A 144,179-nucleotide genomic window follows, 5' to 3' on the forward strand; every position below is an offset into this window, starting at 1 on the left:
CTTGTGTGAGTTTGGATAAAAAAAGAGACTTGTCCAGTGTCTCTCTGAGTTCAGCACTGGGCCACGGCAGAGCTGTTTGTTTGGCTGCAGCTTCTTTCAGCAGCATCTCGTGTTGTCATCCTCGTGAGTGCAAGTCCAGTATAATAGTGCGCTCTAAGTGGTCGGGACTGTCAGAGAAACCACACTGATACGAAAGAGTGCAGTTTGTTGTTTTTCTGTGCTTCGCTAACCAGATCCTTGGCTGTGGTCTTTCTTCAATCATTTGAAAACCCATTTTTGAAACACGTTACACCTCTTTGCAGCTTTGTTTGCGTGTACAGTAATTGTTGAAGTGGGCGGGTGGCGCTCTCTCCAAACATCTTGTCCTCGCGTTCCTACAACATCTGCGGGCGGAGGCGGTCTGACCAACAGCTTGCAAACCCCTGTCCAGGAAGAGTCCACGTGAACAGAGCCCACTCCGTCTTGCACTGGTCTCACGGCGAGTCTTTGGTTTTGTCGCGATCCGTCAGAAAGCACAAAGCAGAAGTATCGGGGCTGCTTCCTCCTCCGTCCCCTCTCACCGCAGGAGCATTAACATCTGAGAGGGGTTACTCCAAAGACGGACGAGGAGCTAGCATGAGGACCTGGATGTCGCTGTGATAAATTGCTGTATATACGCAACAAACATGTGAGAGTGAGATAGACAGCGATACTCAATAGCTGTCATAAGTATTGCCATGACGATATTGCAATATTTTACTAACAATAATTTGGCGATATGTTGTACAGCCCTAGTTACTATGAGTTAAAGCAGTAGTAAGTAACTCTTCCCCCTAGAGGCCATAAGTGCAACTGCAGGTGTCGTAGCAAGTTACGATTTTTTAACTAATTAATTGTCTTGGAGAGTAAATCCTATGCCGACAGGAAAGGTGAAGGGGGAGAGGGTTACTGTGCATCCAATTATACAATGGAAATATATTTTTTCACTCAAACTTTGCTGTAAATACCGTTTAAAGTGACGTTAGCCCGCAGTTAGCTTTGCCCATTAGCATGTTAGCTTCTTCTTCGTGATTTCATTAGTGTGTATTGCTTTCTCCGGACCAGTGGCAGTCAAGTTGCAAACATGGTTTTCTGGTCAGAGACACCAGGGAGAGATGAAAGACCCTCCAATCATCCCATAAACACTTGTGTTACCCCCACAGGGACTACGGAAAGGATTTATTAAGGTAAACACGTTACTTAGTACTGCTTTAAAGTTCATTGCTACTGGGATCATTTCATAAGTTCCACAGACAGATATTGCTTGAAGAGTGAACTATATTAGCAACAAAAGTGCAATGAAGTATATCAGTTATATCAGATATCCGTCATCCTTGGTTTGTCCCGATCCGTCAGAAAGCACAAAGCAGAAGTGGCTGGGCTGCTTCCTACTCCAGCCTCTCTCACCGCGGGAGCATTAACATCTGAGAAGGCCACATTCACGGCGTTTCCACTCCAAAGACAGATGGGAGCTAGCATGAGTTACGAGCCAATCTCCCAGCCTAAGAAAAGCAGCATTTGCATCGACAAACTTTATTAGCATGTCGACAGGTTGCACCAGAATGGTGTTGTAAAGGGGCAAGTGTTTAAAGGAAAAATAAAAAGTGGGTTAAAATCAATAGCTATAACACACTCCCATGCATACACCAGTGTGCGCGGACACTGGAGCCAAGGCTTGGGAATGGGCTTGTTCAAGTTCTCAAGAATGATGAAATTAGCAAAGCAACAGCGATATATAAACGCAGATATTTTACGACCTTAATTACGCAGAGAAATGTGAAGCACAAACATGTTTTACGAGGTACGAGTGGGTAGAGAGCAACTTTAACCATTAACAGAATTACCATGGAAAAGGTGGAGTTGGACAAAAATCAGACAACTAGCTGTGTGGGCCAAGACTGAGTGGGTGGATGAAGTAAAGAAAAGTTTCAAATGTGGGTTGAAAAAGTGTGGGTTGAGAACATTAGCACATGCGCCGATGATTCTTTGTTCCACCTTTTGTTTGGACATTTTTGCAAAATGTCCAAACATCTCGAAAACAAGCGTACATTTCTAAATTATGTTTCAAACTTGGATTGCTCTGCTCACCAAGACACCTAGGCCTTTAGTTGTTCTTGTCTAACCCTGTGCTGTCATTTAGAGCAGTGGTTATCAAATTCTTTGTGGAACTTGATCCTCTTCAAAGGAACAGGCCACGGTTTTTCCATACTGTGATATGTTCTTACCTGAGCTTAGACGAGTTGATACGTACCTACCTGGTCTTTGTGCGTGCCCGTGGAAGAGCATGGTAGCTTCCAACTTCATCCCTGTTTGGAGCCATAGGAATACATTGGGAGAGGCCAAATGCTAACAACATTCATTTTGCGTAACTGAGGGCGCGCACAAAGACCAGACAGCTACGCATCAACTCGTCTAAGCTCAGGCAAGAACATATCTCAGTATGTAAAAAACGGTGGCCTGTTCCATTAAGAGGTGCTCAGGGTGATCTGCATTTTCAGACTTTATTCATTTTAATTGGAGAATTTCAGTGATGCTTTACTAGTGTGTTTTTTTCTCATGTGGTTTATGATTTAAACACGTTTTTTAGTCAAATATACGAGGTAGTCCTTGTAAGGGGAATATTTGATTAAGTGGCACTTGGTATGAAAAGCAAATTGTGATTAAAGTGTTCTTAAAATATATTTAAAAAAGAAAAGAAAAATACTGCTTTGAAGGTTGTAATACTTGGTTACAACTTACAACCCAAAGTCCAGATCTGTCACGTTCCACATTGATCATATAGGCTGCGCGTCACTTTTCCGTGTCTACCAATCTGTTAAAACGCTCGCTACAGCCCTGCGGCCCCACTAAACTTAGCCGACTTTTGACCCCGAGTGTGGCCCCCGCTGCCCCGAAGAGCGGCAACACTTCACTCAGAGGAAGAGCCGTATGTGATGGAACAACCCTCCAGAGATTCTTCAGACAGTACATGAAATCTACTTCAAACATGGCCTTGTAACGCGGGGCTTTAAAAACGTCAGGGAGCGGAGATTACAATCACAGCTACGACTTCTGAAGACTTCTGAACGAGACACTCACTTTTACAAAGCTCAGCAGTTTGGAACACTGACTGTAAATCAAATGTCAGAGACCACAAGTTAGTGAAGAACAAAAAAGGGATGATCAAGGCTATGCTATGTGTAGTCGATCTCTCAAAAGCGTTCAACATGCAATCATTTGGACTTGTTAGTTGGTTGAAAACTTTGCCTATGATGGAAAACTCCTGGATGACGGATTGCACTGACATGTACAATGTTAGGCCAAAATACTCATGCCTTTGCCTCCCACAGATTTACTTGGAACTCCCGGCACTTGGAACATGCCGGTACCATCAGGGAAGGAAAACATGACTTCTTCAATTGTCTTCAAATTACTTTTTTGCCGTTTTTATGAAAACGACTTCATCACAGGCGATCACTCCTTCACAGTCTCGCTTTTGTGGGTAGCGCTATGAATCGCCCACATGTCAGTGCGGCCTCTGTTTGGGACGTCCCGGTGCTAAGGCGGACCCTCCCTTCTTCCTTTGCTTCCGCCTCATCCATCTCGCTGACACCTCTGGAAACAGAAGCCTCCCCGAGCTGCAGCGGACGGCCCCGGCTCCCGGCAGGGGGCCCGGGGCCCGCCGTCACCCGAGAAGACACTCTCCCACTAGGGCGCATGTGTTCAAGAGCTGTCCGACGCTCAAGTCTGACCCCAAACGCAGCTCAAACGGACCGATCGGGGCATTAAGCATTTGTTCAGTGGAAACGGCGATACCCATCTAAAGCGTACGGGGTCTTTTCTCGCACCAATCCTCTGACAAGTCCTCCTCTGAGGATGGGAGCAAACATCTCAGCAACTGCTCAGGTGCCAGTCCCAAAGCACATGCCAATGAAGAACTGATGACAAGTGCGAACATATAGGAGCAGCGTGGTTGTTTCAAAGTAGAATTTCCTGAACGGGGATTCGTTTGTGGGTGTTGGAAGGAGTACATGAGAAGTTGGTAAGGATTTCAAGAAGCCTGGAGTTTGAAAGAAAGTTATGAAAGCCACGGACAGCACACATTAGCAAGACTTAACAAAATGCTATGTGAGTTGGGCAGCTCCAACAGTCGCCTCCATGACCTGGCAACAGAAAAGTGGAGGAAAATGGATGGATGGACACAGTCACAGTGATCTCAGAGATTTATTTCTCTTTCTTTCTTTCTTTCTTTCTTTCTTTCTTTCTTTCTTTCTTTCTTTCTTTCTTTCTTTCTTTCTTTCTTTCTTTCTTTCTTTCTTTCTTTCTTTCTTTCTTTCTTTCTTTCTTTCAAACCTAAGAAACTACTGTATTTCTAGGGAAATTCAACCTCAAATCTCAAACTGCACTGGGCTAAATTATGTCTAAACTGGGTATAAACCAGCAGGGGTCCTGATTCTTAGGTTGACAATCACTGATCCAGATTATGCCTGAATAAATTGTGCCAGTTCTCAATTTCGAGCATGAGGGAAGGTTGTTGAACTAATCACTGGTGTGACAAGCTCGAGAACCACTGATGATTGTTGGTTTAGATAAGAGAACATTGAAATGTCTTATCATCACAAATTGATCTAACCAAGAATGCAAAGTCACAGGTTCTCTTGTATGCGCGTCTGACATTATTGACTATCTCTAATTAGCAAACACAGGACTGTTAGGATCTTAAAATTGTCAAGAAGACTTTTTGTCTCAACCTTATCTCTCTTATAAAAGGAGTGTGTTTATTCATGCCCATCTAAAGGTGTATGAGGTCTTTTCTCACACCAATACTCAAATACACAAATCCTCCTCTGATGCCCCAGATGTCATAGGTCACAGGCCAATGAGGAACTGATTACTAAAAGTAGTAAACAAAACAAAAGGGATAGAACTGTTGCTGTAGGAGGGAATACAAGGGAAGTAGGGAAAAGTTTGAAAGTAAGCTACTGATAGCACACATTAGCAGAAATGTGACTTCCTGCCTTAACATTAAAGATATGTTTTATGCCTGGCTATGTGCATTAATTCAGAAGTCCCTTATGAGAGACCAACAGGCCCAGTTAGAACCACCACCTGCAGGAGGAGCCATAAGGAGTTGGTGCAGTGTGATTTGGGCAGCTCCAACAGCTGCCCCCACGACCCGGCAATGGACAAGTGGAAGAAAATGGATGGATGGATGTGCATTCATAAAAAGAAAAAGAAAAAAGTAATTGCACTCACAGGCGCAGACGTCACACTTTTTTTTTCTTTGATTATTCCACCGATCGGTTATGGGATGACCCGCTCTAATCTGTCGCCACTTTTAGATGTGTAAAAGGTGGCATAAACTATATATAGTGCACATGCTCCTGAGACGTGACTAAAATTCCTTCACGATGTGTGGGTGTTGTGAGAGTTAGAAACTGTTCTGGAGAAAAGCAAGTAGTTTAAAATTGGATAACATTACAGTTAAAAAAAGAAATCCAGGCCAAAATAAAGTAAGGTGTACCACAAGGTTCAACACTAGGTCCTCATTTGTTTATGTGTCAGTTATTTTGTGAAGACATTCTTCTGTTTTTTGTTTTGTTTTTTTAATCGAAAGAGTTCCACAGATTTGGAGATCACTGCGAGACTGAGAGGACAAGAGCAATATGATGTTCAATGTTGTGAACTCTCCATGACCTTTCTGGTTCAAGTGTTGCCTCTGTCTCTATGTTGACACAGAGTATGAAGGATGCTCATTTCTCTATGGCTTCCTTCATAAAGTCCAAAGACAGGAAGGTTTGATTTAGTGCATCACATGAAATAAAAAGCCAAAGTGGGGTCAAACACTGTTTGCATGACGGGGTGTTTGTTTGAAGCTCTGTGCTGCGCCTGAAGGGGTGGAGTTAGTGCAAAAGACAATACCACAGCCCTGCCCAGGGACAATCACAGGAAAGAAAGTGAAAATCAGCCAACATTCGGAGACCACACATGCGATCTATGTTTACTAACTGTGTCATGCGAGTGAATAGTGCAGTATTTTTCTTGGGTAAAAAGTATGATTGCACCAAAAGCATTTATTTATCCACAGTTGTCAGTTTATACATTAGTTTTTGTAATCAAACTCCACCCGTGCATCTTTTGTTCACAATTAGTTGACCTTTTTCGCCATGTCCTCAGCTTGACATACATGGAGTGGTGCTTTGTTTCATTTGCGAATGTTTCAGTAAAAGGCCTGTAAAATATAGCTCCCAAAAGAACATACAGCACCTCATGGGTAGAGTAATGTGATACATACAGACTGTCCGGGATTTCAGGCAGTTTCAAAGTTGCATGAGTTCTGCAAAACGAAAAAGAAGAAAAAAAACAAAAGCTTCTCTATGAACAAAAGTTTAAATGATGTCCTCTGAACGTGTCAATGTCAGAATAACAGTAGCAATGCACAAAAAGGATGAAAATAAGGGGCACCACAGGGTTTGGTGTATTTTGATTTCACTGTGATCAAACTTCCAACTTAACACTAGACTTACCAATTTTAGAATGTAGATAAAAATCACTGAAAGATATATGAGCTACACGTTCCAGCTCAAACCCACAAATTATACACTATGTTCAACGCCACACTTTCACTCCAAATAGTGAACATATGGCATCGCAAACAACTTAAAAACACATGTAAGCAAAATGAGATTATAGGACTGAGTATGAATGTCCAATTAGATTTGTCACAGCATTCCACAATGACGCCCTCAGATCAACGCACACGTGGCACACAAAGCCTGGAATCCTAATCAAAGACGCCACACCAGGGCGGGACAGCGGCCGTGATGGATATGAGGGATCCATCATGGGGGGGTTGAGTGTAATCGGGGCATCAGTCACTCATGGGACAGGACTTCGGAGGAGAGCAGGGGGAGGAGAAGGAGGGCTTGGTGGGGCAATTGTGAAGGGACAATTTATGGCCTGATGGAGTGAAGGCGGGGTATTGTTTAATAGCACATGGAGAGGTTGTGGAGACATGTTGAAACAAGAAAATGTAAAAAAGGTCCTGCAGAAAAGTAGATTTTGTGTAAAAAGTGTATAAAGTAAATGGTTATTCATTTAAATATACATATAATAAAAAGTCCGGCCTAAACAAAAGTATGGTGTGCCACAAGGTTCGATACCACGACCTTATTTGTTCATTTATAGTAGTCGTCTGCTTATATGTTTTGTTTAAAGTTTTGTTTTTTTGTTTTTTTTTGGGGGGGGGGGGTACAGGGTTGCCATTAGAGGCTTATATTGTAAATGAAGTCAAATTGTATCTAAATATCATTCTCTTTTTTTATATTTTTACTTTCAGTAACACGGAAGAATACATCTAAATCCACGCGATGTATTATCTGCCCTGATTCACTATTTTCCCCATCCGACCTAACCTCTTGAAATTAGATTATAATTCATATGAACAACAACGATGTGTATGAGGTATTGTATGAGCCAGAAATTACTTGGATCAGCTAGTAGTTTATACTCAACTACCTGCAACTCTGATTGCAGATTTAAGGTCCTGCAAAAGTAAATTTAAAAAAAAGTAATGTTTACAAAGTAATGCTAATCAGAATGAATGAAAATACCAATTAAAAAAGAAAGGAGTACCACAGGGTTCAATACTAGGTCCGCATTTGTTTATCTGTCTATTACTGTCAAGAACTAGGAATGGCTTTTACATCTCTCCTTACAATTAAAATTACCCATATTAAATGCATTACTCCACTCACAAGACTCAAGTATAACTACATCTGAGAGGAATATGCTAATAAAGCGTTTGACTCCGTTGATAATAGGGAGACTATGGCCTCTTTATGTCTTCCTTAGCCATCCACAGTCCATGCCAACGGCCTCTGTGTCTCTTTGTGGTTGTGTTCCAACAGTGGACAGAGCGTGGAAATGAAGACACTTGAGCTGTGGTTTTATGGGAGACATCCTGCTCCAGCTCTGATCCCGGCTCTGATCCAGTCCTGGCACCGAGTCCCAGTCCCACCATGATCCCGTCCTGGCACCAGAGTCCAGCCCTCCTCAAAGACTGTGAAATCAGAGGATCCACAGTGTCTCCACGGGCCAACCGCTCTGCTGCTGTGTGCCCCACACATTCACTGCAGATCACTGTCTGAATACTCAGACCATTCTGAAAGGCCTGAGAGGAAGAGCAGCTCCGTAACGCAATTTGTTTCCTGAATGTTCAAGATGCGAACAGTGCTAAAGACTGTTACAGTGATCTGGAAGGGCTCTTGTTGAAACAGTTTGTGCTAAAGACCCCCCCACTTATGACACACTATGATGGTATACTTAATAGGTTTTCAAAAATTGTCAACTGGGCTGGGTTGTTTGATCTGAGGATGCTTCACTTCTCTTCGCTCATTAATTAAATGTCTATTCCAGTCTATTCAACATTGCAGGTGAATCGGGGTAAAAAAAAACCTGAAACTTACAGACCTCAATATGAATTTTTTGCAGTAGATTAATGAAATGTCATGTAATGTTTTCACTTGCAAATTGTATACAGGATTTTATGCATGAAAGTAGTCATAATTGGTTCTATTATTGCTGCGTGTCTGGATATGATTTTGATTTATGGGTTTATTTGATTGACATTACATTCAATTATTATTATTTTTTTTCCGAAGTGTTTTGGAATAGATTGTTTTGTCTTTGAATAAACAAGTTGTATAAACATTGTCAAAATTCAAAAAATTCGCTTTTGTATTTCAAGGATAAAAAATATCAGGGAAAGGAATTATAGATATTTATAAAGAATCTTGTTATGTATGAGACCCAATTTTTCAGTCTCATTCTTTATGAATATCTATCTATTCTGTAGGATCTGCTTTAAATGGAGCTGTCGCTACAATGAGAGTAAATGCATTAGCTTTCTACCCACAGCTTATGACTCACGAGTCAAGGAAACAAGGTGCTATAAAGTTGAATTTCTCTGAAACCTTCTCAGACAATGTGCTTTCTTGAGTCATGCTCGAGTGCGTCAGATGCTACTGGTTGGTTTTCCCCTGCCACCCTGTAAAGCCAGTGGGTCTTATGTGAATGTGTTCCGCTGTGTGCCCAGATAGACATCAGTACCGTGTTTGTTTAGGCTGATTGCAGCGAACATTCAGAGGCAGCGCACCCGCTCCTGCCTGCACCCTTCACAAGAATCCGAGATTCGCTTCAAGTGAGGAAGTCATGTCTGCTATAAGCTATGGGAATTCAAACTGTAATGTCTAGCCATGAGTCACTGTACAACAACAACAACAACAAAAAACCTGATCTGAAACATTTTAGTCCTGGTTTGGTATTGGTTAAGGCTCCATTTATGCCCAGCTCCCATTACAGCTTTTCTCTATTGATACGACACTGTCCTGACACTGATTCTTTGGGTACCTCAGCATATGTAGAAGTGTCTTTGCTGTCAATGGAAGGAATGACATTGTGTAACAGTAACTCTATAAAAAGAGTGATTTACTGCAAAGTGAAAAGTGAAATTAAGAATATATGTTTACCTTAGTTTGAGTATATCTTAACCTGGCAAAGGTCAAACTGGGATCGCTCCGGCTTAAATCGTTAGAGGCCGCACTTTTGGAGCAGCATTTGCAGCTGATTGGATCAAAAACACCATAAATCCATTCAATATTTAGTTTGGGAAAATATTATGTGTGTTTGTGACTATGTTGCAGCGTAGCTCATGTTTGCCACATTATAAATCAGTGTTCATGGTCCAAACCACTTTTGGTTGAGCAGTTTGTGTGTGTACTCACAAATACTGTACAATGACAAGAATTCAACTTGCATGCAAGGATAAGTACTTAGTTGAACAAATTAGGAGGCTGGAGTGCAATTGGATGTAACAAAGTTGTATAAAACTTGGTCTTTTGGGTGCTCTTCAGTGCAGAGATCAGTTTCAGCAAAAAAAAAAAAAATCAAACAAACTGAGGCCCTCCAAAAGTAGAGATAATAAAAAGCCTTTATTTAACATGGCTAGATGAGATAAAATCATTGCCAACGCGTTTCAGCTCTAGGCCTTCCTCAGGGCAAGCTCGAGATGGCTGCCTCTGTACAGCTAGAGCTTACAGCATTGTCCCAAGTGGGCTGGTCCAAGGTGGTGTGTTCTTTGTCACCTAATTAATAGAATACAAAACATTAAAATATGTACAATGTATAATGTAAAACACTATTCTGTACATTACAATCTAATTCTCCATTGAGACCTGGGACCTGCATGGCTTTGAGAGTATAAATCCAAAAGGATTCCCTTTGAAGGAGTTTTTTTAATCTGTCCCCTCCTCTGATAGCCTCTTCTATTTGCTCTAAGCCACACATTTTAAGGCTATTACAATTCCCCTGGTGGACATCTTCATAATGCATGGCCATAGGATACAGGGGGTTGTTCGTTCTTATTGCTTGTTTGTGTTCTGCTAGTCTGTTTTTTAGTTTGCGTTTTGTTCTGCCAACATAAAATCGACTGCAGGGACATTCAAGTCTATATAGAACATAGTTGTTGTAGTTGCAGTTGATGATGGTATTAATGTTGTAAGTCTGACCTGATGTTGTATCAAATGTGAAGTACTCACTACTTGCCACATAAAAGTACAATCTACCTGTGGAATAAGTCTTTTGCAGGCAAAAGCACTAGCTGCTCAGCCACTTTGAACTGCACAGAACAGGTCAGAGGAGGGATAATGGGCTTTAAAAATGCAGAGGACACCTCTGTGCTCTCACGGTCACGCAACAAAATCCTGGAAACACACATCTAAGTACTTGGGCAGTACAGAAGAAGAAACTGATTCAACAGGATAATTCAAAGTTAATGAGGACGAACAGCCCACTTTAGTTTATTTCTGTGCTCTCTCTCTCCTTTAGACTTAAGACAGACTGCACTTATTCCTTTTGAAGTTTGGGCACAGCTTGAAGTTTTCTTTAACAACAATGGTACAGATGTGTTTTACCCAGATGACTGCACATGCTGAATTTGAAAGTTATGCTTGGTTTAATGCGCGACTGCTGTAGATTGAGGAGATACTGTAGCATGACAACGCCAAGCCCCAACTACTGACAGGTGTCGAAAACAATCTGCAGAATATAACTCCATATTGTAAGGATTCTGGAAAAGACGATAACTCATCCCTAAAGAGAAATGCACCTTGAGCCATAACATGAATCAAAGCTGCCTCTGATCAACCGCCTGATATTGACTGCTTGTCTTTTCTTCATTTATTGGCTTTAAAGTTAAGCATGGACCTATGACACTACTCGGTGCGTCTCCTCCAGAGCAGTGGCGGCATGTGCCCAGTCCTGGGAACGAGGCCTCTTGAGAAAGTGCAAACAGGAAGAGGGCCACATCCATCACACGGAGCGCGGCGTAACAATGGGCCCTTCCTGGAGACACGGTCCCCTCTCTCAGACTTATGAGAGACCTGCCTGAAGACCTGTGTGAACCATGAGGGGAGGAAGGGGCCAAGGTCTGAGCGGGTGAGCGGGCAGCGGCGCACGGACCACCTCATGAGAAACAGAGGCTGAGAACAGACAGGACAAAACATGATGTCACTCACGACAGGGCAAGATGTACTACTGTACTTTCCCAACCAGAGCAAACCAGAAGCTGCCGAACGGGAAGAGGGGGTGAAGGAAGGGGCTATGGGGAAGACGCTCAAGAATGGGGGCCTGCAGTCAAACTAGGGCTTTAGTGTTCATTTTGATGTTTTAAGATTTAGTCAAATTCTCTTCAAGTTCAATCTAGTACATGCAAACGTGCATGTAAATACAGTTTTACTCAACTTTTTTTTCATAATGTTTCATGTCATGATATTTTGTCCCTTGTTTTATTACTATTGTGTCTTTTTAGAGATAAAGGTATCTGGAGATTTATGTCATAGTTTTAATCATTTTCCCCTGTCCGGCTTTACTCAAATCTAGAAGCATCTCAACTGCAGCTTACAGCCTATAGGCCAGTGTATTTGAAAGTCAAGACCTACAAAACTAATCTCAGCTTTACACTAAAAAACAAAATGCAGCCAAAACGCTTCAAAAAGTGACAAGAACAAGTAGAAGAAGCATAGATGAGTTCTGTAGGTCTGAGCTTTCAAATGAGACTTTACCCTGGCCTAAAGGCTGTAGCGTTTCCATTCTAGAAGCTTTTAGATTTGGGCAAAACTTTTGAAAATCTACTCGGTTAAGGTGGGGGTTAAGGGTTTATTATCTCTATATATTGTAATCTAATTTTAGTCAGAAGAAATATTACTTCGGCTAAAATATTTCAGCCGACACCGCTGTGGAGGCAGGTCTTTTGATCTGTTATTTAGCCATAGGATTTGGCAGGTGAGAGTGTGTGTCATGTAGATTTCTGGTTGGATCAAACTTTAACACAAATAAGTTTTACATCACGTAAAATGTTTTGTAGTGATAAATCACAATTGCAAACTAATATTTGAACATGTTTAGCTCAGATATGGAGACACAGATTGGTCATTTTTATGCAATGATTTACAAGCAATACTGTGTAAACACTGTTTATATCGAATTCCCAGATTGATTTATTGAGCTATTGGCACATTCCACTTGATCGAAATTTCAACGCGCACCAAGTCCATAATTCCAACTCGGAAACTTGAGACAGAATCACCAAACCCGAGAAGGAGCATTTAAAGGGACTAGATGCAAGTTGGTCATTTTATACTCACTACTGCCACCTCAGGTCTTACGCTTAACTGCAGCTTCTTTATAAAACAAGTGCATGACGGCACTTCAGACCAGAAGTAACACCTTTTTCAGTGACATGTGTCGACCTCCGATGTTTGCGACCTGGACAATTGGAATGCTACAACTCGGAGACATTTTATCTTACCATGTGAACCCCAAAAATAAAATCCTACAGAGTTTGTTCACTTATGAACAGCTTAAACAGCTAAAAACTTTGGAACAAAATAAAACCATAAATTTAAACCTGGCTCTATCCATTATTTCAATTTAGTGCTTAAAATATCAGCAATTTTGGCATTTTGTATAAATGGTATATTTTTTTTTATAGGAAAACATGAAATCACAGAAAACTTGCAATATATTTTTCACTCATACTTACATCAGTAATGTGCAGCAAAACTTTCAAAGTGATATCTCTGAATTGATTCCCCCCCACATTCACCTTCGGACCACCGAAAGAAGTTTGAGAACCACTGGCCATCACATATGAAAGTTGAGGATAAAAAACGTGAATTACAAAGGTGAATTAAACTTCTTTAGGGTTCTCTTTTGTCAAAATCATGATTTTTGTTTCAACTTAGTTCTGACGTCTTTGTACACTTCTATTGAAAACACATAAATCCTGACACGCCGACCCAATAGACAGTTCAAAGCTCAGCCGATTAACATGTCCTCCATCCATTCTTTCCAATATTCTCCAAGTCCCTCTGCTTTGGTTAACCGATAACCATCTCTCTCATTTCATCTCCTTTTCAACCCATTGACCAAACCCCAGCCCTCCTCTCAACGCTCGACCCCCATCCTTCATAACAGCTCGCAATTACCGCGATATTCCCGATGCCAGCAGACCCATCGTCTCAAGGCCCTCCCGTCACTTCAAAACCCCGACCTCTGGCCCCTCGCATTTGACCCTCCGCATTCACCTGTCCGCCCTCCCTTGTCCGGCCGGGGGAGAAAGATGATCCGACACGGCACCGACAGCCCAAAAGTCCTTCCACGTCCTCGGCTTTGTACAGAGGGGTCAACTCCAAAGCTCTCCTGACGCTTAATTACGGCGGAGAGGGCTATCGCATGACGCCGGCGCAGACTAATGACCGGGCAGGAAGAGACGGTAGACATATGGCTGACAGGGCTGAATGGGTACGAAGCCATTCAAAGTTAGCCAGGCTGAATCTGGGAAGTGAGAAACGGTCAGTCAAGAGCTGGACAAATGGCAAGTCAAAGAGGAGAAATGGAGAAATGGTTAGTCAGGGGTTTGGAGAATTTTTTTTTGTTTTTGTCAGAGTGGACATCTGCCGAGCGCTTTGAGAGATGCATGATCGCCAGAAAGGGTCATCAATTTTCAACGTTGGAAGAATAAAATAGGGATCAATCAGACGCGGGTAGAGAAGCCAATACAGTTTATTAAATCAAGTAAGAGTGGCTTTAGGTAAAAGAACATTTGATCCAAGTGGAAGTTAACCTCTTAACCCCCACCTGAACCAAGCACATTTCCTCCAGTTTGGCTTTACTCATGACAAAAATGTCATGAAGAAATGACAAAAATGTGACGTGCAACAAAAAAGCAATGAAAAACATGTCATGGAAGGTGACGTCTACGCGGCAACAACGCGAGAAAAGAGATCTGTTCAGATGACTTTTGCAGGTCCTGGCTTTCAAATGAGGCGTCACTCTGGCCTAGGGCTGCTCGATTATTATAATTGAAATCACGATTATTCAAACGATTATTTGTTGCCTTTAAAAAAAAGTCTATCTATTATTTTATGTATTTATTAATCAAAAAACTATGCTGAATATTTTCTGTTTTCTGAACAGTCATAAAAGTACAAATGATTTCAAGTTTGCCTCGATTAAGGAGAGGTCTCTGTTTCACACCTGTCCCCTGCTGGCCAGCCCTCACACCTGCACAAGTAAACTGAGCAGCGCGGCCTGATGACATCATCACACAGCACTGTTTGTTTTTATGTCAGGCAAAAGCATGAGCCATGGCGCGTGAAAAGTGAGGGGGAAATAATCCCAGAGCCATGACATAATGCAAATTTGGTTTGGAAAAAAAATAAAACTAATCAAATTTGAAAAAAATTAAAATACTAATAATCGATTATGCTAATTTTGTATACGTTTAGTGCAATAATCGAAATCGTAATCAAATTTCGATTCATTGCACAGCCCTACTCTGGCCCATATACCTAGGCTGTAACCTTGGTAAAGCTGAACTGGAGAAAATGCACTCGGAAAAGAGCTGAACTGTTGTATTTCTTATATTGTGTCTAACAACATCTTCGATAAAACCACCTTGGGCAACAACAAGACAAACATCTGATTAAAGAAATCATTTTCAAGACGATTTACAAGAAAGTGTGTTGGTTTTTACACCAGACATTCTTCCTGTCCCAACCAGGCACAGTTCTGTAACTGCAGTGCGCAAAGTGGGTTGACTGGGCAGAGGGCTTTTCAGGCTGACAGAGACATTCACAAAAGAGAAACGGCCATTTCTCGAAGGCGAGAAATGGTCAGTCAGACGGTGGAGAAATGGTTCCAGAGTGGACATCTGCCCAGCGCCTCGGGTGACGCACGGTTTGTTTGGCTTTGGACAGAAAGGACAATCAATCTGTAGTATTGGAAGAAGTGAAGGAAGAATCAATTGATAGTTTTTCGGTGACATCGCGTGAAGGGAAGTCTGTGGGAGAAATGGTTTTGGAGTGGACACCTGACCGGCTTTTTGGCTGATGCATGATTTGAAAGGATAATTGATTCCTAGTATTGGGAGATAAAACGGCAACGTGTGGGGGGGAAATGCCAAGGCAGAAAAGATCTAAAATGGAAACTCATTTGCTCCTAAATTCGAGGTTCAATTATTAACAGACATTTCAATCCTTCCCAGCACACGAGCTAGTTGCACATCAAACTAACAGAGTGTCGTAGCTTTCAATTCCATTTCTAAGCCTGTGCATGAAAGGAAGTCGTGATGGGAGAAATCCAAGTCTTTTTGCCTACTGCTATACTTTTGTACTGACCAACAATCTATACTCCTCTCACTAAACTGTGGGGGTTTCATATACAGTATATAGCCTGATAACAATGATTAGACAGTGCCTGTTCGATCAGCTATCCTGCGACATCTCCCATCCTCTTCAGTCCGGCCATCAGGAAGAAGACGTTGACTTGTCATACAAAGAAATCCTTCATTATTTTTCAAAAGAATGTGCCAATGTACTCAACCAGCAACATTATTTTTCTGTATTAAATAACTTGGCGGCCAACCCACAGAGCTCTTCTTGGCTATTTGACTGGCTAAATCCATGAATCTCTCTGATCGCTGAGCCAATCTCACAGTGATAAATGCTTTCCTCTCTCGAAAAACCACCTCCAAGTCCCTTCCTCCACTTCTTCTCCTCCGCTCTCTGCCCAGGAGAAACGAGAGTGGCTTTCAGAAACAACCCCCCCCTCCTGCCTCTTCCATGGTTCTTTAAAGAGACCACGAGCCATCATCATCACAATGGCAGAATGCAGTAGTGCTTTTCGATGGCAGATCCTGTGTTTGTTGAGTGTCTATAGGCCCTGGAGAGCAGGAGGGGGGTGGGGGGGGGAGTAATGGGTAGGGGGTCGACCAGTTGAATGGACTTTGATCACACAATAGGAACCTGCACTACTTCTGCTGATGTCGAGATGAAAATGACATGTATATGCGTCACCAGGCGTAGCATTGTGGCCGTGTGCCTGTCATTGGTACAGGGCTCGCCAAACTTTTTCTCCTGAGAGCTACTTTGTCCAAACATAATGAAGAAGAAAACGTCAGAGCTACTGCAAACAATGAATATGAAATAGAGTCAGACGAATAGAAACAATTTTGCATTTCTTGTTTCAAACTGCTGATTTTTCTCCGGGGCCAATGTTGGTGGTTGAATTCCCCACAAGACGCCGAAGTGGCACTGGGCTGTAGTATGTATCAGTCACCACCCACACTGTGTCAAATCCAGTCAGCAACTTTGGCTCTTTGGTTGATCACAAAACGTAACATGAGTTGGATTTAGTTTATTACAGAACTCTTCTTGAATGTGATGATTGTAAATAGTGCTCCACAATTGTGCACAAAGAGAAAAAGTGTCTTTAAATGTCACTTGATAGATACAGTGGGAGGAAAGAGTGAGTACACCCTTTGGAATTTCTCAGCAGTGGCTTTCTCCCATAAACCCCATTTTTATTCAATGTTTTATGTATTGTAGATGTGTCCACAGAGATGTTGGCATGTGCCAGGGATTTCTGTAAGTCTTAAACTGACACTTGAGGATTTTTGTTTTTTAAGTATTCTGTGCGGTGTCCATCTTTACAGCAGGCCACTTCTTGGAAGTGAAGTAACAGTGCCAAACTGTCTCCATTTAAAGCCACATTTTCTAAACTGCGGATTTACGAAACATCAAGACTTTTAGAGATGGTTTTGTAACCTTTTCCAGCTTTATACAAATCAACAGTATGGTGCACATCAGACAATGCTTCTCAGCAAGAGACAATTCTTAACTACTGTGTGTTTTTCAATAGCAAGGGCAGCTTTAAGCCACACCTCAGTGATTGGACTTCAGGTTGGCTCACACGTGACTCTTAAAGGAGCTATATCATGCTATTTTAGCCATTCCAAAGTTAAGTATAGGCATTTATATGATATATTGTACCTCTACCACTATGGAGCACTCATTTTTGTGATAAATATAAGTGTTTTCTGGAGGTATTTTTCAAACCCGGAAGACACAACGCTTCGATTCAGTTAACTCCGCCCCCTCTCTCCGCACATACAACTTTACCGTAATATAAATAAACAACAATAAGTGAAGTCACTTCACGATGCAGTTATACTGAGTTGACATCTGCAACACAGCTTCATAAATGGCTAACACACATGCTAATATGCTAACACACAAGCTAACCCGCGTTTGGATTGACTCACCGCTCTGGTCCATTGCTGTTTACATTATGGGACTTGCGTTGGTTATAAAAGTTAATCCACTTTGGTTCTGGCGAAGGTTCACCAAACATCCATCAGTGACAGTCACAGAAAAACAATATTTTGGTGATAGTCACTGAATCCAGGAGAAAAAAACAGCTGAGTGGCCTTTTCTTGAAAAAGGCTGAATAAACTCCTCGTCCTCGTAGCCAAACGCGCTTCTTTTTCTCCGTGACATTATCGTTAGGTAAGAATGAAGAACAGATGTGTCAAGGGTAGGTAACGAGCTCCATCTTCACAGCTGCAGCGCAAACATGACTGATCTGTTCAGACGCGATGTGTTTGTTTTGGCCACAGCTGACCTGGAAGCACTTGGGGCACATCCTTTTTTTTTTTTTCTTGTTTTTTTTTACTCTTTGTTTCTCTCTTACGACAGAAATAATGAAAACGCTGTTTTACAAATTAAAATCAGGCCGTAAGCATAGAATTAAGACATTACATTACAGACGTCGAGCACTTCCGTTCCGTTGTTACGACACAACTGAACACTCAGCCGTTCACCAGGAGAGGGAGGAGCAGCTGCTCAGAGAGCAGGATTCAGGAGGATTACTGAGAGCTGCGTGAATGAAGCCGCAAACCACTCTGGGGGTGTTTTTGATAAGGAAATAGCATAACAACATGGCTAAAAGCAACAAAAAGTCGATTTTGCATGATATAGGACCTTTAAATATCTGCATGAACTTGTCTAATCTTGGCTTGTCTCTTGGAGCATCCTTGGCCTGGGGGTGTACTCACTTATTCCATGCTGTCCTGTGAATGTGTACATGTTATGGCCGATAAACATATGATGACATGTAATTGTTTGTTGTTTGTATTAGTTTAAGCAGACCATGTTTACTCATTCTTGTGATTTTTATAAAGATCGGACCACATTTTATGACCAATTTATGCAGAAATATCCCCAGCTTAACTCCCAGACAGTGTGGAGGTTTGCTGTAAAAAGCTATCTGATGATTGATAAGGAGAACTACAAAAAAACAAAACAAAAAATGCAGCAAAAGATGGTCACCTTTAGGCCTTGTCGGTGTCAGAATCTCTTTGAAATCCCCTTTATTCATAATCATGTTTCAAAAGTATAGCAGTCGTAGAAGTTCTCCCACAGACACGGACACGCGACTTCACAGCTGCCAAGGCTGCGCTAACCCCCACCTCCTTTTTTGTCGCACAGTTTATTGCTGAATACATGGAAACAGGTAGTGACTTCATGCCCTTTCATAAACACTGTCATAAAAAAAACACAGGCCATGGTTTGAAAAGCTTTCTCTGCAAAACGTATTAATCCTCGTCTAGACTTTTGAGGTCAGGTGAGGTGAGGACAGTCATGCTTTTTTTTTTGTTGCGTTATAAAAATTACACTTTCAAATCAAACATGAATAATTCTGCGGATATCTCACGCTCCCTGACCTGGTGTAGCCCTGCTGGGAGGAAGCGTGTTATCTTAAGCAGTCCACGGAAGATGAGTGTGGGAAAAGCGACGACGGGCTATTTTAGATCTTTTTTACCGTTGAAGATACATGATCTAACTGCTCGCCAGACTTTGCTGACTCAGAACGTTGCAAAGAAACATCCTTTCTCCAATCTGGAGCCGGGTCAGAGTCGTAGACAAGATGGCCCAACCTCCTCTGGGGGGAAGCCAAAGTGTCCCGAGGTCCTGCTGCATCTGTAGGCCCGTCGTGATGACAAACTATTGGGCCAGGAAAAATTGTCACTCTAAAACAGATATGGGCAAACTTTTTGATGCAGTGGTCACATTGGGTTTTTGAACTCGCCAAGAGGGCCAGACTTTGTTGTTTTTCAAGTGCTCTAGGAATCACGTTGGATTATATTGGATTATTGATTAATACATTGGAATATGGAAGCAACTAGCCTTGCCCCGCCTCTCCGACACGAACACTTCTTAAATCCTGACTGACAGCTGATTATTAGGCGACGTTTTCCTCGACATATCCTGCTTTCAGACGGGATTAAAGAAACACGAAACCGCCATTTTGCTCTTTTGAAACTCTTTCTAACAACCTTCTGATTGCAGCCACCCACGGCACAGGGAAGTCAGTCAGCACTGCGGATTCTTCCCCATTAACACGCTGGGGAAAATTCCCACCGGGTCAAACCTCCACCTACATGCTCCCTGGATTATTCATCAAAGGCCCTTATGGGGAAAGTAACGCTGGTTCTTCTCATCGCCTGGAACAGAACATGAGTGGAGCGTCATTAGGACAGAAGTCAGCGGTTACAGATGAAATGATTGTTTGGCTTTGAGCTCCAAGTGATGTACAAGGTGGAAGTGGGCGCAGAAGATGTTACATCATGTCTCCAGCTGTTCTTTGAACAAGCAGTTGCCACTTCAGTGCACTATTTTCATTCTCCATTTCTATCGGATTGACTCATGGTTCAAATTATTCAATTGTGGTGCAAATAAACACATTTGGTGAAATGATTGAGATAGTCTACCTCTCACAGATACTGATAATTTGGTTAATTAACCATTCACATTTTTCGTTTTGCACTATTCCCATCGAAGTCTATTTCATAATAATTCGTAATAATACCAGGAGTAGTTCAAAATCCGTGCAGTAATCTTCACTTTACTGTGCGGATGCCAAATTACTCCTGGTATTATTACGCCTTACAATATAGTTCCCCGTTTTATCCGCTTAGAAAATCCACATTGTTTAATTTTGTGTAATTATACTTTGTAGTTTAACACTTCACGTAACCATGTTTAAATAGGGAAAACGTGGAAGAGCTTGGTAGCTTCTATCTTGACCTGTTTTGGAGCTATAGAGGAGAGGGGGAGAGGCTAAATGCTAACGCCGTCTGCGCTGTGTGTACGTGATTGAAAGCACGGGTGAAGATCAGACAGGTCCTAAAGAACTCGTCAAAGCAAAGGTAAGAACATATCTCAGTTTGTAAAAACGGTGGCCTATTCCTTTAAAATCGGTCCAAGGACGGCTGAGAAACATCCTGTTAAAATCTTCAATCCGAGAACCAGGCTGTTTAAATGCACATACTATAAAAAGCAATCGATAACACACGGTGTTTCAAAATGTGTCAACAATGTTGTCCTTGAAAATTGACCTCTTCCGATAGCGTTAGTGTCTGTTCAGACAGAGGAGGAGCAAGGAGTTAATCAGAAAGGGGAGTGTTGCATAAAACGCATCATCTTCGAATCTAGGAAAAAAAATGTGATTTTGATCAAAGCTAGCCTCTGTTTAGCTTAGATTTCTCAGGAACTGAGGCACATAGAACTTTTCACCTACGGACGGCTTAGAGTCTTGTCTTTCAAACGATAGCATAGCATGTGTCCATAGATATAACATAGAAGATGCTGTGGTGCTACAAATATCATGAAAAATGGTCTGGATTGTTGGCACTCAACAGCTAAATCCCAAAAACAGCGCGGCACTCAATGTGTTAACTAAATTATAATCAAGATTTTGCTCAGAATTTTACACAGCTTTCTTTAGTTAGACCATTTTTGTGATGTTTATAGTTTCACTTCCTTATTAGACTTTGACAGGAAGCGATATAGATAGAGGCAAACCATTTTAAACTGTTGTCAACCATGTTTTGTCAATGGGAAAAGAGTTATGGATCTTTACCTCTATCTATGTCACTCCCTGTCATAGATACAGACGGCATCTCTGGAATCGTCCATATATGGTCATTTTTGAAAACAGTTAAGGGGGAAAACAATTTTGAAAAAATGTAAATTTTCTCTAATTATTCAAAAACTACTGTAACAAATGCTGAAATATGAATATAGTTTCTACTAAATAATGATACAAAGACATGGGGAGGAGCAAAGTGGTTCAACAGCCCATAAATACATAAATAACGGAGAATGCTAACTTGATGCTACATGTTAGCATCGGGCTAATGCTAACGGTTAGCTAGCGCTTGCTACAACTGCCGTTTTTTCACTTCTACTGCACAATCTGCTGTGAGAAAATAGCCATATGGGCCCGATTTACACTTGACTTTATTTGTGTGTGATAAATAAGTTGATATTCCACCAGAAAATGGCAAAAAAGAGTGGAAAATTGTGTTTCTCTAAAGGTGAAGCCACGCCCCCTTCTATGACGAGATGCCGTCTGTATCTATTAGTGTAACATTTCAAATAAAAACAACTTTTGTCATTAAATTGCTTCTTCACTGAATTAAATGTGATCCGTCTACATATTTTCAAAAGCATTAAAACATAAAGCTAGCCAGTGTATTTGATATAATGGACTTTTATTCAGACTTTTTTAACAATATTGAATGAAGAAATGTTAAGGTGCTGAATGTAAATTGAATGAAATGTAAGAATGTTAAGAGGTGTGTCAACTGGAGAAAGACAAGTGGTCCTATGTTTCTTGCTCTGAAACTCTACCTTTAGTTTACAGATACATCTTTTTGTTAACGTGTTTGCCGCACCTTGGGCCCATAACACTGTACTAATTTAAACCACAGAGAACCAAAAAAAAAACCCTTCAGAAATACATCTTGCATCTCACATCTTTGACCCTTGCACATACTTGACACTTCTGTTCACAACCTCCAGCCTTCAACCTCTTCACACCGCTTTTCTGCAAATCCACACACTCCCTTTCTTCTAAAATTAAACACAGAGATATGATTAAACGGCGAAACGACACTGACAATGAATGTGATACGCTGACCTTTCCGCGCTTTTGAGTTATGTGCTTTTAAATATAGTCATCTCGGGTTATTTTGGGCATATCGACTCTCTGGGGAGAATGATTACAATGGCCTGATTTTGCCCGAATGCGATGGCAGGCGCTTTTTTTTTCCTGCTCTGGTTCATGTGTTATTGTAAAGCAGTTTTCCTCGCCTGCTTCGCCGTGTTTCGCGGTTATCTGATGGCGGCGTCACTGTATTTTACGACCGCAGATAAAAGCCGAGTTTGCGCCGCCGATTGTGCCCGAGATAGATTTGAAAAATGAGCGGTTAAATATAGGTTAAACAGGGACAAAATGTGCCTAAGGATGGTTTGTAAGTTTCGCTAGTACAGTATGTGCCGCTGCTCTCACAGGTTTGGGTTTATGGAAGATTTGGAAGTGGCAGGGCTGAATGCAAAAGGAGAATTTTGCCAAACTATGGTTGAGGTGAGCACTGTAAACAGATACAGAAACAGAAAAAGGCAACTTTATTTATACCGCCTAAGAAAAGAAGATGTGTGAAATTACAATCAGGTTAAAGTTAAAGAAATGGTGGAGAGAGAGCTACATAAGCTCAAAGTCTGGTTTGATATTAATAAATTGTCTTTAAATATAAAGAAAACTAAATGTATGATTTTCTCGAACCGAACAATTGACAGCCAAGTAAATGCTCAACAATATACCTTTAGAACGAGTTTATGAAAACACATTTCTTGGAGTTAAAATTGATCTAAATTGGAAGTCGCAGATTAATAATATCAGAATGAAATTATCAAAAGCAATAGCGATATTACATAAATCCAGATTTATTTTAAACAAATAGAGCTTAGTTCTTATATATAACTCATTAGTCATGCCATATATCACTTAATGTATAGAAATTTGGGGAAATACCTATAAATCAAACACCAAAAATTATTTCACCCTGCAAAAAAAGGCAATAAGACTCACACATTCAATCACATTCTCAACCTACAACCAACCAACCAACCAACCAACCAACCAACCAACCAACCAACCAACCAACCAACCAACCCATTCCCTAGTCATAAACCTGCAAACATTGAAATTCTATGATTTAGTCGACTTGTATACAAGAAAAATGATGTTCAAAGTGAAAAATAAACACTACAAAATATGTTCACCATCAGACAGAGCCGGTATGAGCTCAGAGGACAACATTTCAAACAAGCACCATGACATTTTGTGTTTCTGTTACAGGGGTCGATCTCTGGAATGACTGCTCAGAGGATCTCAAATTATGTCCCTCTCTCTTTCACCTTAAGAGAATGTATAAAAGTATTATACTTGAAAAAATACATTAACTCTGTTTACTAGTTTGTTTAAGACTGTATCAACTTACTAAAAAAAAAAGAAAATGAATGTTTAATGTAATGTTAGAAAGCAAAGCACATACATAAAAATATCAAGACATGGGAAATACACAGTACACGTGTTGGAATATTTTCTGACGGGGCACCCTCCTGTCGACTGGAGGCGGGGGAATTGAGAAAAGGTCATGAATGCAGACGCAGAAGGATTGGGGCGTGGCTTGGGAGGGGGTGAGTGTGCAGTTATTTGCGTGGTCATTTAAATCAATGTGTTTATAAATGTAGTCGCACAGCCACAGTCCTTATCTGGTTTAGCTCTGTGACTTGGCCTTGAAAAGTGTTTGTAACAATTTATTATAATGACTTTAATCCGCTACCATAACCAAAGATCAAATCACTAAAATGGAGTGACAATAAAATAACAAAACATGCAAAAGAGGGATTGCAAAACACACTGAAAGCAAGCTTAAAAAGTTCAGCTGTCTCTATGAGCCAAAGGGTCTTTCAACTCCAGGGTGCAGCTCTTTCTGCTTTCTGATTGGCTAATACCTGTAAGTATTTACTTGTGAGAATTAAACCAGCAACCCTCTGATTCGTGGACAAAATTTGACATGTAAACTATAATATATTGTGTTTGTTTATCCTTTCTTTGGATTGTATAGGCTGTTGCTTCTTTTTATCCACATGAAAAGGTACAAACTGATGAGTGTGAAACCATTCATTTTAAGTATGCACATTTTTAGCTGATTTACATATTTGTAAATGACACCAGCAGCTTCAGCCAACACAGCCCCGCACCCGAACTGATACTGGCCCGACCCTTGTCTAAAAAGGGACACAGAATGTTCGTGGAAGCCTGTGTTACATACAAACTAATCAGCAATCAATGACTGTGAGGTGATTCCCTTGCAGACCTTTGTTTGCATGACATTCTATATTTAATGTATATGTAAGTCTGTCATTCTTCTTTTTAAGTCCCAAATGCAAGTATTTACTCTATGTATAAAAGCAAATATTTATTCATTTGTTTCTACTGAGGTCATTTTTGGTCCTCCACACTCTTATTGCTAAAATCCACTTGATGAAATGAACTCAGAACCCAAAATAAATACTAGACTGATTTTTGTATGATTGATTTAGACAAGGTTCAATTCATCTTCATAAATAGGCAAGGCAAGTTTATTATTTGGAGCACAAAATTTCAAGTAAAAAGGATTAAATCAATCCGTAAACATCAACATAAAAATGCATTAATTACAGTAAAAAAGCAAGAGTGCAGATAAAATACTTTTAGTGTCATATGCATCGGTAAAAAGAACTCTTTTCAGCCTAGATTTGAACATTTTCAGAGTTGAGGCCTGACTGACATCCTCATGAAGACTGAAACACAGAATCACCATGTTTAGTCCTGACTCTGGGAACCACCTGGAGACCCCTCCCTGAAGTTCTCAGGGCCCGAGATGGTTCATCCGGCTCTAACATGTCAGAGGTTTACAAAGATTTGTACACAAGCATTCCTGTTTTAAATTCTTTGAGAGACAGAGTTCAGAGACCGGAGCACTGGACTACTATGGTCCTATTTCCTGGTTCTTGTCAGGACTCGAGCAGCAGCGTTCTAGATGTACTGCAGCTGTCTGACAGCTGGTATAGAGGCCAGTGAGCAGGCCGTTACAGTCGTCTAATTGTAATGGCCTGTAAACGTGTACAATTCCTCCACCACTTTCTAATTTTATAAGTCTAAGCAGGAGACAAACTAGATCCGCCACCTCAAACAACCTGTTAGTTCCCCTCAGGAAAAGTGCCTTCAGCCAGTCGGCCTTTTCAGTGAGAGCAGTCCAGCTCTGGAACACTATCCCCTCTCACATACGCAATGTTGATAAGGCAAAAATATGTTTAAATCAAACTTGTGTACATCACTAATAATGTAGTGTATGTAATCCTGCCTGTGTGTATTTGTCTATGATGTAGTGTTTGTGCTGAATGTTAGCATAGGTTGTGTGTGAGATTATTCTAATGAATTCTTTTATCATTTTATAGGTTAATAATGATTGTTGTTGTTATTGTTGCATATTGTTTACTGCTGGCAATCAACATCTTGCCCAGCGATTACAGTTGACAACTAGCTTTAGAGCTAACGCTGGCACATTTACAGTTCTGTTAATTAATGTGCATTGTCCCTGTTCAAATGAACTAATAAAATAAATAAATAAATAAATAACCTGCTGGAGACAAATGCAGGTTAAGTCTGGTTTTGACAGTATTCCTCTGATCTTTGTGATGTTTTTCAGATGACAAAACGCTGCTGGTGTTATTTGCTTGTTTAGGTTCAGGTCTGAGTCCATGGCTACTCCAAGATTTCTAATCTGATTTTTTTTTTGTTTTAGAGAGAGAGACTGAAGGTGACTGATAGCACTGATGTCAGTTTTGTCTGAGTTTAATTGGAGAAAGCTGTTTTGCATCCACAAACTGATCTGTTGGATGTAGTGACAGTGTGTGTCTACAGCCGTCAGTGACACATAGATTTGAGTGTCATCTTCATAGTTGCGGTAGGACGCATTCAATAAATAAATAAAAGCTTAAAGCAGTACTAAGTAACTCTTCCCCCTAGAGGCCATAAGCGCAACTGCAGGTGTCGTAGCAAGTTACGATTTTTTAACTTATTAATTGTCTTGGAGAGTAAATACTACGCTGACAGGAAAGGCGAAGGGAGAGAGGGTTACTGTGCATCCAATTATACAATGGAAATATTTTTTTTCACTCAAACTTGGCTGTGAATACTGTTTAAAGTGACGTTAGCCCGCAGTTAGCTTTGCCCGTTAGCATGTTAGCTTCTTCTTCGTGATTTCATTAGTGTGTATTGCTTTCTCCGGACCGGTGGCAGTCAAGTTGCAAACATGGTTTTCTGGCCAGAGACACCAGGGGCGGATGAAAGACCCTCCAATCATCCCATAAACACTTGTATTACCCCCACAGGGACTACGAAAAGGATTTATTAAGGTAAACACGTTACTTAGTACTGCTTTAAAACGTACTATGCACTTGTGAATTACGGCATTGTGGGTTTTTATTCTAGCTTTCTTTATATATATATATTAAATACATTTTCTATCTACTTATTTTTCCTAAAATACATTTCTAAAAGGCACTCAATAAATAATTCATCATATTACACAACAAATAATGACAGCATGATTGTATATTTTTTGGCAGCGAAATGAAAATGTTCCGAAATGTGACGGAAAATGCCGAACACCGCGTTGCATGTTGGGAAATTACGACTATCCGCCATCTTCCGTCTTCTCGAGCTAGGAGGGCAAAATAACAACCCCTTTTCCTTGATTTCCTTCACACAATAAAGCTGTTAACGGGCTGAAACCCGGCCGCTTGAGTTAACGCTAGTTGCGGACAGACACGGGGGGGGTTGCACCGACTTTCCCACCGCCACAAGTCTCGCAGATCGCGGGTTTAGAGGGAGGTTGTCAACATGGGCCGCTCTCGTAGCCGCAGCACGTCGCGGACAAAACACTCCAAAAGCAGCAAACACAGCAAGAAACGGAGCCGATCGCGGTCCAGATCGAGAGACCGAGAGCGCTCCAAGAAGAGGTCCAAGTCCCGGGAGTCGAAGCGGAACCGGCGCCGGGAATCGCGCTCTCGATCCCGGTCGAACACAACCTCGTCCCGCAGAGAACGAGCCGCCTCGCCGCCCGAGCGCATCGACATCTTCGGCCGGACCCTGAGCAAAAGAAGTGCCCTGGATGAGAAGCAGAGGAAGGAGGAGGAGGAGAGGAAGGCAGAGATGGAACGACAAAGGAAAATGTGAGTGCGTTTTGGTTACTTTTTGCACCAGCTCGTCAAAGCTATCATGCTATGCTAGTTAGCTGTGCGCAGGCTAATGCTAAGCTGCTAAACGGTGGGCTAGGGTTAGCATTGGGAAGGCCTGGCCCCTTGAGGGTGTCTGTCACTCCTGTTTCCCCAGTGTGAAGAGTTCAATCTAAGGACATTATGATGTGGTTACAGTAATAGCTAAATTGACTGGTATTTGTGGATTAGTCGTGTCATAACTGCACGCATCACATGACAGGTTTATTGTATTGATTTGCATATTGTGAAATGTTATTGACACTCTTGGATTTTTAATTGGTGTAGGTTATGTTAAGTTTCTCATTTGTTGTACACGAACAGAAAAGAAGTGACATAAGCCTGGCAATACAATAACTTAAATCACTTTACATCCTGGGATATTCTTGGAATACAAATACTTTCCATGATAACAAACCATTGCAGATATAAAATGGATTTGGTCACATAAACATTGGAACTTTTCAGTGAGGAGAATGGACTAGTCCAGTAGTGACCTGGCAGCTAATGGAGAGGTTCTGCTGGTCACTTCTCTACCTTTTATTATTGTTAAGGTTCTTTATTTGTCATTACAACAACTGTGCAACAAAATTTGTCCTCTGCATTTGACCCGTCCTTCAATGCCACTGGGATGACCTGTAAAGAGCAGTGGGCAACCCCAGAGCCGCATCGAGGGACCCATCTCCAGATGTGGAGCTTGGCTGATGGTCAGAATCACCTATTGTACATGTTTTTAGTGGTAGGGGAAACCGGAGTACCTGGAGGAAAGCTATGCAGACATGGGTAGAACATGCAAACTCCACACAGGAAGGCCCTGTCCCTGGTGGGAATCAAACCCGGGACTTTAAGTTCTAGCTGTGAAGCACGAGCGCTAATCGCTGCGCTATCATGCTGTGGCTTTAGCTAATTACTTTATGGACAATGTTTACTAGTTCCCTCTAAGTCAGGGGTGTCCAAACCTTCGAGAGCTGCATATTAAGTTTATACTGCATTGAGTGCCACAAACCGGAGGTCAATGCAGTGAAACATTCAACTGGGTGCATTTAAAAGAGGTTTTAACTGTGTCCTGCACCTATATTTAGACTTAGAGGCTTAATGCTGCTGTTTTTGAGGCTATAGTTGTGGAAAATGATTACATTTGCTGTAAAAATTACCATCTCTGGTAATGTGTCCCAATTTAACAACAAGCTTAAAGGCCACCAAAACTTGGTCTGAGGGCCGCAGTTGGCCTCCAGGCCGCACTTTGGGCACCACTGCTCTAAATGACTGATTTCTTTGGCAACAGTCATTTTGCAACGGGCAATATGACTATATTAGACAGTCTTGTGTTCTCCAGAGCTGACTTCGTCTTGGAATGTGTTCACAAATGTGTTTATAGCAAAATAAGACTTGACCAAAACACAGGTGAATCTCAGTTCCTTATTGTCACGTAGCCCAATGGTAACTAATTGCTTCCTGTTTGCCTTTTACACAATATAAATCACTGCATGTTATCACTGTAGTAAGACTCTTATTGTGTAAGGGTCAGACAGAGACAGAGCATCACATTACAGAAGAATTACATCATTAGGGACTTCTCAGACAGATGCCAAGTAGCAACAAGCATTTACCAAACTTAGTGTTATAAGTATATTATAAGTATATATTGATTATCACAAAGTTGAATAGACTAGTATGTTCATATCTCCAGTGGTCAATATGAATGTGATATCATGATAAGAAATTGTGATAAAATCGAAATCATGTTTTTGTAATCATATCGCCCACTCCTATTTGATACCAAACTTTGTTGTGAATTAGGAATATATTATTTCATATTTCCACACAAAATTAATATTACCAGTGTTATCATTATATTACTATTTTGTTTGTGTATATTTGCTTGTCAGTCAATGATGTTGTTCAAAAGGCATAATCAAACATGACAGACATCACTTAAAAGTGTAACAGCCCCTGCAACGTGTGATAAATGTACCTTTTCTCAAATACTACGATAATTCAGAGAACAGCTGCAGCGGCAGTGAAACGCTGCAGGACGAGCTGAGGTCAGCGGCCCTGTCACTCCAGACTCCTAAAAACACTTGAAGTCCAGCGCCCTGGTGTTATTAGGGTTGGTCACTTCTGTCAGCCCGCACGTCCTTTTGTTGTGTCCTGTGGTTTGGCCCGGGGCTCTCCACACCTGAAACCCTGCAAGGGCTGGGTCTGTTCAGTTTACTTCAAGCCATAATGACACCTGGTTTATGACGTTAAAATACTCTCAAACTAACATTTCCTACAGCAAAATACCACCAGAAAACAACACATTAAAATGTCTAATTAATCCCAGACTACACCGGCTAAGGACACCAATGATTCATACTAGGGCTGAACAATTAATCGCATTTGCAATTTTATCGCAATATTACTCAATGCGATTTCCAAATCACAGAGGTACGCGATAATGGCCCATGCAGCTGATGGCCGCGGCCCATAGAGGTGAATGGAGCCACGAGAGATGGCGGCGACGTCCACTCCACCGCATGCTTTTTTGAATTTCTTTGTCTAGTTAAGCTGCACAGTAGATTGTGGATGTACGGTGAAAATATCAGCGTTTATGATGCAGCCATTGCAAAGGACTATTGTTTTCTCCGTTAGCATTGCATTAGCCACAGCGCTATTCACTCCATTCACAGTATATATACATATTAGTATTTAGCCACTGTTTGCGCTGCTTTTGCTGGTATTAGCGTAGCATTTGTATGTAGCTTGCCTTCATAGTTGTATTTAGCAGTTTCTTTTCTGTTTTAACACAGCTTGGCACCATCGCGGCTTACAAAAGTTTTAATGATGATGTGACAGCGTGCTCCTCCGTGGGGGCGACCCCCACAAAAAAGTGTGTGTGTGGTGGAATCAGAAGTGTGTGCGGGGTAGAGTCGATACATGCGCGTAGATGGTGGCGTGCGCGTGCTCTGTGGAACGACGGCGTTAGATGCGCTGATCACAGAAACTCCCTCACCGCCGACTGTCTCTGCCTCCACAGAGATGAAGATGAGCCTAAAGAGACCTTTTACAACTTAAAAGGAGGCTTATGTTTGGGATAAAGATAAGAACTTATCTCATAAGCACTGACTAAAACACAATTAAGATGCAAATGGCAAGAAATTATTACTAAAAATATTATTAAGGACTAAAAAGTAGGTAATATTTCAAGTCAGTTGTAAATATTTCATAAGTGGGGGGAAGAAAAATCTAAATAAAATCAAAATTGCAATATTGATTGAAAACAAAAATCACAATATTGATTTTTGGCTATATCTGTCCGCCCTAGTCTATACCGTACAGTTGGTTGGTTTTACACTGCACAGCCCTAAAGAGTTGGACCCTTTGTGGAGCTCTGAGTATCAGCCCAGGACTCTCCACACACCTGAGAAGCACCGCTGCCCCACACCTGCTCTCCCCCGTGCCCTGCGCCTCACTCCTGTCTGCGCTAATGGCCCCAGGGCCACTTAACAACGCAACGAGATGCAAATGCGAAGCCACTGGGACTCTTCAGATAAGGACAGGCCTCGAGCTCTGGTTTCTCAAAGGCTGACCCAGTGAAATGAGATCTGAGGGAGGCAGCTCAGTGTTGTGACACAAGCCAACCTCCCAGCCTCCATTGGCTTCCTGTTTAGAGTCGCTCTGGACAAAAACAGTTGAATATAAAGGAAGAGGAACTGTTTTGGTGTCCCTCGGCGTGGATCAACTCTGAAACTATTTTAAGGAAAGATGGGAGCAAACAATTATTGGAACTCGTCTTCCGCAGTTACTTGGAATCAAATCAATAAGGTTATTCTCATGGTTGCTATTGGCAAATCGCAAAGATTGTCATTATTTAGAAAGTACAATATCAACAAATTGGATAAGATGGGACTTTATTGATCTCACAATGGAGAAATTCACTTGTTACTCAAGAACTCTCGGGGGTGCAATAGACAGGAACATGTGTAATCAAGTATCTCGAGGTTTCAAAAAGTCAACATTGGCAGTGCAGAGTTTGTTGAGGTCTAAACTTGCAGCTTTTATACTTCAAACACAGTTCGAATGCTGGAGAGGATTTTAAAGTGACCGGCTTGATTAAAATCCATATGCCAGACCCAAACATAAACTCCAAATGGATTAGAGACTCATTAAAGACTTTTGAGTGTTGCAGTGATTTTTCTGACCGCACTGGCCCTCTGTGTTGTGGCCCTGTGGCTGCGCCCGCTGTGAGCTCTGTGGAAATGGCCGCAGAAACGAACATCATCAGCAGCCGCAGCGGGCTGTGGAAAAGCTGCACTCAAACTGTTCTAGTCATAATATTAACTGCAGCACAGTGCCTCACGCAGCTTCAGTGACGGTAAGAGTGCTACAGAAGCGTCCGTAGTTCGAGCCGCTTTGAGTAAAACAAGTCTGATCATTTAGGTTTTCCACCTGCTGTGCGGTGCCATATAGAAGAGCAGGGGTCATGGCTGTCTTACATAATTATCGTTCCAAAACTCAAAAGCAAAATGGAGCGATTGTCTTCTAACTGGAACGTTCATGCCGTAGTTGAGTCCTTGGGCAAGACAAGTCGCCAGTGTGAGCGATTGGTGGTAGATCAAGGGGCCATTGTTGAAGAATGACCGTGTCGAGAATCATCTGGCGGTCATGGACGCCATTTACCACCACCGAGCGAGTAGAGCTAGTAGAGCACATGCTTTGTTCAGCCGATACTTTTAGATAGCTTATAATTAATTATTTAATGTATTACTTCATTAGCTTTAAACCAAGTCGCATTTGACTGTGAGCATTTCCAGATGAAAGTCTTGTTTTATTCCAAAAGAAATCCTCAAGCAGCATTGTTTGGAGTGGGCGATCGTGTAACAGAGAAGATCTGTAAAAGGAAAGAGCACTCTAACTCCCCTATTTCCGATGCAGAAAACGGCAAGTCTGTCACTTTTCATTAGAGATCTACACAGTCCCGCATAACCGTTATTCCTCTTGGCCCTAATGTGTCCGCCCTTGGTTTCATCTGATGGAGCATTAGACAAACCATTGTTACTGTAAATCGTTACTTCTCGAAATCTTGTATCCCCCATGAATAACAGAGCCATTCTTTCCACAGCCGGCAGCAGGAGATCGAGGAGAAGCTGATCGAGGAGGAGACGGCGCGGCGCGTGGAGGAGCTCGTGGCCAAGCGCGTGGAGGAGGAGCTGGAGAAGCGCAAAGACGAGATCGAGCGCGAGGTGCTGCGGCGCGTGGAGGAGGCCAAGCGCATCATGGAGCGCCAGCTGCTGGAGGAGCTGGAGAGGCAGCGGCAGGCCGAGCTGGCCGCGCAGAAGGCCAGAGAGGTAACGCTCGGTCGTTGGGAACGGAGCCCCCCCCCCCATTCTCTCCTGTACTGCCCCCCCAGACCCGACCCACTGCCCCTACCTCTGCAGCAAAACGCTTAACCACAAAGCGCCACCTTACATACAGGTTACTGAAAGACTTTTAGGATATTGGGAGGAAGTAGTTAACTCGACAAACGATTTCCCGAACTGTCACGATTTAGTCTTAGAGCTACATTTGATAGGGGCGTGAGTCACATTTTTTCCCGCAATAATAGTTTTAGCAATAGTTCTGCGCAATACACCACATTTGACATCGATGCCGGACACTGTGCCAGCCTCGGCGTCATCAGAGCGTATTTAAAATATTGCTGGAATTAAATGTGTGGCCGTTAATCGCACCGCAAGACCGGTCCTGACAAGAGACGAAAGACATACACACTTATTCAACCTATTTCACTTCACGTTCATCACAAGTTAGTGGCCAAGTCCGTTCCCCAAAAGTCCTGCGAAGAAAAAATTGCTTTTCGACCCCCTCTTGCCCCTCCTGCGTCTTTAGGAGAAAGCTTTCGCGGACTCTACGGTCCTCAGTTGTGGTGACTGAGCGGGCCAAGTAAACGCCCGGTGACCCTGACTTACTGTAGGAGCAGCTCCTCCATCCCCCCCGCTTACCGTCCCACCTCCCTACATTTCTGTTTAACCTCTTACAGGACATTCGGAAATCACCCTTAGTGCCATTTTGAGGAATCTACGCATTTCTTTTAAGAGCGACTATTTCAGATTAAGGGCAGAAAATCTTTTGTCTTAAAAAACAAAAAAAAAAAAAACTACAAACATTTTCATTATCAGTCTTTTATAGAAACCCACTATTATAAAGACTTTTTACCGTCTTCATCACATATTTATTTATATATTTTTGCCATTTTAATTCCTTCCCTTCTCTCTCTCTCCACTTGGACATGCATGTAAAAATGTTTCCTCAGCCGCTGTGGGACTTATAGCCAGCCACATCCTGTTTCCAACTGTCTTTGGTCTTTATCTGTCAACAAGTATTTTTATTTTTTTTTACAATGAAGCCAATCAAATGTACTGTGTTGTGTTCTCATGCCTTGTTCTCCTATAGGGCTGCTGCTAAGTACTGCTAATGTTGTACATCACTGTAAACATGTTGTTTTTACTTTGGAAACACACCGTTCCTAACTAGCATTGACTTCACTGACGGCAGAGTTCAGCTGTGTCCTGTACTGTAAGTGTGGTGCGTCTCCCTCACACACAGAGCACACACTGCACCACTCATAGACTTTACAGACACAGCTCGCTCCAAGGTCTATGCTCCGGCGGGGAAATGGCCATCACATCAGTAACACACTGCAAAGGTGCCCTGCAGCGTCCCATACTCACTCACTGAAGGAGTTACAAACATTTATACTTGTGTAATTGGCTTACTCACATGACTATTATAGGGCTGTGATTCTCCAGAACAATACTTTTACTTTCACTTCAGCTCAATCATTAGGCCCTGTCTACAGGAAAGTATAGGCACATGTTTTGGCTACTCTTACATGGAGCATTGGCAAATATATGTAGTGCAATGTACGAATACAAAAAGAACCGCTGATGTGGCATAAATACCTGAAAAGTCAAGGATTGCCAAATAACCATGACTCCACGAGGAGCGCTGATAGAACAGGGTCAGCCTTAAGAGGACACCTTTGTCTTGTGTCGAGGATGAGATGGTCCTGCGACTGGGCCTGTGTCAAACACTGCGGGATGTGGCTGAACATGTTACTGATGTGGTACTGAGTACCCAGAGTAATACAGAGGAACGCCCATACTACATCTACCTCCTCCGCACCCACCCAGCCAGGAGCGCTTCTGTCAGCAGGGGGCGCACTCCGGACCAGACAGTAATACATCCGTTTAACGCTGATCTTTCATCAGTTGTGTAGGTACACAGGCAAGGAAAAGCGTAGGTATACGTGCATTGGTGAGCCAAACCTATTCCCTACTTTATTATTTAACTTTCTCTGCTTTGAATAATGTTATTCTTTAGACTGTGCTGTCTGTCATTTTTAAGTGTTTATGAGTGTGAAGAGTGGGGTTCTCCCTTTTTCATAATGCAGTGCAATGTGGCCTAGGTATTTGTAAATAATTTGAGGGCAGCGCTAGAGGGAGGGCTTAAAATTGACCGAGGGCTGATTTCTTCCCTACAGTTTGTGGGTTTAGAAGAACTGTGGATGAGTGCGCAGTGACACGTGTGCGAAAGGCTGAGCAGCTTCTGTGGAGTGACTGAGTAATGTTCGGTAGCGCTTGTAAACCAGTGAAAGTGTGTGTGAGACCATTAGAGGTTTGTGCGTGTGGATGTTTACTGCGGTTGTGACCAGAGCCCGTTCGTGCGCTAACATGGCACCGTCTCTTCCATCCAGGAAGAAGAAAAATCCAAGCGGGAGGAGTTGGAAAAAATTCTGGAGGAGAATAACCGCAAGATCGCCGAAGCTCAGGCCAAACTGGTACGTCCCTGCAGTGCACGACACGCCTGTACCCCAGCACGTTTTAAACTAATGCATCAGGTTTACTTCACATTAAAGCAGAGGAGGACCACATGTACCACATGTACCACATGTACCACATGTACCACATCTACCACATGTACATGTTACCACATGTAGTGTCATAATAGCAGAGGAGAATACATAAATGCCAGTAGCTCAATTTTTCTTATAAATAAGTTAAATAAGTTAAATGTTCAAAAATACCATTTAGAGGATTTTGAGGATTTGTTTACAATTTAAAGGATAGTGAGAGTTTAAACTGTTAGTTTTGACCAAACACATTCCCAACATTCCTACTGCTTTTCTCAGGAACCCAAACCTTCACAGGGTTTATAAGCACAGTTCACAACTTCCAGGGTCACTTCTCTGGCTTGCTGTCACAGTAATGCCAACAAAAAGTAGCCTACAAGCTCGCAACCGATGAAACATTTTGTAATTGACCTTTCGCAAAAGCCCCATCCCTTAGTTATTGTTGGGAGCTCCGTCAGAAAGAAGAGTTGAACATAGAGAGAAGTGCGTGTTAGTGACTCTTTTCGGTGCAATGCAAGCGCAATATCCTCCAAATTGAGGCAGAATGGGTTGCAATGTGATTAATTAATTAAAATACAAAGGGGACACTTCAAGGAAACGGCAGTCTCTTGCCCTCAGTCACTTAAATGCGACCTGCAACTGGCTGCAGTGGCTCTGTCTCCCCCGCGGCTGTATATATTTTTTCAGCAAGGTAGCTTATTAATCATGATTCTCCAACCGCAATATCCTGTGTGCGCTGACAAAATACAACCACACGCTGCTGAAATATCGAGGCTCTGCTTAGAGCAACTAAACTAAAAGTGAAGCAGGTACAACAACGTTGGAGTCGACAGTTGCCATTCATGAAGGATTAGCTTAATTGTGTGTGTTGCTACGCTACAGAAAGTCTTTTTCTTTTTGACAAAGACACACATCAGTATTTATTTATCCTAATCACCCTGGATTGAAAGTGGTGACAAGAGAGTTAATTTAAGTAGCTGGATCAGTGCTGTGAATGTGTCTGGGCTGGAGCAATGACAACTGGCGCCTATCAATCTTGTAAAACAACAACATGTGTCCTCGTCCTACATGATCAAAAATATTCCGTGACGTTTCAATAGTTAAGGCTCTGTCCCTATTTTCCCATTTTTAAAATGTGGCAGAGGGAACTAAATTTAAGCTGTTTGTAGAGGACCTGACGTCTTACCAACTGTATTTCATTCCTAACATCCTAATTCTTCACGGGAATGAGTCGATAAACACATTTGATTGCTTTCAGGTAGCAAAGCAGAAATATACTATCACATGCTAAAAATCTAGTACAACACCTTTAATATATTAATACTGACCTAAAAAACGGTTACAGAAAAAGCCAGCTTGATTGAAAGTCTGATTACCCGCTGGATCCTGCCAAACAGGCCTTAAACACAGGCAGATGACTCAGGGCTCTACATCTGCCTCTTCCTGTGATAAAACGCCGACTCTTGGCCTCTCCACAACAACCCAATAAGTTAAAGTCCTTTGGCAAAACTCCCTGAGCTGAGTGGATTTGAGAGGATAGTTATCAGCCACAGTTAGCAATAGCAGAAGGCTCTCTCTCCTTGCTTTTCTATTCTTTATTCCAGTCGCTCGCTCTCTGTCACAGCTAGGAGAGGCCAAGTTTGCCTAATTTGTAAAGTGGTGTTTATTTGATTCAGTCCCCATGTAGACAAACATGGACTTAAGCACTAATAGAAAGCAGAGGGGAGGAAGAGCCAGTTCTTGTGGATTCAGGATTTCTTTTTGTACTATCCTTGTTTGACCTTACTACTGCGCCGTCAGACTTGAGGTACACAAATATAAAATACCTGTTTGGATTAACAACAGTTAGTAGTTGTGGTGGGTGTTATAATTTCACACCAGTGTAGTGGCAGTTTATGAAGAGTAGCCTCCTAGTGCAATTGTTAAAATCATAATTTAAGATTTTCGAAAAAAAAATCTGAATTCTCATAGAGATGATGTTTACAGACGGTGTTTTTGTCCTTTTACCAAGTCTTCTGATTGGTTGAGGATATACCGGGGTAGGCAACATCAGGCCCTGGGGCCAAATCTTGCTCTCTCGCATAAAACCTCTGGCCCTCAAGATTGTTTTAAGGAATGTTATTACTCAATTCAGAGATTAAAAATCTTTTAAATTACTAAAAAAAAATGTAGAATGCTGTCAATTCCTTTTAAAATGTCTTGGCATAATACCCCATTTGGTCATATTCTGTATGTACAACAATGGCATTTGTAGAAACTGGTGCTTTAAAGGGACTATACAGAGTTTAAAAATGTTAAAACCCCTACATGTTCCAGCCATGTCCTAATATGTAGAATTAGCCCAGATCTGTTCACCACAACTGCCTCTAAAATCCTGCACTGTCACTCAAAAGGTGTTAATTCGGGTCCGAAGTGCCGTCATGCATGAGCTTGATATAGAAACTGCAGTTACGCATTAGACCTGAAGTGGCAGTAGTGAGCATAAAATGACTAGCTTGCATCTAGCCACTTTAATGGTGTACAACGTACACAATACCCAGTTTTGGGAAAGTAGTATATAAAATTAGTCTCACTGTCCCACTGAGATCAAGTATCTAATTTCCAGGGGAGTCTGGCCCCAGAGGCGAACCTATTGTACATATTTGCTCATGTCTTTTGCAATTATTTTTTATTTTTATTATCTCTTTTTTTTCTCTAGGCCAGCAGCAACTACTTAAGTTTTGTCAGAGTTCACCTGTAGAAAGTTATTTTGCATCCACAAGCTAATCTGTTCCACAGGCCCATGTTCACCTGCCAGTGACACGTAGGTCTGAATAAGAGAGGTCCAAGGATTGACCCCTGGGGAACACCACAGGTTATGGCAATCTTGTCTGAGACACCATTCCCAATTTCAACAAAGTACATCCTGTTCTCGAGATAAGACTTGGAACGAGTTAAAACAGTTGCAGTTTTGTAACCTTGGTAGTAAGATCCCATGGTTCACTGTGTTCGAGGCAGCGTTCTGGTCCAGCAGAACTAAAACTGAGACTTTTCCCGTGTCCCTATTCAGTTTTCTAGCTTGCACTCCCTCAATGTTTCATTTGAATTTTATTAAAAATGCAGTAGGCTTTATTTTCTCTACTAAATCAGGACCAAAATGATTCCAGGCTGATTAGAGCTGATCTTTAGTACAGTTTTAAGTTCGTTTGACATTGATAACTTTCATGTGAAAACTGTTACTAATGTTAGCATACATTAGAAATGGTAAAAATGCTACTAATGATCTTTATCCTGCCTTTCCAACCCCAGGCCGAGGATCAGTTGCGAATTGTGGAGGAGCAGAGAAAGATCCACGAGGAGCGCATGAAGCTGGAGCAGGACCGGCAGAAGCAGCAGAAGGAGGAGCAGAAAATCATCCTGGGCAAGGGCAAGTCCCGGCCCAAGCTCTCCTTCTCGCTCAAAGCCACCGAATGATACCCCCCACCCCAAAACCACCCATCCCACCAACCAACGAACCAACATGACGCGCCCTGCCTCCAGTAACCCCTGACCCTGCGACCTCCTCCCTCCAGCTCTCCTCCTCTGTGGACCGCACGCTTCGTTCTTGGAAGTGTTACCACGCAGAAACCCCTCCCCAAAAGGAAAAGGGACGCGAAAAAACCCCCAACACCCTCCGCCGCCGGACTTTTGCACATTGCAGCGGTTTTATTTCATTTTTAGGGATGAACTTTTTTTCTTTATTTTTTTTTTCCATGTAGAACGCTTGTCCGATTTTGTTTTGAGTCTTAAAAAAAAAACAGTTCGCTTTTTTACATGTCTCCACAGCCAGCAAAACTATGGATTTGTCCCTTTCAGTGGTTTCAGGACGTTTTCAAACCTCTTTCAATATTCTATTCTTTTTTGATATGTTGCAGTTTGATACTAAAATCATAGGTTTATATTCTTATAGTACAATTCTACAGTGATTACCCTGCAATAAAACAGTAAAAGTTAGTGTTATCCCAATTCTAATTTTTGTCAATCGAATCCAATAGTTTTAGCTGCCGATGGGGTGTGAATGAAAACCATGGCCAGGCCAGTAAAAAGCTAAGAAACTTCACTCCCATTCCATTGCTCTCAAATAGATGTGTGCAGTCTTTGCACTGATGAAAGTTTATCATGAAATCTTGTAAAAAATATCCTTTATCAGACTTTAGCATAATGCGAATGATGACTAGAGGGGTATGGATGCTTCCTGAGCCCACTGTATTGCAGGACACAAATTGTGCGGTTGAAAAATGTGCGTAGGCTCTCTGTCACTCAGTCCGTCTTCATGTGCAGTTTGGGAGTTGGCCTGTGGCTTTCCTGTTTTCATTTCTTTTTAAAATAAGTGACCTAACGCGGTAACAAGTTCATTTTTTTGGGTTTTGTTTTACTTTTTTTTTTTAAAGCACACTTTGCATCCCGTCCAGCTTTGTCCATTCTCTAACATTCTGGTGTCAAGCTGGTTTCTTAAGCTCTAGTTTTGTTCTGAACTTGCGCAAATATCCCGCCCCCCCCAAAAAAAAGAAGCTAACTCCCAAACTGCTAAAACTTACGAAAGAGAATGGATTTTATTTGTATGTCATGCTACTATCAAAATCCCAATATCTGCTCCTTATCACAGGGTTTAGATCCTAGAATATGAATGCTAACTGTTTTGATTTTTCGACTGGGGGAAAAAAAATTGGTGCAAAAAAAACAAAAATTCGTAAATTCGAGTTCTGTCCTTGATATTTGATGTTTACGGAATAAGGCGTCTTGGTAAGTCGTACAGGATGGACAAGTTCAGGTAAGAGGCTTGAGGTCATGCGTGTGTGTGTGTGTGTGTGTGTGTGTGAGGTTATGCATGTATGAAAGGGTGATTGCGCGTGCGAATGGGAGAACATTATGACCTTGAGCTGGTGTATCGAACATTTTTTCTTACGTTGTGGGATTTTTAAAAAATTTGTTGTGTCATTTTCCCCAGTTGTCAAGGGACTGAACCGTTCAATAAATCCATCGAATGCCTCAACGGTTGTCTAAAATTACTGTACGTTTGATCATCCACAAACTATAGAACTATAAAAACTATAAACTAACTAGGAAACTTGTACAAAGAGACCTCAAGCAGCTCTGATTAGCGGAACCAATGATGTGTTCACTTACAAAATATATGTGAAATAAAAAAAGGACATCATTAAATGCATGGGGGTGTATATGTCCCAGTTCATTACTCTATTGACAGTGCATCCAAGTGTAATGGAGTTATCGCATAAGGATTGACACCTGGAGAAACAAGTGCGGCTTTTAAAGTGTATTTTGGAAAGTTCATACGGACCAACACATTATCATTTACTTTTACTATCAGCTCTACAGATTCTAGGCGAGACACTGCATGTTTTGGACCAGTTTGCTCACAACAAAGTTACTTTCATTTGGAATAAACACATTTCCTATATTCACTATAAGCTGTTGAAAGATTGCACTGATTCAACATTTCTCCGTAGATTTACATGGAAAATTACGGCAGCCATCTTGGGGACCTCTGGTTAGTGCATATATCAAGCAATGCATCTTTCCTGAATTTGATAGATGAGCCGAACAAAACCTTAAAGCAATACTAAGTAACTTGTTTACCTTAATAAATGCTTTCCGTAGTCCCTCTGGGGGTAATACAAGTGTCAATGGGATGATTGGAACTTGCAACTTCGCTGCCTACGGGTCAGGTCACCAATACACACTCATGAAATCACAAAGAAGAACGGGCTAATGGGCAAGGCTAGCTGTGGGATAGCACCACTTAAACAGTATTTACAGCCAAGAGTGACAAAAAATATCTCCATTGTGTAATTGGATGTACAATACACAGTATTTACTCTCACGGACAATTAATGAGTAAAAAAACGCAACATACTACGACACAGCCAGTGGCGCTTAATGGCCTCTTGGGGCATGAGTTACTTAGTACTGCTTTAAGATTTGATTCTTATAAATTGCCTGGAGAGTTGCTGACACCACTTAAAAGCAGCTCATCCTGACCTGATAACATTAGCTAGAACTACAGGTTTTACAAACCTCTCCAAGAGTAAACCCTGAACCACATTAAAAATATTCAGCCTTGAGTACAACATGTGGCAGAGGTGAGAGCTAAGCTATTACTGTGTATTTTTTCTAAGAGGGTTCGAAAAACCCTCTTAGAAAACAGATTTACGCTATATTAGCCCCTGTGTACTGTGTAGGGGCTAACATGGCGTAAATCTAACGCCATAGGCTAAATGCTACATGCTAAACAGGGCAGCATGCTAATGTCACAAGCAACTTAAACACTGATGCAGACTGAGGCTTTGTTGACACTACAGTGTAAAAATCACAAAGGAGTCTTTTCTGTTGCCTTTTCCACATTTAGTTTTAGGAGTGGAAGATTCAAAATTGCACTGTGATAGGGCGGCTTTATAAACAAAGCCATGTGCTTTTTGGGGCTGAACCTTTGTGGTTATATTCTTGAGCAATGATTACGATCACAAATGCTATGATCAATGAGTTGTCCATCCATTTTCATCCGGAGTAGCGATATTGTCACATTGTCGTACAGCATAATTCCGTTTCCGTCTTCAAAATGGCGGCAGTAACTATTGCGTGATGTCATCGGAAAGAAACACATGTGTCAGTAATCTACAAAAACAAATCTCACTTACTTGCATTGCCTCGCCTTAAACATAAGAAATCAAAATGAACTTTTGTTTACATATTGAAGTCAGCATCTTATTAACTTACCTGATCCGTTCAAAGAGCCTGTTCAGAAATATTATTGGTCCCGTCGAGGCTTTTATCTGAGGGCATACTGCACCGCTATCCAAATATGCCCTTGAGTCGTGCGGCCGATGCATCAGTGTCCCATTAAAAGAAAGAAATCCCTGTAAAAAAAAAAGCAAGCAGCGCGAATCGTTTGGCACCGAAACTCACCTAGAATTTGTGCTGCGGCGTTTGCTTCCAGCCAGAGAAAGGCCGGGTGAATCAAAGTCACGACGGCTCAGACGCTGTGTGACATTGTAATGTTTGGAAGCAATTATTCAGCGCTCGAGGTTTCCACTAAAACGCGGCGCGCTGCTAAATAAAAGTGAAGCACTGATGGGTGATTGCATGGCACCGGTGGTTAAAACTAGATAAACACTGTCACTTACGATCTCTAATCTTGGCTAGAGAAGGAAGTCTACGCTGAAAATAACTTTCTAGTACTGAGAAACAGTCGTATTGTTGTCAACTGTTGTAAACGTTCCTTTAGTTGAGATTGAAAACTGACAGACAAAATATAAGTGAATGTAAACAATGTGTAATGGGAGATATGATGATATAGAGATTCACTTTCTGTGATGTTTATTACTGATGATCGGGCACAGGAAGAGATATACTTGCAATAATACCAGTGTGTTAGTCAGATCGTTGACAACACACTTTAATAAGTTTAATGCACTTTTTGTCCTTTCTCCGCCCCGAGCCTCTCTAACACTTCTGTTTATGTTCCATCTTAGTTTAGAGATTATTCTAAAACCTTTGCTGTACAATTTAACTTTAAAGCAGGTTCTTTCAAACCTGCGTAGCGGTGCACACTAGCTGCCTGTCATGTTTCATCACCTTAGTTGATCTTTTGTCATAAAAAGAACTCAGACCTATGTTACTTCTGACCTGTTTTTTGGTAATTCCACAAAAACTTCACAATTTGTGCCTCATTGATCCTTTTGGATTTCTCTATCGCACATGAATCTGCATTTAACTGCTTAATTTAGACATTGAGATGTTAATCAAGTCTAAATAAAAAAAAAAGATTATTATTTATATGGAACTATATTGTTTTTCAGGCACTACCACAAATTGTGTCCTGTTCCCAGTGGCGTTTGATGAAAATGTAGCAAGATACATTTTAATACCAACATAAAACTTATTTTTGTTTTTTTTGTTTGCAAGGGTATTTTTCAGAAGTCAATATGAAAAACTGTGTCACCAAAACGATTCTCCCATTATATATAAAAAAAAAAACTATGGTATGATCCATTTGATCCCAAACACCAGGAAGTGACATCTCCAGACTGTTGGACAACAGAGCAGCAGAAACAGGCGGGTGACTAAGTTCAGCCATGTTCATTTTTTCCCTTGAAAAAGTTTTCAGCATGTTTATTAAATCAACTCCACCAACACATTCACACAAAAAGTCAGAAAACTACAACTTGTGAAACTTATGTTCTAACATTCTGACACTCGGCTTCAGCAGCAACATCTATGTAAAGTTTAGGTCGAAAAATTGAAAATGTTGAAGCTCATTTTGCACAGTTCCCGTGGAATGTTTCAGGCCTATTCCTAGTTCTCTCCTTGTTTAGGCCTGTTTTTATCCCTTGTGGTTTTACACATGGTATAGTTGTTAGTTTTGTCCCTGGTTGAGTTGCGTTTCCGTCCTGGGTAGATTTGATTTTGGACTAATCCTGGTTATGTCCACATAGCTTTATGCACGAGTCAAACTCTATGTTCCCCAGGTCGGGTGTTCTGTTAAAGTGAAAGAATAAACATATCAGACATGAGAGAGCACAGGCCAAAATAAAGAACATTCGCAATATTGTTTAATTGTTTAGCAGGGATATTAAATTGCTTGTTTCTTAGCAAAAGGTATATGAGGCGCATCATTACGCACAAGATTACAAATGTGATTAAAAGAAGAGTAGACTATAGCATAAATAAATAGGCTTAATGTCTGCCAGTGTTTATAGGGGCTAAATTATAGCTTATTTGTTCTAAAAGACTAGGCTAGATGAGGAGCATTTATTTATTTAAAATAACACAGTTTTCCTGTCAATAGGAGTGGGGGAACATAGGACCCGGGGAACATCGGTACACCCCCCCATTATGCGTATAACATTATTGTGTTAGGCAGGTCTTGGCGCTTCCCCAATCAACACGTTAGCATTAGCCAGACTTTGCACCTCAACTTCCTCACTTTAAACTCATTTTCTTTTCTTCTCTTAATTTGACCTCCTGACAACCAGCAAAGAGAGAGGTGCGAAGCTTTCACACCTTTCAACAACTTAATTTGATCACAGCATTGTGCGCGCTAGCTGCCTGTTAGCGTTAGCTGATGGGAAGACGCCTTTTAATCAGGCGTCATTTTGACAACTGGTTTGATTTAGTTTGAGGGGTTTTTTTTTGGTTTTGTTTCGTCATATGTCGTTTTTGTTGCAGTCATTTACATGCTAGAGTTTTTTTTTTTTTTTACTGCTGTTGACTATTAGCTTATTCCTTGGATGTTGTCTTTGGAATTGAAAACTAGCCCAAGTTTTGCTATTGCCAGTGTTTGCCAGGATATGTCACACAGAGAAAGTTAATTGTACAATGCCAGAGTACCCATTTAACAAGTTAATAGTTCACGCAATTATTTAATATTTGGTTAAAAACCTAGTTTTTATCGGACAAACACAGCGTACCCCAACACATTCTCTACATTAATTCAGTGGTGGCCAACGTACGTGTACTTGTTCGTCAAATATTATTACAATACAAGTAAAAGTCACTCAATCTGATTATCACTTATGTTAAAGATCTGAAGTATTCAACGTTAAAAAGTACGAATCGTCATAAAAAAGTGGTAAGTGCGGCTCAAAAACAGTCACCATTCACCAGCTATACGGCAACGAAAAAACTTCTTCCCTCTCGTGAGTCAGTGACATTTGACAGTACATTTGCACAGCGCCACCTACTGTCTTGGAGTGTTCATAACAATCGTTTTAAATTAGACAAAACACAGCCAAATTTTACTTTTTGCTTTGGCTTTTTTATAGAAATGTATGGAGTAGAAAGTGTTACATTTATCTTTAAAGGAAAGTAGAAGGTTTTCGACAAATATAAGATACAGATCCTCAAAAACCCCTAGATTACTGAAGTAAATCTGCTTTGTTACTAACAACCTCTGCATAATTGTGAGTAATTGTTGGCCTGGCATTTTTTTTTTCAATCTGTTTTATTCATTTTGCCTCCCCACAGGCATTATCCGAACAAACTAAGTAATAATCATAAAAAGGCAAAAACCTTTCATGTGCACTTTGAATTATTTTTATTAGCAAATTAGGTCTTGCCCTTATGAATGAGTACAGGCCGAAATTGAATCATACTTTTGATCCGTATCCATCCCTTTTTATGAACCTTTTGCCTGCGAAAACATTGTTGAATGAAACCCGTGTCAGACCCAACACTCCCGCTAACACAGGGATCCTAATTGAAGAGCGGCCCGTTTGTTCCAGCGAGCAGCCGAGGAGGAATCGACACTCTGGGGCCCGGGCGAGGAGAGGGAGGCCGCCTGGATGTGTATTCCAACAGCATGGACCTGAGGTGATTCAAAGCCAAGTCAAACGTTTATTAGGACCGATTCAAAGAGAGGCGTTAGCTTCCTGCTAGTGTTGTTTCAGATACTAAACATCCCCGTGTGAAGTGTGTGACGTGGATATTGGAAGTGGGCTGTAGGTTTGGTTGAACTTTTTAAAAATGATTTGTAGAACCTCTTCAGTTGTTCAGGGAGTTGAAGCAAAATGTAATGTGGAAAAAGTCACTTGTATGAATCACATTCACCAGGGAGGAATGCACCAAATCAGACGACTTTGATGACTGTCCTGGAAACTGCAATAACAATGCACTTTTACTAAAGTATATCAGCATTCTACGTCCAGACAAAAGTCACAGGCTACATTTTATTTCAAGTTGTGTCAAAAGAAAAGGCTAAAATTGACTCATTTCTGAAGGTCGTGCTTTCTCTCACATGTTTGATTTTGTGATACATTGTTTCTTTTGTGGTTTGAACATCGTGTCACCTCACATTGCACTGACAATACTTTGGTGATACATTGTCCTGCCCTGCGATACTGAAATTGTTTTAAAGGCTAAGTTGGACAAAATGAACAATGTGGCAGATTTGAAGCCATAAAATGAATCTTCCCATAACGTAGCACGTTCATTACATGGAAAGCTTTTGTATCCATAAGCATTAATTATACTAATTGTACAGGTGCAAAACAATGTCTTTATTTTTCAGATAATTGCAGTGTATGCAAGTCAGAGTGTACAAATGCCTATTTACAACAAGATCATCCTAATTTCAAAATTTGAAAAATAAATATTAGTATTTCATAATTCATTGTATTTTTTTTTATTTAATTGTTTATTTGACGGGGCAGTACATGCCAGCACTACATCTATATTTCCAATATAATAATAATGCATTGGTTTTCATATGTGTTGTGCAGTCCTACACACATTGCCAGAGTTGCAGCAGTTCAAACTGAACCAAGAAATGTAGTATTTTTGTATTATTTGTATATTTTTGTAAAACAAAATCTATGCAAAAAATATGCCCTAAAGGCTCTATACATGATTTGATACTTGATTGATTTTTTTTTATTATTACAAACAATAAAAGAGGAAGCCACTTACTTAAGATGCTATAGTTGTGGTGCAAACTCATTCCTACCTTTTCCAATTTTAACTTCACAATTCTTCACAGGGATGAGTTTATTGGCACATTTCACAACTTGCAGGGTCACTTTTCAGGGTCACTTTCATCACTGAAATGCTAGAAAACTACAAGTTCATAAAATTGACACCGATTCTTTTTAATTATGCAGTGTTTTCCCCACAAATGTAGGAGTTTACGATTTACTAAAGGAGGACAAAACAAGTTTGGTTCCATAGTAAAATAAATCAGGTCTATTGTGCCTTTAAATATCAATTATAAACATTTACACATATTTCACACACATGTTAAAATATGAATTAGTATTTTACTTTCACCTAATAATTTGCTATCCAACATTCCACGCCTTTTCTGCTCGTTTCAAAATGCCAGAATGTATTTCCGCAAGTTGCTTTTTTTAATCAATCAGAAATGAATTTCTAAATCAACTGCCCTCTCTTTGAACTCGCCTGCCCTTCCGTTCGTGTCCGCTAGTGGGCGCTCGTGCTCCACGGATAACCTGCCCGTGCTGGTCCGCGCTGCGAGGTAACCTGCTCACACTCCGCTCTCTGCTGTTGTGTTCGCCTTGAGGGAATATTCAGACGGGGATCTCGCGAAACTTTTTGACTCATCTTTAAGTTTATAAACATTACGTAGCGAGATGTTTTCCACTGCTAATGTGACTTTCTTGGCTTTGACAGGAAGGGATCATTTGGCACAGTAGCTAAACTGCACAATGTTGCAAAGTATAGGCACTAACGACAATGTGCGAAATGAAAGTAGTTTGGACTGTCAACAATTAGAACGTAAAGAAATAAACATGCGCCACGTGTAAGACCGGAGCTAGCATAGCATACTTCAGAGACAGGTGCAAACAAAACATATTTTGGTTATTTTGCAATTTTAGAGATTTTGAGCCATTTTACACATGAAATCACAACAAGAAACAAAGAAATGCACTAAACTACGGAGGTGTTTTATTATTCCACCGGGAGCCGAATATTTCCTTCTTAATGCAAAGCGTTTTCGTCCTCAAAGTCTAGGGACACACGGACAACATTTAGTAACCACCGGCTCCAAATAGCCTGATTTTATTTTATTTCATTATGTTTTTTAAGCTCCAGAGGGATATGCTAATTTCATAGGCTAATTCCTAGCATGATTTATGCACCTTTTAACCCCTTAAAACACAGCGAAATGTACATTTTTAATCACATTTTATTTTTACAGTAAGAAGTGGATTTACCCAAACACGAGGCTATATAAGAAATCCGAAACACCTTCGATAATGAATTTCTGTAGCTAATATCAAACAAAACAAACATTTTAAACTTTGCTTTCGACTTTTTAAAATTTTACCGTTTTTCTTTTTTTTATGCATAAACGTCCGCTTTAAACCGCATTAAAATGTGAAATAAAAGGAAACTCTCTTGCCACTAATCCCGTAGATTATGTCAGCGAACACACATTAAAAAAAAACTGAATTGAACTGTTCCCGTATTCACCTGCCGCCTTTAACCTCCGTATATTTGCCATAAAAACCCGTGCGCTTTCGCCTCTCTCCCTCCGCTCTGTGACTCCCCTCCCTCCCCTCCCTCCCCTCCCCTCCCCTCCCTCGCTTTGATTGACAGGACAGCTCCCCCAAACGTCTATCCCGCGGCGCGCACCAATCAGGAGCGAGCGGGGGGGCGGAGCCGGGCGCTCGCGCACACCGCTCGAGCAAATACTCCCAGTCAGCCGCGGTCGCTCGCAGTTACTTCGCGTCCAGGTTGGGGAGGCAGCAGCAGCACGAGGCACAGGCAAGACGCGCGCGCTCCTTTCCGACCAAACACCGCTGCGGTTCTGGAGCTATAGTTTCTACGCGGATCAAAGCAGGGGGGACAGGTTGCACTTTTTGATCTTTCCCCAAAAAAAAAAAAAAATTCTCTGGAGCTTATATTCTTTTTTTCTTCTTCTTGTTGCTTGTTTTTGGGACCTCTTTGTAATGAGAACTTCCATCCCAGCGCGTTTGATTTCTCCCATCTCCACAACACTCGGTCATCCGCTCCATTTCGATCATCCATTTGTTTGGGTCATTTTTTGCCTCACCTGCTCGGCAAAGCGAGGGGGGTTACTCTCGTCTCCATAAACCATTCCACCACCAGCAGCAGCAGCAGCAGCCATCTAGCTTTTTTTTTTTTTTTAATTAATTTTTTAACTGTGTTTGTCTATCCGTGCGCTACATCCTCTTCGCTCGTGCGTCCTGTGGATTGTTGTGGACTCTTAAACAAAAAAAAACGCATAAGGATTTACTTGCTGCAGTTTGGTTTGCTGTTTTATTTTTTTTTGTTTTTACCCTCCCCTCTCCTCGGCCACTTGTTCTCTCTCGGATGTATGGGAGCGAGGTGAAGGAGAAGAAGAAGTGCGCGCTCTGAACAAGGGGGAAGCGTACGCACCGGTCTGCGTAAAAAAAAACACCCGTGCGCCCTTTGGCTACTTTGGAGATGCTCTAGCGGCGTCTCCGTACCCGGGATATAGACGCGACCCGTCAGAGGAGTTTTTTTTTGTTTTTTGGGTCGCCGTTTCAGGACACATTCTGTCGCCACGGATTTGCTTTCGCTGAGGGCAAACCCAAAAAAAAACAGGCGGACCACCAGCCATGGGGGACTCGACGTGGAGATATTACCTTGGAGTTTTGTTTATTGCCTTCAAATTGGACTTGTCCCGGGCGCTCATCCTGGAGTCGATATACTGGAACACGACAAACACCAAGTAAGTGCACGCAGGGAAGCCGTGCGCGCTCCCAGCACGCGCACACAGACGCGTTCAACACACACCGCCATCAACATGTTAATAAAGACGCGCTCCGCGGCGAAAGCGCAGGAATCATGACCGATTTTGAAAGCTCTGTTCCGCAACCGACGACGGCACGTCTTTGTTGTTGTTGTTGCGCGTTGATTCCCCGCCGCCTTCATTTTGTGAGCGTTTCCTCAAATCAGACCAGCCTTTATGCTCCAAGACGTGCGTAATGGAGAGCTTTATCCACTGCAGTGCTGGGGGAAAGGGTGAGCAGCTCGGAAAAGTGGAACTCGTTGAGGAAATTGCGGGACACGGATGGACGGGCTAGAGAAACTAAAGCTTTAAATGTCTAAATGACCAATTCTGTGCGATGTAGAAGGTCATGCTCCGCAAAGCACACGCGTTTTATGTCGTAATGACGATTGAGAGTGACAATAGCAAGAGCCCAACATGTTACTAACCAGTTCGAAGCCAAAAAAAAAATTGCATATATGGATATCGATGCATATTGTCGATATCATGAGATACATTTCAAAGGAAAGGCACTGGATGAAGCATTTCTCCATATTGCTGCACGCGTTACGCTCCAGAGTCACGTACGTATCCGCAGACGGGATATTTAGCAGCAGCCTGGCGCTTGTCGAATAGATCCCCTCTCGCCTATGGAGTGCGGCTGGCTTTTACGCGCAGCAGTAGAGGCTGTTGACGCCGTGGGCCCGCTTTGAATGCTGGTTTTCGCACTGTGCCTCTCCACTGCGCGCAGCACAGACCATTAGTTAACATGGCACTGAATTTTGGTTTGGATTGGTTAAAATATTTGGCTTATTTGACGCGCAGGTTGCGTGGAGAGATAGAATGCGTGTGTACGTGGGTGCTGGGGCAGCAGGGTTTGGAGCAGGCCCGTGGCTGGACGCCTCGAATGGACACGGAGAGCGTACAGTCAGGTCATTTCAGGCGGTGGGTTGTTGAATTCAGCGCAATGCTGCCTCAATTGAAGAGATCAACAAGCGAATTCTGTCCAGATTACTATTTCCAAGTGTTTCCAAATTTATTTCAATAAATTAAAGTTTCAAAAAGTTCCGATTTGATCTAAAAGTAATCTCGACAAAGTTCCACAAAAACACAATGAATAAAAGTAAATCAAATTTGAAGACTTGCCTACTTCTGCTTGATGATAAAAATAGTGTTAGTTACAAGATCTAGACAAAAAAACATTAATTATGCCTCTATAAGTTGCATATGACCTGTATTCTGTAATAGTTAGAAGCAAAATAGTTTGGGCCCCTCTGTAGCCAGTGTGACATGTAAAAATTAATGCAAATTGAGACAATTTACACTTGCTTTTGGTTCAAATTGCTGCCAACTGTGAAAATATGAACATTTTGAACAACTTTGATAGTGAGGACATGGACTAGCAGGACCTAGACTATATAATACTGTAACGTAGCTGTATTTCTGGTTCTTTGCAGAGCATTACTACCAAAGTAAAGTCAAAACAGCATTTCATTTTAAACAAGTCGACTCCTAACACTGAATAGACCATTGTGCGTCGTCTCCAGACAAGTCTTCCCCGCGCCGTGGAGCACCAACCCCAGTGCCCCGTCACGCACAGGACGTCCCATAGAATCTCCAAACCCAGCTTCCTGATGAAAAACTGTCTGAAAATTCTAAACACCCTCCTTTATTTTACTTCTTTTTTTTTTTTGATTATCAAGTATCTGAATTCATCTCATAAATATTCCTTTAGTGCTTTTCCATGGGCGACTGAACTCTCTTTGAAAAGCCCTGTCTTTCTGCACGCTCTGCCCCTGGCCTGCAGCTCGGCGGGGGGCGCTCCTCTCCGTGGGCCCCGCTTAGTCACGGCTAGCTCCTCAATAACTCAGCTTTTGGCACCGGTGGCGACCTCCAATCACCATCTTTTAGTTGCGCTTTATCACAAGGCTATGACGCATTCACGAACGCAACTTAATCACGGACCAATTACGGAAAACAGTTTGTAAGCAGAGAGTTAATGATGTGTACTTCAAATTGTTGGTCGTTTGTAAAAGGTATTAGTTATTTGGATCCACGATACTCCAGTAAAAAACTTGCGAGATGCGATACGGGCTTGCGATATTGCGATATATTGCGATGTATTGCGATGTATTGCGATATATTGCGAAACCGTTTGAACACTAATCGGGAGTAATTTGTTTAGCGGCAAATTGTGTCCAAACAAAACTTCCAAAACACTAAATCGGGACAAATTGAATCAAATGATAACTTGAACTGAACTTTTTCACAATTTTCAGTTCCAGACGTATTTTGTTTCTGGCCGGGTTTGCAAAAAAAAGTGTAAATCTCAATCCGATGGAAGCGATTTTGCGATAGATCGTGGCTCCTTGTGGTACGGATATCGCGATACAATATTTCTTTCGCGACATATTGTTTCGCCCCCAATGAACGGTCACATTTGTTTCTTTCTTTGCACTTTCTTAATTATGACCAAATCTTTATAACAAAAGCTTCGCGAATGAGACAAAACACAATCATTCAGTCTTTGCTAACTAACATTTGCTCAAACCTAGTTCGTGATCGGCTTTGCGTTCGTTCGTGATATCGTCCATTGTGGCTCAAATGTCAGTGATTCAAGCGGCGCCTAAGTCTTTGCGCTCCCATGGGGAATTTGTGGCTCGCAACGGTCACCAAAAAGCATCAGCCGTCTTACTGCCAAGGCCATCTGACGCCTTTTGTGATGACACCATTTTGGGAGAAGCAACAATTAGTGCCTGTACTTTCACTCACTCGCCGTCTGGCCAAATGGCACTTATCGCTTCTGTAGATCAGGATTGCATTGTCGAGTAGGTGCAATGAGGTGACCTTTTGGTGAAGACAAACGTTGAACACAACAAAGAAGGAACTGTTTGGATCAAAATGTTAGTTAAACTTTCTTCCATAGGTTTATATGGAAAATGTAGCTTTCAAAATGCTTTTTTTTTTGTCACAGTCTAGGGACCCGAACCCCTTTTTGGCTTAAAGTACCTACAAACAACTTCTTTTTCCTCAGCCTTGTACTTCACAAAAGTTTTTTGCCGAAAGATTTGATGATGTTTATGTCCTTGATTGGTTTCTTGAGCGTTTAATCTCCAGAATACTAGGCAGTAATGATAGTAACTTTTTCAAAAACAGAAAAAACATCCAATCTGTAACAAAGTTTGTCATCAAAACATGAAGTTAAATCCGCCTCTTTCCATAAATTTCGTCCCTGAAACTATTGGCAATTTTGGCCATTTTTACACAACAAACAAAGTCCGAGTCTTCACTTTCGTAAAACATACTACACAAAACTAACACAAAGAATGATTTTGCGCTTTCTTTTAGACATTGCCAAACTATCCGATATCTTTAGCCCAATGTGAGTGGCTTTTTTAAAACCCCGAACGAGCCTTTACTTAGCCCCCTACTTTGCCAATTTGCCCCAGGAAAAAAAAAAAAACCTGCGTCCGTCCACCCTCGGACCAAGTATAGGTTGCCGCAAAAGCGTCTCAGCCAGGGGGCCGCGGGGATTCGGAATTAGCCTGTGTGTGTGTGTGTGTGTGTTTGTGCGCATTCTTGGTGTGGGTGAGCGGTGCGGAGTCGATGGGCCGCAGCGGGACACTTGTTTGGGGACGGGACGGCTCTTTTATTTCAGGGAAACACCTCTTCTGCGTCGTTTTGTGAATGGGACTTGAGGTTGGTGTTGCTGCTGCAGACGCGGTGCTCTGTGGGGTTGTGAATAGGCCGAGGAAAGGAAGTTTGAAGCGCAGAAAGAGTTTTAACAAAGAAGGCAGTGCTACAAACATTGGTAGATGTAGCTTAAAGCGCACTTGTTCTGTGGAAATGTGGAAATGTGTGCTCTGTACGTGAATCGTCTTCAAGGCTGCGAGGGCAACCTGTCTGTAACAATGGGCGACCGCAGTGGGGAACCGCTTCCACATATAGAAGTACATTTGTTGAGGAGTCGCTGTGGAGAAGTTGTTTAGGGGCCAAAACATTCCCTAACTTTAAAACTGATACCTGATATTTATTTCTAGTGTTACAATAACATTTGTTTTGTCTTTCAGTGTTAAAGCACATTTGTGTAAAAGCTAAAACCAGAAAGACCTCTGTGGGCTGTGCATCTCATTAAAAAAAGTGATGATTTCATGTGAACTGGCAACTTGTTTCCACATTGTACCTTCTTGTTTTCACGTATAGTTCTTTTCGAAAGTCACGAGTACATAAAAACCACGGAATAGCAGCTTGTTGTTTACGTACGTTACCGTGAAAGTATTCCTCCCCGAAAGTTGAAAAACTTGCTTATGAACTCATTCCTGGGAAGAACTGCGATTCTAGAAATACGTCGGGGGAATTTAGGAATGAATTGTGGACCAGAACCGTATATTTTTCATTGTTTATTTAAAGATATCAGTATAGACTCTTTATCTCTATGTCTGTTTCTGTAGTTTCAATTAATGTGGCGGAACAAGCACTGGGGCAAATCACAAAGCGAAAAAATATTCATGATTTCTCCTCAGTACAGTAGGAATGCTCTCTTTAGCTATAGCTTTGCATGTGCTCCACTCCCGTGTGATGACCACTGACATCGGCTGAATGTTAGAAATGCAAGAGGCTCCGGGCTAGTCTCCGTATGCCTTTGTGTGGAGGCTGGGGGTAGTGGATAAAGAAACAACGCAAGAAACATGAAGAAGGAGAGAAAAAAACAAAACAAAACAAGGACCCACCGCTGTCGATTAAAGCCCCATTGTTGTTTGCGCTTTACTACATTTACTCGCCCTCTCCTCCGTAAACCTCCCCGAGCGAGTGACCCCCGTGCTCAACTCAAATCTCTCCAAATTCCTGCTTGCATTCGTCCTCCGTTTAATCCATTTTGTCGTCGGGAGGGAGAGACAAAAGCTAAGGCCTGCTTTACATGCTTTATGTAAAAAACTAGAGAGAAAAAAAAAAAAAGGGAGCGCTCTCTCTCCTCCACTGCAGTTCATTAAGAGATTACACGCAAGCCAACCCTAAAGGCCCTTTTGTGACCGGGCAGCGACGGGGGCACCTCTCCGGGTCTTTTTTTCCTCCCTCTCCCTTGCTCTCGCAGAGCTCGGGAGGCGGTGGGGGGGGGGCTCCGATAGAGACGCAGGTTCATTTTGAATTACTGACGAGGGCTTGGCTCCCCTCTCTGGCTCACCAAAAGAAAAAAGAAAAAAAAAAAAACCTACCCGGAGTGCTTCTAATTTAGCCGCTCTTCTCCGTGACAGAAAGAAAAATCGCTCGGTTTAATTTGGAGATGTTGGGGCGCGGCGGAGGGGCCAAGGGTAGAAGTGGAGGTTGAAAACATGGCACTAAATACACGACTGGTTGTTTTGCTGAACTTGAATGACGGTTAACTGGTTCTTGAAGGCGGCAATAAGATAAACGGTCTAGGTTGTCTGGAAAATTGTAAAAAAAAGTATCTATTTGCGGTGCCTTTCTTTTACTTTCCTGACCCACACTTGTGAGAACTCAAATCACGATATGAAATGATGCAACAGGCAAATGGAGACACTATCCTTTCCAAGCCACAAAGTCCTTTAAAATGTGCATTTTCAACGTTTAGAGCCTCCACTAACATGTCCCTATATTCATGGGATTGGGCAATTTCAAACGTCCATCCCTGTCATTTAAGCCGAAAAAACTCTACGTTAAGAAAAAAACATTCATAACACTCTGAAGTCTATTAGTTTCCGAGTCCGAGCACCCCACATCTGACCCCCGGCACGTCGTACCCCCCTTTTTTTGATCCACGCCAACAGCGAGGTCAGCGATTAAAAAGATATCGTAATGAAAGAATAGTGAGTTTGAACCAAAGGCCGGAGCGCAGAGCGGGCGTCTCTCGGGGGCCCGAGTGGAGGGTAATTACGTCTGGTTCCCGCACCGATCCCACAGGCCGGGATTTTGACGAGATGAAAGGTAGGCCCAAGGCAGCGGTAGACGGGGTGGGGGAAAGGAGGGGAACCGGGTCGAAAGCAGCGCGACACAACGAGGGAATCGCAGGATGATTTCATTTTTGTAGTGTCGTCTGAAAACCGTGCTGGTAGGGCTGCAACTAACGATTATTTCGGTAATCGATTAATCTACCGATTATTTTTACGATTAATCGATTAATCGCTTGGCTGTGAAAGGTGCATGGAAATTGTATTTTTTCAATTTTTTTATCACATAAAGCTAAAGTGGCGGCGCTTGAGGACATGTTGATGGAGTAAACTTAAAGTAAATGTTTGTGGGAGGCTATTAGTGCTAATTCTGCTTTCTGATTGGACGAGGCAAAGACAGATATTTATGAAATTTACAATGTACAAAACACTGCAGACCCTAACTTAAAAAACAAAGTAGGTTTTCATCCACATTACATAATTCTCATGTCTTTTTTGCTCTATTTTAGTCTGTGTTTACTAGAAAACGATTAATCGATTACTGAAATAGTTGACAACTATTTTAGTAATCGATTAGTTGTCGATTAATCGATTAGTTGTTTCAGCCCTACGTGCTGGCATTCCACCTCCTTCTAATTCTTCTCTACTTTGGGTGTTGCTTTTTCCATGGCTGAAACGTGAATCAGAAACAAAACATGAAACTGTCCGCCACATTTTTAAAGCCCATAATCCGTCACTGGACCCGCCCTGAGCAGTTCTACGCCCAAAGTGTGTTCATGGAGGCGCCATCGGTTTCCTGCATGCCTTTAGCGGAAACTGAAAGCTTGTTTTCAGGGCGCCATTCCCAGCACTGCCTGCAGAGGGCGCTCCAGAGAAGAAAATCAGCCTTGGCTATCACTTTTTACTGTCTTTTCATGACATAAACATTATTTCACATACCATGACGTACAAATGAATGCTTATCTACTCAAAAAGATGTTTTCAAGCCTCAATTACGCACTTTAACCCACAAATCGCAATTGTAATCGCTGTGCTCGACAGAAAAACTGCACATTTTCCATCCCCACCGGCCGACAGAGGGCGAAAGGCGCGCTGCCGCATCGAATTGTCCCGGGATTAACCCTCACTAGACTCGGCTTGGCCTCTTTTTTTGTCCGCCCGCGTTAATGAATCCTCCCATCCAAAACAGTTGCTCTTGGGCTAAAGCTAAGTATCCGTAGCCCCCCTGTCTGGTCTCTCTGTCTCTCCCCTCTCCCTCCGCTCTAGGACACTGTGTTTGCTCATAACTTCAGGGCCGCGGGACGAGAAAGAGGGGACGACGTTATAGAGCGGGGATTACGGCGGGGCGGCCCCACACAAAGGCAACAAGCCGGAGGTCTAAATAGCCGGGGTTATATTGAGATGTGTTGTGACAGCGAGGGGACGGGCCCGAAGCTGGGGAATAACTTGGTTTTTAGAAGTCACGCGAAAACCACACTAGTTAAAGTTGGTCATTTTGTAAAACAGTGAATGTATTTATTAGCATATTCCTTAGTAACAACTCATCCCTTTTAAGTCCCGTTCAAACAAACGCAAATGCAGATTCGGAGATAAAGCACAGAAGCAGACGTCGGCTTCAAAGTTTGTTCTCATGCCAAGCACCTGTAGCTCTGATTCACAGCCATTTGGCACCTTTTGCTTTCACGGTTAACTGTCCGCACTTAATGGAATTAGCGGGTGCTGTAAAGTTTGTGCTGAGGCCTCAGGCAGCTGTCACATTTATTTACATACTTCTTGCAATATTCACATGATTCACATACTTCCTACATTATCCACATTTATTCACTGACGTCTTACATTTAATAACACGTATTTACCAACTTCTTACGTTTAATTACACGTAGTTACCAAGTTCTCACGTGTAAATACATGTATTTACTGACTTCTGACATTAAATTACATGTATTTACCAAGTTCTTAGATGTAATTACTGGTATTTACCAAGTTCTTCCATTTAACTACATGTATTTACTGACTTCTTACATTTAATTACATGTATTTACTGACTTCTTACATTTTATTACATGTATTTACCAAGTTCTTCCATTTAATTACATGTATTTACCAAGTTCTTCCATTTAATTACATGTATTTACCAAGTTCTTCCATTTAATTACATGTATTTACCAAGTTCTTCCATTTAATTACATGTATTTACTGACTTTTTACATTTAATAACATGTATTTACCATGTTCTTCCATTTAATTACATGTATTTAATGACTTCTTACATTTAATTACATGTATTTACCAACTTCATACATTTAATTACATGTATTTACCGACTTCTTACATTTAATTACATGTATTTACCAACTTCATACATTTAATTACATGTATTTACCGACTTCATACATTTAATTACATGTATTTACCGACTTCTTACATTTAATTACATGTATTTACCAACTTCATACATTTAATTACATGTATTTACCGACTTCTTACATTTAATTACATGTATTTACCAACTTCATACATTTAATTACATGTATTTACCGACTTCTTACATTTAATTACATGTATTTACCAACTTCATACATTTAATTACATGTATTTACCGACTTCTTACATTTTATTACATGTATTTACCAACTTCATACATTTAATTACATGTATTTACCGACTTCTTACATTTTATTACATGTATTTACCGACTTCTTACATTGAATTACATGTATTTACCGACTTCTTACATTGAATTACATGTATTTACAGATTCTTACATTTATTAACATACTTCTAACATTATCCACATGTATTTACTGACCGTTTATGTTTACCTACATGTATTTACCTACCTTTCCCATTTGTTTTCATGCGTTTACTTACTTATCACATTTATTTATGATTCCCTTTTACAACAATGACTTATTTGCGAGACAGAGTTCACGCTCAGTTCTTAAAACGCCGTGACTCCAAAACCATGCCTCAGCTTTCTCGTCTCCTAACTAGCCTCTAATGAGCTCCAATTCCGCCGTCTATACTTCCCTAAAAAATTCTGCGTTTCTGCCTTTTCCTCACCCAGGAAAGCCCAAAGGTGTTAGCTAGCTTGAAACCGCTAATGCAAAGACTTTGTAGTTTCTTCCAAACATACAACAAAGTTGTGTTTGGGAGTTGTAGCTAAAGTTGGAATTGAAAAGTGTGCTTTTTTTCCCCGCTACTTGTGGAATACTGCTTTTAGTTTGTGTAGTATGTTTAGATATTCCGTTTCCACAGGGTGTCAGTTCATAGTTTAGTCTTATCTCAAATGTGCTATGCCAGAAGAAATGCTCTGACGCACTTATGCCTTATTAGGAAGCCACATCTAAATACTGTACCTTACAATGTGTGACTTCTTAAAAAATGCTTCTGAATGCTTCTGGCCTCATTCACAAAATGGAGGCAGACATAACCATACACAGCCAAAGGCCCCCCCCATTGACGGCCGGGCGCTTTACAACTGTAACCTGCTTATGTCTTTATGCGCATGTTTACGCTCAGGTTTAACTGCCCGTAATGCTTCCGACGCCTGATTTGCAGAGCCGCGGCCATAGTGGATAAATTACGGCCGCTCTTTGGAATATTTACGTCCCCGAGGAGTGGGAGGAGAGCGGGGACTTTAAAGAAGGGGAGAAGAAAGGGAATCGGGGAAGAGCGGCGGAGAAAGGGGGGGAGCGCCGAATGGCCGAGTGTGCCTTACAGCAGCATGTGGGGTTGGTGGGGGGGGGGGGCGCCCTCTGTGTGCTGCGGGATAGGGGATAGGGCGGGCCAAAGGCATTTGCAATCATGAGATGCCTGGGCGGGAGTTTTAGTTGTCTTTGGTTCCTGGTCTTATCTCTGCAAAAAAAGAAGAGAGAAAATGTGCAAGTTGAAGTGACCTTAGAGCCACTCTGCAGAGCATTCCGGGTTATACTTTGCTGCGTAGTAATACTCGAAACATAAACAAACATGCCTGCGATACCAGTAACTTTGGAATCAACGTTTGGGAAGAATCAACAGATTGGCTTAACCAGTGAAAAAGAGTGAATAAATCTATTCCGATGTCAAGTAGGGCTGAAACAACTAATCGATTAATCGACAACTAATCGATTGCTAAAATAGTTGTCAACTATTTCAGTAATCGATTAATCGTTTTCTAGTAAACACAGACTAAAGTAGAGCAAAAAAGACATGAAAATTATGTGTTTTGGATGAAAACCTACTTTGTTTTTAAAGTTAGGGTCTGCAGTGTTTTGTACATTGTAAATTTCATGAATATCTCTCTTTGTCTCGTCCAATCAGAAAGCAGAATTTGCACAAATGGCCTTGTACAAACGTTTACTTTAAGTTTACTCCATCAACATGTCCTCAAGCGGCGTCACTTTAGCTCTATGTGATAAAAAAATTGACACAATACAATACAAATCCATGCACCTTTCACAGCCAAGCGATTAATCGATTAATCGTAAAAAATAATCGGTAGATAAATCGATTACCAAAATAATCGTTAGTTGCAGCCCTAATGTCAAGTCATTTTTCATGGAGCTATTACTTCCTGCAATGTTATCCACTGTTGCTATCGCTGCCTCATTCTTATACTCGCCTTTGTCTTCATCGTAATGTCTGCCTCTCCGATCGGGGCGTCCCGTATCCGACACTCACCTGTCGCAGAAGCCGGCGCTTACGGGGGAGGGGACGGGGGGTTAGCCTGACAAAACGAATCTCTGTCTGTCCCCGACAATCTATCTCCCCTGAGCCTTTTTGTCTTTTGTTCCCCTCCAAAGTGGCTCATTTTTTGCCCTTAATCAGCCTCTTTGCAAGCTTATCTTAAAACCACATTCAAACAGTTTCCCTCCTTTGTCAGCATTTATTGAATACATTCATTATGCAGCAGCAGTGGCAGTGAAATGGAGAGTGGAGAGGAGCGGGCCGGGCCTGTTTCTCCTCCTCTCGCCCCCTCTGGGCTGAGGCGAATCGTTGGAAGACGGCGAGAGAAAGAAAAAACAGGATACAACCTCCGCGCCTTTATGATACCGGCTAATCTCGTATTCTTTTAGCTGGAAAACAAAAGCAAATGAGGCAGGGAGCTGGTGTTGTGGAAAAAAAAAAAAAAAAGAGAGAAATTTTATCTGGAGCTAACTTTGTTTGTGTTCGCTTTGCCCATTTCCTTTGATGATAGCATCGGTGCTAGCGCTTCAAAACAATGGAAATGAGCGGCCTCTTTAAAGTTTGTCTTAAGGCAATATGCTGCTAGGCGTGTGTCCACATTTGTAGCCATCTTAGCTTCACTTCCTTCATGTATTGAGCTTTCGACAATGTTTCAATGTTGTTTTCTTCATCAAAAACATACCTAGAGTTGTACTTTGCTTCATTTGCGCAATTTGGAGTAATCTTGTTCACTCTTCTTCTTCTACTGCAGAGGCACATGTGTATTTCCTGTTTTTTTTGTTGCATAATAGAGAGATTCCACATTTTAAAACCCATAATAAACCGTCACCGGACCTGGTCTAAGCTAAAAATTGCTAGTATTTTCAACAATTGGCACGCTAACACTGACAATTCCCACTGTTTCCTTAAGAGGGCGCTAAACTTCACAAACAAGATAAAGACCCACACATTCCTTGATGATAAAGAGCCCTGGCAACACTTTATAATAACTACACCTTATTTAGCCTCAATATGTGATGAGTTAATACACTTAATAACTACTTAACAATTTATTAGTGAAGTAAGTGTAGAACTATTCATTATGAGTTAGGCAGTCACTGTAGTAGTTAAAGGTGCACTATGTAACTTTTGAAGTGAGAAAAAAATCGTAATATTTGTTTATATTTGACCTTTTAGTGACTCAGTGACTTTATAGGTGCAGCCTGGCACCTTTGGTTTGCGTCTATGATGTTCGAGAAGCAATTGTTTTGGATTTCTGGTACGAACCCACAAAAAACAACGGATCCTGGAGCTTCGTAAAGGCCACTGTGAGGGAAAGCAAAGGTGCCAGGCTGCACCCATGAAGCCACTGAGTCACTTTAAGGTCAAATATAGACATATATTAAGATTTTTTTCACTTCAAAAGTTGCATAGTGCAGCTTTAAGCATCTTTATTAAGGGTTAGTCACAGTTAACTAATGGATTGTTCATGAGACTGCTGCCTCCACGACCCGGCCCCGGATAAAGCGAAGAAAATGGATGGATGAATTGGTCATGATCAATCAAGTCTTAAATCATTATTCATTAAGGTTAAATAAAGTGTAGTTATTATTAAGTATTACTGTATTGAGTAACAGGTTCAGAGTCAATTTAGTTCTTTCTGTGTATTTTGAACTCTTCCAGGAGCATTAACATATGAGAGAGGATTGACGGATGTATGACCTGCTCAGCTACTACTTGAATCACATTCAAAAGCATGTTTGCCGAGGCCGAAGCTACATATTCCGCTGTTTTTAGGCCCTATGGAATTGCTGCAGATAACGCTGTGCTACCTAAATAATTACAAGCTTCCCGTTTGCTAACTGCTGATGATAAAAACTGCAATTTCATCTTCGATTGTGATTACGTTGTATCCCCACGCCGCAGTAATTACAGTTTAAACCAGTTAAATTTGTAACCTTTGTCGATTTAAGACCAGGCCTGACTCACGCTAGCTTTAATGACACGGGCAATTTTCTCAGCTTGACACATCCACCCCAGGCTTGAAGTCCACCCCCCCCCCCTCCTCTGCGCTTATTACAGTGAACGCTTCCACACGAGCCTCTTTAGATAAATAATGCCCACCACGAACCCACACGCACTTTTTATCGCTAGCACATGGACACGGCATTCATGCTCCTTCCCCCTCGCGCCGGATAAGCTAGCACACATGGGCCGCCGCGCACACGCATGACCGAGCGCTTCCAAAACCGCACGTCGCGCATCTATACATCAACACGGCTGCGGGGCTTCTCTTGTGTTTCTGTCTCTTTTTCATTTTTTTTTTTCATTTTTTGGCCAGATGGCGCTGCAGAGCACTGACGTATCTCCTCCCATGTCCAGCGCGTCACTGGCCACCGCTGAGTGTGCTGTCCCCCTGGGGGCCAGAGAAAGAAAAAAAAAAAATGTCGGCCTAGTTCGAGCGGCTGCCTATATATGCACTCGGGCTTGTGTGTTGGAAGCTTTTCTCTCCATCTCTCCCTCTCTCCCTCTCTCTCTTTTTCTGTCGCTCATGCACAAGCTCAAAAGCCCGGAGCGGCAGAGATGATGGAGGCAGAAAATAGCGTCTTTGCGAAAGACAAAGAGAGTATGAGCTGTCAACAGTGTTCAAACCCATTAGCCCTTTTGCCTTGTAATGCCTGTATACACTGGCCGTCTTATTTGATAACTGTCGCCGGTGCTGGAATACCTAACCCACGAAAAAGAATGGTAGCAGACCGCAATTATCTAGGCCAGACCTTTTTAGATCCGGTTTAGCCTTGACGTGATCTTGATCTCGGCCTGGTAGAGCTCGGAAGGTCAAATATTTTTTGCCTGGCCTGCCAGACGCTCCTCCTTTCTGTTCAAACTGTCTGGACAGCTCCTCGCAGCCATTTCATTTCACGATTTTACCCACATCGGTCCAATCACGCACCGAGAGGCGGGACTTCATTCCCCCCAAGACGCGGAAGCCGTCACCACACTCTACCAAAACAATAGAGATGGCGTGCGCGGCGAGTGTTACGATGTTTTCTTCTACTCTTTTGTCTGTTTTAAACCATTTGAAAAAAAAAAATGTAATCCCTAAAACCGGAGCAAGAAGCAGCGTTCGAAGCGTTCCTCGTAAATAAGGACGTTTTTTGGAAAGGCTTCCTGCCGCTTGTTACTGCGACGTATCTGGCGATGCTCTGATTGGCTGATGCCGTCTGTCAATCACGGCCACCGGGAAATCGTTGAGATCATGCTTGCTCCCAGACTATATGTCTTTGAAATATCTATGAAAAAGCATTTAGTTTGGCAGGCCAGGCAACAAATATTTTATCATACGGTACTTGGTGTGAAAGCTTTGAGACCCACTGATCCAGACAGGACAACATCCTTTGCGAACTGCAACATATTCCGTCTCCAAAGCGCTTTATTGTGTTCAAAGGTCCCACTAGCAAAGAAAAAGATCCCAAAAAAAAAGTCTTGTCTGCAATAAAACACATTAACACGTAAATATACCATGTAAGCTGTGTCACCCATAAAGAGTTTCTTATCTCCTTGTCTGCTCGCCCCGTAGTTTACGCTTCTGCAAGCATGTTCTTGAATTGCATGTGATTCTCGTAAAAGTTTGTAACTCCCCTATCTTCTCTCAAACGTTGTTGACGCTCCTGGACATGTCTAAGAATGGGTGCAGTCAACTGAATCTCGATTTAAAAAAAAAAAACAACATAAATTGCACTTGCGACGCTTCGCAATTAGATATTTCCCCACCCCGAATTGTGCAGCCCCATTGGCAACAGCAAACCCCCCCCAACACACCAAACATTACTGCCAGGAAAGCTTATTATGACATGACTTCCCCCCCGACTGCTTTTTCACTCAGCTCACTTTGTTAATTATGAATTGGCGGCTCCTCTTCATCAGTCCCTTGTGCGAATGTTCCCCAGCGCGCCTCCCTCTCTCTCTCCCGCTCCCCCTCTCTTTGTAGTCGATAAGATTGCAGCAAATAGGCCGTTTATATAATCGGGAGAGTCCAAATCAGTATGGTTGCGTTTTTCATTTTGCTAAAGAGCCTATATCCTCTCTGGACTGTAGTATAACTTAAAAAAACGCATGTGTACCGGAAAAAAAAAACATGTTCATCAACGCATGGAAGAGAGTCTGGTAAAGAACAGTTTTGTTTTTTAGATTTTTTTCCACGCCGACTAACACCTCATAGACTGTTTGAGCTTCCAAGCACCACCAGGCAGCGATGAAGATCAAATTCCCAACCAAACTGGTCCTAAAAAAAGGTTCAAAGGCCTCATTGCTAAGTTTGCACGATGGTCTGACCTTTAATCTGTCTTCGGGATGTATTTAATGCGCAATTCTATGCATCGGAGCGTTGTTTTGCAGTAAGCCAGCGAAAGCCCTCGAGCTCTGGGGTAATTGCTAACCGTTTCAGGCATGAGGCAAATTCATTTAGCAGATAAGTACATGTTTTCACCTCCAAGTCCTTACCACAAATGTGTGCGTGTGCGCGCGGCCTCCGTGTGCCATCGCTGGAATGCTCGCGGGGAGCTCGACGCCACGGGACTATAAGTGGCAACATTATTTCACGTTTTGGGAGGAATTTAGGGGGGAAAATGAAAGCACGCTCGGAGAAAAGTGCCTCGGGGGGCTTCCAAGCGCCTCGCCGCTCGCTTCTCAAACCTCCCCTGTTTTGTATGCCGTCGCGGCTCCTCTGACATTTTTCCCCACCGACCAGACGCGAGAGGCCGGCTCTTTTTCTTTTCCGTTTTCTCTGCCTCATTATCTCAACTTTCTCGAAATCCCCCCACCGCCCACCCCTCCCTTGAAAAATTAATGAACACAATCAGTAATTACCGCGTCAATAATTTAAACGAGGCCGCTCGGTTTTTTGAAAGATATGGCGGCAAACGCTTACATAATGGATGACTTTGCATCTCTTACGCTAGATCAACTTTTGGAGCTTTGAGAGAGAAAAAAAAACAGACACTTGGAGTTGCGCTTTGTTCATTACTGCGCCATTGATTTGCTAGCAGGCCGTTAGCCAGGGACAAAACCTTGTATATTTCAGTTTTTTTTCCTGTTTAATTATCGCTGTTGCCTGTGGAGGGCGCTCCAGGCCAAGTGGAAATCCTGACCAACCTAATTCTGTCTCATAAATGGTCTTTTTCCGTACATAGACACTACTTTTAGGTTAGAAAACTTAAAATATGAACATTTATGTGCCTATCAGGATGTTTGTAAGCCACAATCGCCCACATGTCCTAATAAAGTCTATTCATTTATAACTTATTTGTCCTTTCTCCATCTCTTCCCCCAGATTCATCCCGGGCCAAGGCGTGGTTTTGTACCCTCAAATCGGGGATAAGTTGGACATTGTTTGCCCGAGGGTGGACGGCGGGATTGGCGACGGCGTGGAGTATTACAAAGTGTACATGGTGCCCAGGGACCAACTGGAAAGCTGCACCATCACCAAAGCCGACACGCCGCTGCTCAACTGCGTCAAGCCCGACCAGGACGTGAAATTCACCCTCAAATTTCAGGAGTTCAGTCCCAACCTATGGGGGCTGGAGTTCTTCAGAGGGAAGGACTACTATATCATCTGTAAGTACACCCCCCCCTCAAGGCGCAATAAGTTAAAGAGCTTTGAGAAGGTGAGCGGGCCAGCTGTTGACGGCATACTTCGCATAGCTAGGCGCGTCTAGTAAAAAACGAAAATGCGGGAAGGGCGTTTTTACGGTTGGCGAGCGGCTATTGAGAGTTCCAAACTTACAGGTGAGTTTAGGTTGTAGGGCATGGAATGTTTTTGGGGAAAATGTTCAACGTGGGAACCATTTTGTAAGAGGGTTTCTCGAACTCTTGCACTTTACCCCTCCAACGACACTTCTGCTTTGTTATGTAACCGTTTTTGTTCATAAAATCATAACATTTCCTCATTTGGTTCCACTTCATTCAAAGGTCTACGATGAGGTCATAGGATTTTTACATTTTCAAACAAACCTAAATAATAAATTGTGATTTTTATTTTTGGGAAAGAGTAGAGCATTTCAGAACTTGACCCCACAAAGAGATTTGATGACTTCGACCAATTGCCATCCCTTTTCCCAATAATCTCGTAGCAAAAAACCTCCTTCCAAGCACTTCATTTTGCACCTCTCGCTTAGCTCCAGTACAATTCCAATGCCAGAAATGTGAGTTGTCGAAACGTAGCGGAAAAAAAGAAGTGCTCCGACTTTTAAAAGGTGTCAGTCCACCCACTTAATCTAGCAACTGCGTTTCTAAAGCGTTCGAGGTGAGAGGAGAAAATGTGTGTCTGTGGAACTCCAAATGCCTGGAGAGAGTGCGGGCTGTGCAGCTTCTCTGTGATTTTGGCAGGCTTTAACCAGGACTTTGATGTATTTAATGCCGGCCGACTTGCGACATCCGCAGCCAAACTAATCTGGAGTTGTGCAGGCTCGCGATGTGACGTTCACGACGGTATTGAATATTCTGAAAAAAAACTCTTTACCGGAACGATTCCAACGGAGCTCATTTGTGAAAAGAGAAAGATCTTTTCCTCATTTTCCAGTGATTGAGCACAAGAAGCGGCATAACAGCGGAGGAGGCGAAATATGTGGAACAGAGGCGTAAAGCCCGAATTGGATAAACAAATTTCAAAATTGAGAACTGAAATGTGTTCCCAAGACATTTTCATTATTCGATGACACAATTATCATTTTGAAAGAAGTCACACCAAATCGCAAAGTAACTTTTTATCATGTTTTTTCTCATTTAGGTCCATTTTAACTTTGGGTTTTGTGACAGTTTGATGAAGAAACTTATGTCTTATGGTTTTCGTTGAAATTTAAAGCAGTACTAAGTAACTCTTGCCCCTAGAGGCTATAAGCGCAACTGCAGGTGTCGTAGCAAGTTGCGATTTTTTTTACCTATTAATTGTCTTGGAGAGTAAATACTACGCCGACGGGAAAGGCGATGGGAGAGAGTGATATTGTACATCCAATTATTAAATATAAATATTTTTTTTCACTCAAACTTGGCTGTAAATACTGTTTGAAGTGACGCTAGCCCACAGTTAGCTTTGCCCGTTAGCCTGTTAGCTTCTTCTTTGTGATTCTATTAGTGTGTATTGGTGACTCCGGTCCAGTGGCAGTCAAGATGCACACATGGTTTTCTGGCCAGAGACACCAGGGGGCGATGAAAGACCCTCCAATCATCCCATAAACACTTGTATCACCCCCACAGGGACTCTGAAAATGATTTATTAAGGTAAACACGTTACTTAGTACTGCTTTAATGGAACATGCTGAATCGAAATGATTTACTGTAATCTCGCAACTTAAAATATTGCATAGCAGGATTGCAATATTCAAGACATTTAATGAATATCGCAATTTTGTCTCCTCATACTACCTCTCAGCGATCAGGTCTCCGATCCATCACACTGACATCTTTTCAAATCTGCACAAAAGTGAGCTTGCCTTTCAAACGGCCCTTTAAAACAAACTCCACAATTCGGCGCTCACCAAATATCCATAAATCCCGTCACCGCGGCAGCCCTGGGAGGAAGTGGAGAAGGGCCGATTTTAGTGACGGCCCCCCAGCTTCGAACGCGGGAGGTGGACCGAACCATCTGTGTGGCGTAGACGGGGGGGAGCCATCTGTGACGCTCTGCCACCGCCATCTGTGAGCTGTCACTGTACGGGGAGGCTGCACACTCGCCGAGCACGGAAAGAGGGAGAGAAGTTGAACAATAATGAGTGGTGGAGTGGTGGTGGTGGTGGCGTAGTGGGGTTAGCAGTTAGATAATGTGCTGGGAGGTGACTGGTTCAATACGTTATACGCCTGTGGGTAAAGCCACAGAATCCTTAATGTTACAGTAACATTTATAGCTAAGTGTTGATACTCATTTGGCTTCTGCCGCTTTGCTGCGACATCATCTGCACGCCCTGTATAGCAGTTTAAAGGGAAGTACAGTGCATTTGGCCAAAACTGTTTCCAATAACAATATATAGTTCATTTTATGACAATATAAAAAGGAACTATAGGGCAGAAATCGCTTGCTAACAACTGCTATCATTGTTAAACATGCTTATCATTTCCGATTTTAGTATCTCAAAGTCTTTCTAACTTCTCTTTGTGAGCTTTGGCTTCAGTTGCCATGTTGTGACATCATCTGCACGCCTCTATGGTAGTTTAAAGGGAGGTACACTTTCAGCCCAAACTGTTTTCAAACAGAAACAATGCAAACATGAACTATAGGACAGAAATAGCTTTCATGCTAACATTGTTAAACATGCTAATAATTTCTAATGTGATCTCAAAGTCGTTCTAGCTTCTCTATGTGAGCGTTGCCTTGCTGTGACATCATCTGCACGCCCTGTATAGCAGTTTAAATGGAAGTACAGTGCATTGGGCCAAACTGTTTCCAATAACAATGTATAGTTCATTTTATGACAATATAAAAAGGAACTAGAGAAATCGCTAGCTTGCTAACAACTGCTATCATTGTTAAACATGCTCATCATTTCCGATTTTAGCATCTCAAAGTCTTTCTAACTTCTCTTTGTGAGCTTTGGCTTCAGTTGCCATGTTGTGACCTCATCTGCACGCCTCTATGGTAGTTTAAAGGGAGGTACACTTTCGGCCCAAACAGTAGCAATACAAACATGAACTATAGGACAGAAATAGCTTTCATGCTAACATTGTTAAACATGCTAATCATTCCTAATGTGATCTCAAAGTCGTTCTCCATGTGAGCGCTGCCTTGCTGTGACATCATCGGCATACCCTCCACCGCAGTTGAAAGGTGGCCAAAGGCACATATTTGGACAAAAATTAGCACGCTAACTTTGCTAAACTGCTCATTTCCTATTCCACCTTAAAGTCATCATCACTTCTGTACGTGAGCGAGAAACACCGCCGAGACCCGTGAAGCAGATGTTTTTTGTTTTTTTTCCACAGAAACGTGTTCCCTTCTGCCCGTTTAAAGCCCAAACAGTGGCTGCTCTGTCGCTAATGTGTCATAGCTGCAGGGTATTTGCATGCCTCTGCATATCCCGCCGCGAACAGGTGTGGACGCAAACTGAGCAAATTAAGGCAATGGGAGCAGGCGTTTTTGTAAATAAGATGCAGATTCGGCAAATTTGTTTATTCAGGAGTAAACCTAATGGAGTGTGATCATTCATTATTTGCGGTGTTAGTAGTTATTAGCCGTAACAGATCAATCGAGATTTTTTGGAAAATCATTTCTTCATAGTTTTTGAAATGAATTGCTCTTTCTCTTATTTGCACTTCAGTCAGTAGGGCTGAAACGGATCATTATATTTGAAGAAACTTGTATTTTAAAGTAGCTTTTTTCTAAATTTTCAAGTGCAAAATGACATGTTTTTGTAGTCATCACTTAGTTTGAAGGGATAATGGAAAGTTTGAATCATTGTTTTACACCGGTGAAGTGGCAATTTGAAGATGAAAAGCGAAAAATAGTTAGCACATTTTCTAATAGAACAGGGAGAAGTCCATATCAGTGTTAATTTTGACAACATATTTTATTTTAGTTTTAGTCTTAGTCTTTTGACTAAAATGTAATTTAATTTTAGTCAGGATTAAGTAAAAAAAAACGTTTCCATTTCAGTCTAGTTTTAGTCGACTAAAATTGCATGTCAATTTAGTCGACTAAAATTAAGACTAATTTAGTCGACTTTGCATTTATAATATTAATTATAATCATATTTAATCAAGGTCCTCGACTTCATGGAGCTTCTCCACATGAACAAAGCTCAGACCTGTTCATTTGGCAGAAAATTTAAATGATATGAGGCTTTTTCAGACGGTCAATAGAAGTTTAGATGATTTTAGTCTCTCCTTTTCATTTTTATTTAGTTTTATTTCAGTCAACTAAAATATGTGGACATTTTAGACATAGATTTAGTCTCATGAGAAACTTTTAATTTAATTTTAGTCCAATTTTAGTCGTCAAAAATATCACTTTGACTAAAATTATGACTAAATATTTTAGTCGACAAAATTAACACTGGTCCATATTCCCTGGATAGCGCTACAATCAGGTCATAAATAGTATTTTTTTTATTAAAACTGGACAAATTGTATAAGGTGTCATGATTCCAAACCTGTGCTTGTTTTATATATATTTTTACATTGATACCAGTCACATTCCCTGCCATCACAAAAGTCACATTGTTGGCGACTTTATCTTCGGTAGAAAATTAATTTGCCTGATGGTCTCTTCCTCCTCACTGTATCTCCATTGTGTCTGCCTTGTGGAGATAACGGCAGATACAGCCGCATTAGATGTGGTCTGCGTGAGCATGCTGCCAGACTACAAAGCCCTTTACTCTCAAGCAGACATGCCCCCCTCTTCTTCCCCCTTCCCTCATCCTCGTGGCTCCACACCCAAACGCCGCGCTTAATAATTGATAGCCCGACGACGATGCCGGTGTTTACTTACCCCGTCCTGGCGCTTGTTAGCTTTAGCTTGGAGAGGGGATGGCAACAACAGCGGTGTCAGACTGGGGTTAACGAAGATCTCTTGAATGCGGGGTGGTTTGACTTGGCACAGCAGGTGAGCTAACATTTACAGTGTGTGTGTGCACGGGAGCAAACAGTGATAACATTCAAACACGGCGTAGCAAAGTACCGCCGATTAGCGTAGCAATACAGGGCTGCTCAATTGCTCGCGGACGAATGGGAAAAAGCAACTTTGTGTGGTTGGAATTGGCGAAATCGCAAAAGACTGGAATTGCTCAGTAGGGCTCAATGAATCTGTCAAAACAACTTTTAAAGAAATACCAAATTAGGAGCAAAACAAAGATAAAATGTGCAAGAAATCACTTCTAAAACTGAACTGAAGCACATTCGTAAGTTAAGCTAAATGTACGGTAAAGCTGGCATCACTTTACCGGGAACCTAACGTGAATGGAGCAGTTCTTCCAGTGAATGGTGTCACACCTTTCTCGGTTATCAACCACGGGGTGTTTTTCGCGACGTCATTTCTTGACTTGTGCTGTGTACTCTTCGGCTCTTTGTTTGTCGGAGGCCTCGCGCTTCATGTGCAAACTGTAACAGGCAAAACAGCACAGACGGGCGCTAAAATAGACACAAGGCCGGGGGTTAACTGCAGTTCGCGTAGGCGCGGCGCGCAGTCTCGGCAGTTTACCTTTAAGGGTTAAAACAAGTAACAGTGTTTCCATTTTCCGCTACCGAGAAAATATGCGAATCTGGTGCTGGAGCTGTGTCTTTTCGAAGGGCACTATGCTATCACAGCTACCTTTATAAAAAAGAAAAAACAAACCTGGAGTAATATTTTTTCTCCCTTCGTGCAGTTTTGAGTAATCCTGTTGACTTTGGTTGTTTCTACATTGAACATTGAAGAGCTCTCACGTCACAGACTTAAAGGAACAGGCCACTGTTATTCCATACTGAGATATGTTCTTACCTGACCTTAGAGGAGTTGATGCGTACCTGTGTGGTCTTTGTGCGTGCCCGTGGAAGAGCTTGGTCAGCTTCTATCTTCACTCCGTTTGGTGCCATAGAACAACATCTTCGGTCGTTTTGCATGACTGAGGGCACGCACAAAGACCAGACAGGTACGCATCAACTCCTCTAAGGTCAGGTAAGAACATATCTCAGTATGGAAAAACAGTGGCCCGTTCCTTTAAAAGTGTGGCTTGTTTTTATCAGAAGTACTTCCTCCTGCTGCCAGCGGAGGGCGCTTCAAGCAACATAGGACTCCCCTTAAAGAGCTGTATTTACGCATGTGGGCAATTTACATTCAAACCCCTTCTTTTCTTTCGTAAAATACGAAGTACCATCAGTGTTGAGGTGCCAAAAATAAGGTTCTAAGCAACAATTATGTGCGATTACAGACAATCCAAAATAATAAGTTGAGCTTGTGAATTAATTTGTCACATATAGAGATTTCGAAATGTCTTTGACAGGACAGGGTGGATTGAGTTGAGGACGTTCCGCCTTTGAAGAAATTATATGTAAAAATACCTAATTGATTAGCAGGTCTTTTTTTTTTTTTTTTTTTTGCTTGGAAAGGATATTGCGTTTTGCTAATTGCCACCTTTCAAACCGCAATTTCCATTCAATCGCTTTCCCCGCTTACATCCACCACCCCCTCATGCCCAACAATAGCGCATGTCCCAAGACCCATCAGACTGTGACATCGCCCCGGTGAAGAGTTTGCCGCTAAGATTTCGTCAGTCTTTTTTAGAGGGAGAGCACTCGATACGTAATTAATTAACAGGCGTTTAATCCCCCCTCCCTTTCCCACCCCCATTTCTTTTGCACAATCGCGGCGGCTTCCACATCAATGCGGCGGATCTCGGGGCCGACCAATTGGATTAGGGCTGCCTTGCGCCGAGCTTTGTGCCGAAGCATGGGTCTCGATTAGTCCTTATAGCTATATGCTACGGGCCATAAGGGCACGTCGTGAGTCATTGCTATTGTGCCAACATAGCGAAGAAACTGAAAGATACTGCTCAAACAGGCTAACAGGCTAAAAACTATCATCGTGTACATTGTGTTTTCAGTCTTACTTTCAACTTGATTTCAAAAAAGACATATCCTTGCGCTCAAAATAAAACGCAAGCTGTCACCGCACCCGACTGTTCAAGCATTCTACCGCTGCTTGACTGTGAAACTCGCTCTGGTTTTGAGCGAAATCAAAGGGCGCACTCTGGGAAACAAAACCAAAAAAAAAAAAAGAAAAAGGCACAGTAGGGGTCCATTAGCTTCTTTTGTTGTCCAAGCATTTAGCATTTTTGGTAGTTTTTCAGCAGTTTTCCCAGGCAGCCACGCACTAAGGCCCTCCCTGTGCCCGGAGCCTACATCTGAGCCAGTTGTGTGTAAATGTGTGCGTGTGGGTGCGTTTGTGTGCATGTGTGTGCATGTGTGTACGCATAAAGGTAGCGTACAATGCTGCTCCAGTTTAAAGAGCAGATGAGCTTGATGTGATCGTTGGAGGCAGCATGGCCCGCAGCCGAGAAGCCAGTGAGCGAGATGATTATATGAGCTAAAGAGGGAGGGAAGGACGGCGGAAGAGATGGCAAAAAAAAAGAAAAAAGGATAGGATAGGGGCGTAAGAATTGGTGGACGCGGCAGGAAGATTTCATTAAGAATTTCATCAGTGAGAATGTGTTCAGAAGATTCTCGTGTGGATCAGGTAGTAGCGTAGAAAAAAAAAATCCCATTCACGCATGTGTGCACTTTGTAAAATAGAGCATGTTTGGACATAATGATGCTCGTTCTTACTTTAACTCCACCACATTTGAAACATAAATATAACACATTCCACTCCTCTAAAACTTTTAAGTTGGCAGTGTGTTTTGTCCCGTTCAAAAGCCTTGTAGTGCACACTCCGGAGCAGTAGGTGGCGGTGTGCAGATGTGCGCCCAATGCTACTGACTCACAACAAAAGAAGATTTGTGGCGCAAAGATGCTAAATTCGCGGCAAAGTTGTGATTCACAACACGCTTTTTCAAACTCCATCTACTGTTTACATTGATATAGCAAATACTTTATGCTGCCAGTTACGTAAAGATTTGACTGACTGAACCTTTTGTATTGAAGTAATTTGACTGTTTTCCATTAACCGACACAAACAAGGTGTCTGCGGTCAAATTCACCAAAATGAAGACCCTTAAAGGAACAGGCCACTGTTTATCCATACTGTGATGAGTTTAGACAAGCTAATACGTACCTGTCTGGTCTTTGTACGTGCCTGTGGAAGAGCGTGGTAGCTCCCAACTTCAACCCCATTTGGAGCCATAGGAATATGCTGGGAGAGGCTACATGCTAACAACATCTTTGGTTGTTTTGCGTGACTGAGGGCACGCACAAAGACCAGACAGTTACACATCAACTCGTCTAAGCTCAGGTAAGAACATATCTCAGTATGTAAAAAAAAAAACGTCGGACTGTTCCTTTGACGCAGGGGTCCTCAAACTACGGCCCGCGGGCCAAATCCGGCCCGCGAGATGATTTAATCCGGCCCCCGACTTGTAGAGCACAAATCCCTGAGTATGTCAAAAAAAAAAGTAAGTCTCTAGCCCATTCCTGTGCGGAGTTATGATATTTTAACTAAATAGCCAGTTTACTCATTCCAGCCACTAGGGGGCAATTTGAATATATAAAAAATAATTCCACAGGTGTCCAGCAGAGGGCAATTACATAAGAGATCAGAATATAAACACATTATAGCCACGTGGTAAATTAAGCTTACCACCACAGAGTGAATGAATAATGACTACAGTACCTTCAGAAACTTGTGACTCAGGCTTGTAAAGCGCAATACAAGTGTAAGAAGTTATTACTTTGGTCACATTACATAATGATGTTATGTTTGAAAATATAAATAAATGGAAATTAAAACAAAGTGTGAAGACTTGATTACTATTTTTGCAAATCACTACAGTGAAACAAATATGTGCCTGAATGAAGTGTTGATCTTCTGGATATAGTCGTGGGGACGACTGCAGGCGAGTCATCTCTACTTCACAAAGAGGCATTTTGGTCAATTCTATATTATAGCCAACCCGGTCCGGCCCCCCATCACAGTCAGGAACAATAATGTGGCCCCCAGAGAAAAAAGTCTGAGGACCCCTGCTTTAACGTGTTAAAAGTCGACGTCACAACATAGAACATAGAGCAACACGTTTTCTTCAGTCAAACATCCAAGTATTTTACGGAATGGGAAAATCTACCCTGCAAAGTCATTTCAATGAAACCTACTGAAACAAAGACAACATTCTGCATTTTTGAGTCTTGTTTAACGTAAATCTATTCAAGGCTTAGTATAAATGTGTTCGTTTGGGCACTTTGGCTTTAATGTGGCACGAAGTCTTACAAATGTTTCGCGAGGGTCTTAAAAAGTCTTTAAAAAGTACTACATTTGACTTTAGGATTCCTATATACCAACATCAACAACAATAAACCCGCTTACTCCGCACTGAACAAAGCTCACTGGTGTATGTAAAAGTAATTGATTAATCCGGCCCTAAACATATCTTAATGCGACATGAATGGGGCTCTAAACGTTCGGTCATTAACTGATTTCGTCGGGAGTTGACCTTTCCGCGCCCGCGGCCTGGTTTCTCGGGGGTCAGCGCCATAACCTACATCCTGTCAGCTACCATTACGGCCCAACAACGGTGACACGGCCCGGCGCTACGTCCAGGGGAAAGCAGCAAAAAGCGACGCTGTGTTTTAGCTCATAGCCCGTCCTTTGTTTGTCCTCATCTTCTCTCTTCCACATTTTTTTTTTTTTTCTTTTCCTCTCCCCCTTTCTTCTTCTCCTCTGTCCATCTGTTCCGTTCGTATCTCGGTGTCAGGGACGTCCCTCTTTCAGCGTGCCGTAATTACGCTCGGCAGAATTTTTTTTTTGGCAACCTCGCGCGAGACCGCATCCAAAGTATTGTTTTTGTGGACTTTTCAAAGCCTCTTTCATATGCGAGAGGACAGATGCACGGTTTTAGCTAAGGACTCCCCCGCCGCACTCGTCATGACATAATCGCCTCATTATCATTTATCCGTCATTTACTACAATTTTCGAGTCATTTCATCACGTTTTTCTCTTTGATTTACGGGGCCTAATGTGTCCAGAGCTGACGTGGAGGGTTTATAATCGCCACTGGCCAAAATTCGGATTCACTTTTTCCTTACTTTTGGTGGGAAAATAGTTTACTGTCCCTAGTTTCTTACTATCCCACTGGCAGTGAAGTAATAAAGATAGAATTGCTCTTCACAGTATTAAAGTGATAGTCTGTGAGATTGGAAAAATGAGAGAGAGACAATAGAATTCCTTCTGATTGGACCTGAAAGCCTCTCCTAGTTTGCAAAATGAGGAGAGAGACAGAATTTTTCAAAAGCTCCCCTCCACTCCTGATTGGCCGGTTCACAGGGACACTCGTCTCATTGGTCAAAGGGATGGCACCAGGGATTCTGATTAGTGTCTGAGATCAGCAAGAAAAATACAATATTAGTATTACTTACAAATTGCAGGCATAGGCGTTCACTATTATATAGATACAGACGGCATCTCGTCATGGAAGGGGGCGTGGCTTCGCCGAGGGGGAAAATAGAATCTTTAGAGAAATACAATTTTTCACTCTTTTTTGCCATTTTCTGGTGGAATATGAACTTATTTATCACACACAAATAAAGTCAATTGTAAATCGGGCCCATATGGATATTTTCTCACAGCAGATTGTTCAGTAGAAGTGAAAAAACGGCAGTTGTAGCAAGCGCTAGCTAACCGTTAGCATTAGCCCGATGCTAACATGTAGCATCAAGTTAGCATTCTCCGTTATTCATGTATTTATGGGCTGTTGAACCACTTTGCTCCTCCCCATGTCTTTGTATCATTATTTAGTAGAAACTAGATTCATATTTCAGCATTTGTTAAAGTAGTTTTTTGAATAATGTGAGAAAATGTACATTTTTTCAAAATTGTTTTCCCCCTTAACTGTTTTCAAAAATGACCATATATGGGCGATTCCAGAGATGCCGTCTGTATCTATGAGATGTATTACATTATAAAAAACGTTTTATTTTACAGAATGTCACTTTAATGTGATAATGGCAATTGAACTTGGAATAACTCGAGATACATCATTTTGCAGCCCTTTTCCCATAAAATACTAGCTATGTTTCTGGATAATGTAACATAGCTGTAGCGTCCATTTTCTTGATCGAACCTTGTAGTGTGTCCTTTCTTACTGAAGACATTGTACCTTCTTTGCTAAAACGTGTCTACATTTGAGCAGAGCTGTCAGAATCGCCCTGCATTTCTAAACCGCCCGTCCCTATAACCAAGTTATCCGCGGCAATAGCGATTTTCCACCTCCAGGGGTAAACTCTCAGCTAATCAAGTTAAAGGCTCAGGGTGTTGTTTTTCCGAATGCCACCGCGCACCATGACCCATCTCTTGTTTTAAACACGGGGTGATTTTCCACTCGCCTTGATTCGACAAACAGGGCGAAATGAAGTTAAGGAGGCAGTCGCGGGGGGAGGGGGGGGGGGGGGCGGGCTAGTTTTACAGGTGGCTTTCACACTTGGAGCCGGGACACTTGTGCATTTGTCGGTGTTGACACGTGATTCTGCCCCGTGTGTGTGTTTGGGGAGGTGTGCACTTTTGCCACTCAAGCTGTCATTTTGGTCCCGAGCCGTGCTTTGTCACAGCCCACTGACTGATTTCTATTTTTTTTTTTTTTCTTTTTTGGCCGGGTGGGCCGCTTCATTTTCAACCCCCTACCTTCAGAGCTGCAGTTTGCATTTGTAGTTTTAGTAAGGCTGCGTAGTTCAGCAATCACAATCAGCAGCGCTCATATGGTTTTTCAAAGTCCAATACAGGCAATAACATTTTGGGAACATATAGTTTGGATTGTGAACTAACGCAACATCTGAACGCAATTTTGTTTTACTTACTTTGGTAGCACTTTATTTATACACTATACACTACCCTTGATACATTGTACCTAACTAAATTTAGTACAATTTAATGGGTTTTGTAACAATGTGTAATAAGTTGTACCTTTGGGTTAGATACACAATGGAATAATATGTATTTGTAGTTTGTAGGTACATAATGTAATAGGACATAATTCTAACTCTAACCCTAAGGGTCTCGTGTCTTAAAACATTATGTACTTTAGAAGGAATTAATACAAGTTATTCCATTGTGTCTGTACTACATAGGTACAAGTTATTACAGATTGTTACAGAGCACATTACATTGTACTAAATTTAGTTTAGTACAATGTATCAAGGTAGTGTAAAATGAAGTGATACCCTTACTTACTTACTTACTTACTTAGTTACTTAGTTACTTACTTACTTACTTACTTACTTACTTACTTACTTAGTTACTTACTTAAACATGTTCACAAATTCAACCTTTTCTAACTGTCTGTTTTTATATTGTGGTGCTGCAATACGTTGTTTCGTAGTTAGCAATGTTTGGAGTTAGCATGACAAGTTAGCTTTGCCTTTGTTAGCAATTTTAAAATGTGGTGGCTTCACATGTAAAATAATCATTTTAGAGGCAACATATTTAACCTTTTCTCAATAAAATAGCCAACCTATTCATGGCTTTCAATCACATTACTGTAGCAACAGTCCTAATTTTTCATGACATAACACCACCCAGCAACATATAATAAAATAGACAATTCGGCCATGATATCAGCTATAACAGTTGTACAGGAGAACTGTTTTTATGCTGTCTCCTGTTATGGGTAGTTTTAGTTTTGAGGACTTTGCACCTCTCATCTCACCCATGGCAAGTCGATCTTTATCTCACCCTGCCGCTAAACAGTCCAGTAGTTGCCAACGAAGCCTCAAAATCAAAACGACCCGGTACAGATGACGACTTGAGAGCAGTTTCCTAATAACCTTAATCTCAAAACAAAACCATGCGTTCCCCCATTCTTCAAACTGTCGAGCACTCCTCCAACGCAGCTTTGTCTTTCGACGGCCAAGGTCAAACATTTAGCTTCATTAGCGGTGAGTCTTATCTGTTGGCCTTTCCGCGGTTAAATCCATTCGGAGGGGCTCTTCTATGCAAACGTCGAGCACCCCCCCCCCCCCCCCCCTTTTCCACCCCTCCCTCCTGCACCACGGATTAGCCGGTTAACGCTGTCCCGCTATTGCGGAACCTCACAGGGCCCTAGTCATTCAGTCCGCCCCGCTTCGAGCCCATTCAACAATCGCATTCTGTTGAAATCCAAGTCAGGCTTTCGCCGGACTGCGAGCCCTTTGCCAGCGCCAGAGAAAGAGAGCGCGAGAGAGAGAGATTGTACGGTGGCATTTAAAGGCGAAGAGGAATGTTTGAAGGGAGTGGGAGTTGTTGTTTTTTTGTGAAGATTTAACGGTTTTTGCAAATAACTCATTTTGGATGCCTGCTGCTGGTCCCACTGCCATCCCGTTTGCTGATTATAGGGAACACTTTTCAGTAAAGGCGCTCCTGTGACTTAGAAACTCACAACCTTTAACGCGACCCCCCCCGACGTTCCGCCAAGACAGACCGAGCCCTTCCAAAAAACGCTCACCGCTGTGCCAAATAAACCATTTTTTTACAGGCTGGTTGTGGAAAGTCTTGTTTGTCCAAAAAAAAAAAAAAAAGAGCACACAATGCATGGGGTAGATCTGGAAGCTCAAGCCTTTAAGGAGCTTTGTCTGTAATGTGCTTGGAGAGAGAGAGAGAGAAAAAAAAAAAAAAAAAGAAAGAGAAAAGAAAAGCCAGCCAGGAGTGACGGGACGGAGGGGAGGGTAAGCGACTTGTTAACATGCTTTTGGCGTAGGCTGGCACCGGGATCAAAATCCGTAGTTGGGCAGGAGTGCTGATGCAAAGATTACTCGAGGTCTTTTCCATGTCGGGAAGTACCTACAAGTACTGCGACAACAACGCGATATGCTGCGCAAATCCGATCGCAACGGCCCAACATGTCGCTAAATTCATCCCTTTCGGACAATGACGCGAGCGCAGCGGGAGAAGCTAAGGTGGAAGAAGGTGGCATGGCGGTCCCGGAGCCAAAGGGGGAAGAAGAAGAAGAAGAAGGAGGAGGAGGAGGGGCCGGGCTAGGAAAAGGGGGGGGGGGAGCAGGAGTGGCGCCGAATGCGGGCCACTGGGGCGTTGGAGAGGGGCCAAGCCGCTAAGCCCTGGCAGCTCGTTATCCTCTGTGTTACTGACCTGATAGACCACAAGCCCCCCTCCCTCCCTCAGTCTCTCTCTCTCTATCCCACTGTACAATGGCGGGCCGCTGGTGGTTCCAGGCGGCCAGGGGGGGGCAGCACAGTGGCACAGAGCGGCTAATGAGCTCCAGCGTGCACACTTGATTGAGCTTTGGCCAAATGTCTATTTTTGTCGCGTGGGGGATTTTGGGGAGGAGTATCGCGGGATGTCGGGACAGTGTCATTAAACTGGAATGATCAGGTCCAAACGATTGTGGGTTTTGTCCTTTTTTGGTCGTGTGAATTTGAAAGACAGAGGCCACTACGGAACTCATGGTTTTAGCGGTGATGATGCGCCGGATTGTTCGTGAAATGTCATAAGTGATCAGTCATAAGAGTGATATTGTGACTAAGAGAATTGCTGTGAAGGTACTCATAAATACATCTAACACTGCAGCATCACGTACTTAAAAGGAGACATATGGGAAATCCCGTCGTCCAACATCCAAGACCCTTTGTCTGGTGCTTTGGGAGTGAGGCAAGACGTTTGACACTTGAAGCTATCAAGCGCAGATGACTTACGAAGCTTTGTCTACAATATAATCGAAACTGACTTCACTTCTTCTTCTGCAAGAGCGCTCGGACTTATATTTCTTGGATTTTGTTGCTCAAATACATCTGCATTTCCCATTCTGACCCGCCTCGCCCTCGGAAGTGTATTCATCACTGCACCGCTCATCTGTTAGCCTGCCGTTGGTGGCAAACAAAACGTTGGCTCGCGTCTCGTTTTTGACCATTCGCAATTCCATCCATGTTATCTGTTGTCGGAGTTCTAAACACACACAAAAAAAAATCCCATTTCGGCTTCGTCTGTCCCCGCGTGGCGCTCACTGCGGGCCACCTCGGAGGGACGGCCCGGCGGCACAGAGCGGCTAATGAGCTCCGGCGCGGTCACTTGATTGAGCCTTGGCCCGTGGCCCGCTCCCGAGACGACGGACAGAGACGCAATTTATCAAATCAAAGGCCTTGTTATTCCGGTCACTGTTGAAGTCTATTACGACTGATGTCCACGAGACGCCGGCCACAACAAATATAGCTCTTATGCACTCCGTCGTTTGTTCTACAGCCGGAGCAAGTGTTTTTTTTTTTAAATCAAATCGAAAGGTTGGGCTTTGTTCCTAGGCTAGAGCTGGCATGGCTTGTGTTAGCTACAGTAGAGAGGGCGCAAACAAGGAAAAGCTTTGATACATTACAGTGGTCAAATAGTTCTGTATATGATCACAAATATATCACAAATTTCGCTCATATTGCGCTACCCAACATTTTTGCTAATTTAAAAATTGCATGTTTCCCTAATACCAGTATAGACAAGCACAAAAATTCTAAAAATTACCTCTCAACTTGTAATATCACACATGGCCACTAGATGTCGATTACAATAACAGCGCTAAAAGTATATTCCCTCAAGGCAGTGTCGAGTCTACATCTGCGCGTTAATAAAAAGCTCAGTCCCATTTATTAAACATCTGCTTACAGCCCTTGTGTCGTATCACAAAAGGCGACGCTTCGCTCCTCCTTTCCAGATTCCTAGCCCCGACATCTGCCAGAAAATAAAAAAGAAAGCGTCCCTTGGAATGGAGCATTCGGAGCGCTCAGACCTCATAACGCCTTTTTTATTCGAGCGATCCATCACTTTGAATTTGACTTTCTCCGTTGGAATCTTGCCATTTTCCAAAAGTCGTGTTTACACTCCTGCCACAGTCCCCGCTTACCTCAGAAGACTCTTTTTTTTTTTTTCTTTTCAAATCCTCAAGCGGAGTTTTAATAACTGGTCGATCCGTCTCGGGAGTGTTGTTAAGCGTTAGCGCGCCCGCGATCCGCTAGGTCTTGCCTCGCGGCGTGCCAACGTGGCTGCCGCCTCCCGGGCCGTCTCACTCTTTAGGCCCATCAGCGCGGTTGGAGGTATCAAGGTAGCGATAACTCAAGCTTAATTGACTTTGGGGACTGGAACGTTCCGTAACGGAGGTTGAATTGTAGAGTTTGTATGAATGCGAGATGAGTCATTTCCTTCCTCAGCATAAAAAAAAAAAAAAAAAGGGGAGGAAGGAAGTTGATGCAGGGATGCAAATATGAAGCTCGATGTCAATGCAGACGTCGCAGTTTCGCAACGGAATTACCCGAGCAGTGTTCACCGTACTGTTGAATAACCTTGAGGGAAGTTGTCGAGCGCTGGGATTCAGACGGCACCGCCAGAGTCAGTCCTTAGGTCTCAATTGATTGTCTTTTTTGAGATTTGTACCACGTTGCAATCCTGTTCTCTCATTAAAAAACATGCTTCCTTTCATAGGTATATATTGCTGCTCATTCCCGTCACTAAAATCTAACATTCCCCTTTGATTCCTTCCAGCTACATCCAACGGCACCATGGAGGGCATCGACAACCAGGAGGGAGGTGTCTGCAAGACCAGGTCCATGAAGATACTCATGAAAGTGGGGCAAAGTGAGTACCACGTTTCTTTGAATACGATGGAAGCGCCCGCGGCCCCGAAGCACGGGCGTTTTCAACACCTCGACAAAGCTCGTAGGGGGGGGGGGGAATGTCCTAATAAGGTCATGGGGGTGGGGGTTGGGACGGGGGTTTGCTGGGGCAGCGCCGCGAATACAGCTCCATCGTCTCCATGACACCTGGGGCTCCGAGGGGCCAAGGAGTAATGTAGCGGAAGCCCTGTAGCGCGCTGGCAAATACACATCGGAGGGGCCCACACGCACACACACCGAGCATCTGCTGTGCATGCTCCCTCAGCCGAAAAGATCGTGCTCAGTGAAAACGCGCTTCGAATGCCCGGGACCTATCGGGGATTGGAGAAAGTGAGGCTAAAATTTCCGAATTGAGAGAAGAGTGAAATACTATCGGCTAATACAAAGATGACATCCATTTTTGGAACTTCTTTTTTTTAGGCCCGTAGGCTTTGTTTGAGCGTCCAAAATAACAATGACAATAAACCTTTTCAAGAAGGGTGTCCCGAGGTGTTTGAGAGAAGTTTGAGAACTCTTGCAATAGACCACAATGTCACTACTGTCCTTCCAATTCCCATCCCAACAAATCGTTCAGTTCTATGGAAGCTATTCAGTGTTACTGCTATTAATTACAGCTTTTACGCTACAGAGGAAATTCCCTGAGAAATGTTAATGGCTCATTTTACTAAATGATGTTCAAGGTCAAGGAACTAATAGCAAAAAGGGGAAAACCCCCCTGAGTGCGACACCGAAAACTGCCACTTTCTAGACTGAACAAAACACAAGCAATTTAGCGAGAAAAGACTTGTGCGTAAGCTTCCTGCCTTATTGTAAATCCCCGTGTTTAGCGAAGTAGCTGAAACAATAAACAATTGTGAGACAGCCTGTAAAGTTCAGCTGCAAACTCGAGGCAGTATAAACAAAACCAGGCGTAAAACAATGAATACACGCAGCAACAGTGAAACGCTGTGGTTTCACGCCGACTCGGGCTCTCGAGGGAAGTTTGCCGAGGCTGGAATTGTTATTTGTTGCAACATTTCTCAGGGTTTGAAGGAAAACTTGGGAGTAGTTTTTTAAAGGAGTGGTTTTCGTGCTGTTCTTTGTCTTGTCTAAAGTCACGTTTGGCACAGCACAGCATTTTTCTCAATAAATCCTCCTTTAATAATATTGTGAAACGGATCGAATGGCCAGCAGACGGAGTGTCGTCCTTTTCCGATATTCCCAATAGAGAAAGATGACTTTTAACTTCCTTGATACTTTATTGTCTGATACAATAGCATTAAAACATAAAAAAACAGGATAGAAATGATCTTTCTGTGATGTACTTTGGTCTAGTGTATATAAATAAACTTTGATTGATTTGATGGGATAGTTTGAATCTTGAAATTAGTATGCATTCTTGTAGTGCACGATTGGTTCAACAGTGTCAGACAGTTTGCTGAAAGTCTTTGATCAATCTTCAAACTCCTCCAAGCTCAACAACCCCGTCTAGGAAAGCGTACAAGGCATAAAAACAGTATGCATGATCAAGACGAGCAACTTTTTTACGAAGGAACAACTTGAGAAACACGTTGGAAACCGTCAAACTTTCCTCTACGGAGACTCACCAACTCAACCATGTCTTTTCTCTCGTTTCCTCGCAGGTCCCTCAGACCCCATCTCGCCCAAAGACAACCCCACCAGAATACCGTCGTACCCGCCCAGGCACCCGGACGGCAAGAATCCCTATAAAACCAACGACGTGCTGGAGAAGCCAGGTGAGCTCACCCCGCTGCTATTTACAACCCGCCCCCTTCACCCTCGCGAAAGAAAACCCTGAGAAAGCGCTAATTGAAAGCAGAGTTTTATTGGAGGCTGTTTGAGATCCGCGAAAGCTGTTGTTAAACTACTCGAGAAGTTCGTCTGCCTGTGTGGTTTCGAGGCAGTGAGAAGAAGAGGTTTGCGACTGTCCATAAAGCTACTAGGACTGAACAGCATTTGAAAAGAAATGGAGATATTCGAGAACTGATATGACGATGATTTGCTAATTCGTAACCAAAACAATGAACTGATTCGTCCCACATTTTTTAAAGTTCCCATGTGTGTGGAGTAACTGATTGAAGAAGACCTTGTTGAATTTTGCGATGTATTGTGGCTTCTTGAGATATCGATGTTGCGTCCCCTAACAATCATTTGGGGATATATTGCGCAAAACAACATGTCTCCATTGGTTTATCATTGCGCTAACTAGGTTTTCAATGCAATACGTCGACGTAGAAGGTAGGGGATGGGGGGGAAAAAACGGTCAGCGATTCATCAAGGAGGTAAATTGAAAGTTGCCCATAAAACTGATAGGCATCTCAAGGACTCGGGCCGTGTCTGGCGCGAATCCAACCACCGGCGCAGCGCTCTAAGTGACATTTTCAGGAAAATGATCCGATCGCTGTCTGCCATCTTTTTTTTTAACGAGCCGCTCTGAGGACAGAAAGCTGCTTGTTCTGTACGTACCCCCCCCCTTACCCTCGCCACACCGCACAGACTCACAATCTGCACCCGTGATATATATCTGGGCCTTATCTCGGCTATCAGATTGCAGAGTTTCAAAATCTTGCGCCGAGGAGAGAAGTGAGTGAGTGGGTCGGGCAATTTCCGCGAACTGAAAAGCTAAAACGTGGGGTCTTAGCACAAAAACACACTGCCCTACATAGTCTGGCGAAGGGTTCCCGCGCATATGGAAAAGTCAAAAGGCCAGTATTAAGCAGAGGTGTCTTGCCCAAGTGTCTTGTCCAAGGACGTAATGGGAATATGTGTGTTCAGGCAAAATTTGAACTGGCGATGCTATAGAGATCGGGTTTGTGTCGTCAAAATGGCTACAATTTCTGGAAGTCCTAGCAAGTTCCGTGATATTAAACCAATGGAGATTTCATTATGTTTAATACTAGTGTTGTCGTTCACATAAAATCGTTTGGACACCACAATGTGCTCTTCCCTCCTCCCCCATATTGTTTTAGCTCATGGGGAATGCTTGTTTTCTCTCCCTAAAATGGCCGGATTCTGAGGCAACGGGGAAAATGGACAACATTCGGTCACGGCGAACCTCTTGATCGCTCCTGTCCAAAAGCAATCCCCAGTCCGACGCTTTCATTTTTTGGCCCGCAGAGCGCGCATATGGGGCGTCCCGAGTCTGAGGCAGCCTAATCCCCTTGTAAAACAACCACTGAGTTCTCGCTTCGGGCGCCGTGCCATCTCCCTTCCAACTTCAGCACATGTAATCCGGGCAGCACGAACCTTCCATCATCTTCGTATCTTCCGTGTCAAACGCTTCATTCTCCACCTTTTGACTCCAAATTCAGCTTCTAGTTAAGATTAAATACATCAACAGTGTAGGATTGCAGTATTCTAGTTATTTATTTCAATTTTCTCATTACATCTGAGCTCTAAGTCTAATCATCGAAGTTCTGTTTTTCCACCCGTTCAAAGCCTCATTGGACTCGGAGCCATTTTGTCCGTCGTCCTTGTCAAGGTTACTGTCTGCGCCGCCTGCATCTGAATAGCTGCCGATCGAACCTGACCTTTTATAGAGGATCTCTGAATAGGGAGGTCTCACTCCGCCGCTCCTCTCACAGTTCAATGTGCCTTTGCTTTTACTGCCGGCCAACGAGAAAGGCGGCGCTGAAAAAAAAAAAAAAAGGGTGCCTCTTCGCGGCTCATTCATAGACCACATCAGAACGCCTGGTCACATCTCATTCCGTCAATGCTTGTGAATAGTCGTGTGCCTTTTCCTTTTTTTTACGCAAATCAATAGACTCTCCTAACCATAAACAGACACGGCGTGCGAAACCGACTTCTTTTTGGAGATTTTAATTCTGCTACGTTGCTCTCTTGCCAAAAACATACTTGGAGTAGCTCATTTCATTGACGCACTTTTGAGTAATCCTTACCCTTTGCTCTTTTGAAGCCCATAAACCATCACCGGACCCACAATTGTTCTTCTTTCAAACGGCATTGCTGATTTGTTAGCATGCTGTTAGCTAAACATGGTGGTTTCTACCTCGTAATTCCTCCTCCTGCCAGTGGAGGGTGCTCCAAACAACATAAGAGCAATCTTGACTCATTAAGGGGGCCATTTATCAATACAGGTGCTAGCAAGAAAATTGCATTTGTTTCTTGTTGACGTTGTAGGGCCCTAAACGAGAGATGCAGGCGACAGTGGTGCAGATAGTAGAGAGTCTTGTGACCGGAGGGTTTTTTGACCATATTGTCATTTTTCTTCACATTCTCAAACTTCAAAACATGTTAATGGAAAGACTGTTGGATTGAAGTCTCCCTCACGGTGCAAGGTTGAACCAAAATGCTAACCCTTCCCCCCTTCTCTCCGCAGACTTGGCGCCGCAGGAGAGCGAAGCCGACTCGGGCAGCAAGTCGTCCAGCACCATGGGCTCGGAGGTGGCCATCGTGGTGAGCATCGCGTCGGGCAGCGTCATCTTCCTCATCATCATCATCATGCTGGTGCTGCTGCTGCTCAAGTACCGGCGGCGGCACCGGAAGCACTCGCCGCAGCACGCCGCCACGCTCTCCCTCAGCACCCTGGCCACGCCCAAGCGCAGCGTCACGGGCGGCAACAACAACGGCTCGGAGCCCAGCGACATCATCATACCGCTCAGGACTGCCGATAGCGTCTTCTGCCCGCACTACGAGAAGGTCAGCGGCGACTACGGGCATCCGGTCTACATCGTGCAGGAGATGCCGCCGCAGAGCCCAGCGAACATCTACTACAAGGTCTGAAGCGAGGACTTGGAAAAATTTGGGGGGACGAAAAAAGCTTCAGACGACTCCTCCACCTCCTCCTCTCCTCCTCCCGATGTTTCATTCTTTTCGTCAAAATTCTGTTTCGGAGAGATATTAAATAGGCGGCTGCTAGCGCTGCCGATGCTGCTCTCTCTAGGGCTTCTGGGAATCGCAGGACAGCAATCGACGTTCCCAAAACAAAGCGCCTGTTTTGTTTATGCGCACTGCAGCTGCCTATTTGTGTGTGTGCGCGGGGGGCCTTATCGGGAAGTCTAAAGATGGACACACGGAACGGAGTAATGGATTTTTTAATGGAATGTTTGCCCCGGTTTTTGTGGAAGAGACTACTGTGTTTGGAAAGGGACTGAAATTCTGATCGAGGAGGAGGTTCGCTTAAAAAAGGAGGATGGAACGCCCCGCCCCCCTTTGTCGAAAAGCCCGCTAGCCAGAGACTTGGTGGATTTTCCTCGCAAAAAACAGAGAGAGGAGCGAGAAATCGAGAGATACTCGCGCGCTAATCCTCTCGCGGGGCAGGCGGGGGGGGGGGGACTTTCCTGACTGACTCACCCAATCACTTTGCCACCCAGTTTGATCACCTTTGAAACTTCATAGACGAAAGCCAATCACCGAGTTCACCGTTTCTCCTCCATTCCCACGTCTGTTCCCAAAAAAAAACGTTACTTGAAAGTTTATGGACTTTAAGAACCCTTCTATTTTGTACTTTTAGCATCAAGATTTTACTAATTTTTTTGTCGTTTCTGTTCTCCCCCATGTTCCTTGGTAGTCGAACTCAAAAAGGTTGTTTTTTTGCTCTCCTTTTTTATGTCATATCATTATCAGAACCTACAAGCGACCCCCGCAGTTGGCCAGGAAGAACGGGACAAGGAAGTCAAAGTTTTAGCATGTCAGGTTTAGCCCAGGTAGCTTTCGAGGAAGAGTTTGGGGGGGTTGTAACTAAACATAGAGCAGCACTTTGAACCCCCATCTTTTTTTTTTTTTTTTTGGTACCTCCACTCTCTTCGCTACGGGAGGCCGACTGGGTCAAAATTCTCTCGTGGGGGCGGTGTTCCGGGGCAAAAACAAACAAAAAACGAAACTCATGTCGCCTTACTGCCTAGGAGTAACGAAGCATGTAAAGAAACACTGTATTATGTAACAGCTCCACAATGTAACTAATGTTTACTCTATTGTGTAAAAAGACACCCAGATTTGGAAATGATCTGCGGAAAATTTTTGTAATAAGTTGTATTTTGACGTTTTTTCCACATTTTTTAAATAAATTATTGCTATTTTAAGTCAATGCTCCAAACCACGCTCTCGACTCGCACTTTTTATTACCTCCTTGATGCTCATTTTGGTACAGGGTTAGACTGCTTCGAGAATGCTGAGCTCTCTGTGGTCGGATAATCAAACACTAGTATAACGTTTTAGTGTGCGCCATTAAGCTGGTAGCCAAAGCCTGTTAAACAAAAGGAGGACAATGGAAAATGTTTTGTTTTGTAAAATTTGGCAAATTTGAACTAGGAATATGCTGAACTAATGCAAATACTAGGCTGAAAAGCGCAGGAATGTAATGAATGGTAGTAAAATATTAAGAGCTTCAATGAAATAAAATTCAAACTGCAGTTGTCCAAGATGTGCAGGTTACATCAACATTTGGGTGTTTTTTATTCCAGATTGGAGTTTTCATGCTATACGTTCCATGATACAGTGTGGGCACATGAAGCGTTGCTAGGGCACTCAGTCCGGTGATGAAGAACCAGCCCTAGGTGTTGGCGGGGCGCCCTAGGTACTGTACCCTATAAAGGATAAGGGCTCCCGGGGGCCCCCTGTCACTGGTGTCCTCTTGCTCTTAAGTAAAATAAGCACAGGGACATGCCGCCACCCACAATCTTCACAGTTTCTCCATTTGTGATGTTACTTTTTTGTTTGTTTGTAACAGTTGTACATTTTAAAACATTACAAAGATGAAAAAAAAAAAAACATACAAAAAAAAACATGCAGAATCTATTTATGATAGACACATAGAGCACAGGCAGCGTGGAGGAAGAAGTAAGGATATATTATAAAGTGCACATTATGCAAACAGACGATTTGATCTCTTCACCACTGAGCCCCGTGGAGTAGTTGGGAACTTGTTCTTGCGGCAGTGTAGCTCCCACTCAGTGTAGCATCTCCCAAAGGATTCCCCATCATGCCCCCCTCTTCTCATCCTCACTCATATGTGCATGCCGTTTTTGGCTTGGGTTCCCCCGCACCGTGCCTCGAGCAAGTTATCACCATCTCATAGAACTCATTCTTCACAAAGAGCATCACCGAAAAGCCAAGCCTTGTATGATCTGAGGTTTGTGCCTCTGAGAGGTTACAAAATCTGCAAATATGCAATTCTTATTTATTTTTGTAATCAATTCTAAGAAGAAAAAAAAACACCTATGGAAAGTGTTCTTAACCACTGAAAGATGTAACAACTACACACCGCTAGCAAAGAACGCCACAGTCTGTTGTTGTTTAGTTTCTATTCTTTCCTGCTTTTCTATTCTGTACTTCTGTTGGGATGACGTGCCGTAGTTTCAACTGTGAAAACGTGAACAGGTTTTTGAAAAGGTGAAAAAAACTCATAGGAAATGAAATGGCTGTTTAGTTGCTGCGGCAGAATATGACAATCTTATTAGTTTCTTTGAATCTGGCGTCCTTTTCTTAGCGCCACTCAGCTAACGCTCTCCTTATGCTAACAGTTCCGCGATTCAACCCACTGACTGTATGCAAAAATGGACATAATGGTAAAGTTATACAGCTGGAGCCTATATTTTAGTTTTGACTGGGCAGTAGTTGCGCTGTCAGAAATTGAAATAGAAAAATAATACTGTTTGTGGCGTTATTGGAAGTGCCATGGCAATGCTTGCTAGAAAGGCTAGCAGGTTCTTGCCATGTCTGAAGCATTGTTTACCTTTTCTATACTCACAGAGCCTAGTATAGATCACAATCCTCTTAAAAAATTGTGTTGTTTGTTCCAATTTTTACTTTTCCTGGACTTGTCAAGCTTCTAAAAACTTACATGCTAGCAGTTAGGTGGCTGTTTTGTTTATGACCTACAAGTGAATGCCCTATAATGTATGGTGGCACAATAGCTAGCTTGTACTCTGAATTTGAGGTGTATCATCCATGTATTTATTATTTCTGAAGAATAGTATGCAGTATGCTAGTTTCCCTCCTGATGCTAGCTATCCAAATGCTAACTTACTGCCATTTCTTTCTTTCTTTTCCGCCCCTCACCGTTCCTAAGATGGAGTTTTTTTTTGTTTTTTAGCACGTAGGCTACCACTATAGCTGCCTCTCTGTTCATTGACTTGTGCACAGTCTGGTTGAATCGACGTGTTAGCTGTTTGGGGCGTTAGCTTGGCGCTACGAGGAGCACCTCAGGCCTCGGTAAAATGCCTTGCTCGTATGGTCAGCCCTCGTCACTTGACTCAGTAATTTTGCACCGTACTTCTGTAGGTAAGAGACTGTATATACATTAATGTTTGTATTGTATATGGATCCTGGGTTGTTACAATAGCCTTATTCACCTTTTTAGGAAAGCTGAACTTAAAAAAAAAGAAAAAAAAATCACAAAAATGGAGTACTACACTTCAAAGCAGAGCATAACTACTTTTTTTGGTAAATAGCTTATGTAAATATTGACCAGAACCCAATAAAACATTTTTATAAACTCTTAAAAGTAAGATGTTTTGTATAAATTTGAATTTTTTGCTATGTATTTTAGCTAGCGCTCGATGGAAAGCTTGTGTCCTCCCACGCCCCCTTCCTTTTGCACTGTTTCCATGGTAATTTGGTTTTGAAAAAAATGGAGAGAAAAGTTGCCAAGCCGACTGCTGCATATTTGTGCCATAAGTGTGTACCATAAATATTTATTAAATTTAGTTTCTTTTGGTTTCTTATACTCATGATTTTTAAGTTCAGTCCAGTTTGTAAGTAACGCAGTATTATATTTGCATTGTTTCTCCATTTGGGTTTTTTCATTTCTTTTTTTCTCCGATTGGTCCGCTCTGGTCGCCGGGTGACTGTAGCCCCGCCCCTCGCATATCCCTCCGCAGTACAACATAAACATGGTTTTGTCATTCAGCCCATTTCAACTAAAGTGACACACATTCCACCCGTCTGTTGCAAACTGAAAAATGTTTTTCAATAAAATGTTTTTCCTATGGACCTACTGTCTCATGTCTTTCATTATCTTGAAAAAGCATGTATTTTACAGTGCAACCAGTCATTTCCCGGCATGAGTTAGTGTTAATTTGTATGCATGCCTTTCTTATTTGGACAATGCAACACAATGGGTGGAAAACATCTTTCTCACTCTTTTTTAAAGTGTATTGCTTACAGCCGGTATTAAGACGAGATAAATGATACACAATGTGAGAAACAATGATTACAACTGGAGCCAACAAAAATTTTAACGCTAACAGAATCCAAAAATCGTCTTCATGACAACAAACGGACATTCAGTCACTCTGGGCAAGTGGTCGTTGTCCTTATGGTTGGCTGGAGTGGACCACAGTTTTCGAATGCACGTGGAAGCAGAGTTTGTCAGGGCAGGGATGATGGTTGATGAACCTGTTCTTCAGTCAGCTGAACCTGGTCTGGAGAGTCCCTGGTTCCATTCAAATTCATAATATCTTTTTTTCAGGGGAGTTCCCTAACTGTTGTGTCACTGTGCCAACCACCGATAAACAGCACACTATAATTGTTTCATTGGAAAATACACTTCACTCACTTGAACTATATTGGAATGTGTTTGAGTGTGTCACTTCCTGATCATATTCCCTGCTTAGACTGAGGCTGAGGAGTGAATTAATAGATAATAATAATACCTTGCACATTCCAAGGCTTCAATTTTAATTTCTGGATATTTGGGAGCCGAGCCAGGACGGATTGAAGAGCTTCCATTACTTTTGTATCCGCCACATGATGGCAGTTCGGACCGAATTAACACCTTTTTGAGTGACAGTGCAGGATTTTAGAGGCAGTTGTGGTGAACAAGTCTGGGCTCATTCTACACATTAGGACATTTCTGGAACATGTAGGGGCCTCCTCCTACATGTTCCAGTAAATACGTAAGGATTAAACAACGAGGAGCCGTGCATTCGACGGTTATAATGCACGACGCGGAGTCAAGAACACCACGACGCGCAGCGAAGTGCATTATAACCGTCGAATGCACGGCTCCGAGTTGTTTAATCCGCTTATACCATGGTCCCACAAACGTAACATTTATAATAAGTATTTGTTTCATTTACTAAAGTCACTAAATATGCCAGACCACCGGGACTATTTTGGTCACTGAAGGCTCGTCTCAGAGCGAGTCATTCTCCGCAGCTACGAGGATCTCAGTCAGGCTCAACGACACAACATAAGCACACGCTGCATCGCCAGAATCACAACACAACAGGACTAACCCGGAAACACTTTTCCGTGGAAGTAAACACCGATGTGCGGCACTCGTGGGCAGGAGTTATTTCACTTTTACGCTGTTTAACCTGAAGCTAGCTAGCTAGTTCAACCAGCTCAACTGTTTATGGAAACAGCTGCGGTGGAGTCCGCTTACACCTGAGCCCCACGAACTGAAACTTTTATGATTGACTTAACTAATCCAGCCAAATATGTTTAAATGCAGGATCATTTTATGTACGCCTGAAAATTATGAATAGTGCCTTAACCGTTTTCAATAGAAATGGAAAGCTCATATTTTATTAACAGTAGCTAACCTAGCAGCTCACTCTCCTCTACAAACATTTATCAAACATTTTGTTTTGGCCAAAAACGTTGAAATTAAACAAAATCCATCTCATACATTCCTCAGTCACTAATTACGTGTTTATCTGATTCAGCTGTGTCATGCGTTGCTATGGCGATGCCCACAGCGGAGTGATATCCCAGTGATTTAACTACCGGACTACGGGTGCGGTTATACCAAAATAATGCACGCTTGTTAGCACCCACCAGCCAATCAGAATCGAGTATTCACCCAGACCATGGTATAAATAATTTTAACTGTATTGTCCCTTTAAGAAGGTGGACAGTAAATTAAAATCTTTGTTTTAATTGTGGCCAGAGAGATCCACATACACATAAGCTATGCCATCTAAATGTATTTTATTTGTGTTTTTTAAGTGTGATCTGATGGTGAACGACGGTGTCTGTGTCGGGCTGATCCCAGGTTCCGCTATGGTCCGCTCCAGCCTACGGAGCCGCCGTCCTGACTTCGCTTTCACGATATTGACAACTGAAATATTTGCAAGAAATGTCACTGTAAACCAATGCCTGTAAGCCTTACAGTTCACGGTTATGGCTCAATATACTTCACTTTACACATTTCTACACATTTCAATGGCTGAGTGGTTTGTTTGGTCGCCGAAATTAGGAGCCTGATTGACCCACGCATGCGCTGTCGAGATGGGCATTCGGCTTATTGTGGAACTTGTCAAATAGATTACAATATGTTGATCAAAATTTCTTGGCTTTTTAAAACTCCCATGATGGCTCTTTCAACAGCCTATATTTCCCATTCAAGAGAACTAACCTGTTTTCTCAGCCCATATTATTGTTGTAAGTGGACACCTTGTAAAACCAAAAGGCCAACAGTAGCCTACAAGCGAGAAGAGTATCCACAAACACTAAACACCCACTTGAACAAAGAGCGGGCGTATCTCTGTCACTCAGACTGAAGGATCTGTTTCCGTCCTGACAGGGCCACAGTGAAACCGGAGTCTCTGCCCCCTCTCCCCTCTCCCCTCTCCCCTTCTCGGCTTGGCATGTCCATTCAGGTGCCCAACCCAGCCTGGCTGCAACCTGCCAAACACAACCACCGTGGCACGTCAGGCTGGAGCCAGAGCGCTAACGGTGGAGAGAGCCAGTCAACCATCACACCTGCAGCTGCGTTCGTCCAACAGGGATGGAGAACTGTACATTTTGCCAGGTATATATATTGCACGGCTGCCGGGAAGTATGGTACATTTCCTCAGATACTTGCCCAACAACAACAAAAATCGTGTATTTGCTTTTATAGGGGGTTTCTCAGCCGGCTTTACGGCTACTTCAGACACTATAGGCCCTGGTATTTTTTTGCAGGAGTCTTGTAATTTGGATATCTGTGTTTTACTTAGCTGAGATCACTACCATAACAACAGAAAATCACACGTCTCGCTTGAACCCTGAATCTGTCAGTCACTAAACTTGGGCAATTCCACTCAGCTGCCACATACAGGTGGTTTGATGCCACATGGGGCACCAGACCATAAATCAAAATTTGGAGGAAGCAATCATTTGCAACCATCTCCACCTGGCTCTGCAGGTGGAGCTGACTGAGGGGGAGATTGTTCCCTTGTTGCTCTCACGATCCACAACTCAGCTGGCACATGTAGAACCTGGAGTTTTAGATCATCAGATTTAGCAAGTGACTGTAAATATTATAAATAAATGATTACTCCAGTTATTGTTTTTTTGCTGTTGCTGTCTCACTATGTAAATCTAGGCAATATTGTAAAATAGTTGTTGGACAGAGATAAACATGAGCTGTGAATGTGCGTGTGGAGCGGACTACAGACCGAATGGACGCCTTCAAATGACAAAGGAATTTGGACATTTCTGCAAGAGTTGAATGTAAGTGCTCAGTGAGGGGTCACAATGTAAGAAAAAAATAATAATACTGTCATCAAAAATGTGCGTATTTTCTTTTCTTCCAGGTAAGAAACATTAATTTGCTGAAGCTCTAAAACAAACAAAGCCCCAGCTGATGGGAAAACAGATGGTCTTCTAAAGGTAAGACAGCTGGTGTTTTCATGGAATGTTGTGGAGAATGTGACCGGTCGGTAGAGTAAATATTTCCTCCCACTTTTAGACTATAGTCGGAAATAAAAGTAATGAACGACTGATGCAACTTTAATTTATTTTCACCTGTCAATTTGAAACTTTTGTCACAGCCAGATTTTCTCACTGTGGAAAGATTAACCAAAAGTTTCATCCACATAAGAGCACTGCTACTCAATAAGCAAGTAAACCGTAGCACCCTGACTTCAATCTCCTCTGACCCTCTGAAACGGTGCAGTGCCTCCTGGGTTTGTCCCCGTTTCCGAGCTTGGCGTCCTGCACTGGTCCAGCTCCGCCTCCTCCTTCCTCTTCCTCCTGCGCAGCTCCCTCCGCTCCCCAACAGTCTTTCACCATCTTCTGGAAAGAGCTTAGCAGTTAATCTGTTTTATTCTCCAGTGAACGTCCATTAGCCAGAACAATAGAAGGCACGTGTGGCTTGGTGGGAGTCTTGCCCGGATACCTCCTTGTTTGTCCCTCCCTTTCAGTGTGCTGCAGGTGTAGGGGGCTGTTGATGCCTCTGCAGTGTCTCAGGTAGATTTTGGAATGGCAAAGATATTGGCTTCAATGATCAAAGCTGGTGTGTTCAGTCAGTGTTATATTGATCAAAGCTGGTGTGTTCAGTGTTACAATGATCAAAGCTGGTGTGTTCAGTGTTATAATGATCAAAGCTGGTGTGTTCAGTGTTATATTGATCAAAGCTGGTGTGCTCAGTGTTATATTGATCAAAGCTAATGTGTTCAGTGTTATATTGATCAAAGCTGGTGTGTTCAGTGTTATATTGATCAAAGCTGGTGTGTTCAGTGTTATAATGATCAAAGCTGGTGTGTTCAGTGTTATAATAATCAAAGCTGGTGTTTTTCAGTGTTATAATGATCAAAGCTGGTGTGTTCAGTGTTATATTGATCAAAGCTGGTGTGTTCGGTGTTATATTGATCAAAGCTGGTGTGTTCAGTGTTATAATGAAGCTGGTGTGATCAGTGTTATAATGATCAAAGCTGGTGTGTTCAGTGTTATAATGATCAAAGCTGGTGTGTTCAGTGTTATATTGATCAAAGCTGGTGTGCTCAGTGTTATATTGATCAAAGCTAATGTGTTCAGTGTTATATTGATCAAAGCTGGTGTGTTCAGTGTTATATTGATCAAAGCTGGTGTGTTCAGTGTTATAATGATCAAAGCTGGTGTGTTCAGTGTTATAATGATCAAAGCTGGTGTGTTCAGTGTTATATTGATCAAAGCTGGTGTGTTTGGTGTTATAATGATCAAAGATGGTGTGTTCAGTGTTATATTGATCAAAGCTGGTGTGTTCAGTGTTATAATGATCAAAGCTGGTGTGCTCAGTGTTATAATGCTCAAAGCTGGTGTGTTCAGTGTTATAATAATCAAAGCTGGTGTGTTCGGTGTTATAATGATCAAAGCTGGTGTGTTCGGTGTTATAATGATAAAAGCTGGTGTGTTTGGTGTTATAATGATCAAAGCTGGTGTGTGCGGTGTTATAATGATCAAAGCTGGTGTGTGCGGTGTTATAATGATCAAAGCTGGTGTGTTCAGTGTTATAATGATCAAAGCTGGTGTGTTCAGTGTTATAATGATCAAAGCTGGTGTGTTCAGTGTTATAATAATCAAAGCTGGTGTGTTCAGTGTTATAATAATCAAAGCTGGTGTGTTCAGTGTTATATTGATCAAAGCTGGTGTGTTCAGTGTTCTTATGATCAAAGCTGGTGTGTTCAGTGTTATAATAATCAATAATTATTTAAATCTTTATTTCTTTTTACTTTAGTAAAACTCTTAATGACACAAATTGAACCATATTTCATGGCTGAAAAGCTGTCACCTTTTAGTGAAATTGATATAAGTGGCCTTCGTACTGTAATATCATTTCGTCTTTTGCCTCCATGACAAGTTAAACCCACATATTTAATGCCAACACGTCTTCGGTTTTGGCGCAAGCTGTTACCTCTCAGCACTTTAATTACACTTGAGAGTCTCTTAAACAAGGACAGACTGCAGCTTTTAGAACAAGCACACCTACCATTTACCAGGCCGTCCTCACTCCCACTCAGCTCTCACAGGCTTAACTCAACAACTGCTTTCCCTGGACTGCGCTCGCCGCCTGCGTTTGAGCACGCCTCGCGCACTAAACTTTGCTTTGTAGCACCGCGAAATACTTGAACCTGCAAAATCGTCCCTTTTTTTCCCCCCCTCACCGCCTTATTCCATCGCATCGCGGATATTGCGCCCGGTGGCTGTATATTCATCATCGCTAACCACATTGCTCCGCTGGTGCGGCGCGATGGAGATATCACGGCCCTGAGCTCCCCTCTGCAAAGGTAATCGGAGCAGGAGAAATGACAGGAAAGCGAGTAAATGGAGAAGAAAGGGAGAGTTTGAGAGAGATAAAGTTTGTAAAGGTTTTTTTTTTGTGGGGGGGATTAAATGCTCGTGTTTTATCTTTGCAGCTCTTGCGCGAGGCAAAGTTCAGCGACTAATGGGTTTTGAGTTGTTTTTTGTTTTGTTTTTGGCAAATTGAAGAGTTTGTCGAGGCGGGTTGTTCTGCGTGACCTTTTGTAGTTACCGTTAATGGAGAATCGTTTTGGAGACGCTGAACAGCACAAATGTATTTTTGCATTTTGTATTGCTTGTATGGAAATGCATTGTTGGACAGCCGCATACATTTCCATGACCAGACATGCCATTATTGCTCCTTCCAGTGCTTTTTGGTTCTTCAGTGCTACTGTATTCCAAAGTATGGGTAAAAAAAAAAAAAAAAAGTTTTGTTTACTGTATGATGTCAGTGTTAGCGCTCTAAGCTAACACACACACACACACAGACTTGTAAACAGTGCATCCTTGTACCGGCCCGACCTGAACCACCACAACACACGGCCTGACGGTGGGAACAAGGCTTTACGCTCGTCACTGGCTGTAACACACGTACACACCTAGAGTATTGTGAAAGACGTACTCCATTTATGTGCCCGTGTTGTCATGTAAACAGATACTTACTGTGCATCAGCGAGGCGGGTCTGAACAGGCTGGGCTAGTGCTGTCATACACTTCAGTATTCATGTCTATACATATTTATACATAATACAGATTTTGCTGCAGAAAGGGCATGTTTTATTTTTGATTGAAATAGGACAATAAGGGTGCACGTTAACACCGCATTGCAGGACATTCTCAGTCACAACACATTAGCTCGATAATTTCTATAACTTAAGACACAACGAATGAACTGCTTGTATTTTTATTGGGTGAAACATGACTGGGTGAAACGGTACGCGGTATGACTTTATTGTCCCAGAAGGAAAACTTGTCCTGATCCTTCTCAGGGCAGGATCCAACTTCAGTAGGTTTGGTCAGGACTTGGGCTGGGTGCTGTTAAATGATACCAGCATGGTATTGTTTAAAAAAAGATTTAGGTAGTATTGGTATCGAACGCAGGGACCTAAAAAAAAAAATACAGTTTTGAGGCTGTTTGTCAGGGGACAGCATTAAAGGAAGTTACTTGATTGTTTCAGCTCAAATAAATGATTTTTTTCCCCCTGTTTTTTTCTGAATGTTTTTTTTTTTTTACGCATTTGTTACTATGTGTTTTCCTAATTTTTTATCTACATATTCGCCATGTTGATGTGACTTTTCCCCTCGTATTTGTGGCATTACTTTCGTCACTTTTTTGTCGCCTGTTTTGCTTTTTTCTTTTGATGCTTTTTTGGCTGTGTTTTCATCCTCATATAAGTCTTTTTTGGTCACTGTTTTGACACGTCTTTGCAAGAAGCTTTTAGATTTGGTGAAAGTCGAACTGGAGAAAATGTGTAGGTAAAGAGGTTAAATTTGAGGCAAACGTGGTATTTTGTTGTATTAGTGGCATTGTCTAATCATTTATTGTGGATTTACACAGGTTTTAATGCCTGCACAAAATGTTTTAACGGAACAGGCCACCGTTTTTCCATACTGAGATATGTTCTTGCCTGAGCTTAGACGAGTTGATTCATACCTTTCTGGTCTTTGAGTCCGTGGAAGAGCGTGGTTGGTTCCTATTTTCACCACGTTTGGAGCTATAGGAATACACTGGGGAGAGGCCAAATGCTAACAACATCTTTGGGCCTTTTGCGTGACTGAGGGTACGCACAAACACCAGACAGGTACGTATCAACTTGTCTAAGCTCAGGTAAGATCTCAGTATGTAAAAATGGTGGCCTGTTCCTTTAACAACAACAACAATTGCAACAATGCATTGTAACTGAGCAGCGTTAGAACCAAATGTAAACCGTTTTGAATGAGCTTTAGGGCTGAACACGTCCTGAGAAGTTGCAGTATGCTGTGCACCGAGTGGGTGGTAGGATGACAATACTTGCTTCAGAGCCTTTGCTTGTTTAGTGGCTGCTGCAGGCTGTAATTATGGCCTTACCTGCGGTCACTGGAGCTGTGGGTCATGTCAGGACAACGGCCAACAGTGACCGAAACATGTTCCACCTATGACAAGCGCCGAGGGCCTTTCTGGAAACGTCTTGTTTGTTTAGAGATGTGAATGTGTATCCTATTGTGCACCAGACTAGAGGGTCGTCCTCTAGCGTAGATGCTATACCACAACAAAGGGCTGTTTCTGCTTCCAGTTTGCCTTCAATGTAAACTCAAGGACATCGTCAGCGCTGGTGCGGACTTTACTTCCTAAAATGCACCAGGTCCAGTGGTCCAATATGAAACCGCTCCTTACAAAGATCACCCTGGGAGAGCTCAGATTAGAGCTGCTTCTCCACTGATTAGTTCATTTAGTCTCCTTTAAAGGCTCTATACTCAATTTTCATTTTCTAAAAGATTCTACTTTACAAAATACTTAAAGGTGAATTATGCAACTTTATGTGGAAAAAAAAGTTCAGATTTGTGTGTATTTGACCTTGTAGTGACCCAGTGGCTGTATGAGTGGTCAGAATGACTTTACTTTCCATCACAGTCGTCTCTACAACTCTCTAGGATCAATTTTTAGGAAGGTTTTCACTGCAGACGGACCCTCTCCCCAGAAAACCTACAAAGCAAGTGATCCTGGAGCATTGTAGAGACCACTCTGATGGAAAGTTAAGTCATTCTGACCACTCATGCAGCCGCTGGGTCACTACAAGGTCAAATATGAACTTTTTTTTCCACATAAAGTTGCATAATTCACCTTTAAGTTTTTTGTAAAGTAGACATTAGTTGGAAAAATACCCGCGCTGTGCATCTAGTTAAAGCCTTTTTATTGGGCTAGTTGTAGTTTATATTACATGATAATGTAGCTCTCTGAAATCTGTGAAACATACTTCTAAACTCATCCCCATCAAGAACTGGGATATTAGAGATGTGTCCGGAAAATTAAGAATGAATTTGGACTAAAACCTATTTATAAACAAAGTTCTATTTTCAATAGGTATGAGCGGCAGCAGCTTTTACCTGTTTTGGAATTCTACTGCCTCCTTTATCATAAAAGAAAAAGCATCAAATCAGCAATTTCAAAAAACTGCAAACAAGAGACCTATCGAACTGGATTGGAACGATGTTACTAACATTGGAATGGAAGATCACTTTGAGACAAAGGAGCTTTTACACTGTCACACACTCGGGATTCACTTCGTCATCGACCGCCAAGCGCAACCTTCGAAACAGATCATACGATTGACCAATGGGCGCTGGCTGCTGTGCTTTATGACCACGACACTGGGGGCCGCCATTGCTCCGCCATTGCTGTACTACCTCCATATCGCCACTAGGCCCCTATTGAAAAGCATTGGAGTTTAGACGCCTTAAAAACAACTTTAATGCCTGGTTTCAATTTTTTCAACACTAGACTAGGCTAGATATTCCTCCTGAGATAACGCTGGGTTAGTCACAATATATGAAACCAGGCTGGTTTTCGTAATATGAATTTTTGAAATCTCGTATTTAATGAGGCTCGGACTGTTAGCATTGGAGCAGCGCGAGCTACACGTCACGCAAGGGCCGAGTCTACAGTGAAGATCCCGCCCGTATGTCCTTTTTAGGAACATGCTTCGTCAGAGCTGGGGAGGCGGAGTCTGTAAATTCGCCATGAATTCCTCCACGACCGTGGTCATAATGGTAAACGGGGAGGCGTGAGCATAAGACGTCCATTATTTTTTACAGTCTATGCGATCGACCTGTTGTGCAGCTGCGTCTGGGAACATCGGCTGACAACACGTCGCAGCTGAAGTGTCGGATGAAGGCAGCTGAAGAACGCACAAACGTGTCACAGTAAATGCTGACATTGTTTAGTATCTTAAAGCTAATAGTAAACAGGCGGAAAGGTCTCACAGGGTTGTATACATCTTTTCTAAGCGCTGTCGTGTTTGTGTAAGCTCTCAGTCATATCACTTTCAATCATTGCATAGGTTCTCATATGAAGTCATGTGTCAGAAATATTAAAATAAACGATGATTACATAGATTTACTATTATCATATGGCTTTGACATCTGCTTAAGTGCCTTGCCATCATTCAACGTCTTAGTTCTATTATTCAATATGATATTTAACAACGATTTAAATTGTTGGCTTGCTCTAAAGCTGGTACAATTGAACTGTAATCCCAGCAGTAAAACCTTCCTTAAAGCCTCACTATGCGTCTATAAGACCAGTGAATAGACGGCACAAGCTCATCATTATCTTTTAATTGAATCCAACAATACATTTAGTTACAAAGTTGCCGTACGCATTCCTGTCGTGGCTTGACGGGCCGTTTTGTCAAAAGCGGGGCGTGTTCTGTGAAGCGATTCCTCACATGTGCCCCGCGCTAAAGCCTCAAATAGTTTTCTGTCTGGTCTTCACACCGTCTGCCTGTGCGTGTGGGCGGGGCCTTGTTGACGAGGCGCGCAGGTATGTAAACACAGCCAACACCTTCAGCTAATGCTTTACCGCTCCATTCCCACCCCTCCTTCTGCGCTGGAGGAGAACCAGGAAGGGGTTTTTTAAATTGTTGATGAATGTGTATTAACGCCCACGATAACCATCCACATTTGTCCTGTTTGGCATTACCCAAATCTAAAAACTTAAGAGAAAAAAGTCACAAACAAATTACATACAAGCAACAAAACATAACAAAACAATAAAAATGTGACATAAAAGCAACAAAAAAGCTTCAAAAATGACAGATGACAGGTTTGGGTAAGGCTGAACTGGAGAAAATGTGCTCGGTTAAGGTGGAGTTAAGAGGTTAGTTAGTTAGTAAGAGGTCCATGAAACTCTCCCTTTATCAATATCACTTACCCACCGTATAATATGCAGTTTTTAAATGCACTGTAAAAAAAAATCCTGTCGAAGTGAAATGTCCATCAGTATATTGTCAACTGTAAAGCAGCATTTATGGAAAAACAACAACCTTTATGTGCCGTGCGTTTAACTATAAGCCTTTTTCATAGATGGTAAAACAGCAGCTCGCCGTTGCTGTGTACATTACTGTGACATTGTTGCTCTCTGAAGGTTGGGAAACGAGCTCTGAACTCATCCCTGTGAGCAATCGGGACGTTAGAAAGGCTGAGCCCATGGTTGCAATCCTTCATGTGTATTTCAGTTTGACAATTCAACTATCACATTTTTACTTGTATTAAAACAGCTTTCCAGGTAGGCCCCAAGTTGTGGAACTCACTTCCAACATGCCTGAAATCTGTTACTGAGCCAAGGGTTTTCTAATCTCAGCTAAGAATTATTGTTCAGAAGATCTCACGGCCCCCCCAAATCATAATAGTTTACTCCATTCAAAGGGATTTTTAATAATTTTACAGCTGAAATGAAATTTAAAAGCAACATCTAGCAATGGCAGTAGGCTATATACTGGTTTAAACTGGTGCATTTGTCCAGATAGATGTATTTTTCATTTCCAAATGAACTCTTTTCAGTGTACTTGTTTTGCAGACAAGCTTTGGGGGGCCCCCTGTAGTGCTTCTGAGGCCCCCCAGGGGGCTCCGGACCCCACTTTGGGAACCAATGCCCTATACAAATCAAATTTGATGGATATAGTTTTACACAAATGCAACATAATTTGCAACGACTGAAATTCAATGATAGAAAATAATTATATAAAAAATAAAATAAAGATCAAGCAAATTATAACAACAAAAGAGATAATAATAAAAAAAATCAATATATATATTTTGAAACAAGAAGTATCTATATATATCCTAACACAATTGTAAGTCTGAGTTAATGACATCAGTGACATTTCACCTGATTTATTTTAGCAGTGTACCGCCCGCCTGCACCCTCTTAGCCCCTCCCTCCTGTCTCTCTCTTCAACCAATGGGATCACTCCATCACGGCTAAGGACCAAAACAAAAGACTAAACTTGAGCAAATCCACTAATCTGCACCTTTTCTATAGAGAGGCATTCCAGACGCGTCCGCAATATGTAACTCCCTTAATAGCAAACATTAGTCATGAGCCTGTGACATACTGAAACTTTATAATAAACACTCCCAGGTTTATGGAAACGATGTTCCGACGGAGACAAATTCGAAGGTGGTGGAAGGAATACTTTCTGAATGTTTTGGTTTCGGTTACATTTTTCATATTAGTCACGCGGTGATCTTCTATAAACAAAGTCTATGTGAGTTTATCCGTGAAAAAGCCGCGCAGCTCCAAACTTCCCTCAGCTTTGAACACTTTATTGGATGCAGACATCACACCGCCTCACGTAACATCACAGATGCAGTCACCTTTGTAATGTGAATACTGCTATTGCTTTATTAAATTGTGTCAAAGATGAAAACAGTCATGAAAGATTGCGGTGGGATGTCTTGAGATATTTGAGACAAGCAAAGGAATGTTCTGGTACGTTGTGGTTAAACATTGTAAATAAGAATGTTTTTGTCCTTGAAATGGTGTTATGGTTATTTTTAATTCCCCCCCCCCAAAAAAATAATAATCTAGTATTGGCGAGGCAAGTGTGTTTGACGGCACATTAAATGTCAAATGTGTCTCACAGAAGCAGCAAAGCACACAAAAATACACTAAAACACACTGAATGCAATAAAAGTTGCATCGTGTGTGTCATTGTGGCATAATATTGCTGCAACTTATCTGACCTAATGGGAAGCATGTACAGATTGAACAAGAGGGGCCCTAATATCAAACCCTGGGGAAACCCACAGGTCACGGCAATTTGGTCTGAAAAACAGGTACCAAGTTCGACAAAGTATGTTCTGTCCTTAAGGGAGGTCCTGAACCACTCGAGCCTTTCCAAAGATGCCAACAGAGTCTTTTAACCTCTGTAGTAAGATCCTATGGTCCAAGAATTATAATTAAAGGTCCACGTTTGTTATTGTTAACTCGACAGATACGCACCAATGTTCCCTGGCACTGCTGTTCCATCCCTGCAGTGGTACTTCCAGACTCTGAAAAGTGCCACCGTTCCTCGTGTACTCACCCATGGCTCCAATCCCAACCCACAAATCCAAAATAGCCTCTTAGCAAGTTAGCACGGCAATTTATGGAAATGTATGGAAACTAATGGGAATTAACATGACTGATATAAACTGCAGCACAATAATCTGATATGAAGAGTGTTTTAGGTGTGTGGCCAGTACAAAGAAGGGCGTGTACCCATCTGTATATTCACCAAGTGTGTGCAGCATTACAGTATTATATTGTTTTAAGAGGCGGTGCCATGTGTCAGGCTGTAGAGATTGTTCTGTTTAATGCGGGTCTGTGTCAGACACAGGCCCCGCCCACTCTTTGTACAGCATTGGTCATTGTTTGTCATGATGTGAGTGAGAGACAGATGAATTTAACTAATCACAGTGTGACAAAACAAAATCACGATATGAAACTTTGCCCTCTCTCCCAACACTTATTAGAAAGAGAATCAAGCAGAATTTAGGTTTAGGAAAGTTGTGTTATGTTTTGGAGCCTCACATGCCTTGTATGGGTCGGGGGTGTCCCATTACTCCAGTGCATGTTTTATGGTTCAAAAACATCATTAATGAGTGACTAATAGTTCACTAATCATTTCAACATTCAACAAAAATATCATGTTTATTTCATTGTTTGGATAGTTTATAATATTTTGGGAAAATTCACTGCAATTTATTGGGAATTTTCCATCTGTTTGCAATCCTATTTGTAATAAACATAAATTGAGTAACCCTTGGACATTCACAGTATGCACAAAACCATTTTCTATCATTTTTATCTTAATAAATTAACAAAGTGTGGGCCATGAAACAAATCAAAAGGTTCATGAATGAAAAACATAAATATGAATTCACGAATTAAAATAAATGAGACAATAAATTTACAGTGGGGAAAAAAAGTATTTGGCCAAAATCCAATAGAATGTCTATGTGAAACTGACCAAATACTTTTTTTCCCCCACTGTATATGGAAAGATAATACCTTGTACTAGATTTCACATATCAGTACTCTTTACTCGTTTTGAGGAAAAGTGATATCTGTTCAGTCCCCTTTCTCCCCAGTGATAATTCCTTCAGTCGGTCTCATATCGTCACGGCGCTAATGCGTCGCGGTCACTCTCCACAGACCTGGGCCCCGGGGCTGAAATACCTCCATCTCCCAGCGCTCCTCTCACATACACGTATCACATTTGTTCGTACAGCCCCGTCAATAGAAACCAACTGGTGCGTTTCCTCTGAGGTCGGAGTGCGCACGCCACACGGACATGAGGCGCGACGTGGGTCAGGCTGTGTTATTATAAACGTTTTATTATTGGGGGAGGGGCTTTGCACAGACACAGATACAAACTTAGCTAGCTATACGTTCATTTGAATCATATTGAATATACAAAAACATCATCTTTTTTTTTTTCTTCTGAATGCTCATGTACCATAATATAATTTCAGTTGCTTCATAAAGCTACCTCGTTTTTTTTTTGTTCTTTTTAATATTGTTTTGTAGCAATGTGTATTTCTACTAAAAGGCAACTTTTGGTTAAACATAAAAGGTGTTTGTGAAGCAATAGTACGTCATAGAAAGTAGTTTTTCACCCAAAACCAGGCGAGCATTTTATTTTATTTTTCAACTTTTTACATTTTTGAATACGACTCAAATGAGACAGATCTAGACTCTGAGTGACAGAAGGAATTAAATGTTCAGGTAAATGTTTTTATAACCGCAAGGCTGTGACCTACAGTGTTTTGGAGACAACACTGCCTTGGTTAAATGTTTGTCCTTCCAAATATCCTCAAGCCTGCATCAAGGTCAAATCAGTCAAAACCTGCTCTGTAAAAGGTGCTTTTTGTCATTGTTTAATCAGATGGATTAGTCCTGAGCTGTGGGCCGTCTGACCAGCACGTTTGCGGTCGTTGGCCCGTCCGTTTGTTTTTGGCTGAAGAAACATAGTATAACCTGGAATGAGCTTTAAGTAAATCACACATCTTTCTACTCTGGCTCCATATCAGTTTTGTTCATTCAAACCGGTCAAGTTCCTCTTGAGACTACAGTGCACATGTCCCGGGCTCATTAAGCCGTCCCAGGGCTGCTTGGGTGTTGTCCGGGTCGGGTCGTGGGGCAGATTTTATTTTGGGGACAGATAGTTTTTCACCGAGTCACAGGAGACAGACTGAAACTAGGAGTAGGTCCAATGGGAACTGGAGGACTCCCACAGAGCCCTGAGTCAGCCTTTTGTGTGAGCCCGGGCTGTTGTCAGGGCGCACCGCGGGTTAACTAGTCCGACAAGTTTAGAGTTACCTACATGTCTGTGCAGGTTGTACACAAGCACACATGATAGGCCTAGAGCTAGGAAACCTAAATGGTTTTTAAAGAGGGGGTTATGCTTAATGTAGGTATTTGGTAATAATTTCAAACACATCTTGAACAGTATCTTACACTTTGTTGGTTATAAAATGCTTTTTTTATCAAAATTTCCTTTAACCTTACTTCCTGGTTCTACAAGCACTCTGTTCCTTAGCTCCTCCTCTGAGCCTCACTCTAAACCAGTGGTTCCCAAAGTGAGGGTCACATTTCTGACCCTCTTTTTGAAAATGGCATTTACAAATAACGAAACACAGTGTCCAAAGAAACATCATTAAACCAGTGTTTAAATGTGTTTTCTCACAGCAGATTGTTCAGAAGAAGTGAAAAAATGGCAGACGTAGCAAGCGCTAGCATTAGCACGATGCTAACATGAAGCATCATGTTAGCATTCTCCATTATTTATGTGTCTATGGGCTGTTGAACCACTTTGCTCCACTCCATGTCTTTGTATCTTTATTTAGCAGAAAACTATATTCATAATTCTGCATTTGTTGAAGCAGTACTAAGTAACTCTTCCCCCTAGAGGCCATAAGCGCAACTGCAGGTGTAGTAGCAAGTTACGATTTTTTAACTTATTAATTGTCTTGGAGAGTAAATACTACGCTGACAGGAAAGGTGAAGGAAGAGAGGGATATTGTACATCCAATTATACAACGGAAATATTTTTTTTTCACTCAAACTTGGCTGTAAATACTGTTTAAAGTGACGTTAGCCCGCAGTTAGCTTTGCCCGTTAGCATGTTAGCTTCTTCTTCGTGATTACATTAGTGTGTATTGCTTTCTCCGCACCGGTGGCAGTCAAGTTGCAAACATGGTTTTCTGGCCAGAGACACCAGGGGGAGATGAAAGACCCTCCTATCATCCCATAAACACTTGTATTACCCCCACAGGGACTACGGAAAGGATTTATTAAGGTAAATAAGTTACTTAGTACTGCTTTAAAGTAGTTTTTTTTTAATAATTAGAGAAAGTTTAGATTTTTCTCAGTTGTGTTCCCCCTTAACTGTTTTCAAACATGACCATATATGGGAGATTCCAGAGACGCCGTCATATTTTTTTTATCTTATATCCCGAAACCAGTGGCTTTCAGACTCAACTGGTGGACTGAGACCCAAAAAGTTGACTATTGAGAAAGTCTTTAAATGTTGGTGGTTGCTGGGTTGTTTTGATCATGATTTCAGCTTTATTGGATAATTTAATTCGAATTCAACAGTCATTTGTGAGGAAAACACAGAATTATTTTTAACCATTTGGGCCACGTCTTCAAACAACGGCTGATACTTTAGCTCATGTCCCAGATTCAGAACAAGATGAACTTTATCTCCACTAAAATCGCACGTTCGTTATTCCTTAAAATCTTAACTTGATCCATACTGCATAAAAAGAAAGGAACTATGACTGAAGTACATTCTTTTGCCAAAATCAGTTCTTGTATTTTGAATATATGTGATTGCTGTGACCAATGACCGAACCAAGTCCAATTCACCATCACCTGGTTTTTGTTTTAACCGTGGACTGCGGCTTTGCATACATAAATATAAATGAAAGAATTAGCAGGATTTAGCGCTGACAGGTCGGGTCCGCTGGGGAACATTCCCAACAATGGCGGGTTTGTATTTCCTCCCCTCGCCGTCACTGATCCGTGTGATTGGCTCCTGATGAGGTATCTCGAACGCAAACCTCGAAATAACCATCGGAAAGACCGACTTTTTTAATTATTATTGTTGTTGCAACCAGGAAATGGAAAAATAGTCATACAAATTACAAAAGAAAATGGTCAATTATACAGGCTTAGGCTTTAGCTAGTAGCTAGTTCCCCCCATTCACGGATCAGTAGTTATTAAATATGCAGGTGTTAGCATGTGGCTAGGTGTTTGGAAACAATGGGACGGCAAACAAAGGTGGAAATGGTGCAATGTCATTTTTGAACGATGAAGAAGTGCTACAGGTGCATGGAATAGATTGCAGCATAGTTGACAGGTAAACGTGGTTTCTTCAAAGTGGTATTTTTTCATTTTTGTGAAATTGTGTTTTTTGTGTGTATATGATTATTTACAAAACTGTGACTGTTCTCATCTTTTTTATGTCGAATCCTTTGATTCTTTACAAAATCAAATTGGGAAAGCGCTTTGTCTAAAAACACTAGACACAATAATGGTGTAAAGGTCCGCACAGCTTACTTTTCTCTCAAGCAAAAAAATGTATTGTTGCTTACACCTAATGTTTTTTTTTTTAACCATGGCTGTTCACTTGTGCTTGTTATAGCTCTTCTTAAAGGAACAGGCCACCGTTTTGACATACTGAGATATGTTCTTACCTGAGCTTAGACGAGTTGATGTGTACCTGTCTGGTCTTTGTGCGTGCCCTCAGTCACACAAAATGACCAAAGATGTTGTTTGGATTTGGCCTCTCCGAGTATATTCCTATAGCTCCAAACGGGGGTGAAGTTGGAAGCGACCACGCTCTTCCACGGGCACAAAGACCAGACAGATACGTATCAACTCGTCTAAGATCAGGTAAGAACATATCTCAGTATGGATAGACGGTGGCCTGTTCCTTTAAAGTGATAGTCTGCAAGTTTTCAAAGTGAGGGGAGATAGAGTGAAATTTAAAAGTATAACAATCAAATTCCTCCGGATTAGTTGCTGAGATCTGGGAAGAATGGACATTACAAAATATAATAAATATATATTATTACTTAATTTACATCAAAATGCAAGACCAGATGGATATTTTTTTTGTAAAACATGTAGACTTCCAGACTATCACTTTAAGCAGATCTGAAAAATAAAAATATAAAATAACTAAAGGGGAGGGGTGTCATGCAAAATTGACTTTTAAATTTTTTTTTAGGGCTTTTTCATATTACAAAAACACATGCGTGCTCATGGAAGAGCGCGCTAGCTTCCCACATCACTCCTGTTTGGAGCTATAGGAATACATTGGGAGAGGCCAAATGCTAACAACAGCTTTGGTCGTTTTGCGTGACTGAGCGCACACACTCAAAGACCAGACAGGTACGCATCAACTCGTCTAAGCTCAGGTAAGAACATATGTAAAAACGGTGGCCTGTTCCTTTAACTATAACGCACGTTATGATCTTGCAATGGACCGAGGTCAACATGAAGTAGTAAAGTCAAGGAAAAACATCACGAGAAAGAGAGAAGCAGACTGTGCTACACTGAATCAAAAAGTGTCAAGATATAAATAACATAACAATCTATTGAAAATGAATGAGAGATGGAAGCATAGAAAAGCTGAGGCACTCTGTATATGCAAAAATATTGTCCCATTTCAACTCGGGTGACAGTTGCCACATAATACTGGTCAAACATATTTACATTATATACAAAACATATCTGAAATAAAAAAAAAAAAGAACCACACTGACTAAATACGTTTCATGATTCAGTATTTCAGCACAATCTACAATACAAAACATAGCTACAAAAAAACACAATCCAGCATATTTTTAGTTTATGGGATAAACTAAAAATAAACTAAAAATATGCTGTGATCATTGGAAACCTCCTTGAAATATGACGACCATGTTGAGTTTTCTGGGAGGCTTCTCTGAAAAACAACCATTTATACTAAATTTGGACCCTGTATCACTAAGTATCTCCCTGAAACCTACAGTATTGCATGCACAATCTTTACAAAAAATCAGACAAAATCTACAAAGGAACACCTTGAGAAAGAAAGGCAGTGGTTAGAAGCACATTGAAAGCAGTGCATTGGTAACGTATGAGCACACACACATGGTTCCCCCTGAGAAACCTCCAGCCGCCGCCTATTCCGCATCACAAAAGCTGCTGTTCTGTTCATACACTACCTTTATGTTGTACAACCATTGTAATCCTACGGCGTTTGATAAGTCGCCACAGAGCGCGGCATTGTGGGTAGTGGATTTGTCCCCGGAGTATCATACTTTAAAGAGAAAATAATCCCGTAGTAAAAGTGGGTTAGCATACATTACCGTCGAGCTAGTCGCGTTCGCGTTTATTAAGACCATAAACAAGGCGCGGCGTGGACGGTGCGACCCCGGAGGAGCTGTCGAGTGGCCCGGGAGATTTCTCCAAGGATTACAGAGAAAACGTAGCATTAAACTTATGTAGAGTAAGGCTAGAGTAAAGGGAAAAGGGCAGAGGCAAGAAGTGTTTCATGATTTATATTACAAATAAAAAGACCTTTGGGGGTGCTTTCCGATTCTGGTACGAGATCTTACGCTGATAACACAGATTCTACAGGTACTGGCGCTCACTTAACCTCTTATTACTGGTGTTACTCTGGTCTATAGGCTCTAAGCTCTGGTCAAGAAGCTTTTAGATTTGAGTAAAGCTGAACTGGAGAACATGTGCTTGGTTAAAGGCAGGGGTTAAGAGGTTAGACCAATTTAATAATCCGACATGGTGATAACAGTTTCCGTATATTGCCCACAGACTGGGGCCACCACTGTTTACTGTTTTGCTTATGCTATAGAAGCTTAAACACATATTTGACAAGGCACTGCACACGCTGAAAACTGATCATGTCATCTCTTTGATGCGTTCACATACTCTTTAGAGTGGAAAGAGAACTTAATGACTTAAGCTCTTCTTTGTCCTGGGGTTAATATAGTATAGTTTTTTTAAGAGGGGGTGTCAAATTAAAATGTTCTCATCAAAAACTTACCTCGGTTGTGTTTAGACCCTGTGCGCATCTTTGATTATTCTTTGATTTGAGTGGGTGCTCTCCAAAAGCTCCTCCTACATATACAGAAAATGCTTTTCCTCACCTCTCAATCTCTTGCTAAGCTTAATCCTCCCATTGCAAGGTGAAACAAAAGAAAAAAACTCACCATAGCTTTATCACAGCCACATGCAATGAGCAGTGCACTTTTTTTCTTTTCATTTCTCTCTGTAAACACTGGCTTGGTAAGCACTGCATACACTAAAAATGAATAATCACAGTGAAAGAATTCATTTACTCTTTAGAGTGGAAGGAGGCAAGCCGGTTTGATCACCAACTTTGATCACAAAGTGAAACTCAAGAACCCAGTCCAGTTAATGACTCTAAAAAACTATATTCTGCAGTGGAAAATTCCTGGACATGCTTACCATAAGTCTAAATAACACATGGGCTTTTGATGGGTAGTAAGGTTTTAAAGGGTCACAATGGAGTCACAGATATAAACCTTCTGTTACGATTGTTATTTTAAAGTACTTGCTAAGTAATTGATACAAATGTGAACCTGGATGAGGCTAAAACTTCTCCAAACTAAACTAAACCCTTTAGTCAACAGCAGCTGCAGCAGCAAAAGAGTGTGAGTGTGGATGAGGCTGAGCTGTAAGACAGATAGGGTTTGCTGGTCTTGGCCCCACACTTCCATAGACTCTGTTTTAGAAGTGCTTCCAGTTTTCAAAGAGTTTGATCTTCTGTCCAGTTCGAACATCTGCATTATGTTAATCCCTTAGAGCTCCCAAAAAGTTTCGGAGAGGATTCCAACACATGTAAAGCACAGATTATGGAAATTGTGAGAAGTCAAACTATGAAGTATTTCCCAGGATTTAGGTCTTTTGCATTATATTACTCAACTATAAAACAGATTTGTCATCTGTGTTTTCATATAATATCTCGTGTTTCCTTAAACACACTTATTGAGAGTGCTGGTGGAGTATAAAAGTAAAGTGGTCGAGTTATCAAAGCATTGGTATGTTGCAGTGAATAGTGCTAAATATGTTTGCCACGGAAAATCCAAAATTTTGTTTGAACAAATAAAATCTTGCAACAATCTGGCAAAAATGAAACAAGGCTTTCAACAAACATCTGTGTAAGAAATGGTGAATTCCAGTGTGACACTGTGATAGGGTGCCACCTGTGCAACAAGACCAGCTACCCTTCTCACTCCTAAATATTCCAAAGTTAACTGTCTCCAATACGACGTGTAACAAAGTGGAAGCGATTGGGAACATCAACTTGGCTTCAAAGTCCAAAAGACCAAGTAAAATGAGGGGTCGGTGGATTCTTTCTGCATTAAATTGCGACACACCTCCAAACTTCATGTGGCCATCAGATTAGCTGGAGAACAGTGCGTTGAGAGCTTCATGGAATGGGTTTTCATGGCCGAGCAGATGCATCCAAGCCAAACATCTGCAAGTGCAATGGAAAGCTCCGGATGCAGTGATGTAAAGCACGACGACACCAATGGTCTCTAGACCAGTGGACACTTGTCTCTGCGATGGCGACCCAGCTTCCCGATCTGGCAATCTGATGGACGACTCTGGGTTAGGGTTTTCAACATCCCTTTGTGACCTCACACATGGGCCTCATCCACTACCAACACACTCCCAAAACCTTGTGAACAGCCTTCCCAGAAGAGTTGAAACTGTTAAGGGTGTCATATCAAACCCTACAGATTAAGAATGGGATGTCATAAATTCATGAGTCGAGGCAGGTGTCCGAATACTTTGCATACTAGAACAACACTTTTCTTAGATCAATTCATATTACAGGGGGGGATACACAAAATCTATTCATTTAATTCCCTAACACAAAATGAGCCGTTTTCCTCTCCCATGTCCCTGAAACAGTGGCGTTCTCATTAGCACACGTGTTGTTGGTGACACATGCAGGGGCTCCTGTGCTCGGATGTGTGCGGCCTCCTAACTCTCCAAACTCCCCTCATTGCTCACAGTGACAGCGTGCACAGATTAGCCCGCTCTAACCCAGTTTAGGAGTGAATTTAAATGGGCTCTTTGGGAGGTGCCGCGCCTCATACATATAAATAATGCGCTTCAAAGACATCGGGGGCGACCGCGGCTGATAAACACTGAACCAGGATCAGTCCGGAGCTACACCCGTGTGTTCACATGATCACAGATGCCCCGCGGTGGTGATGGTAATGTATGCGGCCGGTAATGTGTGCTCGGATACACATGGAATCAATGTATTCTGCATGCACTGAAAGGTCACACATTATGCAAAATTGACTTTTCTTTCTCACTCTTAACCAAACCTACAGTGGTGAATTATGTCCACGTATGTTCGAGTAATCCGTTGTGAGACCAGGAAGTACTCACTCACCTCTGCTTAATCGAATGCTGGGTATTTATAACCTATGGCTTTACACCCTGTTCATGCAGCTCGTCGATCTGGGAAAGTCTTGTTAAGTTCGAACATTTAGTCCAGGCGGAGGAGCCAGTCCTCCTATGAACTTGATTTGGTCCTGGCTTTATACTTGGTTTCAGAGCAATTGAAGCTAGGGCCTGTAACAGTGTAGCATTTTCGCTGAGAACTAGCTTTTTGAATGCAAATGCGTGCAATAGAGTTCGGGAATGTGACGTCATATCGCTAAGCATTATGGGATTAGCAGCAATTGATCACACTACTAATGGAGATTTTAAAAGTTAAAATACTGGAGTTATTGATCACATTAAAACACTTGGACACCACAGTGTGTTAGATGTATTTCCCAGCAGCAACTCAGCAGCTAACGGAGTTGTTCCACAGCTTTTTTCTCCCCTTTTTACATTGTTTTTAGCTAATGTTAGTCAATGGAAATGTATGCTAACAGCTGAAAAGATGGCCATGGTAACTGTGGAAGTTCCCGAACTCTATACCAAGTTTTTTGCTAAAAGTTTGATAATAGCCAAATGATCAATTTTCCAATAATCTTCCCTTAGACGTATTTAAAGGCTACTTCTTTCTGTGCCATCGGCAATGAGTGGAATTTAACGGTCTAACTGTTATAAATGTTTAAGTGCAACAATGGTTAAAAGCAATTGCATTATTCATTCACTCTATACTTGGTGGTAAACTACTATTGTAGCCACAGCTGCCCTGGGGGTAGACTGATGGAAGTGAGGCAACCAGTCTGCGCCATCAGCCCCTCCGATCACCACCACTCACTCACTACATTCGCCAGGCTTCCTGGTGTTCTCTCATACGGTCTCCCATCCAAGTACCGACCAGGCCCTTCCCTGCTTAGCTTCAGAGGTCTGACGGGATCAGGCAGAGCAAAGGTGTTGTGGCCACAATGTAACTCCAAGTGTTCTCATTATTTATATACAAAATAAAGGGGACACTTGGAGTTACATTGTGTTGTTCAACTGTACCCTTTATTTTTTGAGTAGTATATTAAACTTTTGTTGATCCTTTCCCATAATTTTTCAAAGCTGTTTACATTTTGGGGTCAGTGTTAATTTGTCTTTGCTCAATAGAAAATACATTTCCGTGAATTAATTATGTTGCCTACATAATAAAAGAGAAATAATTAAAAGAGGTCTGGAAACTTTTTGAGTACATCTACTGTTCCACCTGGTAGAGCGGGTCGTCTCATGATCGGAAGGTCGGGGGTTTGAATCCCAGCTCCTGAAGATGTGCATTGTTGTGTTCTTGGGCAAGACACACTGAATACACTGGATGACTGGTTCCTTGCTGTAAAGCGCTTTGGGCCTGATGAAGGTAGGAAAGCTCTCTCTATCTTGCCCACAGCTATTGTTTTTTTTTATCCTCACTGCTGTCCATACTTACTGCTTTTTATAGAATCATTCAATTCAACGTGAAGCTAGCGCTAGCATGTCAATGGAGCTAAACAGTTCCACCCACATAACACCAGTTTGGGAAAATTCCTGTTGATGTTCTCCCATAGACTTTTTTCCAAAAGTCTAATATTATATGAGAGCATCAAGGCAGGAAACTATTGATCGAGGAAAAATGCTGTCAAAATAAAATATTAAGCTAAGCTAGCTCCAAATAGCTTTTATAGAGTTAGCAAGAGTCCCGTAGCCATGTGTTTTAGCTATCCACTTTGATAATCAGTTCATGACATACCGCCTTGCTAGCTAGCGGCCTGATTTACTACGTTCAGAAAGGTGGATTCATGGCTTTTTCCTGTGCGCAAATCTATTCCTGTCTTTTGTTCCAAGCGTAAACAGCGTCCAAAAGTTCACGTCGCCGTTCCCACTGCACCTCTGCCATAAATCTCTCCACGTCTCCGCGCTTTTCCGTCAACAAATGAGTCAAGCCGCATTGTCTTGTTGTCTCTTCCAAAACTCCCTTCCCCCCCCCCCTTTTCCAAACGTTCCTCCTGGAATCTTTTTGCAAACCGACTTCTCTTGATTTACTCTCCCCCAGCCTGTTCCGCGTTTGAAAAATTCCGCGGGGAAACCCGGAGAGAGACGGATCAGAGGAGGTACGGCGCGCGGAGGGAGACGGGCCGCGCGAACAATGCTAGGCTCTGTGTGCGGTTAGCGTCGATAGCATCGGCAGCGCTAACACTGAAAGAGGCGTCTGTGTGTGCGGTGCGACTGAAGACGCGCCAAGGCCGGGGAAAGACGGCGTTTTCTGCCCGGAGAGGAGGGCATTAGAGGGGGGTAATGCGACGGAGATGAGCCCCGATGATGGATCCTGACTGGCAGTGTTACATCTGTGGAGTCGGAATTAAAAATCATTCATATATTGACATTTAATAACTTTCTGAAGCTTAGCGGCGAATGTGCTGGATGACAACAGGTTATTCCATTTCTGTTGATGCACAGTATTGTAAATAATTATCATTTCAAAAAAGATCCAGGTGCCATTTTTATGTGTTGAAAGCAAGACTCACTGCACATTTCAAGCATGTCCAGGAGCATTAAAGTGATACCCTGTAAGTTTCAATGTGTAAAAACATTTATTAGATTGCGTATAATTGACCTGCAATTTGACAACAATATTTTTTTTTTCTCCGGGGCCATCACTTTGACCAAGACGAACTTTCCTGTGAACCGGCCTGTCAGGTCCAATTAGGAGAATTCCGTTCGCCCTCTCCTCACTGCATTTAAAAAAATCTCTCTCTCTCATTTGCAAGAATGTTGCTGTAACTTTTTTACTGAAAACTGAAATGTGAATGGCTTGTATAAACCTGGGGATCCCAAACTTTTGAAGTTGCGACCCCCAAAATCACATCAGGACCCTCCACTGTAAAATTACTGCTTATTCAGGCGCAAAATATCATGCAAAATCGACTTTTTGGAGCTTTTAGCCATGTTGTTTTGCTATTTCCTTATCAAAAACACCCCCAGAGTGGTTTTTGGCGTCATTCACGCAGTTCTCAGTAATCCTCCTGAATCCTGCTCTCTGAGCAGCTGCTCCGCCCTCACCTGGAAAACCACGGAGTTGTGACCATAGATATGCTGTTAATAGGCTAGAGTCACTTCCGGCATAACGGGCGGCCATCTTGCCACAGGGACGCTTTCTGGCAAGCTCAAGTAAGTGAGTGATTAGCACGAACACAAATCCTCACATTTCGCTGAAATCTTCATGTTGAAATAAAGATTTTCTTTTTTTATTCATATGTACAGTGTCATACCTACATCTCTAAGGTTTATAACAAACCAAACTGTTTGTAGAAAATTGAGCAAGTTATGGTTATGGTTAAAAGTACATGCACCACAAAACACAATGTTTTGAGTGAGCGAGCACCCTGTGGCAAGATGGCCGCCGTGTGCGGACGTCGCCCTCCATTGGCCAGCAGCGCGTATGAGACATCTAGCCTTTATATATATCTATGGTTGTGACACACTGATGTTTTTTACGTCATAGTGTCAAACAGGAAGAGCCTGACATCTGTAATGTAGTGCCTTACGGCCTAATTTCAATTTATAAAACAGTTTTTTCATTATTTCTGTTGTAAGGGAAAAAAAAAAAGATATTGGATTTCTAACCTACTCTGGACACGCCTGTTCTTATTTCGTACCTAACGATAATGTCACGGAGAAAAGCGTGTTTGGCTGCAGGACTTTATTCAACATTCCTAAAGAAGAGGCCACTCGCCAGGAGTTGACCAACCTTCGTCAGAATCAAAGTGGATAAACACCCAATGTGTACTCCATAGTGGTAGAGGTACAAAATATCATACAAATAGCTATACTTTACTTTGGGGTGGCTAAAATAGCATGATACAGATCCTTTTTAAAATGTGGAATATTGATGTCCTTTTGAATACTTTATACTGGTACAAATAATATGTAGTGGATGCACCCAAGTGCCCTGATGTACATTTCTCAGAGTTGAAACTTGTAAATTAGAAATCCACCACTTATTAACCAAGTAATATTTTATTCTTTGGCCTAATTTCACTAAAATGTTCAGTTTTCAATCAAAAATATAATCAATACATAATTCAAGATTTTGTCCCTTCCTATATCAACCATTAAAATTACAATTTAGATTTTTTTTCCTTCTTTTACATTTTGGCCAGATAGTGTCAGGCACTGAATCCTGGCAAAGTCATCTTGGAATACGCCCGACGCCCGTGCCATTAGGGAAGACAAAAAAAAAAAAAAATCCAATCATGAAATTCAGTATTTAAACTTCTTCTGACCTTTGGGCTCACACTTTGGTTTGAAAAGAAGTTTAAACAGGACTTGTCTTAACTATTTTGCAATTTAAAAATCCATTGGAGCAACCTTGGTCAGGCAGTGTCCAGCGTTCTGGAACTTTCTCCACTGTGCCACTTTGCATCCATTACAGTATGCAAGAGCAACCAGATATTCCTTTGTCCACTTCACTCTTTCGAACATTCTTTCTCTTGTATCCTGTGTTCAAATAGGCTTTTTAACCTTGTTCTTTGCCAGCCTGACTCTCTTTTCAGCTCCTCTCCACATTATGAAGTCTGACTCCATTCATTGTAATTCAGCATGCTCGGAATCAGCCCACGGAGGACCAAACAAGCACCTCCGTAAAAAAAAAAACAGAAAAAGAAAATCCCTTTTATTGACCCTGTTTTCAAAAGCACTGCGCCATCTTTTCATTTAAGATATTCACCTCATTGATCCGCCAATCCGCCAGACAGAAAATAGGCCCTCAGAAGTACATGAAACACGGTGCGAAAAAAGAGCAACGCCATTTGATTGACAGGATTTTTAAGTGGAGGTTTTGGTGGAATTTTAAGAGAAGGAGGTGTTGCAAAAACAATGGGAAAGTAGAAGTATTCTAGACAGTGACCATATACCCCTACGGCTTTCACATAACTTTTGCTGCTGCATCATGATGCATTTTATTGAGTATCGTATCGACAACAAGTATTGCAATACTCTACAGACATTGTTAGACTAGATTGTTAGACATTGGCTACAGTTATCCCTCAAAAGTGGATTAGGATTCTACCAGTGCAGGAAAGGGCAGCGTTACAGCTGAAAAATAGTCTTTTGGCCTATTCTAGCCTTACTTTTTAGCCATGTCTTTAATGTGTTTTATTACAATGCACTGTCCTCTTTCAAGATAGAGCTTTATTGATCTCATAATAGAGACATTCACTTGTTACAGAAAATAAACTAATCTAATCTACTTCTAAGCACTATTTTTTAACAAAGTTTCAAATATGGTTTATAACTTTTGGAAACTCGACTTGTGCTTTTTGTGTCATTTTGTTCATGGTAAAGCTTTGCAACACTTAAAGCTGCCTGAAGCGATGTCTTTTTGAAATGTTTTCATCAGTAGGTGGAGCAGTGAACCCTGCTCTGCTCCACCCCCTCCCCTCACCTGGCTTTCCCCCGTCGCCCACGCCCCTCACTCCCCTCCACACTGTTTAGACCACACACTGCTCTGATTGCATTCAATCAGCTACGGAAATCTTATTAATCTTGTGTGAAACACACATTCAGCCACATAAACAAGATATGTACAAAGTAAATATTTTTGAGATTTACATTTATTTGCTAAACTGCAACTTTCATGAAAGTCTGTCACTTGTTTTGGACATTTAGAACATAATTATTCCATTTAAGACTAAGTTTGCAGTGCAGTACTTTTTTCCCTGCAACCCTTGAACGCCTCAGCCTCTCCTCTGGTGCTGCTTTGCTTTGTGAGGACAAAAAAGGAGGAAAAAGACCTGAGGCTCCTTTAGATATTGGATTAAAAAACAAACGGACATTTCAGGAAGATTTCAGCTGCATCAGAGCAGGTCGGTCAGATGTTTTTCAGTTCACCATCTTTTTGTAAACTTCTATCATAATGCTAAACTGCTAGCCACTAAGTGTTGTTAACGTTGCTGTGTCTTCTGCTTCTAACATTGTGGGGTGTGTTGGGGGGATGTGCTGTGAGGTGAGGGCATGGATCTATTATAATAAACGGGTGAGGGAGGTGCAAGGTTCTGTAATGTGTCGTGACAATGGGGCTCTGGTCTAAAATCCTTAAGGCCTGGGTCGGCAACATCTGGTCCGGGTCCAAATGGGGCTCTTTAAAACTTTGGGCCCCCATCTTGATGAAGATGATTACATCAGAGACCTGTTAAAGTACTGTAACATGCATAAAATACAGTTGATTTCTTTCAAATGCCCCCCCAAAATCTACTGTGAGTTTAATTATAATGTACAACAGTGGGATTCTGACAAAGTGAAGCAAAATTTGCAAGGTTTAACCCCTGGACTTTTGACGTGGTCACTTCCTAGTCACATATGAGGACAGCACCAAAGAGCAGGAACATATGTAAGTAAAAAGCAATAATGATAGTTAAATATGAGACTGCTCTAATCCCTGTATTGTTTATTTAGCCATTTTCATTATTTGCGTTTTATGTTACAACCTATTTCATGAATTTGACTTTGTGTGAAGTGCTCTGTGCTGACTCCACTGTTAGTATTACAATGTAACATTACCCCGGCTGCTGTGGTGTCATCGTGAAATAGGCCATAGCTTATGTCTTCAAGTATAGGGTTACCATTTCAACACCGCTCTTGACACCGCCTACATTTTGGTGTAGGCTTTTTGACCCATCCTTAAATGCCACTGTCCCATGTTCAAGTGAAATCAAATTGGGAATGTATTTTTTGTATCATCCTTTGACATTTAGCCACTTTGCCAAATACGTTTACTGGATCACTTTCCCATGGTTTCTCAACAGTATTCATTTCAAGTGATAAGAAGTGAATTATCAGTGATCAAAAGTATTTAGAAGTAATACAACATCTTAAAACTGGAAACCCGGCTTTCACTTTGAGCTAACAGCATGCTCGCAAATCAATGGCGCAGTGATGAACACACATTGAGCACCAGAAATGCTCAAAACCAGGGATGCACCTAACTGATACTGGTATTGGATATCGGAGTTGATAGTGGAAAAAACAAGTTTTCAGGGTATTGATTCCAAATATTCAATAATGGACCGATAACTGCTTTGTTCTCCCCATTTTAAAAACACAACTCTTACCAACTAAATCTAAGGGAATATGGACATATTGAATATGGACATATTCACATATTCTGGAGAATTTAATTGTGGAGTTAGTTTTAACCTACGAAAATGTATTTTTGATTGCCACACTAATGCTGGCGGCAACTAATCAAAGCCGGGACAGAAACTTTGATTGGATCACCTAAAGTAATAAAGTAATATTGGCCACTGCTGGAGTGGCCAAGTGTTTGTATTTTAGTTCATGAAATGCTGTTAAAGAACATCTAACATATTTTAAATGCACAATCTGTTATGGGAGGAGGCCTCGTGGAAAACCCAGGACACGCTGGTGGGACTATGTCTCCAAGCTGGCGTGGAGGTGTGCATGGATTGGGAAGTCTGGGCATCTCTGCTGAGACTTCTGCCTTCGCGGAGTCCGCCCATTAGTCCGACGTCTCATTTTTCCGAAAATGTATATGTAAAACTGAAATTGTCCTTCCCAAAATTAGGTTCAGGCAAGAGTCCACTGACCACTGACTAAGGTTAGAGCCAATGGTTGTATATGGCTCTCTAATCCACAACACAACTGGGTTAAACATTTCGGACTAATGGCACCTCTGCTCAATGGTAATTTTCGGAATAATGAGTCGTCGGACAAATGGGCTGTCGGACCAACGACATGGCACCGCCTCTGCGACCCGGCCCCAGATAAAGCAGAAGAAAATGGATGGATGAAGTTATGATCAGATCATTTTATGTGAGCGATTAATATTAAAGCGACCTAAAAGCCTGTCTTGTACCCAAGGATATTTAGTGTAAAAAAGTCCAGGGATCTTTGTTTAATGTTTTTTTTACATTAGTTTATATATAGTTAAAATTGACAATAGATGGGTAACATCCCATTTGCAAGAAAAGATAATCCTTTATTGATCTCACACAGGAGAAAAGAGGACCATTCACTTTTTCACTTAGAGAAAGTTAGTCTTTTAGTCTCAGTTAATATCGGATGTCGGCGGTATCGGTATCGGAAGCAAAAAAGCTGAATTGGTGCATTTCTACTCAGAACGAGCCTGGAGATTATGGGCCTTAAAAATGTCACGGACTCTTTTAAGTACCATGAATAACTTAATAAAATCCATGAAAGCAATCTTCCAATGGACTGTAGTTCGTCTCGCAGTTCTGTTTTAGGCTTGACAATACAGAGAAACTGCAAAATTAAGTTTTTACAAGAAATGCTGGACGATCCAGTCCTGGCAAGCCTGTCTCTCCCTCTCCGCCGACCAAATTCTGCATAACATGTTCGGGCAGCAAATCCCTTCACGAGTTCAGCCACCACTCTCTAAACTGTTTTGACTGGGTTCACTTGCAATCTTCGCTCCATTGTTGTCCCGAGCTGCCCGACAAAAAGGTCTGTTTATCCCTGTCAAGAGAAGAACTCGCAAAACACAATAATATGCCCATTTTCTGGATCGCCGCAACAATGGCCGCCAGTGTGCCAGTATTTTGGGCGACAAACCTCCATGACCATAACATTTCACCCCATAAATGGATGATAAAAATACAAGCTTTCATTCTGAGTGTTGATATTGGAGAAAAATACATGCGGCTCGTCTGTCCATCATGCTTTTGGGAGCGGGACATCGCTCGTTTCCATGGAGATGTTGCGACAGACAGCCAAATGTGAAGTTAAAGTGACAGTCTGTGAGTTTGAACAGTGAGGAGAGTGAAATGTGAAAGTAAACAGTCAAACTCCTCCCTTCTTTAACCAGAAAGCCCATGTTAGTTTGCAAAATGAGAACAGGATTTTTAAAAGTAAACGATCAAGCTCCTCCCCCTCCCTCCTGATTGGACCTGACGGGCTAGTTCACAGGAAAAAGTCATCTCATTGGTCGACGCAGGAGGATACTAGACTCTGATTAGTTACTGAGATCCGGGAAGGAGGGACTTTACAAAAAATATTCATATTATTACTTACTTTACTTAAAAACGCAAGACCAGGCGGATCGATTTTGCACATTTTACAAAATACTTCCAGACTATCACTTTAATATTAGCAGAAGTGCCATTACCTGTTGAGCCAACTTCAATTTCTCTTGTGACATAAAGCAACATCTGACTTGGAATGTTCCACAGAGGGGGTTTAATCTAGTTTAAGTCCAATTGTTTTTTTTAAACAAAATATTGAGCCTAACCCATAATATAGTGATGCAAAAGAATATATTCCACATAATAATTCATGTTGAATTCTTTCGGAGATCTTTTAGCAAATGTTAAAAAAAAATATATATTTTGTGGATATCCTACCCTAAAAGTATTTGCTTTAAGCTTTTAACAATGCTCACTCGTAAAAAACAGTCACCCGCTCTAATAATTCGTTGGACCGCTCTTAGCTTTGATTACAGCATTGGCATTTTAGCCTAAATTTTCAAAATCGCCAAATCTTGAGAAAGCACTTAATATTTTAAAGTAGATTCAACACATTTTGAAAAGAAGAATTAGGCTTAAAAGGATATTTCAGGATTTTTGACATAAGACCTCATTTCCTAGTTATCCAGAGTGTTGCTGGTACCTGGAGATATTTTTTTTGTAATTCATGCAGTCTTTATATTTGAAGAGTTTCGTGACGCTAGGCTTGTGCAAGGCTAGCGCATGTCTATGGTATCAGCTAGCCTGCAAAAACAGTCTGACGCGCTCCACAGAGCACCTGAGGCAAATCACTTATAATGCCAGGCTGTCGATAGAATAATGTTTGGAATATAACTGACCTTGCATCACATGAATGATCTCATTTTGAGGGACTATTTTCTAGCAGATTGCTCCGCCGCTGCGTAGCTTATACAACCACGAAGCTGATGCTGCTCAAATATAAGGTATTTTAAATGCCAAATGGTTAAAATCATTCCATCGACACAGACATTTATATGGTTAGTCTGGTGTTATAAATGATTTGCCTCAGGTGCTCTGTGGAGTGCGTAAGACTTTAAAAGACTTTAATGCAGGCTAGCTGACATCGTAGAAATGCGCTAGCCTTGCATTAGCCTAGCGCCACGAAACTCTTCAAACGTAAGAACTGCATGAATTACAAAAAAAAAATCTCCAGAAATCAGCAACACTCTGGATAACTAGGAAATGAGGCCCTATGTCAAAAATCCTGAAATATCCCTTTAACGCTGACGTTAAAGGGACGTTAAAGGGTGACTTGAGGTGACTTGCCGGCTAAAGAAAGACTTGACTTGACCCCATGACCAATTGACTTGGACTTGCTTGGGACTTGGACCTTCACGACTTGGACTTGACTCGAGACTTGCATTTAGTGACTTACTCCCACCTCTGGCATTTTGCATCCGGGACAATCCTCACAACAACCAAAAGAACCAGACACAAACCAGAACAGTCCCTGGTGCAAAAGTATATCCTTTCCAAACACAAAAGGACACCAAAATAACGCACGCCTTGTCCATTAAGTTCAGAAATGACACTGACAACACCTATTAAAACCACGAATCGACTAGATGAACGGCGTCGTCCACCCACGTACACACACACACACTGGGAACAATTAGCTTAAACACGCATTAGCAGATGATGGCTCGTTCTCCGCATGTGCCGCTCGGGAGGCGTTTAATAATTTTCTGCTTACAAGGGGGGATTCCGGCTCCGTACCATCTGCCGTGAACTCACCGGAGACCCATTCGCAGTTTAGCGCCGAGCCAGATAAACTTGAGGGAAATGGGGAGTTTTATGGACATAATTTGCGTAAAGTGGACCCTGAAAAATGAAGGTCGATTAAGTGGACCGAAGCGTAGCGCTGATACAGAGGAATTAAGGATCAGCCGGTGGTAAAAGGACCATTAGAGGAAGTTAGGGAGAAGACTTTGAAAGGTGTTGGAAAACGTTTGTAATCGTGGTCAAATTGAAATTGAACTGGGCTTTTCATTGCGATCTATCGACGGCAGCGGTTTACTTATATTCTTTGGTCAGATCGATCAGCCCTGACTTTTGCATTAGTTCCAAACATAGCCTCTGCTCCAGGCCTAAATGTTCAGCCATTTTTTGTTTTTTTGCTGAGTTTGGTCCCTGACTCCACGGGGCTTATCGGGACAATGCAGGAGGCACTTATCCTGTAATTACGGGTGTTCAGTGCCCGGCATAGGCACCTCTCAGACATGGAGGTTAACCGGAGTAGAGGAGTGAGCGCTGTATGGGTGGAACTCCGGCTCTCACGGATACAGCAGAAATCAAATACCAGGGACAAATTCGAGTATTGTGTGCCAACAAACAATGGAAAGTGTATTTATTTCACTATTGTGCACTCCAGCTCCAGATAGAAGTGAAGCCACCCAGATGGGTTACATTAGGTCATTTCCTCACTATTGTGACCTTCTTGCTATAGTGGCAGATATTTGTATACGTTGGCACAGTGGTCTGCACCTTAAACTCACAACAAGAACATACAGGGCTGAATTTGTCAACCGAATGGAGATTATCTATGTGGAATTTTAAATATTCCCCCCAGCCAATCGGTTTCTTTTGTCTTTGCAATAGTATTGGAACACCGCTATAATCCTTATGAAAAAAACAGCACACAAGTCGAGGAGCCAGACAGCCAGTTATACAGTTTCCCAGTAGTGGGAGTTATGAGTCTTTATTGCAGGGGTGTCCAAACATTTGTCAATGAGGGCCACATATTCAAGTTTATACGGCGTTAAGGGCCACAAACCTGTGGTCAATGCAGAGAAACATTTAAGACAGATTTTGAACTGTGTCCCACACCTTTATTTAGACTTGGAAGATTAGTGCAGCTCACATTCACAGAAAAATATTCCAATAAATTCCGCACTATTGAGCGCACCTGAATATAAGCCATTTATAAAGATTTTTTTTTTTTTTTTTTTTTGCATACACAGGCCACACTGGTCTATAAGCTGCAGCTGATCCAAACACATTAGACACTAGATTTTTCTGTTTTACCAAGAGAACAGTGGCCTTCAGGTACATTTACTTTAATAAAAGTGTGTTAAGAACTTTGATTATATTATTCTTTAAAGCCACACTGTGTAACATTTTACCCAATAAAAAAATCTTGAAATGCAAGCAGTTATTTTTGGTCAGATATTTTCATAATTGAAAAATACCTCATACATGCACAGACAAACATGAGCCTTTGCTTTGCGTGGCTCAGCTCTCCTAAGACATGAGGGTAACTTTACAGGGAGTGGGTACGTCTCCAGCTCGTCTCCATGGAGATGTGACTGAAGAATTTGAGATTTAAAGCAGTACTAAGTAACGTGTTTACCTTAATAAATCCTTTGCGTAGTCCCTGTGGGGGTAATACAAGTGTTTATGGGATGATTGGAGGGTCTTTCATCTCCCCCTGGTGTCTCTGGACAGAAAACCATGTTTGCAACTTGACTGTCACCGGTCCGGAGAAAGCAATACACACTAATGCAATCACGAAGAAGAAGCTAACATGCTAACGGGCAAAGCTAACTGCGGGCTAACGCCACTATAAACAGTATTTATAGCAAAGTTTGAGTGAAAAAAAATATTTCCATTGTATAATTGGATGCACATAACCCTCTCTCCCTTCGCCTTTCCTGTCGGCGTAGTATTTACTCTCCAAGACAATTAATGAGTTAAAAAATCATAACTTGCTACTACACCTGCAGTTGCGCTTATGGCCTCTAGGGGGAAGAGTTACTTAGTACTGCTTTAAACAGGTTTGGTTCTCATGCTAGTCAATTTTCTGTGTTGAGCTGGTCATGAGGAGCATATTTTGTACTGCAACACATTGCAACACATTAGTCCAAAAGGTTACGCAGTGTACCTTTAAATACACGTGTGTTACTTCATACTAAAGCTGAACGATACTCAGAGCATAAAAATCTAAGGGTTAGGTGCACCATTGTATAAGCCGCAGGGTTCAAGGCGTGGGAAAAAAGTAGCAGCTCCATAGTCCGGAAATTCCTGTAGTTTTTGAGGCTATAATCGAGTAGAATGAATGAACAAAAATTGGTCTCAGGGCCCACGAGCCACACTTTGGGAACCACTGCTTTCATTCAGAGCTGAATCTTTGGTAACCATTACTTTTCAATAGATTATCTTTTTATGGCGCTATATTTTCCGGGACCTAATTGCTGAGAAGCACATCCTTTAATGTTCCTAAGTTACAATGGGACTTGTTTTTTTTAGCATTTGAGAAGCGTGTAAGTAAGTACAACTCTGTGCCACAATAAAGGAAGAGGCTACACAACCACTCTGCCAAATCATTCTTGGCTTGCGCTTGTGTTGCCTGCTCCATTGTTCTGCTGGTTCTTGAGTTCAATGCGGTCACAAACGTCTCATCACTCATTTCTACTGCAGTTGGAAGCAACGTCAGGCCCGGGGGACGAAAATCTGCATGATTTTGAGAACAACTGATTGCACGCAGCAGTGAACTGAACACCTGTTAGACTCCGAAATGCAGAAAACATGGTCAGTCCTTTTTTTTTTTAAAGCGGTCTTGGAGGGCCCAGAGATCAACTTGTTTTGTCCCAATGAGGAAAAGCAGTGCCTGAGTTCACAGTCATCGTGTATGCAGCCCTATTTCGCAATCACAGTCGCTTTTTTTTATTTTTTATTATAGAGATTTGTTCAAACTGATAAATAATGCAACAGATAAACAAGCGAATCGTGTGCCCTTAGAACCTTATTCATGGAAAGAAAGAACTGCAACTTTACAGCATTGTACACCTGTGGTTTCCAAAGTGGGGGTCTGGACCCCACAATGGGCCACAAGACACTGTGCTGAGCTTCATGACATTATTTAAATATGATGGTGTTTTTCCAAGCACATTTTCCCCAGTTTGGCTTTACCCAAACCCGAAAAGCTTCTTGACTGGAGTTCACAGGCTATAGGACAGAGTAACGCCTCATTTGAAAGCTAAGACCTGCGGAACTGATTTTTTTCCCCTGTCGTTGCTGCGCTGTCGAAGTTTGTTTGACACTTTTTTGTCGCATTCCTGTCACCTTTTTGTTGCTTTTTCATTCATTTCTACATTTTGTTGGACACAAGGAGCGTCCCGGCTCATACAGTTTGCTGATTGTCTCTCCCCACTCTTTTAGCTTGAACTGTCATTTTGAATAGAGAGAATACGGGACAAAAAAATCCTGACAGGGGTAGGTTAGGAGGGTAGGAGTCTACAAAAGTGGGTTCGGGAGTCCCCCCCAGGAAAATTTTGTACTTAATGATTTTTTGGGAGCTCTTTAGTAGGGTTATACTTCTGAAAAAATTTGGGAACCCATTTTCAACATCAAACAATAAACAGAAATACTTGCCTTAAGCCTGTATGACGACTTTGCACTGCTGGCACAGCCTTTTAAAACATCAAACAGTTCAAAACAGGTCCATCAAAACAACTCATTACTTTGTCAGCGCTCCATAAAAGCGCCTGGATGCAGTAGGCAGGTGACAATTAGGCCTGTGATTGTTGGCGGACGTCCGTGAAGTCATTTCTGATGGTTTAATCGAACAAAGGGAGGGAGCGATAAATGGCGTCGCAACAATGCGGCTCTGCAGGTGACTCCCCGGAGGCTATGCTGGCACCGCGCCCGCTGTTCGCCTTTACCGCCGCGGGGTTCGAACCGGAGACGCGACACAAAATAGATCCACTGCAGTACCTGACCACAGCTCCGGGTTTTGTGCGCGACGCAAAACAATGTCTACTGTGGGAAACGGGGCAGCAACAGGTAAGGTAAACAAGTCGGGTTGATGAATCTCATTGTAATAAGTTGTGATTTTGGCTGGAGATAAGTAATGGTTTGTGCCTGCCAATAAAGTGAGAGGCTGTGTATATGTCTGTTGCAAAACAAGCTAGCTAGAACTTGTCCCTTTAGTAAGTGTGTCATAATGACATTTTTGACTTTGATTAAATGCAACGTATGTACCTTAGAAAATTGTAGAGAAATCGTCTTACTGTCCAAAGCATTTAATACATTTTGCAATACTTATTGTAAAAGTAGAACTAGGATAGTGCAGAGGAGGGTAGAGTAGCCAAGACATTAATGTAATAAGTAACCAATTATGATGCATTTAAAGGAACAGGCCACTGTTTTTCCATACTGAGATATGTTCTTACCTGACGAGTTGACGCATACCTGTCTGGTCTTTGTGTGTGCGCTCAGTCACGCAAAACTACCAAAGATGTTGTTAGCATTTAGCCTCTCCCAATATATTCCTATAGCTCCAAACGTGTAAGAAGCGACCAAGCACACACCAAGACCAGACAGGTATGTATCAACTTGTCAAAGCTCAGGTAAGAACATATCTCAGTGTGGAAAAATGGTGGCCTGTTCCTTTAAGAGAAAAAAAGTAACCTGTGAAATTGCACCTTGAGTGCATAAAGTTTGATATACTATTTAGCAGTGCTGTGAACAAAATGGAAAAGTAAATCATATCATAGAAACGTACAAAAATAACACCACCTCCCCTCTAAAAGTGCAGGTATTCAACTCAGTTCAACTCAATACTTCGATTTACGAGGAGCAATTTGTGTGCAGCCTGCAGAAACATACAGAAACACAATCATACAGATTGGAAACCATTAAAAAAAAGATAAAGGTAAAAACCCTACAAAAAACGAACGTAAACAAGTGTGGAGATGACATCAAATTCATAAAAGTGCAGAAACCAGGGAAAAGGTAAAATCTCCATTACTTATTATATACTGTAGGAGCTCAAACTGCCCATGTATACACTCGATTACATACATGAGTAAAGTAAAACTACCTTGAAAAGGGAATATAGTCAGTCAAAATGATCATATGCACTCAAGCAAGAGTTGAACTAGCAATCCTACAATGCATTTATTTTGTTCTGTCCAGTTTCCTGAGCTTATTTTCATCTAGATTGTGGTTCTCAAGTGGTGAGTCGGTTGTTAAGAGTGATTTTTGATGCTTTTAGGGATAATCCGAAGCATTCCCAACCTCTAACATGTTCTTCTCAACGTGCAGGAGCAGCGACTCTACACAGAGTTCTTTTTAAAAAAGCCGTAGAAACTGGTATTCAGTAATGGAAGTAACTCTCTCGTTTTTGACGTCGTATCGGGCAAACTAAGTATACAGTTTAGGGCTTTTATTGAAATGTAGTGTGTCTCATTTATACTTATAATAGCAAAGGGAAAGTTAAACATTACCTTGGATAACTTACATTCATCTATCATTTACAAATGCCATGCAATCAGATTGATGTCTTTGATACACAAAATCAACCCGATGAAAATACAATGCAATATTTTCTCTGACAAAAGCAGCCAGAGTAGCTGTTAGCTGTGTGCGCTGCACAGGTTGCTGCAGGTTGAGCTGAACAAACAAACAAAGGCCCGAGGATAAAGCAGCTGTATGGTCATTAATTGCCGGAGCTGAGCGGGTGTTTGGAGCTTTATAAATGTGTGTGGGAGTATGGAGATGCGCTCAGTCTTTTCATCTTTTCATCATTGTTGTCTGCGGCTGTATGCAAGCTTAATGTCTCCCTCCACAGTTTATACATCATCAAAAAGTTTAAGAACAAAATATAGTGTGCACAAGAGTTTGAAGATATACGTCATTATAGAACGCAATATTTTGAGTGATCAGCTCAGAAATTTTGTAAAACGTAACAAATAATACAAAATAGTTTGATTGATCAGGAGAGTGCATGTGAATGACACACGAGAAGCCCGATTGTTGCCAGAATTGGTTGGCTTTTTCCCAAACGATAATTTTTGGGTTCACGGCAAACACCAATCCATTTTTGAACTGTAGAAAATTCTTAAATTGTTAGGGTCTGGCTGAGATTTTTAAAGAAACAATCAGTTTGCTCACTCCAGCCACTAGGGGGCAGCTTAAATTTAAAAAGGAAAGAATTACACACGTGTCCAGCAGAGGACACTGAGATCAGGATATAAACAGCATATTATAGTCATGTAGTAAATTGTCAGTCTGCCCCAGGGCGGCTGAGGCTACAATAATAACGTACCACCATCGAATGTGGAGTGAATGAATAATGACTTCATGTAGCACTTTGAGAAACATGTGACACAGGCTGATGAAGCTCAATAAGTGTAAGATGTTATTGATGAGGCCACAGTCCTTTACAATATATGCGGCCTGCGACCTGCCGTGGGGGCTGAATTTTGGCACTCGACCCAAATGACTTCGACACCCCTGTCATAAGGGAAGGATAAATAAGCAGGTTTCACAACTTCCAGGGAGCAAAGTTGAGCTTTTACTGTCATTCTAAGCACAGAAAATGTTTTTCTATGAACTATTTGTTTGGGCTGTTTTGGTCCATGAATCTTTGCTTGTCCTAATTTAGAATGACCCGTCAAAGTGAGAATACAATAGTTGACATGAAAAGAAAACAATGTTCTGTTGAGTCTGAAGGCTAGGTTTCTGTAAATGTCTTCTAAGCTTCGCGTGCTAGCTAGTTCGCACCTGCATGTTTACATGGCGCCCAATGCACCATAGCCAACTTTTTTGACTCGCGGCTTGCCTACGTCATCTGCTAGCGTGGTTAAGTGCAAAGTGTTTCCCTCCGTGGTGCCGCAGGAGTAAAGTTGATGCTGGTCGGACAGATAAGGCCCGGCTCGCACAATAGCGCCCTTTGTGAGGCTATGCTAGCTTTTAGCCGCTGCAAGACGATCTCCGACAGCCCCCGCCGTTAGCATGAAAGGCCCGGCGTGTCCCAAACCGAGCGCAACAAAGTGTCTCCAGACTGCTAACAAGAGCCAGGAGCCACGGGACAGCGAGGGGGGGACAGGGGTGAGGGGTGCGGGGGGTGAAGACAGATGAGGGCAGAGGCTGACAAAAGGTGAGTGTGTTACAGTGAAGGCTAACAAGCAGCGCGATTGTGGTGGCTTTGAATACCAGCAAGAGGCGAAAGAAGGAACGGGCAGAAATGTTCCTGCAATGAAAGGTTTTTCAGTATGTACCTGGAATAAAAATGTGTTGGCCTAAAATAATAATGAAAAAATTAATGTACATTTTCATAAATTACCACAACGATAGGTCTCTAGCCACTCACATGCCCTTGGTTCACAGCAAGAAGGTTCCGGGTTTGATACCAAACCAGGTGGGGCATTGTCTTGTGTTTAATGTTCATGTTTCCCCCATGCCTACGAAGGTTTCCTCCAGCTGCTTCAGATTCCCATGCCCCTGAAAATATGTACAATAGAGTCCTCTCTGAGGCCCGAATGCCTCAGTGTGTTATTTAGTGTGATCTAAAGTTTAACATTTTAAAACTTCACATTTTGCATTGTTGGATCTTAACAAGGTTCCAATAACTTAAATGTGCAACAAGAACAAGGTGCTGGAATACACCTTTTATTGAAAACAACAATGTAACTGAAATAGTTTAGCAGCTGATCAAAGGTTTAGGACCACATGCCTTTGAAAGAATTCATTTCTTCTTGTTGCATATTGAAGTTCCACGTGGAACCTTGTTAGGATGCAACCATGCAAAATGTGATTTTTTTGTGCCATATATTATATAGTCCCAAAAATGTGTTTTTATTGTCATACAACACAATAAGCCGAATTCCCATCTCGGCTCGCTCGTTGCATTATGGGTAATGACATTTCTTTCAGCTACCAAACAGTATTGATAGTTAGCGTAAAGCAAGGAAGAAAGCTCTGATTTGGATCGTTTTAACCGCTGGGAAGTTGATGATATAAAGTGCTTTAGATAATAATAAAGTGCACGTACACATATAGGCTAGGCCATCTAAATTGACTTTATTTGTATGTTTTACGAGTGATCTGATGGTGAACAACATAGCTAATCGATCACTAATTTGACAGACGGAAATGTACCCAATAAATTAAAAAATCAACACCGTTTTGAAACCTTTCCCTGTGATTTCAAGACGAATTTAAATGATTTAAAAAGTGGCGGTGTCTGTGTCGGGCTGATCCCAGGTCCTGTCGTCCCCCTGTCCGCTATGGTCCATTCCTGCCTACGAAGCCGCCGTCCTGACTTTTCCCTCGCTTTCAAGATATTGACAACATAAATATTTGCGAAAAATGTCACTTGAGACTGACTGTCTTTAAACCAATGCCCATAAGCCTTATAATTCACGGTTATGGCTCAATTTACTTCAGTGTTCAGGCGCCGCTACCTGAACTCGCTCGCACATTTCAATGGCGGAGTGGTTTGTTTGGGCCGAAATTAGGAGCCTGATTGACCCACACATGCGCAGTCGAGATGGGCATTCGGCTTATTGCACAATGAAATTGCGTAGATCAGATGTGTTGGTCCTGAGCCACTGCGACTCTGCAAACCGCAACTGTGGGCCAAGCTGACCAGCATGTTTTTAGTGGAAACCTCACAGAAAGGCCCATCGAGGTGGGAATCCAACCCGGGACCTGCTAGCTGTGAAGCACAAGCGCTAACCATTTCACCACCGGGCCACCCACAGATGAGATCGCGTTGAGTCTGTGCAATTCCTTTATTCTCAAACCAAAATTAGGCGAGACAAAACCACACCGATACCGCGACACCCATTTCTGGGAACTTCAAAACAAATACGGATGCTGCATGCATATTTCCAAGCTATATAGCCTGATAATGACTGGAACAAAAATAAATTATTGAAAATCATTGCATATGATGACCCCTGCTCTTGCTGGTAGGGCTTCTGAGAGGTTGGAAACCACTGCTCTTCATTGATATTTGTATTAGTTCACATGTCTTTGCTCTATGTGGAGAATGTAGGACTGCAAAGCAAACTCAAAAGTCTCATTTTATTCACAAATAAATAAGTTACAACAGAAAACAAGCTGTGCATCACAAGACTTTGAAATAGATGATTATTTCCCACACCTCATTAGTAAGAATAGAATCTCCTCACCATAAATCTTAGTAACAAGTGTCCCCACCACTAAGGACACCAAACCTACGTCCTTGTCTTGCGTTACTTTACCTCACTTTGAACGCCCCGCCCACTACACTTTACGCTGTAACTAAATCCGTACAATCTGTTGTTCAATTAAACCACGCGCTCCCAAATGGTGCAAACAGCCTACACACGACTTTTAACTCCCATTTGAGGGCAGCCGTACCGCGCCTGCCCTCCTCTTTGGTCACTTCAAACACAAGCGGATGAAAAAGCTCGCCCCTCGTACATGAAAACAGGCGTTACGCGGGCCTATATAAGGGTCCCGACTGAGGGGGTTAATGTGTAATCACGATCCCCCCGCGGCCCGACTTAGAACACGACTGCCTTGTGTTAATTACAGCTCGCAGAGTTGAAAGTCAAAAGTTCCTGGTTTCTATCAGTCGCTGAGCTGGAACAAATCGCCCACAGAGGAGCTATTTCTGGAGGGACGGCCCTGGGGCGCGCACGTGAGGGTGTGCATATATGAGGAAAATGCGAAGAAAGGAAACGGATGGAAAATAAATGCTGCAGAAGTGAATCCTCTTTAGAAGCAGAGGCTCCTGAATGAACAGGTTACAGGGAAGCCATTTGTTGGACTTTTGACTATTCAAAGGAAAGAATATTTTGCTTATGCGGTGTGAACTTTATTTCAAGTAAATATAACTCAAGCTAGAGCGGCCACCGGTCGACCCGCAAAGCCCTCCGGCATGTGCGAATACGCCAGGGACTTCAATGTTTGCGTGCATTCACCGGGAAAGGTGCCATGTCATTTGATGCTTTAAGCACTGGATAAACATAACAAAATATTCAAATAACAGTAAATTAAAAAAGAAACTCACATCTGTTGCTATAAACTAACTAAGCCACATGTCGTAGTTTGCTGCACTGCCAGTGCAGCCTAATCATTTAGTACAAATAAAGAGTTATTAAACATATCGGGCGAACCTGGTGTTGCACAGGATTAACTTTGTCAAGCACAATCTCTGTCAAACACTGGTTAGCATTTAAAGAAAGATTTGTTAAAGCAGTATTAAGTAACTTGTTTACTTTAATAAATCCTTTCCGTAGTCCCTCTGGGGGTAGTACAAGTGTTAATAAAATGATTTCATCTCCCCTGGTGTCCCTGGCCAAAAAAACACAATTGCAGCTTTCCCTGCTCCGACCCGGAGGCCCCAATAAACACTAATGTAATCACGAAGAGGAAGCTAACAGGCTAACTGGCAAAGCTAACAGCGTGTCAGCTGCACTTATTAGCCCGCCTTCGCTATGCCTGATCCCATCAGATCTCAGAAGCTAAGCAGGGAAGGGCCTGGTCGGTACTTGGATGGGAGACTATTTGGTAACACCAGGAAGCCTAGCGAATGTAGTGAGTGAGTGAGTGGTTGGTGGTGGTCCGATGGCGCAGACTGGTTGCCTCACTTCCGTCAGTCTACTCCAGGGCAGCTGTGGCTTCAATAGTAGCTTACAACCACTGAGTATGACGTGAATGAATAATGCAATGTAAAGCATCTTTGAGTGTCCAGAAAATCGCTATATAAAACCTATGCATTATTATAATAATAATAATGATAATAATAATAGTATTTACAGCCAAGTTTGAGTGAACAAAATTATCTACATAATTGGATGTGCAATATCCCTCTCTCCCTTTGTCGTTTCTGTCAGCGTAGTATTTACTCTCAAGGACAATTAATGAGTAAAAAACCGTAACATGCTACGACACCTGCAGGGGCGCTTATGGCCTCTAGGGGCACGAGTTACATTGCACTGCTTTAAAAGATCGAACAGATCTAAGCCTAAACTTGCTCGGGACCAGGTTACCTCTGCTGCGTATGTTGCTATACTGACGTGGCCACGCAGCAAAGTGCACCATACTGTACTTTGATTTCCCCCAGTTTAATGTAGTTTCACTTCTCATTTACTAAATAACCTTGACACGATGACGAAAACTTTTACTACTAACATTAAAGGAACAGGCCACCGTTTTTCTATACCGTGACATGTTCTTACCTGAGCTTAGACGAGTTGATACGTACCTGTCTGGTCTTTGTGCGTGCCCCTGGAACAGTGTGGTAGCTTCCAACTTCACCCCGTTTGGAGCTGTAGGAATACATTGGGAGAGGCCAAATGCTAACCACATCTTTGGTCGTTTTGCGTGACTGAGGGCACACACAAAGACCAGACAGGTACACATGAACTCGTCGAAGCTCAGGCAAGAACATATCTCAGTGTGTAAAAACGGTGGCCTGTTCCTTTAAGTGTAAGGACACATTTCACACTTGAGTCTGAATTATGTTGGTCCACTCAAGCATTTACATCTAACTCCAGCTATATTTTGAACTTTTAAGTAAAGTAGTGCACGATTGACCGAATGACACGATGGCAGGGTTCCCAGCCAGTTCAATGTAGAGCCATTGTCAGCGTCATGTGAATCCAGTGGAGAAGGAAGTCTCTCTGTCACAATAGCCCTCATTCAGAATCACAGAGGTGGAAAACACCCAATTACAACACCATAACATGCCGACATAATGACTGTTTATCGTAGTCATTGTTATGAATCCGCTAAACAAGGAGCTCATTCAGTGGCATGTGCACAAGGCGTTTAAGGGGATCCACGGGCATAATGCAGTGTTTATGAGCCAACAGTCATATGGATGTACAGAAAGGGCTATCTGATCTCTACATGAGTAACTCCAAGTGAACTGTCTACGACCTGGCTTGTTCACGCGGTCACGGGAACTTTATCTTGAGGCCATGATAAGCTAAATTGGCTTTTTTTGAGCTTTAACCATAGTCTTCTGTCCTATAATGATTGTCTTATCAGTCCCCGATAAATGCGTCTTTGGATTTGGATGTGGACATTGGAACAAGCTGATAAACGCGCCTCTTTTCACAGAAACACGCGCAGCATTCTGGCTAGACCTGCTGCAGTTTCAGGCATAAACAAAGGCTGATGTAAAGTTCGAATTAAACATTTAAGGCGAGACACTGCAGGTGAAAAGGAGGGGAAAGAAAAATACAGTTAGAGATAGTCATTTGAAACCTTTTGATAAACATTACTGATATGAATATGAGGGGGAAGAATTGCTAATTGTTTGTCATTTTATGTTTTCATATAAAAATTGGCGACAAAATCTCAATGGATCGACCATATATGGTTCAAGTTTATTGTTATATTTAGTATTTTTCCGAGGAGGATTTAGAATATCTTGTTTAGTTTTTGAGAAAGCTATTTGTAAGAAAACAAAATCTGTGAAAATGCATAGTTTGCCTTGTTTTTGGGGTTCGAAGCTCAATAAGTCAGGCTGGGAATTAGATATTTTGCAAAAATCCCTCTGAAAAACCGTTCAAAAATATTGTTAAGTACAAGACGAGAAAGTTTGGAGTTTGGAGCTACTCAAGTGGAGATGTTGTCGCAAGAATGGAATGAAAGCCGACCTCATGTTTTGTGAAGTGTGTGTGCATGTGCGAATTTTAGAAGCGGCTGTCTCCCAGAGAGGAAATGACCATATTAGGATTACAGCGCTTTTCGCAGTACAAGTAGGTACAGTCGGTGCAGCCACAGCGAGAGCAGACGGAGACGCGGCGGTTGACATAGTTCAAACATCGGGGTCACGTCGATGTGGAGGATGAAGAAGAGGCGGCTTGCGGAGTCCCTGCTATTTTTTTTTTTTAACCACCAACAACGGCGGCGGCGGGAAAACGGCAGAGGTGGGAGTAAGTCACTAAATGCAAGTCAAGTCCCAGTTGTGAAGGTCCAAGTCCCAAGCAAGTCCAGGTCAATTGGTCATGGGGTCAAGTCAAGTCATAGCTTTTGTCAAGTCAAGTCTTTCTTTAGCCGGCAAGTCACCTGAAGTCGTTTCAAAATGTGTTTAATCTACTTGAAAATATAAAGTGCTTTCTCAAGATTTAGCGATTTTGAAAATGTAGGCTAAAATCAAACTTTTTAAAATCTAATGCATTTGGATTTAAAGTGTAATTTAATATTCAAATCGCTACAAACTTTACAACATATTTTTTAAAAGTTCCAGTCTATGTACAAAATTACTGGGACAGCATTTTAAGTAAGGGGGGCCAACTTGAAAAAAAAAAAAAGTCTTTAAAAGAGTCTTTTAAACATGAGCTGCTTTTCCCTGCAGTCAGGGAATGATAAAAAATAAAAAATAAATCATATTTTTATTTTAGTTAGTTTCTGGCAGTTTTTCTGTCAGCGGTTCCCCTGTAATGCCCCGGCCCCTGTATACTCAGATTCGCCCCTGCTCACAGTAGATTCCGCAAGTCCAAGTCTCAAGTCACAAACAGCAAGTCCCAAGTCAAGTCTTTTGGAGCTTTGGTCAAGTAAGTCTCAAGTCCCGAAAATTGCGACTCGAGTCCAGTCATGTGACTCGAGTCTCCCACCTCTGGTAACCGGACAGGCCCGGTACCTCTGCTGTGCTGTACGGTCTACCAGTTTAGCTCTTGTTTCCGCATTTCAAAGGCTTCACTCCCACTCTAAATGGAAAGATGTCCAAACATAATTTACAAAAAGAATCTGGTGGAGCGCGTAAAGTCCAGCAGGTCTCAAACGATGTAAAGTTCCACATCCCGTATAAAGTTTCCTCAAACAAAATCCCGCCATAAGTCTCTTACATGGCTGAGCAACGGCTGATTTCTCGACCACACGCAACGTCGCATTTTCACACTTCGCGGTTTTCGATTTTTCTGTTACGGCGCTTGAGATTGCACAGTCGCTCCACACCAAACACTGCATGAGCGTCGTCTGTAAATGGAAGCGGCTCAGACAGTTGAGCTTCCACAGCCGCCTTTAAAACACAGGCCCTGCAGTGTGTTCACGAGGAACTGCGCGCGTGCACCTCATTTCGCTCTGCACGCCGCGTTTCACGCCACATTCTCTGCCAAATCGGGGCCCAAATGAGTGAGAACGCGCGAGCAAACGACAAATTGGAGGCGTGCAAATTTAATACGGGGCCTGATATTTTCTGGAGAGTGGCGGCGCGCGGCAGCATAATAGGCCACAGAAATTTAATAAAACGCTGGATGACGCTGAATCCAAATAGTTGGCCGAGTTTTAATGGACAATTGATATCTGTCGTCACACTGAAGAGGAGAACAAAACGGAGAATTGCCTTACAATGCTGAACCTCCGGGGGTTAAAGGGAAGGAATGTAAGAAAGTTTACGTGTCAGCATTTTTACATTATTAAAACATCTGTCTGCAGTTTTATACGATATGGTTTTTTGATGTTGACTCTGAGCACTTCTCAAGCTTTGACAATCTTCTCAAAAGTGCAACAGTAACACATTGTTTATTTGCGCCACAAGTTAAACTGCAAGTTTGCACGTTTAAATGTTACACAAATCAAACAGATTGTGTATAATTGACCGCCTGGGCCTGCAATTCGATATATTGTAAAGAACTTCAAATATTAAAGGAAAAACAGGCCACCATTTTTACATACAGAGATATGTTCTTGCCTGAGCTTAGATGAGTTGATACGGACCTGTCTGATCTTTGTGTGTGCCCTCAGTCACGTAAAAAGACCGAACATATTGTTAGCATTTAGCCTCTCCCAGTATTTTCCTATAGCTCCAAACAGGGATGAAGTTGGAAGCTACCACACTCTTCCACCAGACAGGTACGTATCAACTTGTCTAAGCTCAGGTAAGAACATATCTCAGTATGGAAAAACGGTGGCCTGCTCCTTTAAGATTTTTCAAAAGTCCTTCCCAGGAAAATAATTCAGATGTGATTTCCTGCATTTTGGTGTATTTGAGAGCATATAAAGGACTTTCAGCTGGCCCATTTGCTTGTGTTCAAGAATCAATATTCTGAGGCCCCCTTGAAACTGGGACCTCTCAGCAAATGCCCAGTGAGCCCCCTTCGTCATTACGGCCCTGCTAAAAGGTACAATAAAACATAGCATTGTGCATAGTTGAGGGCAGTCACATGGTCAGGAAGACGTTTAAAACATCCTCTGAACTGAAGTCAATGTTAACGTTTGACCCATGTTCATTTAAGCCTATCATTTATTTAAAGGGACAAGATGCAAGTTGGTCATTTTATACTCACTACTGCCACTTCAGGTCTTACGCGTAACTGCAGCTTCTATATTAAGCTCGTGCATGACGGCACTTTGGACCCGAAGTAACAACTTTTTGAGTGACAGTGCAGGATTTTAGAGGCAGTTGAACAGGTCTGGGCTCATTCTACACATTAGGACATTGCTGGAACATGTAGGGGGAGGAAAATACTTGTTTTAACATTTTTAAACTCCGTATAGTCCCTTTTACTTTTATTTTAGTCCATCAAAATTTCAGATTTTAATTGGCTCTAGCACTTTTAAAACATATACAGGTGCTCGTCATATAATTAGAATATCATGAAAAAGTTAATTGTGTGGTCATACCGCCTATGCTATGCCCAATCCCGTCAGACCTTGGAAGCTAAGCAGGGAAGGGCCTGGTCGGTACTTGGATGGGAGACCGTTTGGTAACACCAGGAAGCCTAGCGAATGTAGAGAGTGAGTGAGTGGTGGTGGTCGGAGGGGCCGATGGCGCAGACTGGTTGCCTCGCTTCCGTCAGTCTACCCCAGGGCAGCTGTGGCTACAATAGTAGCTTACAACCACCGGGTATGGAGTGAATGAATAATGCAATGTAAAGCGTCTTTGAGTGTCCAGAAAAGCGCTATATAAAACCTATGCATTATTATTATTATTATTATTATTAATTCCATTCAAAAAGTGAAACTTGAAATATATCAGACTGTGTGTAATGAATTTATATAAAATACAAGTGTTTATTTCTTGTATGTTGATGTTTGTAGCTGAAAACTAATGAAAATCCCAAATTCTCAAATTCAGTGTCTCAGAAAATTAGAATAAAACTTGATCAGAGTGTGGCACCAGGTGTCTTCAATATTGAACCTTTTCACAATATTCTGATTTTCTGAGATTCTGATTTGGGCTTTTCATTAGTTTTCAGTTACAAACATCAAAAAACAAACACTTGAAATTATATTTATTATATATTATATCAGTCTGTGTGGGATGAATGTATACATTACAAAAGTTTCTCTTTACTGAAATGAATCAACTTTTTCATGATATTCTAATTATATGACAAGCACCTGTATGTCTTGTTTGGATCCTATTTCAGTGTTTTCATTCATGTCTCTCCTGTTTCTCTGCATCATGTCAGTTATTCAAATTCTTATTACCAACAAAAAGCAAATAGCGATCAGTCAGTTTGAGCCCCCTTCCCCAGCAGCTCTGGGTCACACTGTAGTAGGCTGTACAGTTGTCGGAGTGGAGATCCAACATCTCCGTACATGACAGTCGCCCCTTCAGCCTCTCTGTCTCCGCCTCTTCACCAACCATGAAACTGAAGAATCACACTACTTATAATTCTAAAGTAACATTTGAAAGTATAATGCACTACTCTTTGGACATAGCTATAGGTAAAGGAATCCATCAAGTGTATCTCCCCCACCTGCCAATCTCGTCTGGTGCTATTGTCGAGGCATGTATTATGTATTTTCCTCTCTCTATTGTTGACAGCATTGGAGCGTTCCGTCCCGTCTCCTCCAGCGGGACACTTGGCGAGAGAGTGAGTACGGCTTCCTCTTTCTCGGGGGCTGGCTGGGCTTGGGGCGACGTCTCGGTGTGCGGGTGAAAAGACGTACCTCCAGATGAAAGCGGCGCGAGATGTTAGAGAGGCCAGAGAGCGCTGGACCTGAACTGGGGTATGGGGAGAGTAGACAAGCCCCCGCTTTTTTCCTGCTCCACCTTTTAGACCTACACCCCCTGGAGCTAATGTTAGCATTGGGAGGCTTTATGTGTCTACAGAAAGGCCCGCGGCGGGACATGACCGGAGTTTACTGGAGGGATGGGTCATTATTCTGCTGAGGTGACTTTGTGGAGCTTTAAAGGCGAGACACGGCTGGGGAAAACCTTCATTCTTTACATTGATGAAGTAAATTTGTAAGACGATTGTTGGCTGGTTTTCTCCAGTAAGTAAACAATAGACCATAGTCACTCACACAGTACTTTATATAATACTGTATTTGTTGACATTCACTTTTGCGTTGTTAATTCCAGTGCATTCCACTCGTTTACTAAACATGCCTGACATCATTGCAAAGCCTTCAACGTCCATACTTTAATTTTTTTGAGATTTGAAAATAAAAAAATTCGGTGAAATTTGAATTTTACAGACTTTTCCATTAATTAGCAAAACAAAAACAACATAAAAAGCCTTATTGGCTCATTGTAAATTCAACTGTTTTTATGCGAGAAAACCAACTTGATATTTGCATGTAATTTTTCTAATCCCATGGCAGCATGGCGCCTTCACTTTCCATCGCAGTGGCCTCCACATCTCTCCAGAATCAAATGTTTTGACGGTTTTCTGGTGAGAGGGTCCGTCAGCAGTGAAACTACCAGCAACTCTAAAAACAATTAATCTTGGAGCATCATGGAGGCCACTGTGATGGATAATAAAGGCACCATGCTTACCACCCATAAACTAGGGCTGAAACAACTAATCGATTAATCGACAACTAATGGATTACTAAAATAGTTGTCAACTATTTCAGTATCGATTAATCGTTTTCTAGTAAACACAGACTAAAGTAGAGCAAAATAGACATGAAAATTATGTATTTTGGATGAAAACCTACTTTGTTTTTAAAGTTAGGGTCTGCAGTGTTTTGTACATTATAAATTTCATGAATATCTGTCTTTGTCTCGTCCAATCAGAAAGCAGAATTAGCACAAATAGCCTTGTACAAACGTTTACTTTAAGTTTACTCCATCAACATGTCCTCAAGCGGCGTCACTTTAGCTCTATGTGATAAAAAAATGGAAAAAATACAATTTCCATGCACCTTTCACAGCCAAGCGATTAATCGATTAATCGTAAAAAATAATCGGTAGATTAATCGATTACCAAAATAATCGTTAGTTGCAGCCCTACCATAAACCCAAATGAAAACTGCATTACAAGCTTTAATACATTGGAGTGCCTCGGGTCGACTTTTTGTGTGTGTCAAATTTCATGAATAAACTCCTGGATCCTGAAGAGCACCCGTTGTGGACTGAAGAACACACCTTCCCAGCTTGAGACACCGGGAAACTCCCAAGGAGGAGTCGCTGTGCGGGCAGCGCTATGGCTTGACTGAACACACACACGTTTAAAGAATAATGTAATCAAAGTTCTTAACACACTTTAATAAAAGTAAATGTACCTATAGACCACCGTTCTCTTGGTAAATTTGACCAAGAAAAGTCCAGTTTTTCCAGTGGCTGATGGTGCTTGTCACAGCGTGGACAGCTGTTGCAAGTATGTATAGGGATAAAATCAATAGTCCAGAACCATGAATGAAATAAAACTTGTAGTACATTTCCTCCTGCATATTTGTCAGTAATCTACACCAAGAGTGTAACCAGAGCGAGTTTGTTGAGCTCCATATCCCTCTTCCATGTAAGGAGTTTGTAATTAGCTTCGTCACTTTGCCGAATGGTGTGTCACTCATTCCCCCCCAAGAAGGTCACGTTCTGATCAGGGCCACTTCCGAATTGACCAAGCAAACTAAAAAGCCACCAGGACGTCCAGATGACTATACTTTTAGAAAGATTTTGTTACCACAGAACCTACCTTGGGCCAGCTCCAGCGCAGTCTCTCCAGTGGACTTCCTATCTTGCGGGTTTTGTCCTTGGAGGTCAGGTCTGAGGTCTCCGCCCTGCGCCTCGTCCACTCCGCGCTGCACCTTTTCAGATCGATCAATCGTAATCTGATTGAATCTAATCTAACTTGATTTACATGTCCGCTATTGTCCGCTATCTCCCGCTTCGTCTGGCTCCGTGGGGCTCAAGGTCGCTCAACGATCGCTTCCCTTTGTCCGTACAACGTCCCCTCTTCTTATCATTCTTTTATTCAAACCGAGACCACATTTGCATGGAAGTTCTTTGTGTACTCTCACCCCGTCTGCAAGAACTGTGGAAGTCGTTAACTTTCCCGCCTCGTAGCAAGGTCTTTGAAAGATGTCGCTTCGTCACGGAAACAAACCAATGTGGAGTTGGCGTGTTTCGTACTGTGTCCATCTGAAACTAGCATAGTCGGCTTAGGTAGGTGCTCAGTCATCCAGGAAATCCCCATCCTAGTAGAGATTATGCATTATCGTCAACTGGACTGTAGGGCTGTCACGGTATGAAAATTTTTGCCTCACGGTTATTGTGACCAAAATTATCACGGTTTTCGGTATTATCGCGGTATTTTTTTAAAAT

The 144,179-nt window shown here is 42.0% G+C and overlaps 2 protein-coding genes across 2 annotated transcripts; both read left to right on the forward strand.

The window, feature by feature from the left end:
- Positions 1-26,982: 26,982 nt before the first annotated feature.
- Positions 26,983-39,971, forward strand: LOC306968232 (arginine and glutamate-rich protein 1-B-like). Its single transcript, XM_079563569.1, has 4 exons — positions 26,983-27,530; positions 32,677-32,902; positions 35,308-35,391; positions 38,752-39,971. Exons 1-4 carry the CDS (start codon positions 27,199-27,201, stop codon positions 38,914-38,916), a joined length of 807 nt encoding a protein of 268 aa, XP_079419695.1. The 5' UTR covers positions 26,983-27,198; the 3' UTR covers positions 38,917-39,971.
- Positions 39,972-48,860: 8,889 nt separating this feature from the next.
- efnb2a (ephrin-B2a) lies at positions 48,861-88,335 on the forward strand. The gene is made up of 5 exons (XM_079562969.1): positions 48,861-49,675; positions 65,600-65,883; positions 82,379-82,471; positions 84,132-84,245; positions 86,849-88,335. The coding sequence occupies exons 1-5, from the start codon at positions 49,563-49,565 to the stop codon at positions 87,250-87,252; spliced, it is 1,008 nt and encodes a 335-aa protein (XP_079419095.1). The 5' UTR covers positions 48,861-49,562; the 3' UTR covers positions 87,253-88,335.
- The last annotated feature ends 55,844 nt before the right edge of the window (positions 88,336-144,179 follow it).

Source organism: Gobius niger, assembly GCF_951799975.1.
Source record: "Gobius niger genome assembly, chromosome: 9".
In the NCBI taxonomy this organism is placed as follows: Eukaryota; Metazoa; Chordata; class Actinopteri; order Gobiiformes; family Gobiidae; genus Gobius; species Gobius niger.

Coding starts and splice junctions, on each gene's coding strand:
- LOC306968232 (XM_079563569.1), top strand. CDS start 27,199: ATGGGCCGCTCTCGTAGCCGCAGCACGTCGCGGACAAAACACTCCAAA. Junction 27,531..32,676: donor ATGGAACGACAAAGGAAAAT/GTGAGTGCGTTT, acceptor TTCTTTCCACAG/CCGGCAGCAGGAGATCGAGG. Junction 32,903..35,307: donor CCGCGCAGAAGGCCAGAGAG/GTAACGCTCGGT, acceptor TCTTCCATCCAG/GAAGAAGAAAAATCCAAGCG.
- efnb2a (XM_079562969.1), top strand. CDS start 49,563: ATGGGGGACTCGACGTGGAGATATTACCTTGGAGTTTTGTTTATTGCC. Junction 65,884..82,378: donor GAAGGACTACTATATCATCT/GTAAGTACACCC, acceptor GATTCCTTCCAG/CTACATCCAACGGCACCATG. Junction 84,246..86,848: donor CGACGTGCTGGAGAAGCCAG/GTGAGCTCACCC, acceptor TTCTCTCCGCAG/ACTTGGCGCCGCAGGAGAGC.